This window comes from Procambarus clarkii, chromosome 3 (assembly GCF_040958095.1).
Source record: "Procambarus clarkii isolate CNS0578487 chromosome 3, FALCON_Pclarkii_2.0, whole genome shotgun sequence".
Taxonomy (NCBI): Eukaryota; Metazoa; Arthropoda; class Malacostraca; order Decapoda; family Cambaridae; genus Procambarus; species Procambarus clarkii.
Genome location: NC_091152.1, coordinates 7,422,988 through 7,553,719, shown reverse-complemented (window position 1 = coordinate 7,553,719; position 130,732 = coordinate 7,422,988). Strand labels below are relative to the sequence as shown.

General features: G+C 42.7%; 1 protein-coding gene across 1 annotated transcript; it reads left to right on the top strand.

Moving 5' to 3' along the window:
* Positions 1-11,234: 11,234 nt before the first annotated feature.
* On the top strand, positions 11,235-119,091 carry LOC138367388 (protein Star-like). The gene is made up of 6 exons (XM_069329027.1): positions 11,235-11,319; positions 37,610-37,743; positions 42,945-43,156; positions 59,521-59,726; positions 99,092-99,245; positions 118,606-119,091. The coding sequence occupies exons 2-6, from the start codon at positions 37,611-37,613 to the stop codon at positions 118,798-118,800; spliced, it is 900 nt and encodes a 299-aa protein (XP_069185128.1). The 5' UTR covers positions 11,235-11,319; position 37,610; the 3' UTR covers positions 118,801-119,091.
* Positions 119,092-130,732: the final 11,641 nt, after the last annotated feature.

Here is a 130,732-nt window from a genome sequence, read left to right as displayed (position 1 = left end):
ATATATATATATATATATGTCGTACCTAGTAGCCAGAACGCACCTCTCAGCCTACTATGCAAGACCCGATTTGCCTAATAAGCCAAGTTTTCGGGAATTAATTGTTTTTCGACTACCTAACCTACCAAACCTAACCTAACCTAACTTTTTCGGTTACCTAACCTAATCTAACCTATAAAGATAGGTTAGGTTAGGTTAGGTTAGGTTAGGTAGGGTTGGTTAGGTTCGGTCATATATCTACGTTAATTTTAACAACAATAAAAAAAATGACCTCATACATAATGAAATGGGTAGCTTTATCACTTCATAAGAAAAAAATTAGAGAAAATATATTAATTCAGGAAAACTTGGATTAATAGGCAAATCGGACCTTGCATAGTAGGCTGAGAAGTGCGTTCTGGCTACTAGGTACGACATGTATATATATATATATATATATATATATATATATGTCGTACCTAGTAGCCAGAACGCACTTCTCAGCCTACTATGCAAGGCCCGATTTGCCTAATAAGCCAAGTTTTCATGAATTAATTGTTTTTCGGCAACCTAACCTACCTAACCTAACCTAACCTAACTTTTTTGGCTACCTAACCTAACCTAACCTATAAAGATAGGTTAGGTTAGGTTAGGTAGGGTTGGTTAGGTTCGGTCATATATCTACGTTAATTTTAACTCCAATAAAAAAAATTGACCTCATACATAATGAAATGGGTAGATTTATCATTTCATAAGAAAAAAATTATGAAAGTATATTAATTCAGGAAAACTTGGCTTCTTAGGCAAATCGGGCCTTGCATAGTAGGCTGAGAAGTGCGTTCTGGCTACTAGGTTCGACATATATATATATATATATATATATATATATATATATATATATATATATATATATATATATGTCGTACCTAGTAGCCAGAACGCACTTCTCAGCCTACTATGCAAGGCCAAATTTGCCTAATAAGCCAAGTTTTCATGAATTAATTGTTTTTCGACAACCTAACCTACCTAACCTAACCTAACCTAACTTTTTCGGCTACCTAACCTAACCTAACGTTTAAAGATAGGTTAGGTTAGGTTAGGTAGGGTTGGTTAGGTTCGGTCATATATCTACGTTAATTTTAACTTCAATAAAAAAAAATTGACCTCATGCGTTATGAAATGGGTAGCTTTATCATTTCATAAGAAAAAAATTAAAGAAAATATATTAATTCAGTAAAACTTGGCTTATTAGGCAAATCGGGCCTTGCATAGTAGGCAGAAAAGTGCGTTCTGGCTACTAGGTACGACATATATATATATATATATATATATATTATTAAATATGACCGAAAAAGTAAGATTAATAATTCTAACACGAATTTTCTCAATCTTTCGTACATTTCTTTTCACTGTTGGAGGTAAATCAAAAATCAATTCTCCAAAATTCATTTTTATTTCTAGTCTGACGCGACACGAGCGCGTTTCGTAAAACTTATTACATTTTCAAAGACTTTAGTTCACAAATACACAACTGAATAGAACTTACGCATCTCCGATTTTATATCTACATTTGAGTGAGGTGGAAGGGGTGATGTGGCATTAACACAAGACAGAACAAGATGTGGCATTAATAGGGTATTAATTTCATCAACACAAGACAGAACAAGAAGTGGTATTAATAGGGTATTAATTTCATCAACACAAGACAGAACACGAAACAATGGATATTGAATAGAAGTGTTTGTAGAAAGCCTATTGGTCCATATTTCTTGATGCTTCTATACTGGAGCGGAGTCTTGAGGTGGGTAGAATATAGTTGTGCAATAATTGGCTGTTGATTGCTGGTGTTGACTTCTTGATGTGTAGTGCCTCGCAAACGTCAAGCCGCCTGCTATCGCTGTATCTATCGATGATTTCTGTGTTGTTTATCGTGTTGTGTATCTTTCTGTGTTGTGTATCTATCATCGATAGATACAGCGATAGCAGGCGGCTTGACGTTTGCGAGGCACTATACATCAAGAAGTCAACACCAGCAATCAACAGCCAATTATTGGGACAACTATATTCTACCCACCTCAAGACTCCGCTCCAATATAGAAGCATCAAGAAATATGGACCAATAGGCTTTCTACAAACACTTCTATTCAATATCCATTGTTTCGTGTTCTGTCTTGTGTTGATGAAATTAATACCCTATTAATACCACTTCTTGTTCTGTCTTGTGTTGATGAAATTAATACCCTATTAATGCCACATCTTGTTCTGTCTTGTGTTAATGCCACATCACCCCTTCCACCTCACTCAAATGTAGATATAAAATCGGAGATGCGTAAGTTCTATTCAGTTGTGTATTTGTGAACTAAAGTCTTTGAAAATGTAATAAGTTTTACGAAACGCGCTCGTGTCGCGTCAGACTAGAAATAAAAATTAATTTTGGAGAATTGATTTTTGATTTACCTCCAACATTGAAAAGAAATGTACGAAAGATTGAGAAAATTTGTGTTAGAATTATTAATCTTACTTTTTCGGTCATATTTAATAATATATGTCTACAGGAAAGACTGCTACCAAAATATACTAATATATATATATATATATATATATATATATATATATATATATATATATATATATATATATATATATATATATATATATATATATGTATATATATATATTCCCTGTGGCTGTGGGAGCCACAGGGAACGGACGCTGGGAGGAGGCTCTGCCAGCCATGTGCCATTATCTTGTGACATCCTGACCTCACCGGGCCCAGAGTCAACAGTGTGCAGTGTGAACATCCTGGGAAGGTGTGAGAGTGGCGGGAAGTGTCCAGGGTGAACTATCGCAAGCAAAAACAATCAAACAAGTGGATTGGCAGTGTGGGATCGTTTGAACTGCAGTGAGGGCCAACAAGGGTGCCCTGAGGGGCTCCCTCGGTTATAGTGGCGGGGGTGGGGGTGGGGGGATGGGGTGTTGTTGTGCGGTCAGTCGAGGGGGGGGGGGGAGGTGACCAGTGTGTAAGTGTTCATGAAAATATCCCTGAAAAATAGATACCTCGGCTCTCGGGAAACTGGTATCGTGTTTTAAGTGCATCGAGTCCACAGTGAACCAGTTTATATTGTGCAGTGATATATCACGAGATTATACAAACGTGTTAGTGTCACCCCTCTGCCCCCCCCCTTCCCCATCCCCACTCCCCATACCCGCTAGTGTGTACCGTCACCCAACCCAAGAGTCACCCTCTCCCCCTGCCCCACCCCCAACCGCGACCGCTACCTCCCTGTGTCCACCCCCTCACGCTACTTCCGCCCAGCGCCCACCCTGAGCCCGCCCAGCGCCCGCCCAGCGCCCGCCCAGCGCCCACCCAGCGCCCACCCAGCGCCCGCCCAGCGCCCGCCCAGCGCCCGCCCAGCGCCCGCCGATGTCGCAGGTCACGACTGACAGCCAGGCTTCTCTCAGCCAAGAGGAGCCATCAATCGACGACAGGTATGGCACATGCCAAGTGTGTGACAAGGTGTGGAGACTCAAGCGTAACGGAGATGTGCGCAAGCATGCTCACAACGGAACCGATTGTCCGGGTATGTGGCGCCCTCCCAAAGAGGGTATCAATCAAGGCTCCACTCCACCAGTCAGGGAAAACACCTCCAACAGCTTCATTTCGACTGAGAACCTACTAGAAGCCATCAAAGCAACATCGGGTGGAACCTTGCAGCACATCCCCAAAGCTGCCCGGCCCCAGGCAGCAGCCAAACTATCCAGCCTCTTGAAAAAGGTCAATGACTCCCCCGGAACCATCCAAGCATGGCACAACCTTCTCCTGTTTGGAAACATATGCCTAGCTGTCCCTGCAAGGAGAGACAAATCACTAGCTTCGTCGGTCATTATGGCTATAAATAGTTTTCCTAGAGAGGACAACCAGGCACCCCTCCCTACCCGTGCCAAAAACACCCACGGCAGGAAAGGTATCAACAGCAGAACCGAGGCATCCAAAATCAGAGCAACAGTCAGCAAGAAAATAGAAGAAGGCAACACAATAGGGGCGATCAGAGTCATCACCAGTGAAGACACAGTTGCCACCAGGGATGCCAATACAGCACAAGCCCTGAGGGAAAAACACCCACCCAGAGCTCCTCGTGACGACAGTGTCCCCCTAGTCGGTGTCACCAGAGCAGAACCCCTGTGTGTGCTCGAATCCATGGTGCACAAAGCAGCTTTATCCTTCCCACCAGGATCAGCAGGTGGGTTCACAGGACTACGACCCAACCACATCAAACAAATGCTCAACCCTGCACTGGGAGACATTGCACAGGGCCTTCTGGTGGAACTAACTAGATTCGCCAACACATGTCTAGCTGGCAACATACCAGAGACGATACGGCCTCTCTTTTTTGGCGCTACCCTCTGTGCCCTGAGGAAAAAAGATGGAGGAATCAGACCGATAGCTGTGGGCAATTCACTCTGGCGTCTCGTCGCTAAGGCTGCTGCTAGAGCAGTTAGTCAGGCAGCAGCCGACATGCTGAAGCCAAAACAGCTTGGGTTTGGCATTCCCCAAGGGTGTGAGGCAGCGGCTCATGCAGCTAGAGCCTACATTGCCAACATTACGAATGAAAAAGCCCTGATAAAGCTGGACTTCAAAAATGCTTTCAATCTGGTTAGAAGGGATGCAGTACTCAGTGCAGTTCATCGCCATTTTCCTTCCCTCTACCCGTTTGTAAACTCATGCTACAGCAAGAATCTAACTCTGCTTTTTGGGAAACATGAAATTGAATCACAAGAAGGTGTCCAACAAGGTGACCCCCTTGCTCCTTTTCTGTTCTGCCTAGTTATCAAGGAAGTCACCGATAACCTGTCCAGTGAGCTCAACATTTGGTTTTTGGATGATGGTACTCTAGCCGGCTCCCCAGCCTCACTCTTGGACGACATAAGAATAATCCAGGAGCAAGGAGCAAGCCTAGGCCTCACCCTGAACCCTTCCAAGTGCGAAATAACCTCCACCAACCAGCACATAATAGAGCAAATAAAGGTTGTTTTGCCTGACATTCATACAACCAACCCTGAGGACAGCACACTCCTAGGTCCTCTTGGAAGGAATGCCATCGACGGGGTCCTCGGTAAGAAGATCACTGACCTGAAGAGGATGAACGAGAGGATTGAAGACATCGATGCTCATGATGCACTTTACCTCATCACCAGATGCTTGTCCCTCCCCAGGCTGACCTACTTTCTAAGATGTTCGCCATCTTTCAACAATATTAAATTAGAAGAGTATGACAGCTTGCTGAAATCAACACTAGAAAAAGCCCTCAATCTTTCCCTCAGCGACTCACAGTGGAAACAGGCCTCCCTTCCTGTCAGACTCGGGGGCCTTTGGCGTGCGCACAGCAACACAAATTGCTGTACCAGCGTTCCTGTCCTCTTCAGTGGGGTCTGACAACTTGGTGAAGGAAATCCTACCTGAGCACCTAGTTCAACAGGCAGGGGTGCATGATCCCAGCTTCACAGACTGCACAACCAAATGGGTCTCTCTCGCAGGACCAGCACCCCAACCACCGCCTTCTGAAGCCCATAAGCAATCCAGCTGGGATCGCCCCATTGCCGACCAAGAAGCTGCAACTTTGCTAGAAGCTGCGACAACACCACATGACACTGTCCGACTTAGAGCTGTAGCAGCTCCCCATGCAGGTGATTTCCTATTAGCAACCCCAATGTCAGCAACCGGCACCCGTCTCACACCGCAGGCCCTCCGAATTGCCGTGGCTCTCCGCCTAGCTGCCTCAATACACACCGAATACAGGTGTATTTGCGGCGAGGCAGAGGCCGACAGATATGGACGGCATGGCCTTCTCTGCCAAAGAACGGGAGGATGGCATGCAAGACACGGCGAGGTTAATGACATTATTAAGAGAAGCCTTACCACAGCCGGTTGTCCAGCAGAGAGAGAGCCCCGTTACCTAATGTCCCGCAACTCTGATGAGCCTGTCGGTCGTCCAGACGGAATTACGGTGAACCCCTGGAAGAATGGTAGACAGCTGGTGTGGGACTACACTTGCGCTTCAACTTTAGCCAATACCTATGTTGACTTCAGTGCTACACAAGCAGGAGGAGCTGCCAATCACCGGGAAGTGGCCAAGTCACGTAAATACAGAGACCTTGAGCACCACTACAATTTTGTCCCCATTGCCTCAGAGACACTTGGTGCCTGGGGTAAAAGTGCTGCTAGCTTTTTGAAGGAGTTGGGGTCTAAGCTAATCGAAACAACTAGAGACCCTAGAGCTGCCAGTTTTCTTTTTCAGCGACTTAGTGTGGCAATCCAGAGAGGAAATGCTCACTGCATCCACGGTTCCTGCCCGCCATCTGAGGAGCTGGAGGAGCTGTTCAACTTGTGACAAGCAGCCTTGTACCCTGCATGTAATCAATATTCTAACTTTTTTTGTGTAATGACATTTTCAAATAAAGTTAGATAAATATACACACTTAACAAAAGAATAGGGGTGGTAGGAGAAGAAAAAACCAAAGTGTTCAGTGAGGATCCACAAGGTCTTCTCTGAGTACTCTTTATTTTCTTCTCCGAGGCTATGGGTCCCTACACTTGCACCAGAGGTGGTACCCCTTATATATATATATATATATATATATATATATATATATATATATATATATATATATATATATATATATATATATATATATATATATATATAAATATATATATATATATATATATATATATATATATATATATATATATATATATATATATATATATTATTAAAAATGACCGAAAAAGTAAGATTAATAATTCTAACACGAATTTTCTCAATCTTTCGTACATTACGCTTCACTGTTGGAGGTAAATCAAAAATCAATTCTCCAAAATTCATTTTTATTTCTAGTCTGACGCGACACGGGCGCGTTTCGTAAAACTTATTACATTTTCAAAGACTTTAGTTCACAAATACACAACTGAATAGAACTTACGTATCTCCGATTTTATATCTACATTTGAGTGAGGTGGGAGGGGTGATGTGGCATTAACACAAGACAGAACAAGAGGGGATATTAATAGGGTATTAAAAGTATCAACACAAGACAGAACACAAACAATGGGTATTGAATAGAAGTGTTTGTAGAAAGCCTATTGGTCCATATTTCTTGATGCTTCTATATTGGAGCAGAGTCTTGAGGTGGGTAGAATATAGTTGTGCAATAATTGGCTGTTGATTGCTGGTGTTGACTTCTTGATGTGTAGTGCCTCGCAAACGTCAAGCCGCCTGCTATCGCTGTATCTATCGAGGATTTCTGTGTTGTTTACTAGGATTTCTCTGGCGATGGTTTGGTTGTGGGAAGAGATTATATGTTCCTTAATGGAGCCCTGTTGCTTATGCATCGTTAAACGCCTAGAAAGAGATGTTGTTGTCTTGCCTATATACTGGGTTTTTTGGAGCTTACAGTCCCCAAGTGGGCATTTGAAGGCATAGACGACGTTAGTCTCTTTCAAAGCGTTCTGTTTTGTGTCTGGAGAGTTTCTCATGAGTAGGCTGGCCGTTTTTCTGGTTTTATAGTAAATCGTCAGTTGTATCCTCTGATTTTTGTCTGTAGGGATAACGTTTCTATTAACAATATCTTTCAGGACCCTTTCCTCCGTTTTATGAGCTGTGGAAAAGAAGTTCCTGTAAAATAGTCTAGTAGGGGGTATAGGTGTTGTGTTAGTTGTCTCTTCAGAGGATGCATGGCTTTTCACTTTCCTTCTTATGATGTCTTCGACGAAACCATTGGAGAAGCCATTATTGACTAGGACCTGCCTTACCCTACAGAGTTCTTCGTCGACTTGCTTCCATTCTGAGCTGTGGCTGAGAGCACGGTCGACATATGCGTTAACAACACTCCTCTTGTACCTGTCAGGGCAGTCGCTGTTGGCATTTAGGCACATTCCTATGTTTGTTTCCTTAGTGTAGACTGCAGTGTGGAAACCTCCGCCCTTTTCCATGACTGTTACATCAAGAAAGGGCAGCTTCCCATCCTTTTCCATCTCGTAAGTGAAACGCAGCACGGAACTCTGCTCAAATGCCTCCTTCAGCTCCTGCAGATGTCTGACATCAGGTACCTGTGTAAAAATGTCGTCAACATACCTGCAGTATATGGCCGGTTTCTAGTTCATGTCGACTAAGACTTTTTGCTCGATGGTACCCATGTAGAAGTTTGCAAACAGGACACCTAGGGGAGAACCCATTGCGACCCCATCTACTTGCTTATACATGTGCCCATCCGGGCTCAAGAAGGGTGCCTCTTTAGTACAAGCTTGGAGTAGTTTCCTCAGAATATTTTCTGGTATGTCAAGAGGAGTACAGGCTGGATCACGATTGTACATACCAGTTGCGTTGCTCCTGGGAGTATGGGTTCGAGTCACTTCTGGGGTGTGAGTTTTCAGTTGCATATTGTCCTGGGGACCATTCAGGCTTGTTCGCATTTGTGTTCCTCACGTGTGCCCCAAAGAATGAGGTGATTTGGTAAAATGCTATGCCCAAGATTACTATCTGAGTGCCGGCGGTGGGGTGGTTCAAATAGCCTCGGCTATCACCTCATTATGTCCGGTCGGGATGGTCAAGTGGATTAAGGCGTCTTGTACATACCAGTTGCGTTGCTCCTGGGAGTATGGGTTCGAGTCACTTCTGGGGTGTGAGTTTTCAGTTGCATATTGTCCTGGGACCATTCAGGCTTGTTCGCATTTGTGTTCCTCACGTGTGCCCCAAAGAATGAGGTGATTTGGTAAAATGCTATGCCCAAGATTACTATCCGAGTGCCGGCGGTGGGGTGGTTCAAATAGCCTCGGCTATCACCTCATTATGTCCGGTCGTGATGGTCAAGTGGATTAAGGCGTCTTGTACATACCAGTTGCGTTGCTCCTGGGAGTATGGGTTCGAGTCACTTCTGGGGTGTGAGTTTTCAGTTGCATATTGTCCTGGGGACCATTCAGGCTTGTTCGCATTTGTGTTCCTCACGTGTGCCCCAAAGAATGAGGTGATTTGGTAAAATGCTATGCCCAAGATTACTATCCGAGTGCCGGCGGTGGGGTGGTTCAAATAGCCTCGGCTATCACCTCATTATGTCCGGTCACGATGGTCAAGTGGATTAAGGCGTCTTGTACATACCAGTTGCGTTGCTCCTGGGAGTATGAGTTCGAGTCACTTCCTGGGTGTGAGTTTTCAGTTGCATATTGTCCTGGGGACCATTCAGGCTTGTTCGCATTTGTGTTCCTCACGTGTGCCCCAAAGAATGAGGTGATTTGGTACAATGCTATGCCCAAGATTACTATCCGATTGCCGGCGGTGGGGTGGTTCAAATAGCCTCGGCTATCACCTCATTATGTCCGGTCGTGATGGTCAAGTGGATTAAGGCGTCTTGTACATACCAGTTGCGTTGCTCCTGGGAGTATGGGTTCGAGTCACTTCTGGGGTGTTAGTTTTCAGTTGCATATTGTCCTGGGGACCATTCTGGCTTGTTCGCATTTGTGTTCCTCACGTGTGCCCCAAAGAATGAGGTGATTTGGTAAAATGCTATGCCCAAGATTACAATCCGAGTGCCGGCGGTGGGGTGATTCAAATAGCCTCGGCTATCACCTCATTATGTCCAGTCGTGATGGTCAAGTGGATTAAGGCATCTTGTACATACCAGTTGCGTTGCTCCTGGGAGTATGGGTTCGAGTCACTTCTGGGGTGTGAGTTTTCAGTTATATATATATATATATATATATATATATATATATATATATATATATATATATATATATATATATATATATATATATATATATATATATATACAGTTTTCCTGAATTAATATATTTTCCCTAATTTTTTTCTTATGAAATGATAAAGCTACCCATTTCATTATGTATGAGGTCAATTTTTTATTATTGGAGTTAAAATTAACGTAGATATATGACCGAACCTAACCAACCCTACCTACCCTAACCTAACGTATCTTTATAGGTTAGGTTAGGTTAGGTAGCCGAAAAACTTAGGTTAGGTTAGGTAGGTTAGGTAGTCGAAAAAAAATTTATTCATGAAAACTTGGCTTATTAGGCAAATCGGGCCTTGCATAGTAGGCAGAGAAGTGCGTTCTGGCTACTAGGTACGACATATATATATATATATATATATATATATATATATATATATATATATATATATATATATATATATATATATATATATATATATATATATATATATATTTATATATATATATATATATTTATATATATATGTTGTACCTAGTAGCCAAAACGCACTTCTCAGCCTACTATGCAAGGCCCGATTTGCCTAATAAGCCAAGTTTTCCTGAATTAATTGTTTTTCGATTACCTAACCTACCTAACCTAACCTAACCTAACTTTTTCGGCTACCTAACCTAACCTAACCTATAAAGATAGGTTAGGTTTGTTTAGGTAGGGTTGGTTAGGTTCGGTCATATATCTACGTTAATTTTAACTCCAATAAAAAAAAATTGACCTCATACATAATGAAATGGGTAGCTTTATCATTTCATAAGAAAAAAATTAGAGAAAATATATTAATTCAGGAAAACTTGGCTTATTAGGCAAATCGGGCCTTGCATAGTAGGCTGAGAAGTGCGTTCTGGCTACTAGGTACGACATATATATATATATATATATATATATATATATATATATATATATATATATATATATATATACAAGAGTATTTATATACTTGTATTGTATATCTTGTATTTATATACAAGAAGGTACATTGGGTTTGTGATGATACATAGCATGGTATTTACAATCCAATAATATATATATATATATATATATATATATATATATATATATATATATATATATATATATATATATATATATATATATATATATATATATTCATATATATATATATATATATATATATATATATATATATATATATATATATATATATATATATATATATATATATATATATTATTGGATTGTAAATACCATGCTATGTATCATCACAAACCAAATGTACCTTCTTGTATATAAATAAATAAATAAATATATAAATAAATAAATAAATGAATAAATAAATAAATACATAAAATTACAGTTCTTCTCTTTGTTGTAGTGGCAACTCAGATGCTTTGCTCCTTTATACAATAACATATGTTCATCATGAACATATACATTCGGATTGCGTGTGATCGCATACTGTGAACACCTTTTTCTTGCACAAGTGTGCATACGAGAGTCTCATATAGTCAGAGTAGCCAGTTCTTCCGTTGGGGCAAGTTGGACGAACAGCGCTGCAACTTCGAATATCCAGAACTCACAAGGTATTATACCGACTTTTCCTTTCTTTTAATCACAGGGGATTACAAATTTACAAAATATTAAACAGCAATTAATTAATGAACATATTCAACACTGGTCTCGCCCTCCAGTATCATCAGTACACTGACCAGTTGTAACTCTCCACTCAGCCTAAGAGCTGAGAGGACAGCGCTTCGGATTCGTAGTACTGAGGTTCCGGGTTCGATCCCCAGTGCAGCCGAAAACAAATGGGCAGAGTTTATTTCACCCTGATGCCTCCTGCTACCTAGCTGTAAATAGGTACCAGAGAGTTAGACAGCTGGTACGGGCTGTTTGCTGGGGATGTGTAGCAAAATAGGAGGTCTGGTTGAGGACCGGGCCGATGGGACGCTAAGTCCCGAAATCATTTCAAGATAACCTCAAGATAAGAAGAACCCTCACTCCAGTATTATTAGTATACTGACCTCGCCCTTTTGAAATTATACTACAGAGGTCTCGCACTCATATAGCTTTAGTACACAGATCTCGAACTCTCGTAGCATTAGTACAGTGGTCTCGCACACTCGTAGCATTAGAACACTGGCACTCACTCCTGTAGTATTAGTACAGAAGCCTGACACTCCTGTAGCATTAGTAAACTGGTCTCGCGCTCCTGTAGCAATAGTATATTGGCCTCGCACTTTTATAGCAGTAGTACACTGGCCCCGCACTCTTATAGCCGTAGCACACTGGTCTCGCACTCTTACAGCAGTAGTACACTCGCCTGGCACTCCTATAGCATTAGTACACTGGCCTTGCACTCCAATAACATTAGAACACTGACCTCGCTCTCTTCAAGCATTAGTTTACAGGCCTTTCACTCTCGTAGCATTAGTACACTTTCCTTGTAGTTTCGTGGCATTAGTACACTGGTCTCGCACTCTTGTAACATTAGTAAACTTGCCTCGCACTGTCTAGCATTCGTTCAATTATCTTGCGTTCCTATAGCATTAGTACTCTGAACGCACTTCTCAGCCTTCTATGCAAGGCCCGATTTGCCTAATAAGCCAAGTTTTCATGAATTAATGCTTTTTCGACTACCTAACCTACCTAACCTAAACTAACCTAACTTTTTCGGCTACCTAACCTAACCTAACCTATAAAGATAGGTTAGGTTAGGTTAGGTAGGGTTGGTTAGGTTCGGTCATATATCTACGTTAATTTTAACTCCAATAAAATAAAATTGACCTCATACATAATGAAATGGGTAGCTTTATCATTTCATAAGGAAAAAACTAGAGAAAATATATTAATTCAGGAAAACTTGGCTTATTAGGCAAATCGGGCCTTGCATAGTAGCCTGAGAAGTGCGTTCTGGCTACTAGGTACTACATATATATATATATATATATATATATATATATATATATATATATATATATATATATATATATATATATATATATATGCATATATATATATATATATATATATATATATATATATATATATATATATATATATATATATATATATATATATATATATATATATATATATATATATATGTCGTACCTAATAGCCAGAACGCACTTCTCAGCCTACTATTCAAGGCCCAATTTGCCTAATAAGCCAAGTTTTCATGAATTAATGTTTTTTCGTCTACCTAACCTACCTAACCTAACCTAACCTAGCTTTTTTTGGCTACCTAACCTAACCTTACCTATAATTATAGGTTAGGTTAGGTTAGGTAGGGTTGGTTAGGTTCGGTCATATATCTACGTTAATTTTAACTCCAATAAAAAAAAATTGACCTCATACATAGAGAAAAGGGTTGCTTTTTCATTTCATAAGAAAAAAATTATAGTAAATATATTAATTCAGGAAAACTTGGCTTATTAGGCAAATCGGGCCTTGAATAGTAGGCTGAGAAGTGAGTTCTGGCTACTAGGTACGACATATATATATATATATATATATATATATATATATATATATATATATATATATATATATATATATATATATATGCAAACAAGCCTGAATGGTCCCCAGGACTATATACAACTGAAAACTCACACCCCAGTTTTGGTGTAGTAACCTGGTGTAGTAGTCTGGAGTTGTGACGTGGTATAGTGGCGTGGTGTAGTGGTGGGGTGTAGTTACCTGGTATAGTAGTCTGGTGTAGTGGCATGGTGTAGTAGTGTGGTGTAGTGGCGTGGTGAAGTAGCCTGGTGTGGTGGCAAGGTGTAGAGGTGTAGTGGCATGGAGTAGTGGCGTGGTGTAGTGGTGTGGTGTAGTAGCCTACTATGCAAGGCCCGATTTGCCTAATAAGCCAAGTTTTCATGAATTAATGTTTTTTCGACTACCCAACCTACCTAACCTAACCCAACCTACCTTTTTCGGCTACCTAACCGAACCTAACCTATAAAGATAGGTTAGGTTAGGTTAGGTAGGGTTGGTTAGGTTCGGTCATATATCTACGTTAATTTTAACTCCAATAAAATAAAATTGACCTCATACATAATGAAATGGGTAGCTTTATCATTTCATAAGGAAAAAACTAGAGAAAATATATTAATTCAGGAAAACTTGGCTTATTAGGCAAATCGGGCCTTGCATAGTAGCCTGAGAAGTGCGTTCTGGCTACTAGGTACTACATATATATATATATATATATATATATATATATATATATATATATATATATATATATATATATATATATATATGCATATATATATATATATATATATATATATATATATATATATATATATATATATATATATATATATATATATATATATATATATATATATATATATGTCGTACCTAATAGCCAGAACGCACTTCTCAGCCTACTATTCAAGGCCCAATTTGCCTAATAAGCCAAGTTTTCATGAATTAATGTTTTTTCGTCTACCTAACCTACCTAACCTAACCTAACCTAGCTTTTTTTGGCTACCTAACCTAACCTTACCTATAATTATAGGTTAGGTTAGGTTAGGTAGGGTTGGTTAGGTTCGGTCATATATCTACGTTAATTTTAACTCCAATAAAAAAAATTGACCTCATACATAGAGAAAAGGGTTGCTTTTTCATTTCATAAGAAAAAAATTATAGTAAATATATTAATTCAGGAAAACTTGGCTTATTAGGCAAATCGGGCCTTGAATAGTAGGCTGAGAAGTGAGTTCTGGCTACTAGGTACGACATATATATATATATATATATATATATATATATATATATATATATATATATATATATATATATATATATATATATATATATATATATATATATATATATATATATATATATATGCAAACAAGCCTGAATGGTCCCCAGGACTATATACAACTGAAAACTCACACCCCAGTTTTGGTGTAGTAACCTGGTGTAGTAGTCTGGAGTTGTGACGTGGTATAGTGGCGTGGTGTAGTGGTGGGGTGTAGTTACCTGGTATAGTAGTCTGGTGTAGTGGCATGGTGTAGTAGTGTGGTGTAGTGGCGTGGTGAAGTAGCCTGGTGTGGTGGCAAGGTGTAGAGGTGTAGTGGCATGGAGTAGTGGCGTGGTGTAGTGGTGTGGTGTAGTAGCCTACTATGCAAGGCCCGATTTGCCTAATAAGCCAAGTTTTCATGAATTAATGTTTTTTCGACTACCCAACCTACCTAACCTAACCTAACCTACCTTTTTCGGCTACCTAACCGAACCTAACCTATAAAGATAGGTTAGGTTAGGTTAGGTAGGGTTCGTTAGGTTCGGTCATATATCTACGTTAATTTTAACTCCAATGAAAAAAAATTGACCTCATAGATAATGAAATGGTTAGGTTTATCATTTCATAAGAAAAAAATTAGAGAATATATATTAATTCATGAAAACTTGGCTTATTAGGCAAATCGGGCCTTGCATATTAGGCTGAGAAGTGCGTTCTGGCTACTAGGTACGACATATATATATATATATATATATATATATATATATATATATATATATATATATATATATATATATATATATATATATATATATATATATGTCGTACCTAGTAGCCAGAACTCACTTCTCAGCCTACTATGCAAGGCCCGATTTGCCTAATAAGCCAAGTTTTCATGAATTAATATATTTTCTCTAATTGTTTTCTGGTGAAATGATAAAGCTACCCTTTTCATTATGTATGAGGTCAATTTTTTTTTATTGGAGTTAAAATTAACGTAGTTATATGACCGAACCTAACCAACCCTACCTAACCTAACCTAACCTATCTTTATAGGTTAGGTTAGGTTAGGTAGCCGAAAAAGTTAGGTTAGGTTAGGTTAGGTAGGTTAGGTAGTCGAAAAACAATTAATTCATGAAAACTTGGCTTATTAGGCAAATTGGGCCTTGCATTGTAGGCTGAGAAGTGCGTTCTGGCTACTAGGTACGACATATATATATATATATATATATATATATATATATATATATATATATATATATATATATATATATTGTACCTAGTAGGCCGAATGCAGAACTTGGCCTACTATGCAAAGCCCGATTTGCCTGATAAGTCAAGCTTTCCCGAATTTCAATATTTTCACATTTTTTTTCTTATGAAATTACAAAGCTATTCATTTCATTATATATAAGCAAATTTTTTTTAAATTTGAGTTAAAAGAAACGTAGATATAAGAAGAAACCTAACCAACCCTACCTAACCTAACCTAACTTGTCTTAACCTAACCTAAACTAACATAACTAAATCAATAATTTATGTTCTTAATATAATATAATAATAATACTTAAAATAAACCAATAGGAAACAACTTATTGAAAATATCGAAAATCACTCGGCCTATTGGGCAAATTGGGCCTTGCATAGTGTAGTGCTGTCGTGTACTGTTGTGGAGTAGTGGCATGATGTAGTGGCGTGGTGTAGTGGTGTACTGGCGTGGTGTAGTGCCATGGTGTAGTGGTGTGGTGTCGTAGCCTGGGGTAGTGGCGTGGTGTTGTGGTGTAGTGGCATAGTTTAGTGGTGTGGTGTAGTAACCTGGTGTAGTAGTCTGGAGTTGTGACGTGGTATAGTGGCGTGGTGTAGTGGTGGGGTGTAGTTACCTGGTATAGTAGTCTGGTGTAGTGGCATGGTGTAGTAGTGTGGTGTAGTGGCGTGGTTAAGTAGCCTGGTGTGGTGGCAAGGTGTAGAGGTGTAGTGGCATGGAGTAGTGGCGTGGTGTAGTGGTGTGGTGTAGTAGCCTAGTATAGTAGTCTGGTGTAGTGGTGTGGTATAGCGGAGTGGTATAGTGGCGTGGTGTAGTGGCGTGGTATAGTAGCGTTCTGTAGTGGCGTTGTGTAGTGGCATGGTGTAGGGACGTGGTGTAGTGGTGTGGTGTAGTTGCCTGGTATAGTGATGTGGTGTAGTGGTGTGGTGTTGTGGCGTGGTGTAGTGGTGTGGTGTTGTGGCGTGTAGTGGCGTCGTGTAGTGGTGTGGTGTAGTAGCTTCGTATAGTAGTCTGGTGTAGTGGTGTGGTGTAGTGGTGTGGTGTAGTTGCGTGGTGTAGTTGCGTGGTGTAGTTGCGTGGTGTAGTAGTGTGGTGTAGTGGCGTGGTGTAGAAGTGAGGTGTAGTGGCAGGGTGTAGTGGTGTGGTGTAGTAGCCTTATATAGTGGCATGATGTAGTGCCATGGTGTAGTGGTGTGGTTTAGTGGAGTGGTGTAGTGATGTGGTGTAGTGGTGATGTGTAGTAGCCTGGAATAGTGGTGTGGTGTTGTATAGTGGAGTGGTGTAGTGGTGTGGTGTTGTATAGTGGAGTGTAGTGGTGTGGTGTTGTATAGTGGAGTGGTGTAGTGGTGTGGTGTTGTATAGTGGAGTGGTGTAGTGGTGTGGTGTTGTATAGTGGAGTGGTGTTGTATAGTGGAGTGGTGTGGTGTTGTATAGTGGAGTGGTGTAGTGGTGTGGTGTAGTGGCGTGGTGTTGTAGCCTGGTATAGTAGACTGGTGTAGTGGCATAGTGTAGTGCTGTGGTGTAGTGGTGTGGTGTAGTGGTGAGGTGTAGTAGTGTGGTGTAGTGGTGTGGTGTAGTAGCCTGGTGTAGTGGCGTGGTGTAGTGGCGTGGTGTAGTGGTGTGGTGTAGTAGCCTGGTGTAATGCCATGGTGTAGTGGTGTATTGTAGTGGCATGGTGTAGTGCTGTGGTGTAATGGCGTGGTGTAGTGGGGTGTAGTGGCGTCGTGTAGTGGTGTAGTTGTCTGGTGTAGAGACATGGTGTAGTGGTGAAGTGGCATGGTGTAGTGCCGTGGTGTAGTGATGTGGTGTAGTAACCTAGTATAGTAGTCTGGTGTAGTGGTGTGGTATAGTGGAGTGGTATAATGGCAAGGTGTAGTGGCGTGGTATAGTAGCGTTGTGTAATGGCATTGTGTAGTGGCATGGTGTAGTGACGTGGTGTAGTGGTGTGGTGTAGTAGCCTGTTATAGTGACGTGGTGTATTGCTGTGGTGTTGTTGCGTGAAGTATTGGTGTGGTGTAGTGGCGTCGTGCAGTGGTGTGGTGTAGTAGCCTGGTATAGTAGTCTGGTGTAGTGGCGTGGTGTAGTGGTGTGGTGTAGTGGTGTGGTGTAGGTGCGTAGTGTAGTGGTGTGGTGTAGTAGCATGGTGTACTAGTGTGGTGTAGTGGCATGGAGTAGTGGCATGGTTTAGTGGAGTGGTGTAGTGACATGGTGTAGTGGTGTTGTGTAGTAGCTTGGTATAGTGGTGTGGTGTAGTGGTGTGGTGCTGTGTAGTGGTGTGGTGTAGTGGCGTTGTGTAGTGGCGTGTTGTAGTGGTTTGGTGTAGTAGCCTGGTATAGTAGTCTGGTGTAGTGGCATGGTGTAGTGCCATGGTGTTGTGGTGTGGTGAAGTGGTGTGGTGTAGCGGTGTGGTGAATTGGTGTGGTGTAGTGGCATTGTGTAGTGGCATGGTATAGTGGTGTGTAGTGGTGTGGTGTAGTAGCCTGGTATAGTAGTATGGTGTAGTGGCGAGGTGTATTGGTGTGGTGTAGTGGTGTGGTGTAGTGGTGTGGTGTAGTGGCATAGTGTAGTGGCATGATGTAGTGGTGTGGTGTAGTGGTGTGGTGTAATGGTGTGGTGTTGTTGTGTGGTGTAGTGGTGTGGTGTAGTAGCCTGGTAAAGTGGCATGGTGTAGTGCCGTGGTGTAGTGTAGTTGTGAGGTGTAGCCTGGTGTAGTGGCATAATGTAGTGGTGTGGTTTAGTAGCCTGGTAAAGTAGTCTGGTGTAGTGGCGTGGTGTAGTGGTGTGGTGTAGTGGCATGGTGTAGTGGTGTGGTTTAGTGGTGTGGTGTGGTGTAATTGTGTGGTGTAGTCGTGTGGCGTAGTGGTGTGGTGTAGTGCCGTGATGTAGTGGTGTGGTGTAGTGGCATGGTGTAGTGGCATGGTGTAGTTGTGTGGTGTAGCCTGGTGTAGTGGCATGGTGTAGTGGTGTAGTGGCGTAGTGTAGTGGTGTGGTGTAGTATCCAGGTATATTAGTCTGTAGTGACGTGGTATGGTGGCGTGGTATAGTGGCGTGGTATAGTGGTGTGGTGTAGTGTAGTTGCCTGGTATAGTAGTCTGGTGTAGTGGCATGGTGTAGTGGCGTTGTGTAGTGGTGTGGTGTAGTAGCCTGGTGTAGTAGCCTGGTGTAGTGGCATGGTGTAGTGGTGTAGTGACGTGGTGTTGTGGCGTGGTTTAGTGGCATGGTGTAGTGGTGTGGTGTAGTAGCCTGGTATAGTTGTCTGGTGTAGTGCTGTGGTATAGCAGAGTGGTATAGAGGCGTGGTGTAGTGGCGTGGTATAGTAGCATTGTGTAGTGGCGTGTAGTGACGTGGTATAGTGGTGTGGTGTAGTAGCCATGTATAGTGACGTCGTGTAGTGCTGTGGTGTAGTGGCGTGGTGTAGTGGTGTGGTGTAGTGGCGTGTAGTGGCGTCGTGTAGTGGTGTGGTGTAGTAGCCTGGTATAGTAGTCTGGTGTAATGGTGTGGTGTAGTGGCGTGTAGTGGTGTAGTGTAGTGGTTTGGTGTAGTGACGTGGTGTAGTAGTGTGGTGTAGTGTCATGGTGTAGTGGTGTGGTGTAGTGGCATGATGTTGTGGCCTGATTTAGTGGAGTGGTGTAGTGATGTGGTCTAGTACCCTCTAATAGTGGTGTGGTGTAGTAGTGTGGTGTTGTGTAGTGGTGTGGTGTATTGACGTGGTGTAGTGGTGTGGTGTAGTGCTGTGGTGTAGTGGTGTGGTGTCGTATCCTGGTGTAGTGGCGTGGTGTAGTGGCGTAGTGTAGTGGTGTGGTGTAGTAGCCTGGTATAGTAGTCTGGAGTTGTGACGAGGTATAGTGGCATGGTATAGTGGCGTGGTACAGTGGTGTGGTGTAGTTGTGTGGTGTAGTTGTCTGGTATAGTAGTTTGGTGCAGTGGCATTGTGTAGTGGTGTGGTGTAGTGGCATGGTGTAGTGGGGTGTAGTGGCGTCGTGTAGTGGTGTGTAGTAGCCTAGTATAGTAGTCTGGTGTAGTGACGTGGTGTAGTGGTGTTGTGTATTAACCTGGAATAGTGGTGTGGTGTTGTGTAGTGGTATGGTGTAGTGGCGTGGTGTAGTGGCATGGTGTAGTGGTGTGGTGTAGTGGCCTGGTATAGTAGTCTGGTGTAGTGGCATGGTGTAGAGGTGTGGTTAGTGGTGTGGTGTAGTGGTGTGGTGTAGTGGCGTGGTGTAGTGGCGTGGTGTAGTGACATGGTGTAGTGGGGGTGGTGTAGTGGTGTGGTGCAGTAGCCTGGTATAGTAGTCTGGTGTAGTGGCATGGTCTAGTGGTGTGGTGTAGTTGTGTGGTGTAGTGGTTTGGTGTAATGGCGTGGTATAGTGGCATGGTGTAGTGCTGTGGTGTAGTGGTGTGGTGTAGTGGCATGGTGTAGTGGCGTGGTGTAGTGCTGTGGTGTAATGGTGTGGTGTCGTAGCCTGGTGTAGTGGCATGGTTTGATGTTGTAGCCTGGTATAGTAGTCTGGGTTAGTGGCGTGGTGTAGTGGGGTGGTGTAGTAGCCTGGTATAATGGCGTGGCGTAGTGGCCTGGTATAGTAGTCTGGACTAGTGGCATAGTGTAGTGGCGTGGTGTAGTGGCGTGGTGTAGTAGCCTGGTATAGTGGCATGGTGTAGTGGCATTGTGTAGTGGTGTGGTGTAGTGGCGTGGTGTAGTAGACTGGTGTAGTGGTTTGGTGTAGTATCATGGTGTCGTAGCCTGGTATAATGGCATTGTGTAGTGGCATGGTGTAGTAGCCTGGTATAGTAGCGTGGTGTAGTAGCCTGGTATAGTGGCGTGGTTTAGTGGCCTGGTATAGTGGCGTGGGGTAGTGGCATGGTGTAGTAGCCTGGTATAGTGGAGTGGGGTAGTGGCATGGAGTAGTAGCCTGGTATAGTGGCGTGGTGTAATGGCCTGCTGTAGGCTGGTGTAATGGCATGATGTTGTGGCATGGTGTAGTGGCATTGTGTTGTAGCCTGGTATAGTGGCGTTGTGTAGTGGCGTGGTGAAGTGGTGTGGTGTAGTATCCTGGTGTAGTGGCGTGGTGTAGTTGCCTGGTATAGTGGCGTGGTGTAGTGGCCTGCAGTAATCTGGTGTAGTGGCGTGTTGAAGTGGCATGGTGTAGTAGCCTGGTATAGTTGTGTGTAGAAGCCTGGTGTAGTGGCGTGTAGGGTGGTGTAGTGGCGAGGTGTAGTAACCTGGTATAGTGCTGTGGTGTAGTAGCCTGGTATAGTGGTGTGTAAAAGCCTGGTTTAGTGGCGTGTAGGGTTGTGTAGTGGCGTGTAGGAGCAGCGACTACAGGACAAGGCCTACAGGCAGGGGGAAGGGAGGGGGGGTAGTGGCAGTGTTCGAAATCTCAAATTATACCTCAACATTAAACCATCTGAATTCAGAAATATTTCCATCAATTTTTATTTTTTAAACCCGTAATAATATTAATGCTTTGACATGTCTTATTTCCTTGCTGCATATTAACGACATTTTTTATATTTACAACATTTCGTTTCATAATTTGAAAGCTCTAGCAAGTGTTCAGACACGGTCACCCACCCCGACAACCATTATGGTCCTAACTACACCCCCCCTCCTCCTCATCTCCCCTTCTCTTACCCCTCCCCCTCCTAACCCCCCCCTTTTCTTGCCCCTTCCCCCTTCTCTTACCCATCCTCTTCCCCCTTCCTCTTCATCCTCCCCCTTCTCTTACCCGTCCCCCTCCTTAACCCCCCTTTCTCTTACCTATTCCCCCTCCTCATCGCCCTTCTTTTTCCCCTTCTCTTCCACCTCATCCCCCCTTCTCCTACCCCACCCCACCTTAACCCCCTTCTCTTACCCCTTTCCCCTCCTCAAGGATGAGATGGGGGAGCTTGGAGGCTAATTCCTTGAGAAATCCCAAGGCACTCTTGCCCCAGGGGCTGTGCGTCTCAGATGCTATGGGAACTAAGGTGTATTCCCAACAAACAATTTTAAGTTTCCACAACATTCCTGGAAAGTTTTTGAAGGGATTGGAAACGTTTGTTTTTACGAATTAGATACGTTATTTTGTATGTAATTAAATAGGTTTCCAAAACTTTTAACCAAAACCTATGTACCTAACCCTAATTTGAAACTTTGTAACCCCTTTTGTACCCTAATATGAAACTTTTTGACCCCTTTTGTACCTAATTTGAAACTTTGTGACCCCTTTTGTACCCTAATTTGAAACTTTGTGACCCCTTTTGTACCTAATTTGAAACTTTGTGACAACCTTTATAAAGTGTTTCAAGTTAAAATGCTCATATATAAATAAAATAGGAAATGTAAAAATATAAAAATATATTTGGTAAAATAAATATTTGGTAAAATAAAGCATCATAAAAAAGGTGGGCTCATCATTTTTATTCATTTATCATTTGTAGTAGCATAGTGTATTGGCCTGGTGAAGTAGCGTGGTGTTGTAGCCTGGTGTAGTGGTGTTGTCTAGTAGCTGGGTGTAGTAGTGTGGTGTAGTAGCCTGGTGTATTGGCATAGTGTAGAAGCCTGGTGTAGTGGCATGGTGTAGTCGTGAGGTGTAGTAGTGTGGTGTAGTGGAATGGTGTAGTAGCATGGTGTAGTTGTCTGGTGTAGTGGCCAGGTGTAGTGGCATTTTGTAGTAGCCTGGTGTAATAGTCTGGTGTAGTGGTGTGGTGTAGTAGCCTGGTGTAGTAGCGTGGTTTCGTAGCTTAGTGTAGTGGCATGGTGTAGTGGTGTGGTGTAGAAGCCTAGTGTAGTAGTCGGGTGTAGTAGCCTGGTGTAGTAGTCTGGTTTAGTGGCGTGGTGTAATGGCATGGTGTAGTGGTGTGGTGTAGTGTAGTGGCTTGGTGTAGTAGAGTGGTGTAGTGGTGTGGTGTAGTAGCCTGGTATAGTAGTATGGTGTAGTGGCGTGGTGTAGTGACGTGGTGTAGTGGTGTGGTGTAGAGGCGTGGTGTAGTGGCGTGGTGTAGTGGCATGGTGTAGAAGCCTGGTATAGTAGTCTGATATAGTAGTCTGGTGTTGTGGCATGGTGTAGTGGTGTGGTGTAGTGGTGTGGTGAAATGGCGTGATGTAGTAGCTTGCTGTAGTGGTGTGGTATAGTAGCCTGGTATAATAGTCTGGTGTAGTCGTGTGGTATAGTAGCGTGGTGTAGTTGTGTGGTATAGTACCCTGGTATAGTAGTCTGGTGTAGTGGCGTGGTGTAGTGGTGTGGTGAAGTTTCATTGTGTAGTGGCATGGTGTAGTAGCCTTGTATAGTGGCGTGGTGTAGTGGCATGGTGTAGTGGCATGGTGTAGTGGTGTGGTGTAGTGGCATGGTGTAGTGATGTGGTGTAGTGGTGTGGTGTAGTTGCCTGGTATAGTAGTCTGGTGTAATGGCATGGTGTAGTGGCATGGTGTAGTGGTGTGGTGTGGTGTGGTGGCGTGGTGTAGTTGGGTGGTGTAGTGGCGTGGTGTAGTTGCCTGGTGTAGTTGCGTGGTGTAGTCGCGTGGTATAGTGGCGTGGTGTAGTGACGTGGTGTAGTGTAGTGGCATGGTGTAGTAGCCTCGTGTAGTGGCGTGGTGTAGTGGTGTGATGTAATAGCCTGGTATAATGGCGTTGTGTAGTGGCGTGGTGTCCCAGCAGACAATTTCTATTTTCCACATCGTTCCTGGAAAGTATTTGAAAGGATTGGAAACGTTTGTTTTCACGAACCAGATATGTTATTTTGTGTCGAATTAAATAAGTTTCCAAAACTTTTAACCAAAACCTACATACCTAACACTAATTTAAAACGTTGTGACCCCTTTTGTACCCTAATTTGAAACTTTGTGACCCCTTTTGTACCTAATTTGAAACTTTGTGACCCTCTTTTGTACTCTAATTTGAAACTTTGTGACCCCTTTTGTACCTTATTTGAAACTTTGTGACCCCTTTTATAAAGTGTTTCAACTTAAAATGCTCAAATATAAATACAATAAGAAATGTAAAAATATAAAAATATATTTCTACATTTGGTAAAATAAAGCATCATAATAAAGATGGGTTCATCATTTGTATTCATTTATCATTTGTAGTAGCGTAGTGTAGTGGCCTGGTGTAGTAGCGTGGTGTAGTGGTGTGGTGTGGTATCCTGGTGTAGTGGTGTGGTGTAGTGCCCTGGTGTAGTGGTGTGGTGTAGTAGCCTGGTGCAATGGTGTGGTGTAGTGGCCTGGTGTGAATGAAACCTCCTCATCCCCCCTTCTCTTATCTCTTCCCTCCTTACCCCTTCCCCTCCTCATCCTCCTTCTCTTTCCCCTCCCCTTTTCCCGCTTCCTCCTCATCCCCCCTTCTCTTTCCTCTTCCCCTCCTTCTCTTACCCCTTTCCCCTCCTCATCCCCCTTCTCTTTCCCCTTCCTCCTCATCCCTCCTTCTGTTACCTCTCCCCCTCCTTCTCTTACCCCTTACCCCTCGTCTTCCCGCTTCCTCCTCATTCCCCCTTCTCTTACCTCTTCCCCTCCTTACCCCCCCCTTCTCTTACCCCTTCCCCTTCCTCCTCATCCACCCCTTCTCCTACCTCTTCCGATCCTTACCCCTTCCCCCTCCTCATCCTCCTTCTCTTTCCCCTCCCCTCTTCCCCCTTCTTCATCATTCCCTCTTCTCTTACCTCTTCCCCTCCTTACCCTACCTTCTTTTACCCCTTCCCCCTCCTCATTCCCCTTCCTCCTCATCCCCCCTCTTCCTCCTTATCCCCCCTTCTCCCGCCTCATCCTCCTTCTCTTTCCCCTCTTCTTCCCTTTTCTTCTCTTCCCCCTTCTCTTACCCCCCCCTTCTCTTACCCCTTCCCCCTCCTCTTCCTCCTTGTCCCCCTTCTCTTACCTTTCCCCATCCTTACCACCCCTTCTCTTACCCCTTCCCACCTTCTCATTCCCCCTTCTCTTACCCCCTCCCCCCTCCTTCTCTTACCCCTTCCCCCTGCTCATCCCTCCTTCTCTTACCCCTCCCCCTCCTTACCCCCCTTCTCTTGCCCCTCCTCATCCCCCCTTCTCTTACCTCTTCCCCTCCTTACCCCCCCCCTTCACTTACCCCTTCCCCCTCCTCTTCCCCCCTTCCTCCTCATTCCCCCTTCTCTTACTTCTTCCCCTCCTTACCCTTTCCCCATCCTCATCCTCCTTCTCTTTCCCCTCCCTTCTTCCCTCTTCCTCCTCATCCCCCCCTTCTCTTACTTCTTCCCCTCCTTACCCCTTCCCCTCCTCATTCCCCCTTCTCTTCCCCCTTCCTCCTCATCCCTCCTTCTGTTACCTCTCCCCTCCTTCTCTTACCCCTTCCCACTCCTTATCCCCCTTCCCCCTACTCCTCATTCCCCCTTCTCTTACCTCTTCCCCTCCTTACCCCCCTTCTCTTACCTCTTCCCCCTCTTTATCCCCCTTCTCTTTCCCCCTCCCCTCTCTTCCCCCTCCTCCTCATCCCCCTTCTCTTACCCCTCCTCTTACTGAGTTATAATTGATGTGAGCACTTAATTGGCAGTCAGTGGTGGCGCTTCTTAATAAACAATATATATACTCTCGTGATTTAGTTCAGTATGGGGTTTAAAGAAAAAACAGCATACCAATGTTATATCACAGCAAACGAATTTCTTATAAACTCATGTATTTGTCTTATAATATGGAAATGCATCATAATAGATAACAATATGAATAGCCAAATTTCTGTGAATCCCCTACCATATTGGAATCTGGAAATGAATGAGCAAATGTGCTGGCTGCTGGAGGAAACCACATTGGTTTCATTTTGGATACATATGTCCATGCATGGAAATTCAGAATGGAAACAATTATAGTTGAACATGCAGAGGAGTTTAAGAATCTGTGGTGAGAGTGATGGACACAGCCTTGACAACTATATTTCAGAGAATGTAAACATCTAAGTGTCATTAGAAATATGTGTAAAATAATAAATCCTACATTGTTTGAGTTAGGGAAATCACAATTTGTCATATAGATACTGTTCTTAAAGATTCCCCCATTTTGAACCCGCAAGATAACATATAAGATTTCAAAGGTTGACGAATGTTAATCTTCTTGTTTGATAAACTGTGTACTTGAGACAGTCAATAAGAATACACCAATATTTAAGACAACAAAACGTTTTCAGATTCTTTCACACCACTTTCCAGCAACATTTACAATTTATATAATTTTTTTTAGGGAATAATACATAAATTTTATATTTAAACATGGTATTAGTGTTTAGTGGAATGCATAAGGAGTTCAAATTGTGTTGAAAAGAGCGATTTTTAGAAAATTTGGAAAACTACTTTTTTCTGTTCATAGAATAACTAAATGTATTTTGAAGGTTTCATTCAGCCATTAAATATCATTCACAATTTATTATTGAATTTTACAAAAACACCATAAATTTTTTATTTAAACATGTAAAAACTATTTGTAATAACAAAATAGTTCTAGAAAACCCATTTATTATAAAAACTATGTGTTTGGATTTTTGGATTAAAAGTTTCTCAAATGCTCTCCTGCACCACTCTCAATGCAAGTTATTCCTACACTTATGGGAAGAGTTAGATGAACGTTTTCAACACGTTGTGTATTTGCTGGGTTGACCTTCCAATCGCCTGTATTTGACTGATTTTGCTATTTCCCTGTGTTTGGCCGCCCCACCTGCTTGATCAGCTCTGAGGTGTACATAGGTCTCAGCCAGGGTGGATACACATGTGTAGTCCCACACCAACTGTTTGCCCCTTTTCCAGGAGTGTGTGGTGATGCCATCAGGGCGAAGTGCGGTGAAATCTGGGTTTTGGTCCCCTAAGATGCGAGGTTCTCTCACCGCTGGGCATTGAGCTGAGGCGAGGCTTCTCTTCATGATGTCATTGACCTCGCTGTGTCTTGCATGCCAGCCCTTTGTGCTTCCGCAATGCAACCCATGCAGTCCGTATTGGTCTGCTTCCACCCTGTTGCAAATACACTTGTATTCAGTGTGAATTGGGGCACCAAGGCGGAGGGCCACTGCTACACGAAGGGATTCTGGATCTAGGCGCGTGCCCATTGCTGACATGGGTACTGCCAGGAGGAAGTCTCCTGCATGGGGGTCATACACTACTCAGAGGCGGGCTTTCTCCTTGTCTGATGTTGCAGTGCTGAGCATGGCATCGGCTATTTTTTCTACTAGTGGGTGGTCCCAGCTGGACTGTTAATGTTTTTTTGATGGTTCTATGATGGGTGCTGGCGCTGCAAGAGCATCCCACTGATTTGAACATTCAATGAAAGCAGGATCGTGTATTCCTGCTGAATTACTCAGGAGTTCAGTAGGATATCTCTTAGGAGATGGTGCGATGCATGGAAGGAGTAAAGGAAGGCTGGTAACAATCTGGGAGGCTGTGCAGACACCAAGGCTGCCAAGTCTTACAGGGAGGGTTGCTAGCTCCCACTGATAGTCGTCCAATGACAGGTTCAGGACTTTCACCAGCATGGACCTCAGAAGGGTGTCATACACATTTAATTTAGGGCTGTTGTGGGATGGAGAACACCTCAGAAAGTAAGTCAACTTAGGGAGAGACAGGCATCTTGTGAGGAGAAAGACAGCATCATGGCCATCAATCTTGTGAATCCTGTCCAGCATTCTCCTTAGATCAGTGATTATTGCATCCAGGACCTCCTCGATTGCTTGAGAGCCAATGGAGGCACCCAAGAGGGTGCAGTCAGGTGTCTCTACAACGAGAATGTCAGGAAGAACATTTTTATTTGACCAGTGATGTTTGGGTTGTGGGAGATTATTTCACATTTGGATACATTGAGAATGAGGCCCAAGGCTGCTCCTTGCTCCTGGATTTTCCTTATATCCTCCAAAATGGTTTCCGGGGTTCCAGCGAGAGTGCCATCATCCAGGTACCAGATGTTTAGCTCGCTTGTCAGACTATCAGTGACCTCTTTGATAGCTAAGCAAAAAAGGAAGGATGTTAAGGGGTCACCTTGTTGGACACTTTCACAGGAGTCTATTTCATGCTCCCCAAAAAGAAGCTTAGAGTCCCACTGTAGCACGATCGGATGAATGGGTAAAGGGGACGGAAATGGTCATGTACAGCCCTGAGGACAGCGTCTCGTCTGACTTGATTGAAGGCATTTTTAAAGTCAAGCTTTACTAGTGCCTTCTGGTCCGGGAGATCAGCAATGTAAGCCCGTGCTGCATGTGCTGCAACTTCACAGCCTAGGGGTATCCCAAACCCAAGCTGATTAGGTTTCAGCAAGGTGGCTGCTTCCTGGCTGATAGATCTCACTGAAGCCTTAGCTACGAGGCGTCGGAGGGTATTGCCAACAGCAATGGGCCTGATTCCCCTATCCTTCTTTAGAGCACAAAGTACTGCTCCATAAAAAAACAGCTTGATGTCCTAAGAGATGCCGCCTGCCAAACACATATTGGAGAATCTGGTAGGTTCTACTAGAAGGTCCTTTGCTGCATCTCCAAGCACCGGGTTCAGCATTTGTTTGATGTATATATATATATATATATATATATATATATATTTATATATATATATATATATATATATATATATATATATATATATATATATATATATATATATATATATATATATATATATATATATATATATATATATTAGTATATTTTGGTAGCAGTCTTTCCTGTATTCATATATTATTAAATATGACCGAAAAAGTAAGATTATTAATTCTAACACGAATTTTCTTTATCTTTCTTATATTTCTTTTCACAGTTGATGGTAATTCAAAGATCAATTCTCCAAAATTCATTTTTATTTCTAATCTGACGCGACACTTGAGCGCGTTTCGTAAAACTTATTACATTTTCAAAGACTTTAGTTTACAAACACAACTGAAACTGAATAGAGCTTTACACATCTTCGAGGTTTCTATCTACATTTGGGTGAGGTGGATGAGGTGAAAAACGAACTTTCAACAATGGGTATTCAATGGGTATTAAATTCCAACACAAGACAGAACACGAAACAATGGGTATTGAATGGGTATTAAATTCAAACACAAGACAGAACACGAAACAATGGGTATTGAATGGAAGTAATTGTAGAAAGCCTATTGGTCCATATTTGGCGCCCGGCACGCGCCGTCCGGACCCCCGTGCACTCGTGATGTCATACTTGCCAGGGGCGTTTCTCATTGGCTCCCTGCGCCACATCACCGTTCTTGACCAATCTGGTGCCACTGATGTCACAACGTCTTGGCGGGAAAACGTAGGGCCAGCGCCATCTTGGCGTCCTAAAAGGACTAAGCCACTGGCCTAAACGCTCTTCTTTTGCGAATTTCTCGCTAACGCGAGAACACCTCATGCTCCCACATATGTCAAATTGTTCTCTGGAATGTACAGAACGTTCGGGCAAAGTAGATATGACTCTTACAGCTGGCGTGGGAGAAATATAAAGGAGGGGAATACAGTCACAACACACATATGCACGCACACACACACGGTAAGGGGCGAACAGTAACGAGTGGAGTACCTCAAGGATCAGTGCTGGGACCAAATCTATTTCTAACTAGCAGTACCCAACCACATGTTGCTGTGGCTCAGCAATGCATGTGTGTTGCTAAGCCACGGCAACCTTTCCTGTCCCCCAGTCCTCCCCACCATTTCCCCCTCACCGATCTCCTTGGCCTCCCAACCATTCCCCACTCCACCGTCCCCTCGTCCTCCCCACCATTTTCCATTCCCCCATCCCCTCGTCCCCATCATCCCAAACTCCCCTGTCCCCTCGTCCTTCCCTTCCATTACCCCTCCCTTGTCCCCTCGTCCTCCTCACCATGACTCACTTCCATCCCTTCATCATCCCCACCATTCCCCACTCCCTCGTCCGATGCCTTTCCAAATGGTCTGATGTTCCCATCAGAAAATTGGGAACGTGAAGTGATCTGATGTTCTCATCACTGAAATGTAAGAAAAACTGTTAAAAAATTAAATGAATATGTGAAAAAATAATAAACTATACTCACGAAATGAATGGTATGGTAAACAACACAGCTCAATTCCTACGCAATTCACACAAAATAATTAAATCAAAATGAAAATAAACCAAAATCTATGAAAATTCAATTTATCAATGCAATCAGAAACATTGAAATGGAATTGTAACATATTTAGTATAGCATGAGTGTTGCTCTAACATGCCAATGATGGCGCTGTTTTTCAAGAAAAACACAGTTTTACCTGTCACAGGTGTGGCATCTATACCTATACTTACGAAATGAACGGTATGGTAAACAACACAGCTCAATTCCAACACAATGTCACACAAAATAATTCAATAAAAAAAATAAAATAAATCGAAATCTATGAAAATAAAATTTATCAATGCAATCGGAAACATTGAAATGGAATTCGTGACATATTAAGAATAGTGTGCATGGTGCTATTATGTGCAACAGATGGCGCTGTTTTTCAAAAATGCATGTTTTTACCTGTCACGGGGGTGGCATCAATATAGTTGGTATATAAAAAGACGCGCCTATTCGAATGTAATGTTATGTAAATTTCAAAGCAATCGGTGAAGAACTTTCAAAGATTACATCGTGTGTTGCTCCTACGTCCAACAGATGACGCTGTTTTAAAAAAAAATGTTTTTTCCTGTCACAGGTGAGGCATGTATATAGTAGATCTATAAAATGACGCATCTATTCGAATGTAACATTGCGTCAAAATTTCAAATCAATTGGAAAAGAGGTTTTCAAGATTTCCCTCACATGAAAAACACATGAAATAGACAGTTTTCAGAAAAAGCATGTTTTTTTTATACCGTCACAGACGTGACATCTATATAGTATGTATATAAAAACCTGCTCAGATGCAAATGGAACGTTGTGTGAAAATTTCAAAGATATCGGTGAAGAACTTTTGGAGATTAGCGGTTATGCACAAACGAACATTTCCATTTTTATTTATACAGATATATGTCAATGACATGTTTACAGGAGTAGAGTTCTACATGTCGATGTTTGTAGATGACGCAAAGTTGATGAGAAGAGTTGTGACAGATGTGGATTGTAGGAGCCTTCAAGAGGACTTTTGAACAGGTTGTAGAGATGGGAGCCGGTCGGCCGAGCGGACAGCACACTGGACTTGTGATCCTGTGGACCCGGGTTCGATCCCGGGCGCCGGCGAGAAACAATGGGCAGAGTTTCTTTCACCCTATGCCCCTGTTACCTAGCAGTAAAATAGGTACCTGGGTGTTAGTCAGCTGTCACTGGCTGCTTCCTGGAGGTGGAGGCCTGGTCGAGGACCGGGCCGCGGGGACACTAAAGCCCCGAAATCATCTGAAGATAACCTCAAGATGGTCAGAGAAATGGCTACTGGAGTTCAAACCAAGAAAATGTAACGTTGTGGAAATGGGACTAGGTGATAGAAGACCAAAGGGACGGATTACAATAGAGGGGAACTGCCTACCTGTGACGACGCGAGAAAGAGATCTGGGAGTGGACGTAACACCTAATCTATCTCCTGAGGCACATATAAATAGGATAACAACAGCAGCGTACTCTACATTGGCAAAAGGTAGAACATCATTCAGAAACCTAAGTAAGGAGGCCTTTAGGGCGCTTTACACTACCTACGTGAGGCCAGTCTTCTGGCCTCTGTAATCTTCACACCTCTGTAATCTTCTTTATGGGTTTCTTTGTGTAACCAATTCCTTCACATCCACTCTGTATTCAAGCAATACAGTGGTCGCTAGCTCCTAGAGGCATTTCATATTCTATTTCTTCAACATCTGTTTCACTTTAGGAAAACAGCAAGTCAAGTGTTGCTGGTTGATCATCTCCTCTCACTCTTGTTGGTTCTGTGACGTGTTGGGTTAAGAAATGTTTGTCTGTCACATCTACTAGTTTTGTTCTCCGTGTATTCTTCCTAATTTTGGCTTATGTTTTCAAAAGTATGTTTTCAAAAGATTCCCAAGTATGAAATCTTTATTCATGGGACTCTGGCAGCAGATATGAAGAGGTCTGTGATCTAATCTCATCACCCCCATTGGGAGCCTTATTTATCCCGTCTATTTCCCTGTGGATGAAGTCTCCCAGTATTTGAATTTTAGCTCTTGCTCTCCTTGATTCTGTGGCTGCTTTTCCAATTACCTTTAGACACTTCTGTCCTACTGTTCCCTAGGCCTTCTATTGGTTTGTGGGTTATAAACCCCTACTGTCACTATCTTCCAGCTTCCCACTGTTACTATTCTTTATATTTGCTCGTGCTGGTCAACTCCCTCTGCTATTGTTAGTTCTTCGAAGTTCGAGTGTTTGTGTGTATTCACCTATTTGTACTCCCCTATTTGTGCTTGTAGGATCGGGTTCGAGCTCTTGGACCCCACTTTTCATGCCGCAGATTTTCAAATGCAATGACTCCTGACCTATCTCCCAATCATACCTGCTTTAAAAGTTATGAATGGAGTTTGCCTTTACAACCTGCTACTTTAGGTCATTCCATTTACTCACTACCCTTACACTAAAGGAAATCTTTCTAACATCTGTATTACACATCTAAATCTCAAGCTTCCACCCGTGTTCCCTTGTTCTGTTGATATTCTTTGTAAACATTTCCTCTGTTTCCACCCTGTCAATCCCTTGAAGTATTTTATACGTCTGTATCATGTACGTTCTCTCCCTTCTCCTTTCTAACGTCCTCAGGTTTAGTTCCTTTAGTCATTCTTCGTACCTCATCCCTCGCAGCTCTGGGACGAGTCTCGTTGCAAATTTCTGCAGCTTTTCGTGCTTCCTTAATTTTTTTCAATTTTGTGTGCGTGTGTGTTCATTATATTCATAAGTATGTGTTTGTTTACCTGAATTTACCCGAGGACCACTAACACTAGTGGCCTCGACGAGGACAGGACGGCTTGTCGAAGGTCCCCCCCATTTGCCTTGATGATCTTTTTCAGTTGAACTTTAAAGTTTAGCAGAATTTTTGCATTTACGGATTCGGCGGGTAGGCGTTTCCATTAGTTTTAGCCCTGTGGGGGGAAAAAGCGTCTACTGTTCTCAGTTCTACATTAGCCTTGTTGAACCTGAAACCGTTGCTCCTTGTTTGTGTTACACTTGATCTTTTGAAGAAATTTGTCCGAATCAACATCCTCCAAACTGTTCAGTATTTTTAAAGTTCCAATGAGATTTTTCCTGCCATGCCTGATTTGCAGTGTTGTTTGCCCTGTGGATTTCAACCGTTCCTCATACGTGAGATGACTTAGCTCTAGAATTATTTTTGTTGCCCGGTGTTGCACTCTCTCTCCAGAGCAGCTATGTTCTTCTGCAGACATGGTCTTCGTGCTTGGCTACAATAATCCAAGTGATCCAAGCACCTGAGATCTATCCAGTTGAATCACTATCTTTTTCTCTTTAAATTCAAAGGTACTCTTGATTATTCCAAGGATTTGGTTAGCTTATTTTTAGACTGCTCCTACCTGTTGTGCAACTTTCAGTGAATTGTAGATTTTGACTCCAAGATCCTTTTCTTCATCAATGTGCTGTAATGTAATGTTATTAGTTTGGTTGTGGTGTGGGTTGCTATGCCCCACATGCAGGGTCCTGCATTTATCAATATTAAAAAGCATTTAATATTGTGTGTGAATGTGTGTGTACTCAGCTAGTTGTGCTTGTGGGGGTTGAGCTCCAGCTCCTTGGTCCAGCCTCTCAATTGTCAATCAACTGATGTACACTTTCCTGAGCCTATTGGGCTCTGTCATATCCACACTTGAAACTTTGAATGGAGTCAGCCTCCAAATAAAGAATATTCTTGATAACTTAGCAAACCCAGTACCAGACATCATCTTCCTTGGAGACTTCAATCTACCCAGTTTAAAATGGAGAATAGTAAACAATAACATCATAGCAGGAAGTCAACCTGGAAATAACCAACCACAGGTCAGAGAACTACTGAGATTCTGTGACAAATTCTCGCTCAGTCAGCAGATTACAGAACCAACTAGGAACGAAAACATGCTGGACCTGTTATTCACGAACAATGAGGAGCTAATCAGAGACATTACTGTCTCAGACACTACGTACTCGTACCACAAGCTTACTGAAGTGCATACTAACATTAATAACGGTAGTAGGCCCAAGAGAAACAACAAGCGAGAAGGGCTATTCAATAAATTCAATTTTAATAATAAGAGGATAGACTGGGAGAAAATAAACAGGGAACTTACAAACATTCAATGGGAAAATGGTCTAAGAAATAAAAATCCTACACAAGGAATAGAAAAACTGACTTCTGAAGCATATGAAGTCTGTCTAAAACATGTTCTTTTGAGGAAAGCCAGAAAGAGGTCCAATGTAGAAAGAGAACGCAGACGACATTACAAAAGGAGGAAGAAATTAACGGAAATGCTTAAGCAGACACGACTCTCCATGCAAAGAAGAAATAATTTAAACAGGAAGATTGAAGAAATCGAACAGAGACTGAAGCATTCCTATCAGACTGAAGAAAGGCAACTAGAACAGAAAGCAATTCAAGAAATAAAGAAAAAACAAAATATTTTTTCACATATGCTAAATCAAAAGCGAAAACCACTGCCAGTATTGGACCTATTCGTATTAGTGAAGGTTCATACACTGAGGATGACAAAGAAATTAGTGAAATCCTAAAAAAACAGTATGAGGACATGTTTAGCACTCCGATACACAGCATGAAAGTGGAATATTCGGACAATTTCTTTATGAATGATACTCAAACACCTGTAAATATAACGGATATCAACACGAGCGTGGCAGATTTTGAAAAAGAAATTGACAATATGCCCATGCACTCAGCCCCGGGTCCAGACTCATGGAATTCAATATTTATAAAGAAATGCAAAGTGCCAGTAGCACAGGCACTCAGTATAGTGTGGAGGAAGAGCTTGGACACAGGGGAGATACCAGATGCGCTTAAAGCAGCAGACATTGCCACTCTACACAAGGGTGGTAGCAAAGCATTGGCAAAGAATTATAGACCAGTTGCACTAACGTCCCACATAATAAAAGTATTTGAGAGAGTGATCAAGAGTCAGGTCACTAGATTCATGGAAACCAATGACCTCCACAATCCAGGCCAACATGGATTTAGAGCAGGAAAATTATGCCTCTCACAGCTACTTGACCACTATGACAAAATCACTGAGTCATTAGAGAAAAACATAATGCAGATGTCGTATGCACAGATTTTGCAAAGGCATTCAACAAATGTGACCATGGAGTGATTGCACACAAAATGAGGTTAACGGGTATAACTGGTAAAGTAGGACGATGGATACTCAATTTCCTGTCGAACAGAACATAAAGAGTAACAGTCAATCAAGTAAAATCGAGTCCGAGCGCAGTTAAAAGCTCTGTACCTCAAGGTACAGTCCTTGCACCACTGCTATTCCTTTTTCTCATATCAGATATAGACAAAAACACAAGTAACAGCTTCGTGTCATCCTTTGCAGATGATACAAAAATCAGCATGAAAATTACCTCTGCTGAAGACATTGATAAACTACAAACAGATATTAGCAAAGTTTTCGATTGGGCAGCAGAAAATAACATGATGTTTAACAGTGATAAATTCCAGGTATTCAGATACGGCAAAAATGAGGATCTTAAACACAATACAGGGTACAAAACACAATCGAATCTGCCCATAGTAGGAAAACAGCATGTCAAGGATTTGGGAATATTGATGTCCGACGACCTAACGTTTAGGGAGCATAACCAAGAAAGTATTGCGTCAGTCAGAAAAATGATAGGATGGATTACGAGAACCTTCAAGTCCAGAGATCCCATCACAATTTTTGTACTCTTCAAATCACTTGTGTTGTCCCGTCTTGAGTACTGCTCAGTACTCACTTCCCCCCTTCAGAGCAGGAGAGATTGCTGAAATTGACGGAATACAGGAGGGACAGGTCCCAAATCTGCACAGTAAAATAACAACGTACTGGAGTGAACGACATGGAAGAAAATGCAGAATAGAACCAGTGAAGAGCAGAGGTGCCATGGGCACAATCAGAGAACACTGTATGAACATCAGAGGTCAACGATTGTTCAACGCCCTACCAGCGAGCATCAGAAATATTACAGGAACAACCGTGGACATCTTCAAGAGGAAACTAGATTTATTCCTCCAAGGAGTGCCGGACCAACCGGGCTGCGGTGGGTATGTGGGCCTGCGGGCCGCTCCAAGCAACAGCCTGGTGGACCAAACTCTCACAAGTCAAGCCTGGCCTCGGGCCGGGCTTGGGGAGTAGAAGAACTCAACCAGGTATCAACCAGGTGAGGTGTAATTCCCGTATTCTCTCCTCGTAGCTCATTCCCCTCAGTTCGGGTACAAGTTTTTGTGGCAAAACTTTGAATCTTTGAACCTTTTCCAGTTTAGTCTTATGCTTGACTAGATATGGACGCCATGCTACTCCAGGAGTGGGTACTCACCTAATTGTGTACTCACTTATTTGTACTCACCTATTTGTGTCTGCAGGATCGAGCCATTTGAGCCATCAGTTGTTTACAGCAATGACTCAAGTTCTATTTCCCTATCATACCTAGTTTTAAAATTATGAATAGAATTTGCTTCCATAACCTGCTCCTGAAGTGCATTTCATTTTTCCGCTACTCTCACACTAAAAGAAAACTTCCTAACGTCTCTGGACTCCCACCCATGTCCCCTCGTTGTGTTACTATTCTGTGTGAACATTTCGTCTATGTCCACTCTGTCAATCCCCTTGAGTATTTTATACGTTCCTATCATATTCCGCCCCCACCCCCTCCCTTCTTTTTCTAGTGTCGTAAGCCTCAGTTCCTTCAAGGGCTCTTCATACCCCATCTCTCGTAACTCTGGGACGAATCTCGTTGCAAACTTCTGAACCTTTTCCAGTTTCCTTATGTGTTTCTTCAGATGGGGACTCCATGATGAGGCAGCATAGCTCTGGCTCTTTGGTCCCGCCTCTCAACTGTCAATCGACATGTGTACAGATTCCTGAGCCTATTGGGCTCTATCATATCTACACTTGAAACTGTGTATGGAGTCAGCCTCCACCACATCACTTCCTAATGCATTCCATTTGTCAACCAAAATTAAAGAGATGAAATGGGAATTTGCTCAATAATAAATGGCAAATATGCAGCTTTTATAAGCATATCACTCATTTTAAGCCTTCATATAAGCCTAACGTGTACGAGTACAATCTTTGTCGATAATATAAAAACAAAATGTGGTAATTCTTGAAACAACTTGGAACTTCAAAAAGCAGTGTTGCAATATTTTCCCCATCCCCCCCCCCCTCCCATTCCCTTGAAAGATACTTTTGACCACCACTGTACCTCCAATGGAATTATTAGATTAATCATGATATTGATATGATTGTATTATACATAAGTAATTATTTAATGTTTGTCGAATTGGACTTTAAGTTAGGCAGTACTGAGTAATAACCGACCTCTGTTGGTTAGTTGAAGCTGCTGAGGTTTGTTTGAATGTACTCGACATCCAAAACATAATTGTGTTCTGTGCATATAATTGTGTTCTGTTCTTTTCATTTTATTGTGCCGATTTCTTTCACATAGTAGTAAAATATGCGTCTCTATCAAATGTAGTTGTAAGAGATTGGACTCGCCCGCTCAAACTGTCATGTATCTCCTCATTAGTAGTCGAAGCAAATGGGTCTCGAACATTTGGCCATAGTGTTGCTGTAAGTGTCAGGGTGTAGTAGTATAGTATTATATAATCACAAAGTTTTAAGTCTATGTGCTACGTTTTCCGTTATATACTATAAGGCATGGAAATGAATAACATGTTTGCAATTCAATGAATATTTTTCATAAACTTAGTGTTACTCAAGTGACCAATGGACAATGCTAATTGGAAATATTTGTCCACAGGATGAAGCAATATCTCCAGAGATGGTTCTCCCGGAACTGGGTCCTCTTGCTCTTAGTATTGAGCGTTGTCACCCTTGTATACGAAATTGCTGTGGAAAAACCTCACTTTCAAAGAATAACGAGGTACATCTCAGGTAGGTTGTGATAACGTCCAGAGGTACATCTCAGGTAGGTTGTGATAACGTCCAGGGTAAATCTCAGGAAGGTTTTGATAACGTTGAGAGATACATCTCAGGTAGGTTGTGATAACGTCCAGAGGTAAATCTCAGGAAGGTTTTGATAATGTCCAGAGGTACATCTCAGGTGGGTTGTGATAATGTCCCGAGGTACATCTCAGGTGGGTTGTGATAATGTCCAGACAAGTTCTATTACCTTTGGTAATGTACACGAATACTGTTCTTAAAATACTATTTCATGGTGGCAAACCTTAAGGCATATCAAGATATATGTACATTAAGAGTATACATACAAACCATTTCGCTAAAGTTAGAAAGGAACAGGTGATAATCTGGCGAGAATTATAATATTAATCAGGTACCAAGAAAAAAGTAGCGCTTAGCGCTCCATTTTTGTTTGTTTGCAAGGTCTTTAAGACCCTGCGAACAAAGTAAAATAGACAAGGACTAGACTACCCAAAATGACAGTACTTGTAGCTACTCTGGATGAAATGTACAAAATATATACTGTGTCCCCCCCCCCCCCTAAAAAAAAACCCTTCACAATATGTACTAATGGAATTCGACAGGACATAACAAAACTGGATCACACACTAACTTGTGCATCATTCTCGTTGATGGCTCCAGGAATCAATATCCCCCCATGGTACTGACTTTGACCAGACCATATAGTTGGTGGTCTGGTTGACCAAGCTGTCCACAGTAGCAACTCTCACTTATGAATCACAGCCCGGTTGATCTGCTAACCATTGGAGGTTTTATCAAGCACTCGTTTTAGCCACATAAAAGTTCATTTAGTTCTGCCACTTATGTTTAAAGGGAGCGTTGAAATGACTTAATCTATATAAATAAAAATGGAAATGTTTGTTTGTGTATAACCGCTAATCTCCGAAAGTTCTTCATCGATTGCTTTGAAATTTTTACACAACGTTCCATTTGCATCCGGCCAGGTTTTTATATACATTCTATATAGATGTCACGTCTGTGACGGTAAGAAAACATGCTTTTTCAGAAAAACTATGTTTTTTGTGTTTTTCATGTGAGGGAAATCTTCGAGACCGCTTTATCAATTGCTTTGAAATTTTGACACAACATTGCATTCGAATAGAGGCATCTTTTTATATATCTTTTATATACATGCCTCACCTGTGATAGGAAAAACTATGCTTTCCTTGAAAAACAGCGCCATCTGTTGCATGTAAGAGCAACACACATGCTATACTAAATATGTTACAATTCCATTTCATTGTTTCTGATTGCATTGATAAATTGAATTTTCATCGATTTTTATTTATTTTCACTTTGATTTATTTTCACTTTGATTTAATTATTTTGTGTGAATTGTGTTGGAATTGAGTTGTGTTGTTTACCATACTGTTCATTTCGTGAGTATAGTTTATTTTTTTTATATTTTCATTTAAGTTTTAACTGTTTTTCCTATATTTCAGTGATGGGAACATCAGATCACATGATGTTTTTTCATGTGATCTAATGTTTTCATTTTGAAGTGGGTAGAATACCCACCCATTCTACCCACTTCATGACTTCACACCAATATAAAAGCATCAAGAAATATGGGCCAATAGGCCCTTTGCAGTTACTTCCATTCTTCTCTTTAATTTACCCAATATATACCCATTGTATCGTGCTATGTCTTGTGTTGAAAGTTTTGTTCACTTCATCCAAAACTGTTGTAACATTTAACCTCACCCAAATGCTGGTATATAAGATGAAAGCTGTTTAAAATTATAGCATAGAAGAACTCTGTTTAGTGTTTGCAGGTTATAGTTGTGTGTGTGTAAACTAAAGTCTTTGAAAATGTAATAAGTTATTACGAAGCGCATTCAAGCGTCACGTCAGACTAGAAATAAAAATGAATTTTTGAGAATTGATTTTTCAATTACCATCTACAGTAAAAAGAAACATACAAAATATTGAGAAAATTCGTGTTAGAATTATTAATCTTACTCTTTCGGTCATATTTAATAATATATATATATATATATATATATATATATATATATATATATATATATATATATATATATATATATATATGTATATATATATATATATATATATATATATATATATATATATATGAGGCACAACTCTCCTAAACACGAGAGTGAAGTATACAACTTTAGAACACTTTCCCACCAGGAGACTCGAACCCTAGCCAGCACAGAAGCCTTCCAGCAACTGGCATAACAGGAACGCCTTAACCCGCTCCACCACCCGCTCAGACCCTTAAAAGAGATGGTAATTTCGGAGTATTTATATACCCCAAAGATCACCACCTCCCAAGAGCACTAGAGCAAGTGAGGGGTCATTTATACGTTTATTTCATCAAGTCCCTGTTAATATGGGAAGACACAGTGTCTATGCTTAAGGCACAACTCTCCTAAACATGAGAGTGAAGTATACAACTTTAGAACACTTTCCCACCAGGAGACTCGAACCCTAGCCAGCACAGAAGCCTTCCAGCAACTGGCATAACAGGTACGCCTTAACCCGCTCCACCACCCGCTCAGACCCTTAAAAGAGATGGTAATTTCGGAGTATTTATATACCCCAAAGATCACCACCTCCCAAGAGCACTAGAGCAAGTGAGGGGTCATTTATACGTTTATTTCATCAAGTCCCTGTTAATATGGGAAGACACAGTGTCTATGCTTAAGGCACAACTCTCCTAAACACGAGAGTGAAGTATACAACTTTAGAACACTTTCCCACCAGGAGACTCGAACCCTAGCCAGCACAGAAGCCTTCCAGCAACTGGCATAACAGGTACGCCTTAACCCGCTCCACCACCCGCTCAGACCCTTAAAAGAGATGGTAATTTCGGAGTATTTATATACCCCAAAGATCACCACCTCCCAAGAGCACTAGAGCAAGTGAGGGGGTCATTTATACGTTTATTTCATCAAGTCCCTGTTAATATGGGAAGACACAGTGTCTATGCTTAAGGCACAACTCTCCTAAACACGAGAGTGAAGTATACAACTTTAGAATACTTTCCCACCAGGAGACTCGAACCCTAGCCAGCACAGAAGCCTTCCAGCAACTGGCATAACAGGTACGCCTTAACCCGCTCCACCACCCGCTCAGACCCTTAAAAGAGATGGTAATTTCGGAGTATTTATATACCCCAAAGATCACCACCTCCCAAGAGCACTAGAGCAAGTGAGGGGTCATTTATACGTTTATTTCATCAAGTCCCTGTTAATATGGGAAGACACAGTGTCTATGCTTAAGGCACAACTCTCCTAAACACGAGAGTGAAGTATACAACTTTAGAACACTTTCCCACCAGGAGACTCGAACCCTAGCCAGCACAGAAGCCTTCCAGCAACTGGCATAACAGGTACGCCTTAACCCGCTCCACCACCCGCTCAGACCCTTAAAAGAGATGGTAATTTCGGAGTATTTATATACCCCAAAGATCACCACCTCCCAAGAGCACTAGAGCAAGTGAGGGGGTCATTTATACGTTTATTTCATCAAGTCCCTGTTAATATGGGAAGACACAGTGTCTATGCTTAAGGCACAACTCTCCTAAACACGAGAGTGAAGTATACAACTTTAGAACACTTTCCCACCAGGAGACTCGAACCCTAGCCAGCACAGAAGCCTTCCAGCAACTGGCATAACAGGTACGCCTTAACCCGCTCCACCACCCGCTCAGACCCTTAAAAGAGATGGTAATTTCGGAGTATTTATATACCCCAAAGATCACCACCTCCCAAGAGCACTAGAGCAAGTGAGGGGTCCGAAATACTCCGGTGAATACTCCGAAATTACCATCTCTTTTAAGGGTCTGAGCGGGTGGTGGAGCGGGTTAAGGCGTACCTGTTATGCCAGTTGCTGGAAGGCTTCTGTGCTGGCTAGGGTTCGAGTCTCCTGGTGGGAAAGTGTTCTAAAGTTGTATACTTCACTCTCGTGTTTAGGAGAGTTGTGCCTTAAGCATAGACACTGTGTCTTCCCATATTAACAGGGACTTGATGAAATAAACGTATAAATGACCCCTCACTTGCTCTAGTGCTCTTGGGAGGTGGTGATCTTTGGGGTATATAAATACTCCGAAATTACCATCTCTTTTAAGGGTCTGAGCGGGTGGTGGAGCGGGTTAAGGCGTACCTGTTATGCCAGTTGCTGGAAGGCTTCTGTGCTGGCTAGGGTTCGAGTCTCCTGGTGGGAAAGTGTTCTAAAGTTGTATACTTCACTCTCGTGTTTAGGAGAGTTGTGCCTTAAGCATAGACACTGTGTCTTCCCATATTAACAGGGACTTGATGAAATAAACGTATAAATGACCCCTCACTTGCTCTAGTGCTCTTGGGAGGTGGTGATCTTTGGGGTATATAAATACTCCGAAATTACCATCTCTTTTAAGGGTCTGAGCGGGTGGTGGAGCGGGTTAAGGCGTACCTGTTATGCCAGTTGCTGGAAGGCTTCTGTGCTGGCTAGGGTTCGAGTCTCCTGGTGGGAAAGTGTTCTAAAGTTATATATATATATATATATATATATATATATATATATATATATATATATATTTGAATTGAGGAAGAATTTGTGTATATATTTTGTGTTAGGTTAGGGTCGGCTGAGCGGACAGCACGCTGGACTTGTGATCCTGTGGTCCCGGGTTCGATCCCGGGCGCCGGCGAGAAACAATGGGCAGAGATTCTTTCAACCTATGCCTCTGTTACCTAGCAGTAAAATAGGTACCTGGGTGTTAGTCAGCTGTCACGGGCTGCTTCCTGGGGATTGAGGCCTGGTCGAGGACCGGGCCGCGGGGACACTAAAGCCCCGAAATCATCTCAAGATAGGTTCGAACCCAGTGTAGTCCAGCTCTCCTGCTGTGGTGCTCCCTAACTGGTATATACTTCTGAAATCGACCTAGCGCAATCACTTGCTCCTGCATGTAAAGAAGATTTTTTTTTGTTACTTGAAAGATATTAAATTTTGTACAACATTCTTGTAGTAATTCATCACCCACGTAATATTTTAAATCAATTTTTTTATATTAACTTTCTCGGGGTTGTGAAAAAATTTAAATTTTGAAATGGTCTCTACATTCCATAGTTCCTAAACAGAAGGACACTTACTTTAACCTTTCTTATTATTACATTTTTAAAAGTTGATCAAAATACCTACAGGGATAAGTCCATATGTGGAGGAGGAGCGAGTGTTGACGGCAAAGACATTTGCAGGAGTAGCACAGGACGACCCAGCTCTGGTGAACTACATCCGTCACAACCTCCTCCAGCCGCCCTCACAACTACCCTATAACCTCGCCAACCCAGAGCGCCAGCATTTCTCTGAATTTGATCAGTCCAGCTACGCCGATAGTGAGATATTACATGGCATGGTAAGTATCATATCTAATGGAATAAGCTTTGTGTTAATGATGTGAGAAAAGTTGTCAGGCTCTGTCTATGAGACACTCTGTCATGTTTTTCCTATCTCATTTTGTCTTTTCATCCATTCTTGTTTGTTGTGCCTCATTCTAGCTTATAAAGCAACATGCATTTATATACTCTTAATATATAAAATGTACTCAAAACAGGCTAAAAAAAATTGCTCATATGAATACGAGGTAAAGTTTTCACTACATTACACTATGGCGAGTAGTGAGTACACAATGCTTTAGTATTATTACTGATCAGTGCATAAAGAAGATCCTCATTTATTTTATCTATTGGGAGAGTGGTGAGTAACTGCTGTTGAGATACTATCATTAGGATGAATATTGAGAATATGTTGATATTATTCAACAATATTGGCGATCAGATGATATTTCTGCATTACATCACTAGTGGGTGTCGTGAGTTAACATATTATATACACCATAATTCAGAAATTAGTCGCAGGTATTTCTCCAAAATCATGAACGCTAACCATGGCGGCAAAATGTTCATATTTTAGACATATTTAGAAAATATATACAATAGCAGTTATAGCAATATTTGAAGAAACAATTACAAGAGTGAGGTGTAAGTGAGTCCCAGGTGCCTGAAGCGTAACTCATCAACCAGTCATCCTACCAAACATCGCATTTTGATATATACTTTACCTAAGACCAAAAATCTTAGTTCTAGTAAATGATAACGGCTCATGAAACTAACGGAACATAGTGTTCAATTTTCTGTTTTTTGTCCAAAGGGTAGTTAGGATAAGCGCACTCTAGTACGACAGTTCCATGACGTTGGAAAATCTTTGGAGGACGGGCTGCACTGTGAGGAGGATAGACCAGCTGTTCAAGTAAGAGCGTGTGCATGTCAAAGAAAAAACAAGAGTAAAAGAAAATGTTTAGGTAAAAAAAATGTATTACACATATAACAGAAGATATGGAGGAAAACAGATGAATTAAGTTCTTTAGATATTATTACTTAAACAATATCATAAATGAATTAGGAAAAAAAATTATAAGCCTAATATATATATATATATATATATATATATATATATATATATATATATATATATATATATATATATATATATATATATATATATATATATATATATATATATATATATATATATATGCGAACAAGCCTGAATGGTCCCCAGGACAATATGCAACTGAAAACTCACACCCCAGAAGTGACTCGAACCCATACTCCCAGGAGCAACGCAACTGGTATGTACAAGACGCCTTAATCCACTTGACCATCACGACCGGACAAAATGAGGTGATAGCCGAGGCTATTTGAACCACCCCACCGCCGGCACTCGGATAGTAATCTTGGGCATAGCATTTTACCAAATCACCTCATTCTTTGGGGCACACGTGAGGAACACAAATGCGAACAAGCCTGAATGGTCCCCAGGACAATATGCAACTGAAAACTCACACCCCAAAAGTGACTCGAACCCATACTCCCAGGAGCAACGCAACTGGTATGTACAAGACGCCTTAATCCACTTGACCATCACGACCGGACAAAATGAGGTGATAGCCGAGGCTATTTGAACCACCCCACCGCCGGCACTCGGATAGTAATCTTGGGCATAGCATTTTACCAAATCACCTCATTCTTTGGGGCACACGTGAGTTTTCAGTTGCATATTGTCCTGGGGACCATTCAGGCTTGTTCGCATTTGTGTTCCTCACGTGTGCCCCAAAGAATGAGGTGATTTGGTAAAATGCTATGCCCAAGATTACTATCCCAGTGCCGGCGGTGGGGTGGTTCAAATAGCCTCTGCTATCACCTCATTTTGTCCGGTCGTGATGGTCAAGTGGATTAAGGCGTCTTGTACATACCAGTTGCGTTGCTCCTGGGAGTATGGGTTCGAGTCATTTCTGGGGTGTGAGTTTTCAGTTGCATATTGTCCTGGGGACCATTTAGGCTTGTTCGCATTTGTGTTCCTCACGTGTGCCCCAAAGAATGAGGTGATTTGGTAAAATGCTATGCCCAAGATTACTATCCGAGTGCCGGCGGTGGGGTGGTTCAAATAGCCTCGGCTATCACCTCATTTTGTCCGGTCGTGATGGTCAAGTGGATTAAGGCGTCTTGCACATACCAGTTGCGTTGCTCCTGGGAGTATGGGTTCGAATCACTTCTGGGGTGTGAGTTTTCAGTTGCATATTGTCCTGGGGACCATTCAGGCTTGTTCGCATTTGTGTTCCTCACGTGTGCCCCAAAGAATGAGGTGATTTGGTAAAATGCTATGCCCAAGATTACTATCCGAGTGCCGGCGGTGGGGTGGTTCAAATAGCCTCGGCTATCACCTCATTTTGTCCGGTCGTGATGGTCAAGTGGATTAAGGCGTCTTGTACATACCAGTTGCGTTGCTCCTGGGAGTATGGGTTCGAGTCACTTCTGGGGTGTCAGTTTTCAGTTGCATATTGTCCTGGGGACCATTCAGGCTTGTTCGCATTTGTGTTCCTCACGTGTGCCCCAAAGAATGAGTTGATTTGGTAAAATCCTATGCCCAAGATTACTATCCGAGTGCCGGCGGTGGGGTGGTTCAAATAGCCTCGGCTATCACCTCATTTTATCCGGTCGTGATGGTCAAGTGGATTAAGGCATCTTGTACATACCAGTTGCGTTGCTCCTGGGAGTATGGGTTCGAGTCACTTCTGGGGTGTGAGTTTTCAGTTATATATATATATATATATATATGTCGTACCTAGTAGCCAGAACGCACTTCTCAGCCTACTATGCAAGGCCCAATTTGCCTAATAAGCCAAGTTTTCATGAATTAATTGTTTTTCGACTACCTAACCTACCTAACCTAACCTAACCTAACTTTTTCGGCTACCTAACCTAACCTAACCTAACTTTTTCGGCTACCTAACCTAACCTAACCTATAAAGATTGGTTAGGTTAGGTTAGGTAGGGTTGGTTAGGTTCGGTCATATATCTACGTTAATTTTAACTACAACAAAAAAAATTGACCTCATACATAATGAAATGGGTAGCTTTATCATTTCATAAGAAAAAAAATAGAGAAAATATATTAATTCAGGAAAACTTGGCTTATTAGGCAAATCGGGCCTTGCATAGTAGGCTGAGAAGTGCGTTCTTGCTACTAGGTACGACATATATATATATATATATATATATATATATATATATATATATGTCGTACCTAGTAGCCAGAACGCGCTTCTGAGCCTACTATGCAAGGCCCGATTTGCCTAATAAGCCAAGTTTTCCTGAATTAATATATTTTCTCTAATTTTTTCTTATGAAATGATAAAGCTATCCATTTCATTATGTATGAGGTCAATTTTTTGTTATTGGAATTAAAATTAACGTAGATATATGACCGAACCTAACCAACCCTACCTAACCTAACCTAACCTATCTCTATAGGTTAGGTTCGGTTAAGTAGCCGAAAAAGTTAGGTTAGGTTAGGTTAGGTAGGTTAGGTAGTCAAAAAACAATTATTTCATGAAAACTTGGCTTACTAGGCAAATCGGGGCTTGCATAGTAGGCTGAGAAGTACGTTCTGGCTACTAGGTACGACATATATATATATATATATATATATATATATATATATATATATATATATATATATATATATATATATATATATATATATATATATATATATATATATATATAACATATATATATATATATATATATATATATATATATATATATATATATATATGTTAGTATATTTTGGTAGCAGTCTTTCCTGTAGACATATATTATTAAATATGACCGAAAAAGTAAGATTAATAATTCTAACACGAATTTTCCCTATCTTTCGTACATTTCTTTTCACTGTTGGTGGTAATTCAAAAATCAATTCTCCAAAATTCATTTTTATTTCTAGTCTGACGTGACACTTGAACGCGTTTCGTAAAACTTATTACATTTTCAAAGACTTTAGTTTAAACATACACAACTGAATAGAACTTACACATCGATTTGTTTATATTTACATTTGAGTGAGGTGGATGGGGTGAGGTGGTATTAATAGGGTATTAAATTCATCAACACAAGACAGAACAAGAAACAATGGGTATTGAATGGAAGTGATTGTAGAAAGCCTATTGGTCCATATTTCTTTATGCTTCTATATTGGAGCGGAGTCTTGAGGTGGGTAGAATATAGTTGTGCATTAATTGGCTGTTGATTGCTGGTGTTGACTTCTTGATGTGTAGTGCCTCGCAAACGTCAAGCCGCCTGCTATCGCTGTATCTATCGATGATTTCTATGTTGTTTACTAGGATTTCTCTGGCGATGGTATGGTTGTTGGAAGAGATTATATGTTCCTTAATGGAGCCCTGTTGCTTATGCATCGTTAAACGCCTAGAAAGAGATGTTGTTGTCTTGCCTATATACTGGGTTTTTTGGAGCTTACAGTCCCCAAGAGGGCATTTGAAGGCATAGACGACGTTGGTCTCTTTTAAAGCGTTCTGTTTTGTGTCTGGAGAGTTTCTCATGAGTATGCTGGCCGTTTTTACGGTTTTATAGTAAATCGTCAGTTGTATCCTCTGATTTTTGTCTGTAGGGATAACGTTTCTATTAACAATATCTTTCAGGACCCTTTCCTCCGTTTTATGAGCTGTGGAAAAGAAGTTCCTGTAAAATAGTCTAATAGGGGGTATAGGTGTTGTGTTGGTTGTCTCTTCAGAGGTTGCATGGCGTTTCACTTTCCTTCTTTTGATGTCTTCGACGAAACCATTGGAGAAGCCGTTGTTGACTAGGACCTGCCTTACCCTACAGAGTTCTTTGTCGACTTGCTTCCATTCTGAGCTGTGGCTGAGAGCACGGTCGACATATGCGTTAACAACACTCCTCTTGTACCTATCTGGCCAGTCGCTTTTGGCATTTAGGCACATTCCTATGTTCGTTTCCTTAGTGTAGACTGCAGTGTGGAAACCTCCGCTCTTTTCCATGACTGTTACATCTAGAAAGGGCAGCTTCCCATCCTTTTCCATCTCGTAAGTGAAACGCAGCACGGAACTCCGCTCAAATGCCTCCTTCAGCTCCTGCAGATGTCTGACATCAGGAACCTGTGTAAAAATGTCGTCTACATACCTGCAGTATATGGCCGGTTTCAAGTTCATGTCGACTAAGACTTTTTGCTCGATGGTACCCATGTAGAAGTTTGCAAACAGGACACCTAGTTGAGAACCCATGGCGACCCCATCTACTTGCTTATACATGTGCCCATCCGGGCTCAAGAAGGGTGCCTCTTTAGTACAAGCTTGGAGTAGTTTCCTTAGGATATTTTCTGGTATGTCAAGAGGAGTACAGGCTGGATCACGATACACTCTGTCGGCTATCATCCCGATTGTCTCGTCAACTGGTACGTTGATGAACAGCGATTCTACGTCCAACGAGGCTCTTATTCCTGTGGCCCGTGTGCCCCGCAGTAAGTCAACAAATTCCTTTGGCGACTTCAGGCTGAAGGCGCAAGGGACATAAGGAGTCAGCAGGCCGTTGAGTCGCTTCGCTAGTCTGTACGTGGGTGTGGGTATCTGGCTAATGATTGGCCGAAGTGGGTTTCCAGGCTTGTGTGTCTTGACATTTCCATTCGCATATCCAGGTTTTTATTCCCCAATAATCTTTGGCAGGTGGAGTCCTGATTTCTTGGCGTTCACAGTTTCGATTAGTTTGTTGACCTTTGCTTTCAATTCGGCTGTAGTGTCCTTCGTTACCCTTTGGAATTTAGTTTGGTTTTAAATTCTAAAGTTTTCCTGAATTAATATATTTTCTCTATTTTTTTTCTTATGAAATGATAAAGCTACCCATTTCATTATGCATGATGTCAATTTTTTTTTATTGGAGTTAAAATTAACGTAGATATATGACCGAACCTAACCAACCCTACCTAACCTAACCTACCCTATCTTTATAGGTTAGGTTAGGTTAGGTAGCCGAAAAAGTTAGGTTAGGTTAGGTTAGGTAGGTTAGGTAGTCGAAAAACAATTAATTCATGAATACTTGGCTTATTAGGCAAATCGGGCCTTGCATAGTAGGCTGAGAAGTGCGTTCTGGCTACTAGGTACGACATATATATATATATATATATATATATATATATATATATATATATATATATATATATATATATATATATATATATATATACATATATATATATATATATATATATATATATATATATATATATATATATATGTCGTACCTAGTAGCCAGAACGCACTTCTCAGCCTACTATGCAAGGCCTGATTTGTCTAATAAGCCAAGTTTTCTTGAATTAATATATTTTCTCAATTTTTTTTCTTATGAAATGATAAAGCTACCCATTTCATTATGTATGAGGTCAATTTTTTTTATTGGAGTTAAAATTAACGTAGATATATGACCAAACCTAACCAACCCTACCTAACCTAACCTAACCTATATAGGTTAGGTTAGGTAGCCGAAAAAGTTAGGTTAGTTTAGGTTAGGTAGGTTAGGTAGTCGAAAAACAATTAATTCATGAAAACTTGGCTTATTAGGCAAATTTGGCCTTGCATAGTAGGCTGAGAAATGCGTTCTGGCTACTAGGTACGACATATATATATATATATATATATATATATATATATATATATATATATATATATATATATATATATATATATATATATATATATATATATATATATATATATATATATATATATATTAGGCTTATAATTTTTTCTCCTAATTCAATTATGATATTGTTTAAGTAATAATATCTAAAGAACTTAATTCAACTGTTTTCCTCCATATCTTCTGTTATATGTGTAATACATTTTTTTACCTAAAACATTTTCTTTCACTCTTGTTCTTTCTTTGGCATGCACACGCTCTTACTTGAACAGCTGGTCTATCCTCCTCACAGTGCAGCCCGTCCTCCAAAGATTTTCCAACGTCATGGAACTGTCGTACTAGAGTGCGCTTATCCTAACTTACCTTTGGACAAAAAACAGAAAATTGGACAAAAAACAGAAAATTACTCCTTGGTGAACATGAAATCAGATCATGTGAAGGGGGTTCAGCAAAGGGATCCTCTTGCTCCCCTCTTTTTTGCTTAGTTTTAAAAGAAATCACAGAAAGCTTGTCCAGCGAGATCAACATCTGGTTTTTTGATGTTGGCACTATAGCTGGCACCGTAGACCACCTCTTGGCAGATATCAGGAAAATAAGGGAGCAAGAAGTAAGCCTGGGTCTCGTCCTGAACCCCTCCAAGTGTGAAGTAGTCTTTGTTAAGTTGTTAACCTCTCCCTCAACGAATGCCAGTGGAAACAAGCCACTCTTCCTGTTAGGCTCGGTGGCTTGGGTGTCCGCACCGCCCCCCAAATTGCTGTCCCAGCCTTCCTGTCTTCCTCCTCAGCATCAGATGACATGGTTAAGGAAGTTCTACCTGACACCGTGAGTGATGTAGCGGGAATACAGGACCCCCACTACACGGAATGCGACACGAAATGGGGTGCCATGGCAAACCCAGCACTCAGACCAGCCATGCCGAAAGCCAAGAAACAATCCAGTTGGGACAGCCCCATTGTAGACAAAGAAGCCACAGCTTTGCTGGAGGCAGCAACAACCCCCAGTGATTGTGCACGCCTCACAGCTGTGCAGGCTCCCCATGCAGGGAACTTCCTTTTGGCAGTCCCCATGTCTGCGGCAGGCCCACGTCTTGATCCGCAGGAGCTCCGTATTGCAGTCGCTCTCCGCCTTGCTGCCCCTATCCACACTGTTCACAGGTGTATTTGCGGCGAGGAAGATGCTGACGAATATGGACTGCATGGCCTGCACTGTGGAAAATCGGGTGGTTGGCACACTAGACACGACGAAGTCAATGACATCATTAAAAGAAGCCTTGCCTCTGCTCAGTGTTCAGCGGAGAGAGAGCCCCGCAACCTACTGAACCGTGACTCTGTTAGCTTTGCCGGCCGACCAGACGGAATCACACTGCGTCCTTGGAAGGGTGGCAGACAATTGGCATGGGACTATACTTGCGTATCCACCCTGGCAACCACATACATCACCCTCTCTGCCGGCACAGCAGGAGCCGCGGCAACACACGGAGAAAGACAAGTCAGTCAAGTACAGGCAATTAGATCATCGGTACAACTTCGTTCCAATTGGCTCTGAGACCCTAGGCCCATTGATGGTTAAACAACCATTGTATGAAATTGGTTTGTTTTAAGAATCACTAATTTGTCAAATAACATATATCATCACGTAGTCCATGTTTGGTGTATCATATTTATCAAATGACAACGAATTACAAATGTCTGCCATATATGTAATAAAAGTGGGTCTGTATCTCTCTCTCTCTCTGTCTGTTTGTCTGTCTGTCTGTCTCTCTCTCTCTCTCATGCATATCAATAAAATGTAAATATATATGACATATATTTGCATTCATCAGTTGGGTTATAAACTTATGGAACCGGCTACCAGCCAAAGCTGTAAACGTCAAAACCTTCGAGCCTAACTTCAGGCCGGGCTCGGGGAGCGAAAGAACTCCCGAAACTCTCGCACTATCGAGGTATCCTCCGCAGCAGGGCCTCCTGGCGTTTGTGGGTGTCACAGGACCCTGCAACACACACCCTTGCCTTCGCTTATTGTTCATGCCCGCTATCAGCAAACCTTTTTTATTTAGTTATTTATTTAAAAGGACAAAGTTTGTACAAAAAAAATAAATCTTAAATAGTTGATACATGCTACCTCCCACAATACCCAGAACCTGGAACGATTGACATATACAATTAAACAAACTAATTTCACAAGTAATAATTTACTCAACACAATAATATAACGCAAACTATAAACAAGACGCAATAGGTGCAGAACCGTACACATGCGTACGGTCCCGCAGATAGACAACCACAACCCATTAACCAAAATAAAATGAATAACAATATTTTGAAACAAGCATAGTGGACATGTGCAAACAGGCCCGCGGTGATGCAACACACTAAGATAAGGTGCAAGGTACGCAGGAGACATCCATACACAAGACCTTAACACGAATAAAGACTCTTAAGGTATTGTATGCACCCAGTCGTACATACAGATGCACATACATATGTACATACAAAGACTCATACAACAGAAATACAAACACGTTGTTTATCATTAGTATATACTGTATATATATACACAGTAAGTGCAGCATAAAAAAACTCACATTCATACAGGAAACACACTGATATAACACTACGAACCCGGAGGGAACTGATAAACAAATACATATATTCCGAAGAACCCAAAAAGATAAAAATATGCGCTACCTCCAACTCATAATTTGAAGTAAAATGATCCATTAAACCCTCCCTCAAGCATCCAACGTAATTCCCACAATTGAGTAACGTAACTCATCCTCCAAAACCCCCAGCGTTCTATCCACAGTAAACCCCTCCCATCTCCCAACCAACACACAAAAAAGATAATCAGATAAAATCAACATGACAGTATTGTGGACCTTCTTACAAGGTGCCTCAAAGTCAAACATTAATAAGCATAAAGGATCAATACGAAACGCTGACCCACAGAAACGCACAATCGTGCACGACAACCAATCCACCAATTTTGCCCAAACTGTGCAAAAATAAAACGAATGAAAAACAGTCTCCATCCCACCACAAAGGTCACACCTGTTAGTATTCTTAATTCCTAATATCAGGAGCTGCTCGTTAGTCAGTAACGATTCGCGTAAATACCTGTACAAGAATTCAAGCTTCAGTGGAGCTAAAAACTGCAAATTGGACCTTTCGCTACACCTCCATCCAATCAAAAAGAAGGAATGCCCCCCTCCACTTTAGCGGCGATAAAAGGAAGCAACTTTTCATACCCCTTCCTACATGGAAAAGGCAAGAATCCCTCCACACGACAAAGCCTCTGAAGGACGTCAATAGCACAAGTATAAAATGGCGGCGAAATAAAAGCAATCTCCCTACAAAAAGGCAACCTCAACAAGGAACTAACCTGCATCGCACAATAATATGAACCCAAAGAGAGAACTCTGTCTCCCTCCAAGAGCCCCTTCTGGAACATAACAATAATATTGCCAAAGCTATATTATAAACATCAAACAAACCAATCCCCCTCATGATTTTCGCAAAGTGTTGACCTACTCATAGGACGATACCTCCCATACCACAGGTAATGAGAAAGCCTTTTATTTATTTCCAACGCAAACTTCCGGCTCAACGGACAGGTATGCACAACATACCAACCATTACCTTCAGAAAGACCCTTACAGTTAAGAATCAGCCCCCTCCCTCTGAAACAGAGACAACCTCCTCCCCGACAAAACGAAATCAAACCCAAGACCACTGTAGAAACCGCTTCGCAGTTCTCCTGCAAAGACACTGCATATGATTGACACCACCTTATGCCAAGACTTAATTGAATACACAACCCAAAACCAGGAACACCCCCACAAACGTCTTTGAACACCAGGTACCAAGCCCCATCATACAAGATTTCTCCCGATTAATCACCGCCCCTGTAGCCCGATGAAACAGAGCCAGTACATCCTGTACTTCCAGCACCGATGCCTCCGTGGAGTCAAACACAGACGTATCATCCGCGTCCTCACAACGGAGACCAGCAAGCCATTCAGGAGAGTAGGCAGTACAATAAAATGAATAGAACGAAATGCCAAATACAGAGGTTCTGAAACATAACTAGCAGCCACTGGCCTTTTTTCCTTAAGGTATCCTGCAAACATGTTACTGTCACTGTGCTCCTCTCGGGTGCTTGTGCCAGGTATTGACCTAGTGTTAGGAGCCTAAGATGTTTGTTACTTGTGGTGCCTGACGACTGCCCCACCTCCTTATTCAACTATTATCATTCATCAATAATTAGGCTTGTCCAGGTAGCCATAAATACTGTTAACTTTTATCCTCTAATGTGGACTTTAACTAACAGTTATGTTCATGTGGGATGCAGTTAATTTACTTATCTTATACTTAAGTTTAGTTTTGTGAATCATATTGTTGCTTTACCTGTTGCACTCTTTACTCTAATTAGGCTAGTTCCCAGCAAAGCCTAATTACAGTTTTTCATTAATTACAAATTATACATTATCATTTAGTTCAGTTAATTATAATGCTAATTTATATAGCTACGTCATATAATTTACTGATCATTTTTCTTTTACTTATATTAGGTAGATTATACTTTTACTTATATTAAGTAGATTGTATTTTTACTAATATAACGTAGATTATACTTATATTAAGTAGATTATAATTTTACTTATATTAAGTTGATTATAATTTTACTTATATTAAGTTGATTATAATTTTACTTATATTAATTAAATATTTAATTAATTAATTAAACTATCTAACTCAACACGAGTATTAATCATCCTACCCAAAAATGCCAAAACACTACCGAACTGTAAGATCCTTGTTACAAAAATCATCAGGACAAATGAAGGGGGGGGCATTTGACAAGCCGCCAACCTCCTGTCGTCGCCGAGGCCACTAGTTTTAGTGGCCCTCAGGTAAGTCAGGTATAGCTTTCACCGAAATGCCGAAGCATTCTCTACTACGGTGTTGGTGAGACAACCGGTGACAGATGGAACTATCAGGGAAAAATCCAAAGTAATTACGACTATAAAGTACTTGGAAGGGGTCAGGATAAGGGTTTGGGATTTGGGAAGGAATTAGTACCCAACCACTTGGACAGTCGGGGATTGAACACCAACATGCATGAAGCGAGACCGTCGCTCTACCATCCAGTCCAAGTGGTTGAACTGATGACAGAATATGTATTGTTTGTCCATTAGAGTTGTAAACGTTTTACAAAGCAAATAACTTTTTGTTTAACATTTGTCATACGGCAGTACACATTGAGTATACAATACTCTTCAAAAGGCAACGAATTACATGCATAATATGATCAGACATTTGCCATATTTTTAAGAGTACTCTTTGTCTTTCTGCCTGCCTCTCTCTCTCTCTGAGAAGAGAGAAGAGAGAGAGAGGCAGGTTGCCTGAGAAGAGGCAACCGCAACAGGCAACACAGCCTCTGGAGGAGGGGCGACATCTGCAGGAGACACTTCATGCAACACACAGGGTACGGCAGCAGCCAAAGCGGCGTCCACACCCACCGAATCCTCCTCCACAGGGAGCGGCGGGAAATCCTCCTCACGGAAGAGGTTGACGGGCGCGACGGTAGGTTCAGAGCACCCAGCAGCCTGATGACCCAAGAGGCCACAACGGTAACACGTACGGGGCTGGCGAGCATGAAACACTCGAACAGAACACCCCAGAAGCCTCACTTGAGAAGGAATGTCCGCCCGCAACCTCATTCCTAGGGTGCGAATATTTGACCGCACACCCTGTAGCGGACCCGAGGAGAGCAGGTGCAACCGCACACTGACGACCGCCCCAAACTGGCCGAAATAACGCCTCAGGAGTCCCTCCGGAAATTCTGGGGGCGCCCCATGCACGCTTACATACATGATGGCATCACTGCGATCGGAGACAGTCACAGTGCCCGCACCTTCGGGCAGGGGCAAGGTCCGCCCCTCGTACCGACGTAAGAACGCCCTATATACCTCCTCTGTCGTTAGTTTAACAACCACTCTACGGGCAGACACCAGCTCAACACCATAAACATCCCCCACAGGAACCTGCAGCATGTCACACAACACCAAACCCACCTTGGGATATCCTGCCCGAGCAGAAAACTCGAGGCCTATAGACTGGGTATGCAAAACAGGGGGAAGGGGGCCTCCCATGGCGCCGACACGCTAAACCGCACCCACCCCCTCGCAACTCTAGGTAGCAACTGGCAGGTCAAACAAGCAGGTCTTGACCCCCTGGGGGCCAACGAGCGACCATGCTATGCGTATTAGTGGCTTTAGGTATGGTATGTACTAGCTGTATATATAACTCCAACATTATGTTTGTAAATCAACTATGTATGTACTTTTCCTGAATACAAATTTATTTATTTATTTATTTATTTATTTATTTATATTTTTAACTATTTTTGCAAATATTAATGGTTGCAAACTACTTTTAACTTGAAAAAACGTTTAGTGTGTTGATGTTGACTGGGAGTTGCGTGGTGACCACCAGCCAGGTCGGACATTCCTGACGTCTCTCCGCTCCTGGCTCGTGTTTACGTTGGCTGATTGCTGGTTTGCCCTGCTGGTGGTGGTTTGCCACTGACAGGGTGACTTTGGCTTAGCCATTGGGACTTCTCACCCTCCAATGAAGAGGACATTGTCGGCTGGTCTGGCATTTTACGGTGCCGGTGGACCATCCTTTGGTTGGTGTCGCCCTGGTGGACGTGCTACATGTGCAGCTGTCGGACCTAGTGGGCGTCCCGCTGCTTCAGGACAACCGTGCTGTGGTCAAGTTCCACCTCCAGGCTGCCTTTCAGGCGTTTCTCGAGCGGTGTGAGGGGCGTGTTTAACCTCTCCCTGATACTGCTGGTTCTGTTAAGGTGGTGTATCTTAGTGTCACCTTGACGTCGGTGGCGGTGCATGGTGCCCCCTTCGAATTTCAGGACGAATTTTTAACCTCCTGTTTTGAACGATTTGGGACAGTGTTAAGTATTCGTCGGAACAAGGTCCTTGCCGGGCACTGTACTGGTATGCTTGACGGCTCCCGCACCCTGACGAAGTCGCTGAAGTGTAGGGTACCGTCGTCGATGTCCGTGTTGGGTTACACGCTCCGCTGCCTGTATTGGGGGCAACCGCGTACCTGTTATAAGTATGGTATTATAAGGGGCCTCGTAGCCTGGTGGATAGCGCGCAGGACTCGTAATTCTGTGGCGCGGGTTCGATTCCCGCACGAGGCAGAAACAAATGGGCAAAGTTTCTTTCACCCTGAATGCCCCTGTTACCTAGCAGTAAATAGGTACCTGGGAGTTAGTCAGCTGTCACGGGCTGCTTCCTGGGGGTGGAGGCCTGGTCGAGGACCGGGCCGCGGGGACACTAAAAGCCCCGAAATCATCTCAAGATAACCTCAAGATGGTTACAAGGGTCATCTGGCTGCAGCGTGCGACGTGGGAGCGACTGATAGGGTGCATGTTTTTCGTGCGGAGGTTTTCTGCTCCTGTTGCGTTCAGACGGTTCTGAGGACGGAATGGTTACTGTGCTTGAGGCGCCTGATTGCCTGTCTTCTGCTCCGCCGATTGAGGCGGGTTCTACGGCCTGTAAAACGCGTCTGGTAACTGCTGTGGCTCCTGGTGTTGTTGAGCCGGTGTGTGTGAGTGTCGGGCCGTTGCCTGCATTGCGTGTAGTGCGGGATGTCCCAATGGAGGTCCATGTCCTGCCCCTGCCTGTGGATGTGATACCGGCTCCCGGGGATGTGGGTTCTGCTGTTTTTGGAGGGGTGGGGGGGGGGGCTTCGGCAGCAGGAGGTGCCTGCCGTGCCTGTTTGCTTTGGCGACTGTAGTTCTGCTACTTCCATCCCTTTGCAGAAGCATGCGCGTTGGTGTTCAGAGGCTGTTTCCCTGCATGATGTGGGCAGTGCGGGCGATGTGGCCTCTGTGGACTCCTCGGACAGTGCGGGTGTGGCCTGTATGGATGTGAATATGGTGACCGTGCCTGCGGTGGGGTCTGGTGGGAATACAAGTTCCCGGTAAATATTAGTGGACGTCTTGTGCACAACGGTGTGCCGTGCATGGATCAGCTGCCGCCATGATCTTGACATCCCGCTCTACAGTGCGGCGAGTCTCCCTCTAACGTCCACCTCTGTTTTTGCTGCCACTCCTCTATCTACGGCCCGATGCAACTAACACTTTTGACTTTCTTCTCCTCCCCAACGTCAACACGTCTCCCAACATCTGTCCTGGTCCAGTCATCGGGAGGGGTAAACCATTCATGCATACTGCACCTACTCTGAAGAAGAAGATGTTGACTAAGGAGTGAGGACACTGGTGATAGTGTTGCGCGACGTCACGTCTGTTGACTAGACAGCCAAATGCCATCACGTAAAATTATCATACGTTACAGCGTTAAACATTAAAGGTCAATAAACTCTTAAGCACCAAATTAGAACCATCTCCCCATTGTCACTAATCTACATGTATTAATTATTATTAACTGCTCTTCACAAATTTTCCAGTCGATAGCAGTGTGAATTATATAAACCAGCGTTTTGGTAATGAGATTCGTCGTTATGAAGCGATTGTTCTATCATAACTAACACTATGTTACGACAACAACAAACGCGGCGTTGTCATTATACACGTCCACTAACTTGAGAGGTAAAAAAATACTTTTCCTCGACTGTACCTGTAACTAGTGCTATAATCTTGTCTAGTATCACACTGTACCTGTAACTAGTGCTATAATCTTGTCAAGTATCACACTGTACCTATAACTAGTATTATAATCATGTTATCACACTCTACCTATAACTAGTACTACAATCATCTTTAGTATTACACTGTACCTGTAACTAGTGCTATAATCATGTTTAGTACCTCACTCTACCTGTAACTAGTGCTATAATCATGTTTAGTATAACACTGTACCTATAGTAGTAGGCATCCATCAGTCTCAGGAGACTATGGTTTTGCGCTCTGGTTGTTGGTGTGGAGTGACCTCACCAGGGCGCAAAGCCAGGGTAAGTTGATATGGAGGAGAAGCTGTTACCCAGGCAGCATGTCCCCCCTCTCCACGGCGCCGAAAGTCTCCAATGGAAAGGCAAACGCCAATACGATTGGTTCTAGGGCCGTCGCAAGAACTGTGAGTTCCAGGGATGACCTCGAAGTTGGTGCAAAAAGGCACAGAGACTCCAAACCCGGAGACCGCCGTGGACGTGGCCGGAGAAGAACCACCCCAGCAAGGGCAAGAACAACCCCAGCCTCCTGAAAGTCGTGCGGCCTGGGCCGCACGACCCTAGGGAGGTGGACGTCCCAGCCCCGTACCTACGGGTTCCAGACAGAGATCGTCACAGCCCCCTTTCACCCGAGGCCGGCCTCCTTCACGACCAAGCAGAAGGAAGAGTGAAAATTAACATATACAATAATTATTATTATTATATTATAATAATTAATATAATAATACTGTACCTGTAACTAGTGTTATAGTCAAGTATAACACTGTACCTGTACCTAGTCATATAACAATGTTTAGTATTACACTGTTCCTGTAACTAGTGTTATAATCATGTTTAGTATCACACTGTACCTGTAACTAGTGTTATAATCATGTGTAGTATCACACTGTACCTATAACTAGAGCTTCTAAATCAGAAAACGTACAATTATTTATTTACTGAGCGCAGACTGTGCCAAATATCACAGTGCACAAGTAATTAGTATTCTTGTGTTACAGAGAGGTGGATTCTTCGTGGAGGTTGGCGCCGTGGATGGAGAGTACCTCAGCAACTCCTTGTATTTCGAGAGAAACCTCAACTGGACGGGACTTCTCATTGAGGCTTTCCCGCAAACTTATCACGAACTCCTACAGAAACACAGAAAAGCATATACCATAAACACTGCACTAGCCATGGGCAAAGTCTCTGCAGAAATTCAGTTTTCGTAAGTAGCTTAAATATGTCTTAAAGACCACATCCATGACTCGTCCTATTGCAAGATATTAGGGAGGAAGTCTAACAGCTAATCACCATTCGATTCAAACCAGAATCTTTGTAAAAAGTTTACAGTAGTGCAGCCAAGCTAAGTATGAGACTTGAATCCTTTTAATGAGTTATGTGTGCTTTTCTGTGATGCAATGTGGCCCCATCTTCCAGCCTTCCAGCCGGAGGTGGTACCCTCTTTCCCCTTTTCTATTAAAAACTGTATTTATATAAATATATATATATATATATATATATATATATATATATATATATATATATATATATATATAGACATATATATATATATATATATATATATATATATATATATATATATATATATATATATATATATATATATATATATATATATGCAACTGAAGCACCTATATGCAACCTATATGCAACTATATGCAACTGAAGCACCTATATGCAACCTATATGCAACTATATGCAACTGAAGCACCTTTTTGCATTATTATTTTTGTATCAACCCATGTATATCTTGTAACCATCAAATGCATAATAAAGCACAAAAAATAAAAAAGGAAGGGGGTGGTAGGAGAAAAGCACACAGAAACTGTATTGGAGGGGATCTAAACATTCCCTCTAATGCGTTATGCGTGGTTTCTTCCGAGGCCATGGGTCCCCCTTCTTCCAGCTAGAGGTGGTACTCCCTTCCATATTTTATTGAATATATATATATATATATATATATATATATATATATATATATATATATATATATATATATATATATATATATATGCATATATATATATATATATATATATATATATATATATATATATATATATATATATATATATATATATATATATATATATATATATATATATATATATGCAAACAAGCCTGAATGGTCCCCAGGACTATATGCAACTGAAAACTCACACCCCAGAAGTGACTCGAACTCATACTGCCAGGAGCACAATGCACACAATTTGAACTTTGTTAATCTTTCTTCATATGAAAGATTTCTAATTTGGGGAATTAACTTAGTCATCCTTTGCTGGACACGTTCAAGTGAATTTATATCCATTCTATAGTACGGCAACCAAAACTGAACTGCATAATCTAAATGGGGCCTAACCAGAGCAAGATACAGCTGAAGAACCACACCAGGTGTCTTGTTACTAACGCTTCGATTAATAAATCCCAGTGTCCTATTTGCTTTATTACGAACATTCATGCATTGATCCTTTTGTTTTAAATTCTTGCTAATCATAACTCCCAGATCCCTTTCGCAATCCGACTTCGCAATCTCAACACCATCTAGCTCATATCTTGTAACTCTATCATCATTACCTAGAATCAGAACTTTACATTTATCAGCATTAAACTGCATCTGCCAGTCTTTTGACCATTTCAAAACCCTATTTAGATCCACTTGAAGTGATAGTGAGTCTTCTTCCGTGTTAATTTTCCATGCTACAATAACACACCACTGCATTATGCCACTACACCATGCCATTATACCATGCCACCATACCATGCCACCATACCATGCCATTACACTATGCCACTACACCACGCTACTATACCACGCCACTACACCATGCCACCATACCATGCCATTACACTATGCCACTACACCACGCTACTATACCACGCCACTACACCATGCCACTTCACCACGCTACTTCACCATGCCACTATACCATGCTACTATACCACGCAACTATACCAGGCCACCACATCATGCCACTACACCACGCAACTACACCACACCACTAAACCACGCCACTATACCACGCTACTATACCATGCTACCACGCAACTATACCACGCCATTATACCAGGTACTACATCACGCCACAACACATTGCAACTACACCACGCCACTACACCACACCACTACACCACGCTATTATACCATGCTACTATACCTCACCACTATACCACGCCACTACACCACACCCCTACACCATGCCTCTATACCATGCCACTACACCACACCACTACACCACGCTATTATACCATGCTACTATACCACACCACTACACCACGCCACTACACAACACCACTACACCACGCTATTATACCATGCTACTATACCTCACCACTATACCACGCCACTACACCACACCACTACACCACACCACTACACCACGCCACTACACCACACCACTACACCACACCTCTACACCACGCTATTATACCATGCTACTATACCTCACCACTATACCACGCCACTACACCACACCACTAACCCACGCCATCACGCTATGCCACTACTCCACTCCACTGTACCACACCATTTTACAACGCCACTGTACCATGCCACTACACCATGCCACTACACCATGTCACTACACCACACTACTACACCATGCCACTATACCCCACCAGTACACCATGCCACTGCACCCACGCAACTATTCCAAGCTACTACACCACTCCACTATACCCAGCCAATGACACTATGCTATGTCACTATACCACACCACTACCACGCCACTATACCACACCACTAAACCATGCCACTATACCATGCCACTATACCACGCCACTAAACCATGCTACTACACCACACCACTATACCAGGATACTATACCACGCCAATACACCAAGCAACTACACCATGCCACTACACCACGCTACTACACGATGCCACTATATTATGCCACTACACTTCGCCACTACAACACGCTACTCTATGCCACTACACCACGCCACTACACAACGCCACTACACCACACAACTACACCAAGCCTCTATTCCACGCCACTACACCAAGCCTCTATTCCACGCCACTACACCACGCAACTACTCCACGCCACACCACACCACACCACTGTACCATGCTACTATACCACACCACGCTTCTACACCACACCAATATAACACGCTAATACACCACGTCACTACACCACACCACTACACCATGCCACTACACCACACTACTACATCACGCCAATATACCACGCCACTATACCATGCCACTACACCACGCTACTACACCACGCTACAACACCACACCACTACACGCGTCTACACCACACCACTACACCTCGCCACTAAACGCTACACTACGCCACTATACCATTCCACTACACCACGCCACTACATGCCACTACACCACACAACTACACCAAGCCACTATACCACGGCACTGCACCACGCCACTACACCACGCCACTATAACATATCTTGATGTTACCTTGAGATGATTTCGGGGCTTTAGTGTCCCTGCAACCCAGTCCTCAACCAGGCCTCCACCCCCAGGAAGCAGCCCGTGACAGCTGACTAACACCCTGGTACCTATTTTACTGCTAGGTAACAGGGGCATACGGTGAAAGAAACTATGCCCCATTGTTTCTCGCCAGTGCCCGGGATCGAACATGGGACCACAGGATCACAAGTCCTGCGTGCTGTTCGCTCGGCCGACCGACGACCATGCCACTACACCCTTCCTCTGCACCATGCCACTATACCACACCACTATACCATGCCATTATACCATGCTACTATACAATACCACTACACCACACCACTATACCACACCACTAAACCACGCCACTACACCATGCTAGTACACCATGCTACTATACATCGCCACTACACCATGCCACTTTATAACACAAATAATCCACGCCACAACATGCCACAACACCACGCTACTACACCATGCCACTACACCATGCCACTACACCATGCCACTACACTATACTACTACACCATGCCACTATACCATGCCACTACACCACACCACTACACCACGCCACTGCACCACACCACTACACCACGCCACTGCACCACACCACTACACCACGCCACTTTACCACTCCATTATACCACGCCACTACACATCACTATTCCACGCCACTATACCACACCACTACATGCCACTATACCACGCCACTATACCATGCTACTGCACCACGCCACTACACCACGCCACTAAACCACGCCACAAAACCACTCCACTGCAAATTGCCACTGAACTACACTACTACACCATACCACTGCACCACGCCACTAAACACCACTGCACCACGTCACTATACCACGCCACTACACCACACTACTACATGCCACTACACCATGCCACTATACTATGCCACTACATTATGCCACTACACCACACCACTACACCAGACCACTATACCATACTACTACTCCAATCCACTACACCAAGTCACAATAACACACCACTGCATTATGCCACTACACCACGCCACTACTTCATGCCACTACACCATTCCACTATACCATGCCATTACACTATGCCACTACACCATGCCACTATACCATGCCACTACACCATGCCACTACACAACGCTTCTTCACCATGCCACTATACCATGCTACTTTACCACGCAGCTATACAAGGCCACCACATCATGCAACTACACCACACCACTAAACCATGCAACTACACCACACCACTAAACCATGCCACTATACCATGCTACCACGCAACTATACCACACCACTATACCAGGTACTACATCATGCCACTACACCACACAACTACACCACGCCACTACACCATGGCACTACACCACGCTACTATACCATGCTACTATACCACGCCCACTATACCACGCCACTACACCATGCCCCTACACCATGCCTCTATACCACGTCACTACACCACGCCACTACTCCACTCCACTGTTCCACGCCAATATACCATGCCGCTGTACGATGCCGCTACCCCATGCCACTATACCACACTATTAAACCACGCCACTATACCCCACCAGAACACCACACCACTGCATCACGCAACTATTCTAAGCTACTACACCACGCAACTATTCCAAGCTACTGCACCACGCCACTACACCATGACACTATACCATGTCACTATACCATGCCACTCTACCACACCACTACAATACCACTATACCACACCACTATACCACGCCACTATACGATAGCCACTATACCATGCCACTAAACCACGCTACTACAGCACACAACTATACCATGATACTATACCACACCACTACACCTCGCCACTACAACACGCTACAATATGCCACTACACCATGCCACTATACAACACCACTACATCATGCCACTACACCACGCAACTACACCAAGCCTCTATTTCATTCCACTACACCATGCAACTACACCACACCACTGTACCACACTACTATACCACACCACTACACCACGCTTCTACACCACACCAATATACCACGCTAATACACCACGTCACTACACCATGCCACTACACCACACTACTACACCACGCCAATATGCCACGCCACTATACCATGCCACTTCACCACGCCACTACACCACACCATTGCACCTCGCCACTACACGCTACACTATGCCACTACACGCCACTACACCATGCCACTTCACCACGCTACTATTTAACGCCAGTATACCACTTCACTATACGCCACTATTCCATGCCACTATACCACGCCTCAACATGCCACTATACTTTCGACTATATCACACTACTATACCACGCTACTACATCACGCCACCACACCAAACCACTACACCACACCAAACCACTACACCACACCAATTCATCATGTGACTACACCATGCCACTGCACCACACCACTACACAACGCTACTGCACCACGTCTCTACACCATGCCACTACACCATGCTACTACACAACACCATTATACCCCGCAACTACACCACGCCACTATACCACGCTACTACACCACACCACTATTCCCAGCCACAATACAACACCACTATACCATGGCACTATATCACACCATTACCACGCCACACCACTCGACCACGCCATTATACCACGCCACTACACCACTCTACTACACCACACCACTATACTATGTCACAATACCACGCTAATACACCAGGCCACTACACCACGCTACTCTACCATGCCACTACACAATGCCACAACACCACACCATGCTACACTATGCCACTATATTATGCCACGCCACTACACCACGCTAATATTCCACATCACTATACCTTGCCATTATATGCCACTTTTCCACGCCACTATACTTGCCACTATACCATGCCACTATACCACGTTACTACATCACGCCACAACAGCACACCACTACACCATGCCACTGCACCATGCCATTACACCTCGCCACTACACCAAGCCACTGCACCACGCTACTATACCACACAACTATAACACTTCACAATACCATGCCACTACACCACACTACTACACCATGCCACTACACCACATTCCTACACCCCACCACTATACCATTCGTCTACACTATGCCACTACACCACGTAACTACACCATGCCACTATACGCCTTACACAATGCCACTACACAATGCCTCACACAATGCCACAACACCACGCCTTACATCGCGCCACTACACCACACCTTACATGACGCCATAACACCACACCACTAAACCACACCTTACACCACGCCACTACACCACGTCTTACACCTTACCACTACACCATGCCTTACATCTTACCACTACACTACACCTTACACCACACCACTACACCTTACACCACACCACTACACCATGACATGCACCACGCCACTACACCATGCCTTACACCACGCCACTACACTCCGCCTTACACCACGCCATTACACTCTGCCTTACACCACGCCACTTGTTATGAATGAACTAGTGTTTCCTCGGTGAGGGGGACCAATAGCTAAGGTAAAGGATTTCCTAAAATAATTTAGTTAGGTTAGGTCCGTCCCCCAGGGAAGACAATTCCCAGCAAATAATATTTGACCTAAAACGCTGGAGTTTAGAGAGATTACCCTCCTACACTTAAACCAGGGTAAAAGAATACTCTAATATAACCTTAGTTATTATTTATTAACCCCCAAATAAACCTTCCCACTAATATAACAAATACTTTACTAACTCGATCATACGTTAAGCCTTTGATTCTACATAGACAGGAGACAAGGATTACAAACAGCAACTAGTGGTAAAGTCTTCATTCCTGAAGGGACAGAACTCACACATGTTCACTGTAAACATATGCACACGTGGTCTTTCTTAGCCACCCCAGATTTAACGCTTGGGCTCAAAACACTGGCTTAAGAGGACACAAACTACTGTTTTAAAACTATGGTGGCCAAGTAATCAATGGTAAGTTTCATAACTTGGTAAATAATGAATAAGGAGAGAGAAGACAGGAGGATGAGAAGAGGTAGTGAAACAGCCCACAAGATCTATCTATCTTGACCTATCAGTTCGAACACAGCAGAGAAGACCAAAAAAGCTCTCTAGCTACCCCATGATCGCTGCCTTAAGGATACTCAACTAATCGTGCAGTAACAATCATCACAATTCTTCCAAGACCATTCATTTCCTTGATACTTTAACAGTTCTAAGAATAGCTAACATCTATTAATAGATTAGAATAGCTAACAGAGTCTGCCCACTCTGTGAGCAACAAGGTTATTTATACGTTTGGCAGGGAAGATGGGGGAACATAAACACAAGCAGGATGCAGGTACCTTGAGTATAAGTTAACTGTTAATTAAATATCCCTCTTACATAACCCAACCTATTAATTGTTCTAATATTTACTTAATCAAGAACCCACACAAAATCCCTAAGTCAGGGCATACCAAAATACATGAGTGACTGATCCCTGCAAGAATATATACGAAACTTATCTGTCCCCTGGTTTCATGGCAGAGCCAAGTAAGAACAATACACCACGCCACTACACTCCGCCTTACTCCATGCCACTAAATCACGCCACTACACCATGCTTTACACCACGCCACTATACCAGACCTAATGCCATGCCACTACACCATGCCTTACACCACGCCACTAGACCACACCTTATACAACGCCACTACACTTTGCCTTACACAACGCCACTACACTTTGCCTTACACAATGCCACTACACTTTGCCTTACACAACGCCACTACACTTTGCCTTACACAACGCCACTACACGCCTTACACTAAGCCACTACACCATACCTCACACCACGCTGCTACAGCACACCTTACACCATGCCACTACACCTCACCACTACATCTCACCACACCAGTACAACACGTCTTACACATCGCCACAGGACCATGACACTACATCATGCCACTACACCACGCCTTACACCATGCCACTACACCACGTAACTACACCAAGCCATACATTATGTAACTACAACACACAACGCCTTCAACCCGCTCCCGCACATGACTGCACATATATGACTTAATGCTTAAAGTCAATATGTTGAATATGAATTTGTACATATGTGGTATATTCCCAGTTACATTTTTTCCAAGGCCCAAACTCTTCCTCACATACCAGTTTACATCTCGCAGTACCCGTCCATCGCCGTAGACAGCAGAATAGTCGTGATTGGTTCAATTATAATGAAAATTGTAGTTTTCAGGTCCCACATGGGTTGTGAAATTTACCTGCTATTGTCCATGCTCTTAGAATATTACAGATCAGCGACATCCTATTGAAGGTTCGTAGTTTTGTTTTGAGAAATATTAGTTGTTCTTATTAAATTATAATAAGCACTATAAATTGTTACATAGAATAATAGTGCCTCACCAATCAACATTATATACATTAGTTTGTGCTTTAAAAATCTTTAAAGAATGTATTGTAGGAACGTCAACAGAAAACGATGTTATATTGGAATGTCTATGGGTTAAACTACTGCAAACAGAATTGTATAGTGTCTACTACCTACTGTAGGATGGGTATAGGGTCCACTACCACCTGTTAGGTGGGTAAGGGGTCCATACCACTTGTAGGATGGGTCTGGGCCCAATAACTACCCATAGAATAGGTATGGGGTCCCCTACCGCCTACTGGATTAGTATATGGTCCACTACTACACACAGTATGTGTATGGCGTCCACTTCCGCCTGCAGGATGGGTATGGGGTCGACTATTGCCCACAGGATGAGTATGGATGGGTCCACTACTGCCTACAAGATGGATATGGGGGTCCACTAGCACCCACAAGATGGGTGTGGGGTCCACTACCACACACAGGAAGTGTATCCGGACCAATACCACCCACAGAATGGGTATGGGGTCCCATCTGACTCCATAATGTTGTAATTTAAGAAGAAGGTTTTGGTGGTTAACAGTGTCAAAAGCCTTATGCAGGTCTACAAATAACCCAACAGGGAACTCATTTTTATCAAGAGCTGTATGTATCAAGTTAATCATATTATTAAGTGCATCGTTAGTGCATTTTTGGGGTCTGAAGCCATATTGACAAGAGCTAAGTATATTGAGTTTGGCTAGATAAGAGTAAAGCGGCTTATAGATTAGTTTTTCAAATATTTTTGATAAGTTTGGCAGAATTGATATAGGTCTGAAGTTGTTAACATCAGTGGGATCACCACATACATACATATATACATTCATGCACACATACATTCATTCATGCATTCATTCATGCATGCATACATACATACATACATACATACATACATACATACATACATACATACATACATACATACATACATACATACATACATACATACATACATACATGCAAGCATACATACATACATACATGCTTGCATACATACAGATATACATACATACATATACGTGTAATGTCTAGGTTAATGTGTGACATAAGTGAGGTTAGATGAGGCATCTACAAGCATCAGCTGGAGGCTTGGAGAGTGTTGTTGAGTAAGGTGGTATTATGCCCAGATGGTGGAGGGTGGGTTTGACCCCCCCCCCACCCCCACGTTGATCGCAGAACGTCTAAGGTTACCTGCCACTCTCGCTTACCAAAGGTATCGCCCCCCCCAACACACACACATGCATAAGATTCTTAACTTACAATATTTATGATTTACCAATTTATGTTACTACACTGACTCTCAATTTCACAATATGAATAAACTTGGAACTTAAAAATTGTCAATCTGTTTCAAAATTGATAACTTTGTTAACTATCTTGCGGGCGGTAGTGGACCCCATACCCATCTTGTGGATGGTAATGGACCCTCATACCCATCATGTGGGTGGTAGTGGGACCCCATACCCATCTTGTGGATGGTAGTGGACCCCATACCCATCATGTGGGTGGTAGTGGGACCCCATACCCATCTTGTGGATGGTAGTGGACCCCAAACCCATCTTGTGGATGGTAGTGGACCCCATACCCATCTTTTCGGTGGTAGTGGACCCCATACTCATTATGTGGGTGGTAGTGGACACCATACCCATCATGTGGATGGTAGTGGACCCAATACTCATCCTGTGGGTGGTAGGGGACCCGATACCCATATTGTAGGTAGTAGTGGACCCCATACCCATTTTGTAGGTAGTAGTGGACCCCATACCCATCCTGTGGGGTGGTATTGGATCGGATATACCCCTCCTATGTGTGGAAGTGGACGCCATACCTATCTTGTGGGTGCTAGTTGACCCCATACCCATCTTGTTGGAGGTAGTGGACCCCATACCCATCTTGTGGGTGATAGTGGACCCCATACCCATCTTGTGGGTGGTAGTGGACCCCATACCAATCTTGTGGGTGGTAGTGGACACCTTACCCATCCTATGGGTGTCAGTGGACCCCATACCATCATGTCGGTGGTAGTGGACCCTATACCATCATGTCGGTGGTAGTGGACCCCATACCCATCTTGTGGGAGGTAGTAGACCCCATACCCATCTTGTGGGTGGTAGTGGTCCCCATACCTATCTTGTGGGGTGGTAGTGGACCCCATACCCATTTTGTGGGTGGTAGTGGAACCCATACCCATCTTGTGGGTGGTAGTGGACCCCATACCCATCTTGAAGATGGTAGTGGACCCCATACCCATCTTGTCGGTGGCAGTGGACCCCATACTCATCCTGTGGGTGGTAGTGGACCCCATACCTATCCTATGGGTAGTTATTGGATCCAGACCCATCCTACAAGTGGTATGGACCCCTTACCCACTTAATAGGTGGTAGTGGACCCTACCCATCCTACAGTAGGTAATAGACACTATACAATTCTGTTTGCAGTAGTTTAACCCATAGACATTCCAACATAACATCGTTTTCTATTGACATTCCTACAATACATTCTTTAAAGATTTTTAAAGCACAAACTAATGTATATAATGTTGATTGGTGAGGCACTATTATTCTATGTAATAATTTATAGTGCTTATTATAATTTACTAAGAAGAACTAATATTTCTCAAAACAAAACTACGAACCTTCAATAGGATGTCGCTGATCTGTAATATTCTAAGTGCATGGACAACAGTAGGTAAATTTTACATCCCATGTGGGAACTGAAAACTACAATTTTCATTATAATTGAACCAATCACGACTATTCTGCTGTCTACGGCAATGGACGGGTACTGTGAGACGTAAATCGGTATGTGAGGAAGAGTTTGAGCCTTGGAAAAAATGTAACGGGGAATATACCACATATGTACTAATTCATATATAACATATTGACTTTAAGCATTAAGCCATATATGTGCTGACTTGTGCGAGAGCGGGTTGACACCTTACACCACACCACTATACCATGCCACTACACCACCCCACTATCCCACACCACACCACACCATTGCTCCATGCCACTGCACTATGCTACTACATCACACCACTATGCCACGCAACTACACCATACCACTAAATCACTACACCACGCCTCACAAGAAGCCACTACACCATACCTTACACAATGCCAATGCACCACATCACTCCCACACGCCTTACACCACGCCACTACACAACGCAACTACACCACTCCTTGCACCACACCACTACACCATGCTAGTACTCAACGCCACTACACAACGTCACTACACCATGGCTCATAATGCCACTACACAACGTCACTACACCATGGCTCATATAACACCACTACACAATGTCACTACACCATTGTTCATATAACGCCACTACACTCCACCTTATAGCCACTACTCCATGCCTTACATGATGCCACAACACCACACCACTACACTGCGCCACTACATCTTGAAATACTTCACGCTGCTTCACCATGCCACTACACCACGCTTTACACTATGCCACTACACCACACTTTACACCATGCCAGTGCACCACACCTTACACCATGCCACTACACCATGCAACTATTTCACGCCACTACACCACACTTTACACCATGCAACTATTTCACGCCACTACACCACACTTTACACCATGCCACTACACCACACCTTACACCATGCCACTACTCCATGTCACTACGCCACTCCTTAAACCATGCCACAATTCCACGCTACTACATGCCTTACACTATGCCACTACTCCATGCCTCACACCATGCTGCGCCATACACCATTCCACTACACCACCCCGCTACACCACACCACAACACCTCACCACTACACCATTACAACACGTCTTACACATCGCTACTACATCATGCCACTACACCACGCCTTACTCCCCGCCACTACACTACGCCTTACTCCCCGCCACTACACCACGTAACTTCTCCAAGCCACTACACCACGCCTTTCACCACACCACTACACCACGACACTATGCCACGCCACTACACCATAATAATACACCATGGCACTACTCCACGCTATTATACACCACCACTCTAGCAACGATACCACGCCAATACACCATGCTACTACAATTCACTTCTTCATCAAGCTACTACACCATGCCAATACACCACACAAGTACACCATGCCACTACACCACACAAGTACACCATGCCACTACACCATTACACCATGCCTCTACACCGTTTCATGCCACTACAAAATGCCAGCCACTAAACCATGCCACACACGTGCACACACACACACACACACAATTGTCCAGTCAGGGGAAAAGGCATTAACACCTGGGATAGGACCTTACTATCCCCCCCCCCCCTCTTGACCCCACCATCGGACCTGACTTGACTTAGTCGCCATCTCCACCCCCCCCCCACCCCCAGTCCCCCGCATCGCCCATACACACACTCTTCCCCTTCCCACTCTCCCTCTCTCCCACTCCCTCTCTCCCCCTCCCACTATCTCTCTCCTGCTCTCTCTCTCCTGCTCTCTCTCTCTCTCTCTCTCTCTCTCTCTCTCTCTCTCTCTCTCTCTCTCTCTCTCTCTCTCTCTCTCTCTCTCTCTCTCTCTCTCTCTCTCTCTCTCTCTCTCTCTCTCTCTCTCTCTTTCTCTCTCTCTCTCTCTCTCTCTCTCTCTCTCTCTCTCTCTCTCTCTCTCTCTCTCTCTCTCTCTCTCTCTCTCTCTCTCTCTCTCTCTCTCTCTCTCTCTCTCTCCCCTCCCCTTCTACTTTCTTCTCACTTCAGTGGAAGGGTCGGATCCCCCCCCACCCACCCATTTATCTCTCCCTTTATCACTCCCTTTCTCTCTCTCTCTTTCTCTCTCTCTTCCTCTCTCTCTCTCTCTCCCTCCCCCATCCCAACAGGGTCAAACATGGCAGCCAGAGGTCCCAGGGGAACAGGAAAGAGCCAAGGTGACGAGATGAAGGAAATGTTCGCCCAGTTTCTGGAGGACATCAAGAGTGAGATGCAAGAAATGATGCAGGAAATGAAGAACGAAATAAGCAACCTGAAAAGAGAGCTGACAGCAGCAAAGGAGGAGATTAGAGCCCTCAAAGAGAATGGTATCGAGGCTGAGAATCAGAAAACCACCCAGGGAGAAGGTGGTAATAGTTTTCTGGATGAGAATGCCACAATAAAAGCAAGATTTGCAGAAATACTAAAAAAATAACTCTGAAGTAATGACTGCAGTGATGGAGGTGGCCATGAAAGCAGCCACCTCGCAGGAGGCGGCACGCTCCACTAGCCAACTGCTGGAAAGGAACAGATCAGTGGTTGCTGTGGGTATTAAGGAGCAGGAAGGATCTAATAGGACAGAGTGGAATGACAAGGACAAAGCAGCAGTGAATGAAGTACTAAAGGCACTAGACATGGAAGGGGCTGAGCATAGCATTGAGAAGGTTTTCAGGCTAGGCCGGTACAACAAAGACCGAGACCGAATGATAAAGATAGTGTTTGCAAACGAGAACACAAAGGAGAAGATCCTATCAAGGAAGAGCTCCCTGAAAAACGTGGGAAAATTAAAAAATGTATTCCTCCAGAGAGACATGACAAGGGAGGAGAGAGCCGTGGCGGCAGAAGCAAGGAAGAGGCGCAGGGCGAGAGGGGAAAACCAGGAAGTCACAGCTCCCAACACAACACCCCCAGAGGCGAGGGGGGAACCCACAACCAGCTACCCAGTAACACCAGAAGGGAGGACAACCCCGCCTCCCTCCTCTACATAGAAAACCCCCCTACCCCAAACCCTCCCTGCCCCCACTCAAATGTTCAGCCAAATCTCCCTCCCCCCACACCCAATCCCCACCCTTCTACCCCTCCCCTCCTCCCGAGTCCTCCCTCCCCCCCTTTCCTTCCCGTCCTCCCTCCCCTTTCACCCCATACCCTCCCTGTCCCTCCCCCTTCACTGGATCCCCCGCCCCTTATCCCAGTATCCTCTGAGACCCTGTTATCCACCTCACAGGGCCTCACACCCATGGAACAGCCTCCCCCACCAGCAGAACACTCACCAAGGAGGCGATTTGAGAAGGGACAGAAGAAAGTGAGCCTCAAAGCGATGTACACTAACATAGATGGAATTACAAATAAAGCAAATGAGCTTGGAGAACTGGTACTAGAGGAAAACCCAGACATAATAGCCCTCACAGAAACAAAGATCACGAAAACGATAACAAATGCAGTGTTCCCACAGGACTATTATGTTATGAGGAAAGAGAGGGAAGGAAGAGGTGGGGGTGGTGTAGCTCTGCTGGTAAGAAAAGGCTGGGATTTTGAGGAGATGGATATTCAGGGCTGTGAAGGTTTCAGTGACTACATAGCAGGTACTGTAACAAATGGAGGGAAAATTTTTTTAGTCGCAGTCATATATAATCCACCACCAAATGACAGAAGACCTAGACAGGAATATGATAGAAACAACATGGCCACCATTAACATAATAGAAAGAGCAGCTTCTGTTGCTAGCAGGAATGGATCTGGACTACTAATTATGGGAGACTTCAACCATGGGAAGATAGACTGGAAGAACAGAGACCCGCATGGAGGACCAGAAACATGGAGAGCTAAACTGCTGGACGTGGCAACAAGAAACTTTCTAAGCCAGCACACCAAAGAACCAACAAGAATGAGAGGAGAAGATGAACCAGCATTGCTTGATTTGATATTTACCCTAAATGAATGGGATATAAGGGAAGTTAAGATGGAAGCGCCCTTGGGAATGAGTGACCACAGTGTATTGAACTTTGAGTACCTGGTAGAGCTAGGACTTATCTCCCCCCAAAAAGAACTAGGAATCAAAAGGCTGGCATACCGAAAGGGGAATTATGAACAGATGAGAAGTTTCCTAAGTGAAATACCTTCGGACACAGACCTCAGAGACAAGTCTGTACAGGGTATGATGGACTATGTTACCCAAAAGTGTCAAGAGGCAGTAAACAGGTTCATCCCGGCCCAAAGGGAAAAATCCGAGAAGCAACAGAAGAATCCATGGTATAATATGGCATGTATGGAAGCGAAGAAACTGAACAAAAAGGCGTGGAGGAACTTCCGGAATAACAGAACACCAGAAAGCAGAGAGAGATACCAGAGAACCAGGAATGAGTACGTCAGGGTGAGAAGAGAAGCAGAGAAAAAATTTGAAAATGATATAGCAAACAAAGCCAAGACCGAACCAAAGCTACTCCACAGTCACATCAGAAGGAAAACAACAGTGAAAGAACAGGTATTGAAACTTAGAACAGGCGAGGACAGGTATACAGAGAATGACAGAGAGGTGTGTGAGGAACTCAACAAGAGGTTCCAGGAGGTCTTCACATTAGAACAGGGTGAGGTCACTGTGCTAGGAGAAAGGGAGGTAAACCAGGCGGCCTTGGAGGAGTTCGAAATTACGAGAGAGGAGGTCAAGAGACACCTGCTGGATCTGGATGTTAGAAAGGCTGTTGGTCCAGATGGGATCTCACCATGGGTACTGAAAGAGTGTGCAGAGGCACTTTGCTTGCCACTCTCCATAGTGTATAGTAAGTCACTAGAGACGGGAGACCTACCAGAAATATGGAAGATGGCGAATGTGGTCCCAATATACAAAAAGGGCGACAGACAAGAGGCACTGAACTACAGGCCAGTGTCCTTGACTTGTATACCATGCAAGGTGATGGAGAAGATCGTGAGAAAAAACCTGGTAACACATCTGGAGAGAAGGGACTTCGTGACAAATCGCCAACATGGATTCAGGGAGGGTAAATCTTGCCTTACAGGCTTGATAGAATTCTACGATCAGGTGACACAGATTAAGCAAGAATGAGAGGGCTGGGCGGACTGCATTTTCTTGGATTGTCGGAAAGCCTTTGACACAGTACCGCATAAGAGGCTGGTACATAAGCTGGAGAGACAGGCAGGTGTAGCTGGTAAGGTGCTCCAGTGGATAAGGGAGTATCTAAGCAATAGGAAGCAGAGAGTTACGGTGAGGGGTGAGACCTCCGATTGGCGTGAAGTCACCAGTGGAGTCCCACAGGGCTCTGTACTCGGTCCTATCTTGTTTCTGATATATGTAAATGATCTCCCGGAGGGTATCGATTCATTTCTCTCAATGTTTGCGGACGATGCTAAAATTATGAGAAGGATTAAAACAGAAGAGGACTGTTTGAGGCTTCAAGAAGACCTAGACAAGCTGAAGGAATGGTCGAACAAATGGTTGTTAGAGTTTAACCCAACCAAATGTATTGTAATGAAGATAGGTGTAGGGAGCAGGAGGCCAGATACAAGGTATCATCTGGGAGAGGAAATTCTTCAGGAGTCAGAGAAGGAAAAAGACTTGGGGGTTGGTATCACGCCAGACCTGTCTCCTGCAGCACATATCAAGCGGATAACATCAGCGGCATATGCCAGGCTGGCCAACATACGAACGGCATTCAGAAACTTGTGTAAAGAATCATTCAGAACTTTGTATACCACATATGTCAGGCCAATCCTGGAGTATGCAGCCCCAGCTTGGAGTCCATATCTAGTCAAGGATAAGACTAAACTGGAAAAGGTTCAAAGGTTTGCCACGAGACTAGTACCCGAGCTGAGAGGTATGAGCTACGAGGAGAGACTACGGGAATTAAACCTCACTTCGCTGGAAGACAGAAGAGTTAGGGGGGACATGATCACCACATTCAAGATTCTGAAGGGGATTGATAGGGTAGATAAAGACAGTCTATTTAACACAAGGGGACACAGGTGGAAACTGAGTGCCCAAATGAGCCACAGAGATATTAGAAAGAACTTTTTTAGTGTCAGAGTGGTTGACAAATGGAATGCATTAGGAAGTGATGTGGTGGAGGCTGACTCCATACAGTTTCAAGTGTAGATATGACAGAGCCCGATAGGCTCAGGAATCTGTACACCTGTTGATTGACGGTTGAGAGGCGGGACCAAAGAGCCAGAGCTCAACCCCCGCAAACACAACTAGGTGAGTACTATACACCACCCTACCACGCAACGATATCACACCACTACACCACACAACTACATCATGCCACTTCACCAATACACCATGCTACTACACCATGCCACTACACCACGCTACTACAACTTGCTTCTACACCACGCCACCAGACCACGCTAGTACACCACACAACTACACCACGCCACTACACCATGCCACTACACCACTACACCATGCCACTACACCTCACAGTGAGCTACTACAACAAATCACGCCACTACATCTCACCTAACAGTGAGGTATACACCATGACACTACATCATTACACTATGATACTACTGTAGTGCATAAGTCAATAGTGGCATTTCACTATGCCTTACACTACGCCACTACACCACGCCTTACACAACACCACTACATTTTACCTTACACCACGCCACTACACCATGCCTTACACCACACCACTACACCACGCCTTACACAACACCACTACACTTTACCTTACACCACGCCACTACACCATGCCTTACACCACACCACTACACCACGCCTTACACAACACCACTACACTTTACCTTACACCACGCCACTACACCATGCCTTACACCACACCACTACACCACGCCTTACACAACACCACTACACTTTACCACTATATATACGCCACTATAACCCGCCTTACACCACGCCACTACACCAAGCTATACATCATGCCACAAAACTCCACTTTACTCCATGTAACTAAATCATGCCATTACACCACGCCACGACACCACGCCTTTCACTCGCCACTTCATCACACCTCACTCCACGCCACTACAGCATGCCTTACACTACGCCACTACACCACCCCTTACACCACGCTACTACAACACGCCTTACACAATCCCACTACATCACGCCACTACACTTCGCCTTACACAATGCCACTACACCATGCGTTACCCCACGGCACTACACCAAGCTTTACACCACGTCACTACACTCCGCCTTACTCCATGCCTCTAAATCACGCCACTGCAACACTCCTTACACCACACCACTACACCACAACTTACACCATACCACTACACCTCAACTCTTCATCACTCCTTACACCATGCCACCACACCTCGCTACTACACCCCTTACACTACGCCACTACACTGTGCCCCACACCACGCTGCTACACCAAGCCTTACACCATGCCACTACACCTCGCAACTACACCCCTTACACTACGCCACTACACTGTGCCCCACACCACGCTGCTACACCAAGCCTTACACCATGCCACTACACCACGCCACAACACCTCACCACTACATCATACCTCACACCACGCCATTACAACACATCTTTTACATAGCCACTACATCATGCCACTAAGCTGTGAAAGCTAAGTGAAAAGCTCTGTACCTCAGGGTACAGTCCTTGCACCGCTGCTTTTCCTTATTCTCATATCAGATATAGACAAAAATACAAGTCACAGATTCGTATCATCTTTTGCAGATGACACAAAAATCAGTATGAAAATTACCTCGGCTGAGGACATTGAAAAACTTCAAGCTGATATTAATAAAGTTTTCGACTGGGCATCAGAAAATAACATGATGTTTAACAGTGATAAATTCCAGGTACTCAGGTACGGTAAAAATGAGGACCTTAAACATAATACAGAGTACAAAACACAATCAAATGTACCCATAGTAGGAAAACAGCATGTAAAGGATTTGGGAATAATAATGTCTGACGACTTAACGTTTAAGGAGCATAACCAAGCAAATATTGCGACAGCCAGAAAAATGATAGGATGGATTACGAGAACTTTCAAATCCAGGGATCCCATCACAATGGTTGTACTCTTCAAGTCACTTGTGTTGTCCCGTCTTGAGTACTGCTCAGTACTCACTTCCCCCTTCAGAGCAGGAGAGATTGCTGAAATAGAGGGAATACAGAGAACATATACGGCACGCATAGACGCAATAAAGCACCTAAATTATTGGGATCGTCTCAAAGCCCTCCAAATGTTCTCACTAGAAAGAAGACGAGAGAGATATCAAATAATATACACCTGGAAGATACTGGAGGGCCAAGTACCAAATCTACACAGTAAAATAACAACGTACTGGAGTAAACGATATGGAAGAAAATGTAGAATAGAACCAGTGAAGAGCAGAGGTGCCATAGGCACAATCAGAGAACACTGTATAAACATCAGAGGTCCGCGGTTGTTCAACGTCCTCCCAGCAAGCATAAGAAATATTGCCGGAACAACCGTGGACATTTTCAAGAGGAAACTATATTTATTCCTCCAAGGAGTGCCGGACCAACCAGGCTGTGGTGGGTATGTGGGCCTGCGGGCCGCTCCAACCAACAGCCTGGTGGACCAAACTCTCACAAGTCAAGCCTGGCCTCGGGCCGGGCTTGGGGAGTAGAAGAGCTCCCAGAACCCCATCAACCAGGTAAACTACACCACGCTTTACACTACGCCACTACACCACGTATATACACAAAGCCACTACACTATGTAACTACACCAAGCCACTACACCACGCCTTACACAACACTACACGACACTACTACACCACACCACTACACCATGTCACTACACCACATCACTACACCACACCACACTACACCCCTACTCCATGCAAATACACCATGCCACTACATCATTACACCATGCCACTAAACTATGCTACTACACCATGCCACTACGCCACGCCACTACATCATGATTGTACACCATTGTACTACTCCATGCCACTGTATGCCACCACACCATGCAACGATACCACGTCACTACAGCTCGCCTCTACCCCACGCCACTACACCATTACACCACTCCACTACACCATGCCATGCCACTACACTATGCCACGCTACTACACCATGCCATTATATGCCACCAAACCATGCAATGATACCACGCCACTATACCATTACACCATGGCAATACAACACGCTTCTACACCACGCCATTATACCAAACTACTACACCACACAACTACACCACACCACTACACCATGCCACTACACCACACCACTACACCATACTACTACACTACACCATACAAAATGCCACTTCACCATGCTACTACACCATGCCACTACTCCACGCCCTACACTATACGAATAAACCACGCCCTACACCATGCTACTTCGCCACGCCCTACACTATGCCACTACACCACACTATTGCACCACCCCAGTACACCATGCTACATCGCCATGCACCATGCCACTATTCTATGCCACTACACCACTCTACTGCATCATGCCACTACTCCATGCCATTACTCCACACCATTAGATCATGCCACTATATCACGCCACTACACCATGCTACAATACCAGCTCACTACACCACCCCACTACACTTGGCTACTACTCCACTCTACTACACCTCACCACTACACTACACTACAACTCCATGTGTAGTAAACTATGCCACTACACCACACAACTACTCCACGCCCCTAAACAACACTACTATACCATGCAACAACACAATGCCACTACACCACACCTCTACAACATGCTACTACACTATGCCACACAACCACACAACCCCACACCACACTGCTACACCACACCACTAAACAACACCACTTCACAATGCCACTACAGCATGCCACTACACCACGTTACTACACCTCACTACATCACCACGTTACTACACCACACTACAACACCACATATACCACACCTTCACACCATGTTGGTGATGTTAAACTTATGTTAAATAAAACTCATGTTGAATAAAATTAAATTTAAACTCATCTATAGTATGCACATCCGGTTTTATTTCTACTAAATATAGAAATATATTGTTCATATATTTCTACATTTTTAAATACCATCAATCAGTCATAAAAAGCACTTTTATGTAACATTTAAGGTTGCCAGAAAGTTTCAAATTTTATTTAGCCAGTGTTTAGTGCAGTAAGTTGTGGCAACCTCTTTACGACCACACACAATAACATAACTAATATGTGAAAATAAACGTTGCCACTGCTTTCAAACACTTTCCAGGTACGTTGTGGCTACCTTAAATTGTTTGCTGGGATAATGAAGGATACACTATATTCACACACACCGACAGTTGAAGGAGGCTCCAAATGCCTTAGGCCATGTTCATTTGGGAGCCGACACCATTAATGAACATTCAGATGAGTTTGAGCATACAGCTATTTAACGGTCCTCCATTGATCCAGTGGGAAGATAGAAGACCCAGTGGGAAGCAAATAGTCCCAGTGGAAAAATAGCAGACCTAGTGGGAAGCGAACAGACCCAATGGGAAAATTGCAGAGAGAGAGAGAGAGAGAGGGAAGAGAGCAGACCTAGTGGACAACTAGATGTAGTCACGCATCAATCACCTTTATCCTTCGGTGTTCCCTGCAATTAACCCCTCACTGTCTGGCTCGTTGTCGCCGTGAGGGGGCTTGGTGGGCAGCTGCCGGAGTGCGATGCTCCATGGATCAGTCCTTTGTCCTTTTGCAGCCTTAATGCTCCTGCTGCTTCCTTTACTAATTTTGCCAGACCCCTTTTTCCTTTTCCTCGTGTTTCCTTTTTCTCCCCCCCCCCCCCCTCTTCTCCTATCAAATTGTCATTTCCTGCCGACGTTTTGCCTGTTTTGATTATTCTTTCGACCTTCTTTTGTTTTGACGCCCGGGTGTTTGAGGAGGCATACTCTTGCACCCGTAGAACAGTAGTACCCAACGTCTCGAGGGAGGGGACCCTTTTATTGTCAATCCTCCTTGCGTCACTGAACCCGCTCTCGACGGACTCACGGTTCTTAAGGTGGCGTTTGTGGGGCGTATATTCACGACGCACCCCTTGGGGGCCCCGGCAAGATAGGCGATAGCTTTTTGTTGGGTGTCCTGCCTCTAATTGTGGCTCCATGGTGGGTGTGGGGGGCACATTTGTGAATGAAAGTTTTCCCTCGTTTTCATGGCTGATAATTTTTCCCTTGTACTTTCTCAGGCTCGTGGGGTGGGCGAGGAAGCCCCCGAGTCGGACTGTGTTGGAAGACCAGGCCCTGTATCCCCTGCTGCATTGGGCCCCGACGACCTGACTACTCCTCTCAGCTCTCCTCCCTCCTCTGCGGTAGGGTCGAGTCCCCAGCCCCCAGTGGTGACCACCTCGTCCTCTGGCACGGCTTAGTCTCTCATTGTGACTACTGCACCTTTTACCCCCATGAACTCCGGGGGTTCTCAACGCCGTTCCCGCCACGGCCGCACTCGTACGATCCCTTCCCGTAATACTACTTACAATGCCTTGTTTGGTCCCGCTACGTGGGCTAAATACTTTGATCTCCACCATCTGGATTCTACTCCTCCTGACGATTTCTCCCTCCATAAACACCTTGTTGATTCAGTAGATGCCTCTGTTACTTTTAACTCCACCAGTTACGGTATGTGTGTCGTCGCTGTTCCTTCTCAGGATGCAGCTACTCGCTTAGCCACTTTGTCCTGCGTTGGAGAGACCCCTGTTCGGGTCTCCAAAAACGCTCGGTTAAATGCCAGTGGGCCCAATGCACTGTTCTCATCCCACACCATGTTGCAACTGGTGTTCGGGACCTCAGAAATTGTCATGAGGATATTAAACATACCCTCGAAGCCCAAGGCCATTCTGTCCTCCAGGAGGACACGTTTACTCGACTCCCTCGTGGTAGTCGCCGTCAGCCCCTTCGAGTTGTAAAAATCACCTTTGATAGTAGGGCCCTTCCACCCTCTATTATTCTTGCTGGTGCCAGATGCTCCGTTCATGAGTACATTCCCTCTCCTAGACTTTGCAATAAGCGTTGGAAGTTCGGGCACGGTGCCCTCAAATGCACCAGTACTGTGTATTTATGCCCCATGTGTGGAGACGATAGTCATTCTTAGTCCAAGTGCACTTCTCCCCAGGCTCGCTGCCTCAATTGCGGTGAGGCCCACCCTACCTTCTCACGCTCCTGTGTACACTACAAACTCGAAGAAGCCGTCCTCAACTTGAAGCACCGTGATCGTCTGGCTTTTCCTGAAGCGAGACGCCAAGTTCGTTGTCTCACCCCTTTCGCGGGCGTATCCTACGCTCGCGTGTTGAGTTCTACCTCTCGTCCTTCCTACCTTCCACAGTCTCACAACCGTTTCCAGGCCTTAAACCCGACCACACCCACCACCTCCTCCCCTATTCCTTTGCCTCCTGTCCTAGATGGTCTCCCTCCTGGTTCTCCATCTGGGGTTTCCCCCCTCCTATCAAGTCCACCATATCTCCTTTGTCTTCTTCCCCATCTCCCCCCACTCTTTCTTCCCAACCCTCCCCCCAGTCTCTTGACCCCTCCACGCCACCTGTCTGTCCAGACTGATATCCATCATCCTCCCAGCAATATTCGTGTTATTTGCTCCCGCTCGTCTTCTCTTGCTGAGACCATTGAGTCTGTCGCGCGGTACGTTGTTACTGGAACGCCTGTCTCTTCGAGTCAGAAACGTATGCCTGGCTCCTCTCTTTCTTCCTCTCCATCATGTAAGAAGGCTTCGCTCTCTTCCTCACCCCCTCCCTCTGACTCTGTCACTACATTCCCTCCCATTTCAGTGGTCGAACCCCCTGTCCCAGATATGGAGGTTTCTTTCGCCCCTGATTCCCTCTCGGTTGCTTCCCTTGCTGAGGCGCACTCCCTGCCTTCTGCCCCCCCCTCCTCCAGCTGTCCTTGCCTGCCCCTCTCAGTTGTCTCCTCCCCCTCCGGACCCCGTCAGTCCGCCTCTGATCTGTTCTCTTGCTCCCTTCCCTCTATCCTTACTAAGTTTACCCCATGCCCCCTAACCCTGATTTTGCCGACCCTGCACCTGATCCTGACCCTGATCCAGAGATTCTTTAATAAACAGTGTTCTTCTATACCTTTATTTCTTTTTTGTTCTCTGTTACTGTCCTTTCTCTTTGGTAATGTCTATTCTTCAGTGGAATATTCGTGGATTTTATGCTAATTTCCATGAACTCCAACTTCTAATTACACAGTTTTCACCGCTTTGTGTTTGTCTCCAGGAACCCATGCTTGGTGTTCGTTCTGGTCACTTTCGTAATTATTCCTTTCTTTCTCCCCCCCCCCCCCCAGCTCTTGCTGGGGCCCGTAATTCTACTGCTCTCTTAATTCGATCTGATATTCCCTTCGTTCCCCTACTTCTTCCGTCACCTATCCATTGTTCTGCTGCCCGTGTTTTTGTGGGTAAATGGTATACAGTCTGTTCCATTAATCTCCCCCCAAATGTCCTGCTTTCCCTTCCTGATCTTAAGCACCTCCTGGACTCCTTGCCAGAACCGGTGCTCCTTTTGGGTGATTTCAACTGTCGACATTCCCTCTGGGGTGATGTTCTGACAAACACCCGAGGCCGTCTTCTCGAACCGTTCGTCCTCGCTTCTTCTCTATCTCTTCTGAATTCTGGTGAGCCCACTCATGTGGACTCTCGAACTCGCACCCTATCCTGTCTTGATCTTTCTCTCTGCTCGTTGTCCCTTTACTTAGATTTCACGTGGCAGGTTCTTGATGACCTCCATAACAGTGATCATTTCCCTATCCTCGTTTCCTTTTTCTCTTTCCACTCTCCCCTCTCCTTCCCTAGGTGGCAGTTTGCCAAGGCTGACTGGTGCCTATTCACCCTCCGTGCTACTTTTTCTGACCTCTCCTCTCTGCCTCTTCCTCGCGCCCTCCTTCTTTTTTATGACACTGTCTTCAATGCTGCCCTCCACTCTATTCCTCGCTCTTCCTCCCGGGGCACACAGAAGTGCGTTCCTTGGTGGAATGCGGACTGAGCTCGGGCTGTCCGCTGTAAGCGTGCAGCCTGGAAGAAACACCGCCGCCGGCAGACGGCTGATTCTTTTATTCTGTTTCGGAAGGCAAGTGCGGTGGCCCGTAGGACCATCCGTACAGCTAAACGTGAGAGTTGGAAATCTTATGTTTCCACCATTACGTCCGATACTCCTCTGCCGCAGATCTGGAAGAAGATCCGCAAGAGTGCGGGCAAGTTCGTTCCGGATGTCTCGCCGGTTCTCCACCTCCGTGGTACTCTTGTGGCGGATCCAGTGCAGGTCGCGACCGAACTAGGTTCCCACTTTTCTTCTGTTAGCTCTGGTTCTCATCTTCCTCAATCCTTCCTTCTTCGTAAGCCTGTTCTTGAATCTTGTCCTTTAGATTTCCGCACTCATCTCTGCCTTCCCTATAACGATCCTTTCTCTCTTTCTGAACTTCAGTCTGCCCTGGCTCTCTGTGGATCTACGGCGGCGGGCTCAGATGACGTTCATTATGAGATGCTTCGCGATCTCCCTCCGTGCACGTCTCAGTATTTATTGAGTCTGTATAACCAGTTCTGGGAGTCGTCGTCTGTCTCTGAGGACTGGCTCGATGCCATTGTACTCCCTATTCGGAAACCAGGGTCTCTCGGTACGTTCCCTAAGGACTTCCGCCCTATTGCTCTCACGAGTTGTATTTGCAAGCTCTTTGAGCGTATGGTAAATGTCCGTCTGATGTGGTTCTTGGAACACCATCGCCACCTCTCTATTTCTCAATTTGGTTTTCGCAAGTGCCGCAGCAAGACTGATGTCCTGGTGAACTTGGAGCTTATATTCGTAGTGCTTTTGCTGCGAAGACCTCCGTTGTTTCTGTCCTTTTTGACCTAGAAAAGGCTTATGACACGACTTGGAGATACCATATTCTGTTCCAACTTCGTTCTTTTGGCCTTCGTGGTAATCTCCCTCTCCTCCTTCAAAGCTTTCTCTCTCGTCGTACGTTTCGGGTCAGGCTTGGTTCCCACTCTCTCGGCCTCTTTTCAGCAGTATGAAGGTGTGCCTCAAGGTAGTGTTCTGAGTACTACTCTTTTTCTGGTTGCCCTCAATGGTCTTCTTTCCTCCCTTCCTTCTGGCATCTTCTCTGCTCTTCATGTTGACGATCTTACTCTTTGCTGTCGGGGTGATGATTCGCCTCTTCGTCAACGGCGGCTTCAACTTGCGATTGATGCCGTGTCATCTTGGGCCACCAATCATGGCTTCAAGTTCTCTAGTACTAAGACTTGTGCCATGACTTTTACTCGGAAGCGGGTCGTTCTTCGTCCCTCTTTGTCACTTTATGGTCATCCCCTTGAGTACAAAGATTCCGCGAAGCTTTTGGAGTTATTCTTTGACACTCGTTTGTCTTGGTCGCCCCATGTCTCTTACCTCTGTGTTGAATGCTCTAAGGCCCTTAACCTACTTAAGGTTTTGTCCCATACTTCTTGGGAAGCGGATAGGCGCACACTCCTCTATTTGCATTCCTCTCTCATCCTGTCTAAACTCGATTATGGTTGCCCTGCCTATACTCTCCTGCTTCTCCTTCTACTCTTCGCCGTCTTGATCCTTTGCACCATACTGGGTTGCGCCTCAGCTCTGGTGCTTTTCGTTCAACTCCTACCCTCAGCTTGTACACTGACACTGGCTTTCTGTCTCCAGGATCGCCGTGCTCGTTATAGTCTTCACTATCTTGCGCGATCCTTACAACATCCTCACTCTCGTCTCTATCGTCCTTTGACTTTTACCCCTCCTGTAATTCCTGTTTCTCTTCACCTCCTTCCTCTTTTTGTCCATTTGTTTTGCTTACAGGATTCTCTTTCAGCTCATATTACCAATGTTTCTCCTCGTATTGTTCCATCCTTGCCCCCGTGGAGGGTCCCCCTTCCCAAATTTTGTACTTCTCAGACCCGCATCACTAAAGCTTTTACCCCTCCTACAGTTCTGAAACGCCTCTTTCTTGAGCACTTTTCTTCTCACTCCCACTCCGTTCCCATCTTCACCGATGGGTCTAATTCTGCTGACGGTGTGGGCTACTCTGTTGTTTTTCCTGACCACACTTATATGTGTCGCCTTCCTCCAGAGGCTAGCATCTTCACAGCAGAACTTTACGTTATTCTCTATGCTCTTTGTCTCCTGCTTTCCCGGTGCCAATCCTCCTTTGTGGTGCTAGTTGACTCTCGTAGTGCGCTCATGGCGTTAGGGTCCTTTAATCCGGTCCACCCAGTGGTTGTCGAGATTCAACATTGGCTGTTTCTTATCTCAAGTAAATTTAAGTCAATTGCGTTTTGCTGGGTTCCCAGCCATGTTGATGTCTCTTTAAATGAGCGTGCGGATGCTGCCGCTAAGGAAGCTATCCGCGCTTGTCCCATCTCTCGTAAAAGTATTCCTTATTCCGACTTTTACCCAGTTATTCATGCCTCCATCCTTGCCCGCTGGCAGAGTTGTTCGTCTTCTGTTATCGGTAACAAACTGCGTACTCTTAAGAGTCGGGTGTCCCAGTAGCCTTCCTCCTGCCACCGTAACCGGCGGTGGGAAACGGCTCTGGCTAGGTTATGTATTGGCCATACTTGTTTAACTCACGGTCACTTAATGGAGCGCCACCCTGCTCCTTATTGTCCACATTGCATTATCCCTCTTACGGTCGTGCATATCCTTGTTGAATATCCTGACTTCCAGGATGAGCATGTGTCTTGTTTTCCGACCGTCCCCCGCGGTCGCTTGTCCCTCGATAGAATTCTTGGCGACTCAGATACTTTTGATATCGTTCGCCTTATGCATTTCAGTTCTCGTATTGGCATCCTTGGTGATATTTAGCGCCCTCTGATTATCTCGCACATTTGATGGTGCTACATAGCCTTCCCGGTTTGATGCCTTCTATTGATAATTACTTACCTCCCTACAATTACCAATGTTAGATGAATCGTAGAGTGACATAAACTCAAACTTATAAATGTCTATGTTTCTGCATGAAAGCTAGATTATACAATGGAACAATCAAGGAGTCAAAAACAAAGCTCAAACACTCAGAGCAGTGCTTCTCAGGGACAACATTGATTTTGTTTTACTTCAAGAAACACTTATCAGGACTAAAAGAAGTATCAATCAATATCCCAGCGTATCAAGGTTATCCAGCCCATCCTCCGAATAGACAGTACGTTTTAATACTATATGTAATAAGTATAATCCTGACTATCGGTATAGTACATAAGTACACTTAATCGCCAGCATCGCACCAAAATATTGTGAAAAATAGAGTTTATTTGAAAAGCTGAATAGAAAACCCCGACCTAACCTAACCTTGGGAGTGTAGGAAGACAAGCATGTAAATGGCATATAAATAAATGGCATAAATGGCAATTAGTACTTAACTTATAGCGATATTGATATTACAATTTCATAAAACTAATAAAACGAAACTGAAGTCTTTCAATAAATTATAAAGTAACTCAGGATATTTTCAAATTTTGTATAAAATCTCTATTGTTTAATAAAACTGAAAAAGACATCCCTACATTATATAAAACATTATATTTAAGTTTTATATATAAAGATTGTGCATACAGAATTGAACACGAAAACTTTATTTTAAAAATTTTGAGTGTATTAACAGAAAATGAGGAGAATATATATGGGGAGGTAAATGTAAAAGCACAATTAAGTGTATTTATGTACTATGCAGATAGTCAGGAATGTACTTATGTCTATTCGGAGGAGGTGTTGAGGTTATCACTGCCCAATTGCACAAGGTAGTACCAGAGCCATTTCAATACTAGTTAGAAATCACATCAAGACCACGCCAATCACAGACCTGCCAAACTATGGTGAGGACGTCGAAATTATGGGAGTTAATCTCACTATGAGGGACTCAATGCAGTCAATCTTCAATGTATACAGGAACCATAGAGAACACGATATCTATCTCTCTACAATCTTTGAAATAGCAGTCACCATGCCTACTATCATCTCCGGTGACTTCAACGCTCATAGTGAATTGCTACCTGCTTACCCCCACTCTCCAACTCATAAGTGAAGTTTAAAACTGAGTTTTGCTCGAAAGCTTAATTCAACTTGAACAGTCGTTCAGTATCTGAGACTTTAACAAATATGTCGTCGACATATCTGCAGTAGAATGCAGATTATAGGTCTAACCCAATCAGAACTATCTCCTCAATAGTACCCATGTAAAAGTTTGCGAACATAAAACCCAGCGGGCAGCACAAGGCAACGCCGTCCACTTACTTATACATGTGTCCGTCAGGAAGAATATGTCTTTGAGAATGTGAGTGGAGACCTTACGAAATGCATCACTAGGCGAAATGCCTAGTGGTTAGGTTAGGTAGCCGAAAAAGTTAGGTTAGGTTAGGTTAGGAAGGTTAGGTAGTCGACAAACAATTAATTCAAGAAAACTTGGCTTATTAGGCAAATCGGGCCTTGCATAGTAGGCTGAGAAGTGCGTTCTGGCTACTAGGTAAGACATTATATATATATATATATATATATATATATATATATATATATATATATATATATATATATATATGTCGTACCTAGTAGCCAGAACGCACTTCTCAGCCTACTATTCAAGGCCCGATTTGCCTAATAAGCCAAGTTTTCCTGAATTAATGTTTTTTCGACTACCTAACCTACCTAACCTAACCTAACCTAAGTTTTTCGGCTACCTAACCGAACCTAACCCATAAAGATAGGTTAGGTTAGGTTAGGTAGGGTTGGTTAGGTTCGGTCATATATCTACGTTAATTTTAACTCCAATAAAAAAAAATTGGCCTCATACATAATGAAATGGGTAGCTTTATCATTTCATAAGAAAAAAATTTGAGAAAATATATTAATTCAGGAAAACTTGGCTTATTAGGCAAATCGGGCCTTACATAGTAGGCTGAGAAGTGCGTTCTGGCTACTAGGTACGACATATATATATATATATATATATATATATATATATATATATATATATATATATATATATATATATATATATATATGTATATATATATATATATATATATATATATATATATATATATATATATATATATATGTCGTACCTAGTAGCCAGAACTCACTTCTCAGCCTACTATGCGAGGCCCGATTTGCCTAATAAGCCAAGTTTTACTGAATTAATAAATTTTCTCTAATTTTTTTCTTATGAAATGATAAAGCTACCCATTTCATTATGTATGAGGTCAATTTTTTTTTATTGGAGTTAAAATTAACGTAGATATATGACCAAACCTAACCAACCCTACCTAACCTAACCTAACCTATCTTTATAGGTTAGGTTAGGTTAGGTAGCCGAAAACGTTAGGTTAGGTTAGGTTAGGTAGGTTAGGTTGTCGAAAAAACATTAATTCATGAAAACTATGCTTATTAGGCAAATCGGGCCATGCATAGTAGGCTGAGAAGTGAGTTCTGGCTACTAGGTACGACATATATATATATATATATATATATATATATATATATATATATGTCGTACCTAGTAGACAGAACGCACTTCTCAGCCTACTATGCAAGGCCCGATTTGCCTAATAAGCCAAGTTTTCATAAATTAATTATTTTTCGACTACCTAACCTACCTAACCTAACCTAACTTTCTCGGCTACGTAACCTAACCTAACCTATAAAGATAGGTTAGGTTAGGTTAGGTAGGGTTGGTTAGGTTCGGTCATATATCTACGTTAATTTTAACTCCAATAAAAAAAAATTGACCTCATACATTATGAAATGGGTAGCTTTATCATTTCATAAGAAAAAAAATAAAGTAAATATATTAATTCAGGAAAACTTGGCTTATTAGGCGAATTTGGCCTTGCATATTAGGCTGAGAAGTGCATTCTGGCTACTAGGTACGACATATATATATATATATATATATATATATATATATATATATATATATATATATATATATATATATATATATATATATATAAATATATATATATATATATATATATATATATATATATATATATATATGTATATATATATATATATATATATATATATATATATATATATATATATATATATATATATATATATATATATATATATATATATATATATATATATATATATATATAACTGAAAACTCACACCCCAGAAGTGACTCGAACCCATACTCCCAGAAGCAACGCAACTGGTATGTACAAGACGCCTTAATCCACTTGACCATCACGACCGGACAAAATGAGGTGATAGCCGAGGCTATTTGAACCACCCCACCGCCGGCACTCGGATAGTAATCTTGGGCATAGCATTTTACCAAATCACCTCATCCTTTGGGGCACACGTGAGGAACACAAATGCGAACAAGCCTGAATGGTCCCCAGGACAATATGCAACTGAAAACTCACACCCCAGAAGTGACTCGAACCCATATTCCCAGAAGCAACGCAACTGGTATGTACAAGACGCCTTAATCCACTTGACCATCACGACCGGACAAAATGAGGTGATAGCCGAGGCTATTTGAACCACCCCACCGCCGGCACTCGGATAGTAATCTTGGGCATAGCATTTTACCAAATCACCTCATTCTTTGGGGCACACGTGAGGAACACAAATGCGAACAAGCCTGAATGGTCGCCAGGACAATATGCAACTGAAAACTCACACCCCAGAAGTGACTCGAACCCATACTCCCAGAAGCAACGCAACTGGTATGTACAAGACGCCTTAATCCACTTGACCATCACGACCGGACAAAATGAGGTGATAGCCGAGGCTATTTGAACCACCCCACCGCCGGCACTCGGATAGTAATCTTGGGCATAGCATTTTACCAAATCACCTCATTCTTTGGGGCACACGTGAGGAACACAAATGCGAACAAGCCTGAATGGTCCCCAGGACAATATGCAACTGAAAACTCACACCCCAGAAGTGACTCGAACCCATACTCCCAGAAGCAACGCAACTGGTATGTACAAGACGCCTTAATCCACTTGACCATCACGACCGGACAAAATGAGGTGATAGCCGAGGCTATTTGAACCACCCCACCGCCGGCACTCGGATAGTAATCTTGGGCATAGCATTTTACCAAAACACCTCATTCTTTGGGGCACACATGAGGAACACAAATGCGAACAAGCCTGAATGGTCCCCAGGACAATATGCAACTGAAAACTCACACCCCAGAAGTGACTCGAACCCATACTCCCAGAAGCAACGCAACTGGTATGTACAAGACGCCTTAATCCACTTGACCATCACGACCGGACAAAATGAGGTGATAGCCGAGGCTATTTGAACCACCCCACCGCCGGCACTCGGATAGTAATCTTGGGCATAGCATTTTACCAAATCACCTCATTCTTTGGGGCACACGTGCGTTGCTTCTCGGAGTATGGGTTCGAGTCACTTCTGGGGTGTGAGTTTTCAGTTGCATATTGTCCTGGGGACCATTCAGGCTTGTTCGCATATATATATATATATATATATATATATATATATATATATATATATATATATATATATATATATATATATATATATATATATATATATATATATATATATATATATATATATATATATATATATAAATATACTATGCAAGGCCCGATTTGCCTATTAAGCCAAGTTTTCCTGAAATAATATATTTTCTCTAATTTTTTTCTTATGAAATGATAAAGCTATCCATTTCATTATGTATGAGATATGTTTTTTTTATTGGAGTTAAAATTAACGTAGCTATATGACCAAACCTAACCAACCCTACCTAACCTAACCTAACCTAACCTATCTTTATAGATTAGGTTAGGTTAGGTAGCCGAAAAAGTTAGGTTAGGTAGGTTAGGTAGTCGAAAAAACATTATTTCATGAAAACTTGGCTTATTAGGCAAATCGGGCCTTGCATAGTAGGCTGAGAAGTGCGTTCTGGCTACTAGGTACGACATATATATATATATATATATATATATATATATATATATATATATATATATATATATATATATATATATATATATATATATATATATATATATGTCGTACCTAGTAGCCAGAACGCACTTCTCAGCCTACTATGCAAGGCCCGATTTGCCTAATAAGCCAAGTTTTCCTGAATTAATATATTTTTTCAAATTTTTTTCTTATGAAATGATAAAGCTACTCATTTCATTACGTATGAGGTCAATTTTATTTTATTGGAGTTAAAATTAACGTAGATATATGACCAAACCTAACCAACCCTACCTAACCTAACCTTTCTTTATAGGTTAGGTTAGGTTAGGTTAGGTAGCCGAAAAAGTTAGGTTAGATTAGGTTAGGTAGGTTAGGTAGTCGAAAAGCAATTAATTCATGAAAACTTGGCTTATTAGGCAAATTGGGCCTTGCATAGTAGGCTGAGAAGTGCCTTCTGGCTACTAGGTACGACATATATATATATATATATATATATATATATATATATATATATATATATATATATATATATATATATATATATATATATATATATATATATATATATATATATATATATATATATATATATATATATATATATATATATATATATATATATATATTAGTATATTTTGGTTGCAGTCTTTCCTGTTGACATATATTGTTGAATATGACCGAAAAAGTAAGATTAATAATTCTAACACGAATTTTCTCTATCTCTCTTACATTTCGTTTCACTGTTGATGGTAATTCAAAGATCAATTCTCCAAAATTCATTTTTATTTCTAGTCTGACGCGACACTTGAGCGCGTTTCATAAAACTTATTACATTTTCAAAGACTTTAGTTTACAAACACACAACTGAAACTGAATAGAGCTTACACATTTTCGAGTTTATATCTACATTTGGGTGAGGTGGATGAGGTGAAAACAAACTTTCAACAATGGGTATTGAATGCGTATTAAATTCACCCACAAGACAGAACACGAAACAATGGGTATGGAATGGAAGTAATTGTAGAAAGCCTATTGGTCCATATTTCTTGATGCTTCTATATTGGAGCGGAGCCTTGAAGTGGGTAGAATATAGTTGTGCATTAATTGGCTGTTGATTGATGGTGTTGACTTCTTGATATGTAGTGCCTCGCAGACGTCAAGCCGTCTGCTATCGCTGTATCTATCGATGATTTCTGTGTTGTTTGCTAAGATTTCTCTGGTGATGGTTTGTTTGTGGGAGGAGATTATATGTTCCTTAATGGAGCCCTGTTGCTTATGCATCGTTAAACGCCTGGAAAGAGATGTTGTTGTCTTGCCTATATACTGGGTTTTTTGAGGTTTTTTGATCATATTTAATAATATATGTCTACAGGAAAGACTGCTACCAAAATATACTAATATATATATATATATATATATATATATATATATATATATATATATATATATATATATATATATATATATATATATATGTATATATATATATATATATATATATATATATATATGTATATATATATATATATATATATATATATATATATATATATATATATATATATATATATATATATATATATATACTATGCAAGGCCCGATTTGCCTAATAAGCCAAGTTTTCCTGAAATAATATATTTTCTCTAATTTTTTTCTTATGAAATGATAAAGCTATCCATTTCATTATGTATGAGATATGTTTTTTTTATTGGAGTTAAAATTAACGTAGCTATATGACCAAACCTAACCAACCCTACCTAACCTAACCTAACCTAACCTATCTTTATAGATTAGGTTAGGTTAGGTAGCCGAAAAAGTTAGGTTAGGTAGGTTAGGTAGTCGAAAAAACATTATTTCATGAAAACTTGGCTTATTAGGCAAATCGGGCCTTGCATAGTAGGCTGAGAAGTGCGTTCTGGCTACTAGGTACGACATATATATATATATATATATATATATATATATATATATATATATATATATATATATATATATATATATATATATATGTCGTACCTAGTAGCCAGAACGCACTTCTCAGCCTACTATGCAAGGCCCAATTTGCCTAATAAGCCAAGTTTTCATGAATTAATTGTTTTTCGACTATCTAACCTACCTAACCTAACCTAACTTTTTCGGCTACCTAACCTAACCTAACCTATAAAGATAGGTTAGGTTAGGTTAGGTAGGGTTGGTTAGGTTCGGTCATATATCTACGTTAATTTTAACTCCAATAAAAAAAAATTGACCTCATACATAATGAAATAGGTAGCTTTATCAATTCATAAGAAAAAAATTAGAGAAAATATATTAATTAAGGAAAACTTGGCTTATTAGGCAAATCAGGCCTTGCATAGTAGGCCGAGTACGACGTTCTGGCTACTAGGTACGACATATATATATATATATATATATATATATATATATATATATATATATATATATATATATGTCGTACCTAATAGCCAGAACGCACTTCTCAGCCTACTATTCAAGGCCCAATTTGCCTAATAAGCCAAGTTTTCATGAATTAATGTTTTTTCGTCTACCTAACCTACCTAACCTAACCTAACCTAGCTTTTTTTGGCTACCTAACCTAACCTTACCTATAAATATAGGTTAGGTTAGGTTAGGTAGGGTTGGTTAGGTTCGGTCATATATCTACGTTAACTTTAACTCCAATAAAAAAAAATTGACCTCATACATAATGAAATGGGTTGCTTTATCATTTCATAAGAAAAAAATTATAGTAAATATATTAATTCAGGTAAACTTGGCTTATTAGGCAAATCGGGCCTTGAATAGTAGGCTGAGAAGTGAGTTCTGGCTACTAGGTACGACATATATATATATATATATATATATATATATATATATATATATATATATATATATATATATATATATATATATATATATGTCGTACCTAGTAGCCAGAACTCACTTCTCAGCCTACTATGCAAGGCCCGATTTGCCTAATAAGCCAAGTTTTCCTGAATTAATATATTTTCTCTAATTTTTTTCTTATGAAATGAAAAAACTACCCATTTCATTATGTATGAGGTCAATTTTTTTTTATTTGAGTTAAAATTAACGTAGATATATGACCGAACCTAACCAACCCTACCTAACCTAACCTAACCTATCTTTAATGGTTAGGTTAGGTTAGGTAGCCGAAAAAGGTAGGTTAGGTTAGGTTAGGTAGGTTAGGTAGTCGAAAAAACATTAATTCATGAAAACTTGGCTTATTAGGCAAATCGGGCCTCGCATAGTAGGCTGAGAAGTGCGTTCTGGCTACTAGGTACGACATATATATATATATATATATATATATATATATATATATATATATATATATATATATATATATATATATATATGTCGTACCTAGTAGCCAGAACGCACTTCTCAGCCTACTATGCAAGGCCCGATTTGCCTAATAAGCCAAGTTTTCCTGAATTAATATATTTTTTCAAATTTTTTTCTTATGAAATGATAAAGCTACTCATTTCATTACGTATGAGGTCAATTTTATTTTATTGGAGTTAAAATTAACGTAGATATATGACCAAACCTAACCAACCCTACCTAACCTAACCTTTCTTTATAGGTTAGGTTAGGTTAGGTTAGGTAGCCGAAAAAGTTAGGTTAGATTAGGTTAGGTAGGTTAGGTAGTCGAAAAGCAATTAATTCATGAAAACTTGGCTTATTAGGCAAATTGGGCCTTGCATAGTAGGCTGAGAAGTGCCTTCTGGCTACTAGGTACGACATATATATATATATATATATATATATATATATATATATATATATATATATATATATATATATATATATATATATATATATATATTAGTATATTTTGGTTGCAGTCTTTCCTGTTGACATATATTATTGAATATGACCGAAAAAGTAAGATTAATAATTCTAACACGAATTTTCTCTATCTCTCTTACATTTCTTTTCACTGTTGATGGTAATTCAAAGATCAATTCTCCAAAATTCATTTTTATTTCTAGTCTGACGCGACACTTGAGCGCGTTTCATAAAACTTATTACATTTTCAAAGACTTTAGTTTACAAACACACAACTGAAACTGAATAGAGCTTACACATTTTCGAGTTTATATCTACATTTGGGTGAGGTGGATGAGGTGAAAACAAACTTTCAACAATGGGTATTGAATGCGTATTAAATTCACCCACAAGACAGAACACGAAACAATGGGTATGGAATGGAAGTAATTGTAGAAAGCCTATTGGTCCATATTTCTTGATGCTTCTATATTGGAGCGGAGCCTTGAAGTGGGTAGAATATAGCTGTGCATTAATTGGCTGTTGATTGATGGTGTTGACTTCTTGATATGTAGTGCCTCGCAGACGTCAAGCCGTCTGCTATCGCTGTATCTATCGATGATTTCTGTGTTGTTTGCTAAGATTTCTCTGGTGATGGTTTGTTTGTGGGAGGAGATTATATGTTCCTTAATGGAGCCCTGTTGCTTATGCATCGTTAAACGCCTGGAAAGAGATGTTGTTGTCTTGCCTATATACTGGGTTTTTTGAGGTTTTTTGATCATATTTAATAATATATGTCTACAGGAAAGACTGCTACCAAAATATACTAATATATATATATATATATATATATATATATATATATATATATATATATATATATATATATATATATATATATATATATATATATATATATATCACATATATTTATAAGTGAACTCAGGATTTGAACTCAGGATTAGGCCGTCGCGGGTCTCCCTATCAAGAGCGCTGTTACTCTCATCACTGCTCCATCGATCGTATCTCTCGTGCAGTGGTCAAAATACCCAACCCGTCCTCATTAACAAAGGTCAAATTACCTTACATTCTTCTGCCAAACCCCCATTTATGAAAGAAAAACTGTTTACACACGACTCCCAACTGATGACTTCCGAACACTTCCAGAACAAGGAAGGGGAATTATGAGGGGAAAGCGCTAAGCAATTACGACTATATAGCACTTGGAAGGGGTCAGGATAAGGATTTGGGACGGGATGGAGGGCAAGAAATGGTGTCCAACCACTTGGATTGAACGTCGTCTGCACGAAGCAAGCCTTCACTCTACCGTCCAGCCTAAGTAGTTGGGGGACTTAATAAGAGCTTCGCTGACAACATTTGTTTGAACCACATCGCAATAAATGCTTCACTCATGTCCTTCAAATACAAATAATCGTCAACTGAGCTTAAACACCTAACCTAACCAATTCCTTAATATACACGGTATGCTAATATACCGTGTCAATTTATATTTGGGAAAATTCCTATTTTGAATGAACAGCATGTTAAAATAGATGAATTTTAAATGTTTTGCATAGAAAATGATTACCAACAGACTTTATAAACCTAATATGAACAAACATTGAAATTGATAAATGCTTCTATGAGAATGACCTTGACAGATCGGCGAGCATTGTTTGAGAACTGTTTGAAGTCATGTGTAAAGAAGTTTTCATATATAAACACGGAGTTTGGCTGCAGGGTTAATGAATATTTGGTCATTGTTTATGAGGCCTGTCTGTTATTTAGAAAAGAGGTGCAGTGTGATACTCATGTGTGTGTATTGACTTGTACTGCTGATCTTGGGATATATTTACTGGACAACAACGTATGCTAGCTGCCCTAGTTGACCTAAATATGTTAAACATGTAGTATTGTGTATTGTGAACTTTGATTACCGTTGATTGTAGCTTTCATAAATGGATTATTCCTCCTGATTTAAAAACGATATCCAAATGGCAAAACATAGAATATTCAGTTGCCCGTTTCTATAGATGAAATAAAATTTCCCTTTCACAACTCTAAGTTATTAATTGATTGGAAAATTTTAGGAGATTATGTACCTTACTGTGTATTATCACTAGCAATAATGTCTATTTAAGATGTATATGCAATGGTACACTGTTACTGCCTTTGGCCCAAGTAATGAGGTGAGTAGTTCTGTATGTGAGAATATATTACAACAGCCTGTTGCCTGTATAATGACGTGTGCATGCGAGTGTGTTACTGGAGCTTTTGCATGTACCATGAAGAGCATTCTTGTGTGTATAAGATTTTACCGATTCCTTAACTTGGCATGGACAATGTTATTTCAGATGGTGATCATTCCATATTTTCAATTTTTCACAGTTCGACTGGAAGAAAAGGAGTTCTAGGACAAATCAGCAATAACACTAAAAGCACATATACATCCAAGGCTCTCCCAATCTACTCCTTGTTGCTGGCACTCAACGTGACACAAATTGATTTCTTCTCCCTCGACGTTGAAGGATTTGAGTTGAAGGTGAGGTTAACATAGGCATAATGAAACTGTAACATACACAAATATTGCATTAGTTGGTCACAAAACTTTTGTATTTAGAAGTATATTGCGATAAACAATAAATTATGATTATCATAATAAAACTATTATATTAAAATTATTAAAGTAAAGTATGAGAGTAATTGAAAATGATGAGTCACAATAACGGGTAAAATTATGATGACCAAACCGCACATCAGAAGATGAAGAAACGACGACGTTTCAGTCCGTCCTGGATCATTATCAAGTCGTGTATTAGGGAGTGGGGATTGATTGACTGATGAAAATTAAATCTTCCAAGAGGTGGAACAGGCATTAAGCCCGTAAGTGATAGATTTTTTGGAGTAAGTGTGATCTTTAGTCGTGTAAGGATATACCGTGTGCTGAGCTCGCCATTAAATCGCCAATCCTTTTTAAGTGGCTGCTATCGTGGGGAAGAATACTGCTTTACAGTATTTATGAGGGTGTCCAGCTGATGGACACCTTTTATGACCAGAAGATTGGCAGTGTTAATGGCTTCAGGGTGGTTACTGCAAGATTCAGAGACTTTTAAAGCTCTTCTAAGATCGTTGGATGCTTCACATAACAGGATATAGTGAAGTAGTGGCTTTTCTGTGATTGTTTGGCAAAAGATGCATTCCCACTCTCTGAGTTCACTAATTTCTCAGCAGCATCTGTAACCTAGACGTAGTCTAACTTGGTGGCTTGAAGATACCTTCTGCTATTCTCATTTGTCGATGCTCTTTTTTCAGATGTGCAAGTTTGTTGGTGATGGTGTTTTTTATGTCCTCTTGGCTGGGGTAGATTATTTTGTGGATCACTAGATGACGGTTATCAATTTAGCAGTTTCATCAGCTTTCTCGTCTAATAGGATTCCAGTATGGGATGGGATTCAGTTTAGGGTTATGTGTAGTCGTTTGCCTTTAGCTACTTCTCCAAGATACAAAATTGTGGTAATTATTTCCACGTTGCTTTCCACTGATTCTTCCGTTCTATTACACAAACTCTAATTCTAGCCATTCAACTCTTCCTCGTTCCCTCAAGGTTTCCTCAAGTACGATACCAGACTCAGTCGTACTTGTTGCCCTACCTCTCCTGGAGTGCTAATAAGCATCTCTTCGCACATACTATCTCTTCTCACTTTTCGACCATCACTCCTCTTCACTGTTTCTCCTTCACGTTTTTCGTGAAATATGACCACTTCTGATATCTCACAACTCAACTTCCTCTTTCCTAAACTTCTGTTCATGTGGATAATTCTTCACTCTACTCTTGTACTCAATCTGTCCACATTATTTTTCACACCTGTTCAACATGGTTACTTCCACTTCCTGGTTCTCCTCAAACCGGTTTATCGGAGGTTTCACTTCCTCCAGTACCTTTTATGCACCTTAAATACTTCCCAAGGGGGTTCCACCTCTATTTTCTCCTCTAACTTACTCCTATTCTTCACGTTAACATAAGTTCCTCGAGTTCTCTAACCCTTATTCAACCAGATACTCAAACGTCAGTACACTGTCGTCGCTCAGTAGTACCGGGGCCTCGAAACCGATATCCCTTATGTCGGAGTCGTTCAAAGTGAAGACAAGGTCAAGTTTCGCTGGTTCATCGTTTCCTCTCATTCTTCTGGGTTCCCTGACATACTGGCTTCAGAAGTTTGTGTGTGTGTACTCACCTATTTGTACTCACCTATTTGTGTCTGCAGGATCGAGCATTGACTCTTGGATCCCACCTTTCGTGCATCGGTTTTTACAGCATTAACTATAGTCCTATTTCCCTATCATACCTGGTTTTAAAATTATGAATAGTATTTGCTTCCACAACCTGTTCCTTAAGTGCATTCCATTTTCCCTCTAATCTCACACTAAAAGAAAACTTCCTAACATCCCTGTGACTCATCTGAGTTTCCAGCTTCCACCTATGTCCACTCATTCTGTTACTATTCCGTGTGAACATTTCGTCTATGTCCACTCTGTCAATCACCCTGAGTATTTTATAAGTTCCTATCATGTCCCCCTCTCTCCCTTCTTCTTTCTAGTGTCGTAAGGCACAGTTCCCTCAGGCACTCCTCATACCCCATCTCTCGTACCTCTGGGACGAGTCTCATTGCAAACCTCTGAACCTTTTCCTGTTTCCTTATATGCTTCTTCAGATGAGGACTTCTTGATGAGGCGGCATATTCTAAGACTGGCCTCACACAGGCAGTGTAAAGCGCCCTAAATGACTCCTTACTTAGGTTTCTGAATGAAGTTTTAACTTTTGCCAGTGTAGAGTACTCTGCTGTCGTTATCCTATTTATATGTGCTTCAGGAGATAGATCAGCTGTTACGTCCACGCCCTGGTGTCTTTCTCGCGTCGTCACAGTTAGGCAGTTCCCATTCATTGTGTACTGTCTCTTTGGTCTCCTATGACCTAGTCCCATTTCTATAACTTTACATTCGCTCGTGTTGAACTCCAGTAACCACTTCTCTGACCATCTCTGCAACCTGTTCAGGTCCTCGTGGAGGATCCTGCAATCCTCATCTGTCACAACTCTTCTCATCAACTTTGTGTCATCCACGAACATCGACATGTAGGACTCTACTCCTGTAAACATGTCGTTAACATATACTATCTTGAGATGACTTCGGGGCTTTTTAGTGTCCCCGCGGCCCGGTCCTCAACTAGGCCTCCACCTCCAGGAAGCAGCCCGTGACAGCTGACTAACACCCAGGTACCTATTTTACTGCTAGGTAACAGGGACATAGGGTGAAAGAAACTCTGCCCATTGTTGCTCGCCGGCGCCTGGGATCGAACCCAGGACCACAGGATCACAAGTCCTGTGTGACGGCGTGCTGTCCGCTCGACCGACCGGCTCCCTAGACTATACTAGAAATAGAATTGGTCCCAGCACCGATCCTTGTGGTACTCCACTCGTTATATTCGCCAGTCCGACTTCTCGCCCTTTACCGTAACTCTTTGGCTCATTCCTGTTAGGTAGTTCCTTATCCATGCTAGGACCTTTCCTCCCACCCCCGCCTGCCTCTCGAATTTAAACAGCAGTCTCATGTGCGGTACTGTATCAAAGCCTATTTTGCAGTCCAGAAATATGCAGTCTGCCCAACCTTCTCTGTCCCTTCTTATCCTCGTTATTTTATCACAGAATTCCAAAAGGTTTGTTAGGCACAATTTCCTTTTCCAGAACCCATGTTGATGTTTGTTCACAAACCTAACGTTCTCCAGGTGTGCAACCAGTCGTAGCCTAATTATTCTTTCCAGTATTTTACAGGGGATGCTTATCAGTGATACAGGTTTACAGTTAAGTGCCTCTTCCCTATCTCCTTTCTTGAAAATTGGTACGACATTTACCTTCTTCCAGTAACTGGACAATTCTCCCGACATAAGTGACTCATTAAAAATCATTGCCAGAGGCATGCTGAGAGCCTGTGCTGCCTCTTTTAGTATCCTCGGTGATACTTTGTCTCGTTCAACTGCTTTAGTTGCAGCCAGTGTTGTCAACTGTTTCATTAGCTCCCCTGCTGTCACTTCTATATCTGATAGTCTTTCATCTAGGGTAATCCCTTCTAACAATGGGAGCTGCTCAGGCTCGGTAGTGAACACTCCATGGTAACTGGCATTCAGTGCCTCATAGATTTCCTTGTCACTTCCAGTATATGCCTCCTCTGTTTTCCTTAGTCGTGTCACTTGGTCGTTCACCGACATTTTTCTTCTTATATAGTTGTGAAGTACATAAGAACATAAGAACATAAGAACAAAGGTAACTGCAGAAGGCCTATTGGCCCATACGAGGCAGCTCCTATCTATAACCACCCAATCCCACTCATATACTTGTCCAACCCGCGCTTGAAACAATCGAGGGACCTCACCTCCACCACGTTACGCGGCAATTGGTTCCACAAATCAACAACCCTGTTACTGAACCAGTATTTACCCAAGTCTTTCCTAAATCTAAACTTATCCAATTTATACCCATTGTTTCGTGTTCTGTCTTGTGTTGATATTTTTAATACCCTATTAATATCCCCTTTGTTATGTCCATTCACCCACTTGTAAACCTTTATCATGTCACCCCTAACTCTTCGCCTTTCCAGTGAATGCAACTTAAGCTTTGTTAATCTTTCTTCATATGAAAGATTTCTAATTTGGGGAATTAACTTAGTCATCCTACGTTGGACACGTTCAAGTGAATTTATATCCATTCTATAATACGGCGACCAAAACTGAACTGCATAATCTAAATGGGGCCTAACCAGAGCAAGATATAGCTTAAGAACCACACCAGGTGTCTTGTTACTAACGCTTCGATTAATAAATCCCAGTGTCCTATTTGCTTTATTACGAACATTCATGCATTGATCCTTTTGTTTTAAATTCTTACTAATCATAACTCCCAGATCCCTTTCGCAATCCGACTTCGCAATCTCAACACCATCTAGCTCGTATCTTGTAACTCTATCATCATTACCTAGCCTCAGAACTTTACATTTATCAGCATTAAACTGCATTTGCCAATCCTTTGACCATTTCAAAACCCTATCTAGATCAACTTGAAGTGATAGTGAGTCCTCCTTCGAATTAATTTCCCTACCGATTTTCGTATCATCAGCAAATTTGCAAATGTTGCTACTCAAACCTGAATCTAAATCATATATATATATATTATAAACAACAGAGTAAGTAGAAGTAAATTAGGTTGCTTTTTCGCTTTGATCGCAATATCGTTCTCATAGTTCTTATGTTACTGTAAACGTTCCTACCTTTGTTGCATCTGATCCTATTGTCCTCTGTCCTTTGTCTTCTAAACTTCCTCCACTCCCGCCTGCTGGCAATTTTTGCTTCCTGACATTGTCTATTAAACCATGGGTTATTATATTCCCTTTTATTTTTTCCCTTTACTATTGGTATAAATCTCTTCGGCCTCCTGGCATTTCTGTATGACTAGGTCCATCATATCTTGGACTGTTTTTCCTCTAATTTCTTCCTCTCACTGCACCTCTCCCAGATAGTTCCTTATCCTCTTATAATCCCCTTTCTTGTAGTCAACTCTCCTTTCCCAGACCTCTTGTCCCATGGTCACAAGTTTGAATTCCATCATGTAGTCAAAGACTAGGACACAATGGTCGCTGGTCCCTAGAGGTATTTCATGCTCCAAATTCTCGATGTCTTCTACGTTCTTTGGGTTTTGAAATGGTCAAAGGATTGGCAGATGCAGTTTAATGCTGATAAATGTAAAGTTCTGAGGTTAGGTAATGATGATAGAGTTACAAGATACGAGCTAGATGGTGTTGTGATTGCGAAGTCGGATTGCGAAAGGGATCTGGGAGTTATGATTAGTAAGAATTTAAAACAAAAGGATCAATGCATAAATGTTCGTAATAAGGCAAATCGGACACTTGGATTTATTAATCGCAGCGTTAGTAACAAGACACCTGGTGTGGTTCTCAAGCTATATCTTGCTCTAGTTAGGCCCCATTTAGATTATGCAGTTCAGTTTTGGTCGCCATATTATAGAATGGATATAAATTCACTTGAACGTGTCCAGCGTAGGATGACTAAGTTAATTCCCCAAATTAGAAATCTTTCATATGAAGAAAGATTAACAAAGCTTAAGTTGCATTCACTGGAAAGGCGAAGAGTTAGGGGTGACATGATAGAGGTTTACAAGTGGATGAATGGACATAACCGGGGGGATATTAATAGGGTATTAAAAGTATCAACACAGGACAGAACACGAAACAATGGATATAAATTGGATAAGTTTAGATTTGGGAAAGACTTGGGTAAATACTGGTTCAGTAACAGGGTTGTTGATTTGTGGAACCAATTGCCGCGTAACATTGTGGAGGTGGGGTCCCTCGATTGTTTCAAGCACGGGTTGGACAAGTATATGAGTGGGATTGGGTGGTTATAGAATAGGAGCTGCCTCGTATGGGCCAATAGGCCTTCTGCAGTTACCTTTGTTCTTATGTTCTTATGTTCTGGGTGAAAATCAGGTCTAATAGGCTCGGTACATCTCCTCCTCTTTCCCCTTGTGTCTTCCTTCACATGCTGTCTTAGGAAATTCCTGTCTATAACATCCACTAACTTTGCTCCCCACGTTTCGTCCCCTCCTTGGGGATCCTTGATTTCCAATTCATCTCTCCATGATTTAGGTCTTCCATGACCAGCAGTTTCTCTCTCATTCTGTGGGCGAGTGTTGCTGCCTTCTGCAGTTAATTTATGCATGCCTTGTTGTTGTCTTCATACTCCTGCCTGGGTCTTCTACTGTTTGGAGGGGGGATTGTAGATTACCAAGCTCACAATCTTCCTCCCATCTGCTGTCAGAGTTCCATGTATGAAGCTTGTGCTCTCATTGGAAACCCGATTTCCCAGGTCTTCAAACTTCCATTTCCGCTTTATTAGGAGTGCTACTCCCCCTCCCTGTCTATGTGTCCTTTCTTTTCTTATCACCTGGTAGCCCTCTGGAAAGATTGCATCTTAAATCATGTCATTTATTTTAGTTTCCACTATTGCAACTATGTCAGAATCTCCCTCACTCACTCTTTCTTTTATCACTTCTGCTTTATTAGATACCTCATCAGCATTGGTGTACAAAACCTTGAGATTCTTCATGGAAACTCTTGTACCAGAGTTCGCCCTTTCTCTGGGGGTCTGGGGGGATCTGGGGAATTGTCTGGGGGTGAATAGGGACTGGGGGGTGAATGGGGGCTGGGGGATCTGGGAGGTGTCTGGGGGGATCTGGGGGGTGAAAGGGGTCGGGAGGGCTGCTTGGGGGGCGAATGGGGGCTTGGCATCTAGGAAGGTAAGTAGGAAGGTCTGGGTAGGTAGGTCTGGAGTAGGAAAGGCATACTGGGTCTAAAGATTAGGGAGGGTCTGATAGGCATAGAAGGGTCGAGAGGTAGCGTAAGGTTGGGAGTCAGATAGAGTTTGAGAGGTTGGGGGGGAGAAGGACAGAGAGGGGTGGGGGGGAAGAGGGGTAGATGGATCATGGATAGTGAGAATGGGAGGGAGGTTGTATTAGTCAGGGGGAATTCAGAGGTAGGTGTGACATTGGGGCAGAAGGGGGAAAAGGGAAATGGAGGAAGAGGAAGGGGGTCCCCCCGTCCCCCACGGGCAGTCCATGTGCCACCCTCGTAAGGGTGGGGGGTCACATGGAAGGAGAGAGGATGAGGAGGGGTGAGGGCAGGGCGGGTTTTAGGGGTTGAGGGGATGAGGGCTGGGTGGGTTTTGGGGGTTGAGGGGATGAGGGCCAGGCGGGTTTTGGGGGTTGAGGGGATGAGGGAGTCCTTGGAGTGTTGGATGAAGCAGATGGGTTTGAATGCAGTGGGGTCAGAGGGGTCAGGGAAGGTGTTGGGGGAGATAAGCAGGGGTAGGGAGGGCTGATTTGGTGAGGAAGTGACCTGTGAAGCAGGTGTGTGTGTGTGTGTGTGTGTGTGTGTGTGTGTGTGTGTGTGTGTGTGTGTGTGTGTGTGTGTGTGTGTGTGTGTGTGTGTGTGTGTGTGTGTGTGTACTCACCTATTTGTACTCACCTATTTGTGCTTGCGGGGGTTGAGCTTTGGCTCTTTGGTCCCGCCTCTCAACTGTCAGTCAACTGGTGTATAGATTCCTGAGCCTACTGGGCTCTATCATATCTACATTTAAAACTGTCTATGGAGTCAGCCTCCACCACATCACTGCCTAATGCATTCCATCCGTTAACTACTCTGACACTGAAAAAGTTTCTTCTAACGTCTCTGTGGCTCATGTGGGTACTCAGTTTCCACCTGTGTCCCCTTGTTCGCGTCCCACCAGTGTTGAATAGTTTATCCTTGTTTACCCGGTCGATTCCTCTGAGGATTTTGTATGTTGTGATCATGTCTCCCCTTACTCTTCTGTCTTCCAGTGTCGTAAGGTGCATTTTCCGCAGCCTTTCCTCGTAACTCATGCCTCTTAGTTCTGGGACTAGTCTAGTGGCATACCTTTGGACTTTTTCCAGTTTCGTCTTGTGCTTGACAAAGTACGGGCTCCATGCTGGGGCCGCATACTCCAGGATTGGTCTTACATATGTGGTCTACAAGATTCTGAATGATTCCTTACACAGGTTCCTGAACGCTGTTCTGATGTTAGCCAGCCTCGCATATGCCACAGACGTTATTCTTTTTATGTGGGCTTCAGGAGACAGGTTTGATGTGATATCAACTCCTAGATCTTTCTCTCTGTTCGTTTCATTAAGTACTTCACCTCCTATTCTGTATCCTGTGTCTGGCCTCCTATTTCCACTGCCTAGTTTCATTACTTTGCATTTGCTCGGGTTGAACTTCAACAGCCATTTGTTGGACCATTCACTCGGTCTTTCTAGGTCATTTTGTAGCCTCCTACTATCGTCCTCAGTTTCAATCCTCCTCATAATTTTTGCATCATCGGCAAACATTGAGAGAAACGATTCTATACCCTCTGGGAGATCATTTACATATTCAGAAACAGTATAGGTCCAAGGACTGACCATTGCGGTACTCCTCTCGTAACGTCTCGCCAATCTGAGACCTCACCCCTCACACTGACTTGTTGTCTCCTGTTGCTTAGGTACTCCTGTATCCAACGGAGTACCTTCCCTTTCACTCCAGCCTGCATCTCCATCTTTTTCACTAGCCTCTTGTGTGGCACTGTATCAAAGGCTTTCTGACAATCCAAAAATATGCAGTCTGCCCACCCTTCTCTTTCTTGCCTTATTTTTGTTGCCTGGTCGTAGAATTCAAGTAACCCTGTGAGGCAGGACCTGCCATCCCTGAATCCATGTTGATGCTGTGTTACAAAGTTCTTTCGCTCCAGGTGCTCCACTAGCTTTCTTCGCACAATCTTCTCCATCACCTTGCATGGTATGCAAGTTAGGGACACTGGCCTGTAATTCAGTGCCTCCTGTCTGTCCCCTTTCTTGTATATCGGGACTACGTTAGCTGCTTTCCAAATTTCTGGCAGTTCCCCTGTTGCCAGTGATTTGTTATACACTATGGAGAGTGGGAGGCACAGTTCTTCTGCTCCTTCCTTTAGTATCCGAGGCGAGATTACATCTGGGCCTGTAGCCTTTGTCACATCCAACTCTAGTAAACACTTCCTTACTTCCCCGCTGGTAATCTCAAACTCTTCCAGTGGTTCCTGGTTAGCTATTCCCTCTCTTATCTCTGGGATTTCTCCTTGCTCTAAGGTGAAGACCTCTTGGAATTTCTTATTCAGTTCCTCACACACTTCCTTGTCGTTTGTAGTGAATCCTTCTGCCCTTATCCTTAATTTCATAACCTGTTCCTTTACTGTTGTTTTTCTCCTGATGTGGCTATGCAGCAATTAAGGCTGAGTCTTTGCCTTGCTTGCGATGTCATTTTCGTATTGTCTTTCTGCCTCTCTTCCCATCCTGACAAATTCATTCCTGGCATTCTGGTATCTTTCTCTGCTCCCCAGTGTCCTGTTATTCCTATAGTTTCTCCATGCCCTTTTACTTTGCTGCTTAGCTAGCCTACATCTCTGATTAAACCATGGGTTTCTCATCTTCATTTCACTGTTTTCCTTTTGGGCTGGGACAAACTTGTTTGCTGCGTCCTTGCATTTTAGCGTGTAGTCCATCGTATCTTGGGCCGTCTTTTCCCTGAGCTCTGTTTCTGTGTGTGTGTGTGTGTGTGTGTGTGTGTGTGTGTGTGTGTGTGTGTGCGTGTGTGTGTGTGTGTGTGTGTGTGTGTGTGTGTGTGTGTGTGTGTGTGTGTGTGTGCGTGTGCGTGTGCGTGTGCGTGTGTGTGTGTGTGTGTGTGTGTGTGTGTGTGTGTGTGTGTGTGTGTGTGTGTGTGTGTGTGTGTGTGTGTGTGTGTGTGTGTGTGTGTGTGTGTGTGTGTACTCACCTAGTTGTGTCTGCAAGATCGAGCATTGACTCTTGGATCCAGCCTTTCGAGCATCGGTTGTTTACAGCAATGACTCCTGTCCCATTTCCCTATTATACCTGGTTTTAAAATTATGAATAGTATTTGCTTCCACAACCTGTTCCGGAAGTGCATTCCATTTTCCCACTACTCTCACGTTAGAGGAAAACTTCCTAACATCTCTTTGACTCATCTGAGTTTCAAGCTTCCATGCATGTCCCCTCGTTCTGTTACTATTCCGTGTGAACATTTCGTCTATGTCCACTCTGTCAATCCCTCTGAGTATTTTATACGTTCCTATCATGTCCCCCCCCTCTCCCTTCTTCTTTCTAGTGTCGTAAGGCACAGTTCCCTCAGGCTCTCCTCATACCCCATCCCTCGTAGCTCTGGGACGAGTCTCGTTGCAAAACTCTGATCCTTTTCCAGTTTCATTATATGCTTCTTCAGATGGGGACTCCATGATGAGGCGGCATACTCTAAGACTGGCCTCACGTAGGCAGTGTAAAGCTCCCTAAATGCCTCCTTACTTAGGTTTCTGAATGATGTTCTAACTTTTGCCAGTGTAGAGTACACTGCTGTCGTTATCCTATTTATATGTACCTCAGGAGATAGATTACGTGTTACGTCCACACCCAGGTCTCTTTCTCGCGTCGTCACAAGTAGGCTGTTCCCCTTCATTGTGTACTGTCCCTTTGGTCTCCTATGTCCTAGTCCCATTTCCATAACTTTACATTTGCTCGTGTTGAATTCCAGTAGCCATTTCTCTGACCATCTCTGCAAACTGTTCAGGTCCTCTTGGAGGATCCTGCAATCCTCATCTGTCACAACTCTTCTCATCAACTTTGCGTCATCCGCAAACATCGACATGTAGGACTCTACGCCTGTAAACATGTCGTTAACATATACAAGAAATAGAATTGGTCCCAGCACCGATCCTTGTGGTACTCCACTTGTTACTGTGTGTGTGTGTGTGTGTGTGTGTGTGTGTGTGTGTGTGTGTGTGTGTGTGTGTGTGTACTCACCTAGTTGTACTCACCTAGCTGTGCTTGTGGGGGTTGAGCTCTGGCTCTTTGGTCCCGCCTCTCAACTGTCAATCAACAGGTGTGCAGGTTCCTGAGCCAATTGGGCTCTATCATATCTACACTTGAAACTGTGTACGGAGTCAGCCTCCACCACATCACTTCCTAATGCATTCCATTTGTCAACCACTCTGACACTAAAAAAGTTCTTTCTAATATCTCTGTGGCTCATTTGGGCACTCAGTTTCCACCTGTGTCCCCTAGTGCGTGTGCCCCTTGTGTTAAATAGCCTGTCTTTATCAACCCTGTCGATTCCCTTGAGAATCTTGAATGTGGTGATCATGTCCCCCGTAACTCTTCTGTCTTCTAACGAAGTGAGGTTTAATTCCCGTAGTCTCTCCTCGTAGCTCATACCTCTCAGTTCGGGTACTAGTCTGGTGGCAAACCTTTGAACCTTTTCCATTTTAGTCTTATGCTTCACTAGATATGGACTCCATGCTGGTGCCGCATACTCCAGGATTGGTCTGACATATGTGGTATATAATGCTCTGAAAGATTCCTTACACAAGTTTCTATTGGCTGTTCTTATGTTAGCCAACCTGGCATATGCTGCTGCTGTTTTCCTCTTCAGGGGACAGGTCTGGCGTGATATCAACCCCCAGGTCTTTCTCTCTCTCGGACTCTTGAAGTATTTCATCTCCCAAGTGATACCTTGTATCTGGTCTCCTGCTTCCTACCCCTATCTTCATTACATTACATTTGCTTGGGTTTAACTCTAACAACCATTTGTTCGACTTTCCTGCAGCTTGTCCAGGTCTTCTTGAAGCCTCAAGCTGTCCTCCTCTGTCTTAATCCTTCTCATAATTTTGGCGTCGTCAGCAAACATTGAGAGGAATGAGTCTATACCCTCTGGGAGATCATTTACCTATAACAGAAACAGGATAGGTCCAAGTACAGAGCCCTGTGGGACACCACTGGTGACTTCACGCCAGTCTGAGGTCTCACCCCTCACTGTAACTCTCTGCTTCCTATTGTTTAGGTACTCCCTTATCCACTGGAGCGCCCTACCAGTTACTCCTGCCTGTTTCTCCAGCTTATGCATCAACCTTTTATGGGGTACTGTGTCAAAGGCTTTCCTACAGTCCAAAAAAATGCAGTCCGCCCACCCTTCTCTTTCTTGTTTAATTTTTGTCACCTGATCGTAGAATTCTATCAATCCTGTAAGGCAAGATTTACCCTCCCTGAACCCATGTTGATGGGTTGTCACGAAGTCTCTTCTCTCCAGATGTACTCACCTAGTTGTACTCACCTAGTTGTGTTTGCGGGGGTTGAGCTCTGGCTCTTTGGTCCCGCCTCTCAACCGTCAATCAACAGGTGTACAGATTCCTGAGCCTATAGGGCTCTATCATATCTACACTTGAAACTGTGTATGAGTCAGCCTCCACCACATCACCCTTTAATGCATTCCATTTGTCAACCACTCTGACACTAATAAAGTTCTTTCTAATATCTCTGTGCCTCATTTGGGTACTCAGTTTCCACCTGTGTACCCTTGTGCGTGTTCCCCTTGTGTTAAATAGACTGTCTTTATCTACCCTATCAATTCCCTTCAGAATCTTGAATGTGGTGAGCATGTCCCCCCTAACTCTTCTGTCTTCCAGCGAAGTGAGGTTTAATTCCCGTAGTCTCTCCTCGTAGCTCATACCTCTCAGCTCGGGTACTAGTCTGGTGGCAAACCTTTGAACCTTTTCCAGTTTAGTCTTATCCTTGACTAGATATGGACTCCATGCTGGGGTTGCATACTCCAGGATTGGCCTGACATATGTGGTATACAAAGTTCTGAATGGTTCTTTACACAAGTTTCTGAATGCCGTTCGTATGTTGGCCAGCCTGGCATATGCCGCTGATGTTATCCGCTTGATATGTGCTGCAGGAGACAGGTCTGGCATGATATCAACCCCCAAGTCTTTTTCCTTCTCTGACTCCTGAAGAATTTTCTCTCCCAGATGATACCTTGTATCTGGCCTCATGCTCCCTACACCTATCTTCATTACATTACATTTGGTTTGGTTAAACTCTAACAACCATTTGTTCGACCATTCCTTCAGCTTTTCTAGGTCTTCTTGAAGCCTCAAACAGTCCTCTTCTGTTTTAATCCTTCTCATAATTTTAGCATCGTCCGCAAACATTGAGAGAAATGAATCGATACCCTCCGGGAGATCATTTACATATATCAGAAACAAGATAGGACCGAGTACAGAGTCCTGTGGGACTTCACTGGTGACTTCACGCAAATCGGAGGTCTCACCTCTCACCGTAACTCTCTGCTTCCTATTGCTTAGATACTCCCTTATCCACTGGAGCACCTTACCAGCTACACCTGCCTGGCTCTCCAGCTTATGTACCAGCCTCTTATGCGGTACTGAGTCAAAGGCTTTCCGACAATCCATGAAAATGCAGTCCGCCCAGCCCTCTCTTTCTTGCTTAATCTTTGTCACCTGATCGTAGAATTCTATCAAGCCTGTAAGGCAAGATTTACCCTCCCTGATCCCATGTTGGCGATTTGTCACGAAGTCCCTTCTCTCTAGATGTGTTACCAGGTTTTTTCTCACGATCTTCTCCATCACCCTGCATGGTATACAAGTCAAGGACACTGGCCTGTAGTTCAGTGCCTCTTGCCTGTCGCCCTTTTTGTATATTGGGACCACATTCGCCGTCTTCCATATTTCTGGTAAGTCTCCCATCTCCAGTGACTTACTATACACTATGGAGAGCGGCAAGCAAAGTGCCTCTGCACACTCTTTCAGTACCCATGGTGAGATCCCATCTGGACCAAAAGCCTTTCTAACATCCAGATCCAGCAGGTGTCTCTTGACCTCCTCTCTCGTAATTTCGAATTCTTCCAAGGCTGCCTGGTTTACCTCCCTTTCTCCTAGCACAGTGACCTCACCTTGTTCTATTGTGAAGATTTCCTGGAACCTCTTGTTGAGTTCTTCACACACCTCTCTGTCATTCTCTGTATACCTGTCCTCGCCTGTTCGAAGTTTCAATACCTGTTTTTTCACTGCTGTTTTCCTTCTGATGTGACTGTGGAGTAGCTTTGGTTCGGTCTTGGCTTTGTTTGCTATATCATTTTCAAAACTTTTCTCTGCTTCTCTTCTCACCCTGACGTACTCATTCCTGGTTCTCTGGTATCTCTCTCTGCTTTCTGGTGTTCTGTTATTCCGGAAGTTCCTCCACGCCCTTTTGTTCAGTTTCTTCGCTTCCATACATGCCCTATTATACCATAGATTCTTCTGTTGCTTCTCGGATTTTTCCCTTTGGGCCGGGATGAACCTGTTTACTGCCTCCTGACACTTTTGGGTAACATAGTCCATCATACCCTGTACAGACATATCTCTGAGGTCTGAGTCCCAAGGTATTTCACTTAGGAAACTTCTCATCTGTTCATAATTCCCCTTTCGGTATGCCAGCCTTTTGATTCCTAGTTCTTTTTTGGGGGAGATAAGTCCTAGCTCTACCATGTACTCAAAGTTCAATACACTGTGGTCACTCATTCCCAAGGGCGCTTCCATCTTAACTTCCCTTATATCCCACTCATTTAGGGTAAATATCAAATCAAGCATTGCTGGTTCATCTTCTCCTCTCATTCTTGTTGGTTCTTTGATGTGCTGGCTTAGAAAGTTTCTTGTTGCCACGTCCAGCAGCTTAGCTCTCCATGTTTCTGGTCCTCTATGCCTGGTCTCTGGTCTCTGTTCTTCCAATCTATCTTCCCATGGTTGAAGTCTCCCATAATTAGTAGTCCAGATCCATTCCTGCTAGCAACAAAAGCTGCTCTTTCTATTATGTTAATGGTGGCCATGTTGTTTCTATCATATTCCTGTCTAGGTCTTCTGTCATTTGGTGGTGGATTATATATGACTACGACTATAATTTTTTTCCCTCCATTTGTTACAGTACCTGCTATGTAGTCACTGAAACTTTCACAGCCCTGAATATCCATCTCCTCAAAATCCCAGCTTTTTCTTACAGAGCTACACCACCCCCACCTCTTCCTTCCCTCTCTTTCCTCATAACATAATAGTCCTGTGGGAACACTGCGTTTGTTATCGTTTTCGTGATCTTTGTTTCTGTGAGGGCTATTATGTCTGGGTTTTCCTCTAGTACCAGTTCTCCAAGCTCATTTGCTTTATTTGTAATTCCATCTATGTTAGTGTACATCGCTTCGAGGCTCACTTTCTTCTGTCCCTTCTCAAATCGCCTCCTTGGTGAGTGTTCTGCTGGTGGGGGAGGCTGTTCCATGGGTGTGAGGACCTGTGAGGTGGATATCAGGGTCTCAGAGGATACTGGGATGAGGGACGGGGGATCCAGTGATGGGGGAGGGACAGGGAGGGTATGGAGTGAAAGAGGAGGGAGGACGGGAAGGAAAGAGGGTGAGGGAGGACTCGGGAGGAGGGGAGGGGTAGAAGGGTTGGGATTGGGTGTGGGGGGAGGGAGATTTGGCTGAACATTTGAGTGGGGGCAGGGAGGGTTTGGGGTAGGGGGGTTTTCTATGCAGAGGAGGGAGGCGGGGTTGTCCTCCCTTCTGGTGTTACTGGGTAGCTGGTTGTGGGTTCCCCCCTCGCCTCTGGGGGTGTTGTGTTTGGAGCTGTGACTTTCTGGTTTTCCCCTCTCGCCCTGCGCCTCTTCCTTGCTTCTGCCGCCCCGGCTCTCTCCTCCCTTATCATGTCTCTCTGGAGGAATACATTTTTTAATTTTCCCACGTTTTTCAGGGAGCTCTTCCTTGATAGGATCTTCTCCTTTGTGCTCTCGTTTGCAAACACTATCTTTATCATTCGTTCTCGGTCTTTGTTGTACCAGCCTAGCCTGAAAACCTTCTCAATGCTATGCTCAGCCCCTTCCATGTCTAGTGCCTTTAGTACTTCATTCACTGCTGCTTTGCCTTTGTCATTCCACTCTGTCCTATTAGAGCCTTCCTGCTCTTTAATACTCACAGCAACCACTGATCTGTTCCTTTCCAGCAGTTGGCTAGTGGAGCGTGCCGCCTCCTGTGAGGTGGCTGCTTTCATGGCCACCTCCATCACTGCAGTCATTACTTCAGAGTTATTTTTTTTTTTTAGGATTTCCGCAAATGTTGCTTTTATTGTGGCATTCTCATCCAAAAAACTATTACGACCTTCTCCCTGGATGGTTTCTGATTCTCAGCCTCGATACCATTCTCTTTGAGGGCTCTAATCTCCTCCTTTGCTGCTGTCAGCTCTCTTTTCAGGTTGCTTATTTCGTTCTTCATTTCCTGTGTTACTAGGTTTTTTCTCACAATCTTCTCCATCACCTTGCATGGTATACAAGTTAAGGACACTGGCCTGTAGTTCAGTGCCTCTTGTCTGTCACCCTTTTTGTATATTGGTACTACATTAGCAGTCTTCCATATTTCTGGTAGGTCCCCCGTTTCCAGTGACCTACTATACACTATGGAGAGTGGTAGGCAAAGTGCTCCTGCACACTCTTTCAATACCCATGGTGAGATTCCATCCGGCCCAACAGCTTTTCTCACATCCAGCTCCAATAGGTGCTTCTTGACCTCATCTCTTGTAATTTCGAACCTAACCAAGGTCACCTGGTTTGCTGATGCCTCTTCTAGCTCCGCGACATCTCCCTGTTCTATTGTAAAGACCACCTGGAACCTTTTGTTGAGTTCTTCACACACCTCTTTGTCATTCTCTGTGTACCTGTCCTCGCCCACCCTAAGTTTCATCACCTGTTCCTTCACTGTTGTCTTCCTCCTGATGTGACTGTGTAGTAGCTTTGGTTCGGTCTTGGCTTTATTAGCTATATAATTTTCATACCTTTTCTCAGCTGCTCTTCTCACACTGACATACTCGTTCCTGGTTCTCTGGTATCTCTCTCTACTTTCTGGTGTTCTGTTATTACGGAAGTTCCTCCATGCCCTTTTGTTCAGCTCCTTTGCTTTCATATGTTCCTTATTAAACCACGGATTCTTCCTTTGCTTCTCTGTTTTTTCCTGTCGGGCTGGGACAAACCTGCTTACAGCCTCCTGACATTTTTGGGTGACATAGTCCATCATGTCTTGTACGGACTTGGTTCCGAGTTCTGTGTCCCAATGTATATCCCATAGGAATTTATTCATTTCCTCATAGTTTCCCTTTCGGTACGCCAGCCCTTTGGTTCCCAGTTCTTTTTTGGGGGTGATAATTCCCAGCTCAACCAGGTACTCAAAGCTCAATACACTATGATCACTCATTCCCAAGGGGGCATGCAACTTAACTTCCCTTATATCCGACTCATTTAGGGTAAATATCAGATCAAGCAAGGCTGGTTCATCCCCTCCTCTCATTCTTGTCGGTCCCTTGACGTGTTGACTTGGAAAGTTTCTTGTTGCCACATCCAGCAGCTTAGCTCTCCATGTGTCTGGGCCTCCATGTGGGTCTCTGTTCCCCCAATCTATCTTCCCATGGTTGAAGTCTCCCATGATTAGAAGTCTGGATCCGTTCCTGCTAGCCACAGAAGCTGCTCTCTCTATTATATTGATGGTGGCCAAGTTGTTTCTATCATATTCCTGTCTGGGTCTTCTGTCATTCGGTGGGGGGTTATATATGACTACTATTATAATTTTCTGTCCTCCAGTTGCTATGGTTCCTGATATGTAGTCACTGAAACCTTCACAGTTCTGAATTACCATCTCTTCGAAACTCCAACCTTCTCTTAGTAGCAGAGCTACACCACCTCCTCCTCTCCCTTCTCTCTCTTTCCTCACTACATAGTAGCCCTGTGGAAACACTGCGTTTGTTATGATTTTCGTTAACTTTGTTTTTGTGTGTGTGTGTGTGTGTGTGTGTGTGTGTGTGTGTATTCACCTAGTTGTGCTTGCGGAGATTGAGCTCTTCTCTTTGTGGCCACATCTCAACTGTGAATCAATCAATTTTTTCCCACAAACTCCCCCAGGAAGCAGCCTGTAACAGCTGTCTAACTCCCACGTACATATTTACTGCTAGGTAACAGGGGCATCGGGGCGAAAGAAACTTTGGCCGTTTGTTTTTTCGAAGAGTGAGTAAGTGTGTGTATGTGTGTGAGTGAGTGTCTGTGTGTGTTAGTGAGAGAGTGTGAGTGTGTGTGAGACAGTGATTGAGTGTGTGTGTGTGTGAGTGAGTGAGTGAGTGAGTGAGTGAGTGAGTGAGTGTGTACTCACCTAGTTGTGCTTGGGGGGGGGGGGTCGAGCTTTGACTCTTTGGTAACGCCTCTCAACTGTCAATCAACAGGTGTACAGATTCCTGAGCCTACTGGGCACAATTATATCTACATTTGAAACTGTGTATGGAGTCAGCCTCGACCACATCACTTCCTAGTGCATTCCATTTACTAACTACTCTGACACTGAAAAAGTTCTTTCTAATGTCTCTGTGGCTTATTTGGGTAATCAGCTTCTACCTGTGTCCCCTTGTGTGTGTACCACCCGTGTTAAATAATCCATCCTTGTCTACCCTTTCAATTTCCCTGAGAATCTTGTATGTGGTGATAATGTCTTCCCGAGCGCTTCTGTCTTTCTGCGACGTGAGGTGCAGTTCATTCAGCCTTTCCTCGTAACTCATGCTTCTCAGTTCTGGGACTAGCATAGTGGCATACATCTGAACTTTTTCCAGTTTCGTCTTATGCCTGACAAGGTACGGGCTCCAAGCTGGGCCCGCATACTCCAGGATTGGCCTTACATACGTGGTATATAAGATTCTAAAAGATTCCATACACTTGTGTGTTTGTGTGTATTCACCTAGTTGTGTTTGCAGGGGTTGAGCTTTGCTGTTTCGGCCCTCCTCTCAACTGTCAATCAACAGTTTACTAACTACTTTTTTTCCCCACACCTCATACACACACCCCAGGAAGCAGCCCGTGACAGCTGAACAACTCCCAGGTTCCTATTTACTGCTAGGTAACAGGAACATTCAGGGTGAAAGAAACTTTGCCCATTTGTTACTGCCTGGTGATGGAATCGAACCCACGCCACAGAATTTTGAGTCCTTCGTGCTATCCACCAGGCTACCAGGCCCCCTGCCTGGTGGTGTGGGTGGGTGTGGGTGGGTGTGGGTGTGGGTGTGTGTATGTGTGAGAGAGTGTGTGTGTGTGTGTGTGAGTGAGTGAATGAGCGTGTGCGTGAGTGAGTGTGTATGTGTGCGTGAGTGAGTGTGAGTGAGTGTGTATGTGTGCGTGAGTGAGTGAGTGAGTGAGTGAGTGAGCAAGTAAGTACGGTCATAAATTTTAAGATACTTTCCTCTTCATTAACATACTTTTGTTATACATTTATTAACATATGAAGAATATAAATATTACATCTCACATTTATATATGTTAATCAACAGATGCTGGTAGCGGAGCTGAGTCAGTTGCTTTTACTTTTATGATCATTGCAATAAGACATATTTCTGGTGGCAGGTTTTGCAGACGATTCCCTGGGACAAGATCAAGATTCGTCTCCTGTGTGTGGAGTACATACACGTGCCTGAGGGAAGGGCAGGTGTTATTGAGTATATGAATAAACAAGGATACGCTACACTTCGTGACCACGATAATGATATCTGGTTCGGCTGGCCTGATCTCTTGAAAGGTACTATGAAAAAAGTCAGCTAGAATTTCTTTGCTTTTTCCGAGACATGGGGCGACTGCTTTATTCTTGTCAGGTAATACAGTGAATTCGAGTTACTTTAGAGTTCAATAAAATATAATTTGCACTAATTTCTACACTGAAAATATAAATAGTTTAACGATCGATTTCCACGATCTTGGTGTAACTATGTAATTCACTTATGCACAAGCATTACCTGCTTAATGTATTCTACTCACTTTATTATTTATTTGTTACTATTTACTCTTTATAGTACAGAGGCATGAATTAAAATATATTTGTAATACTAATTTTCATTTTGTTTTCACTTGTCATCTACAATTGTATATATATATATATATATATATATATATATATATATATATATATATATATATATATATATATATATATATATATATATATATATATATATATATATATATATATATATATATATATATATATATATATATATATATATATATATGCGAACAAGCCTGAACAATTCCTAATGCTTGTTAGGAATGAACAAGCATTTGTGTTCCTCACGTGTGCCCCAAAGAATGAGGTGATTTGGTAAAATGCTATGCCCAAGATTACTATCCGAGTGCCGGCGGTGGGGTGGTTCAAATAGCCTCGGCTATCACCTCATTATGTCCGGTCGTGATGGTCAAGTGGATTAAGGCGTCTTGTACATACCAGTTGCGTTGCTCCTGGGAGTATGGGTTCGAGTCACTTCTGGGGTGTGAGTTTTCAGTTATATATATATATATATATATATATATATATATATATATATATATATATATATATATATATATATATGTCATACCTAGTAGCCAGAATGCACTTCTCGGCCTACACTGCATAGACCGATTTGCCTAATAAGCCAAGTTTTCCTGAATTAATATATTTTCCCAATTTTTTTTCTTATGAAATGATAAAGCTTCCCATTTCATTATGTATGAGGTATTTTTTTTTATTGGAGTTAAAATTAATGTAGATATATGACCGAACCTAACCAACCCTACCTAACCTAACCTAACCTATCTTTATAGGTTATTTTTGGTTAGGTAGCCGAAAAAGTTAGATTAGGTTAGGTTGGCCAAAAACAATTAATTCATGAAAACTTGGCTTACTAGGCAGATTGGGCCTTGCATAGTAGGCTGAGAAGTGCGTTCTGGCTACTAGGTTCGACATTATATATATATATATATATTATATATATATATATATATATATATATATATATATATATATATATATTGTGACGGTAACGCGTTGGTGTTCGGCTGTTTCAAAAGCTAGGGGTATGGCCTCGTCACATATAGAAACAAAAAAGAGAAAATCTGGAACTTCGTTTGTGGTAAGGTAATGGGAAGACACACAAAACACAAGTAAATTTAACAATGAGATTTTAATTACGTTAGAAAAGCAAAAACATGAATAAAATGGACATATAAATTGTAACATAAAATCAATCAATCAAAATAATAAGAATAATCAAATGGCAAAATGAAAAGTTACGTTAAGACAAGTGAGTAATAACAAGTGAACAATAAACAATGCAAAATATGGGTGCAGGAATATTGGCTTTAAGCTGCCACCTCTCTTAGTACACGTAAGCCAGAGCTTAGTCTACCAACGAGATGTGTTAACTTGTTGAAAGCACTGGATATTCTGAGGCTGTAGGTCGTGGTGGCCCCAGACATCAGGTAGTGTGGCGGTGGAGGAGCAGGTGCGACTGACCACCAGCCAATCAGCGATGAGCAGGCGGCGGACAGGTAGTTTGGTGGTTGAGTGGCGGAGGCGGAGCAGGTGTTCCTGATGCTGAATACGTTTGCTCTCTGGCAAACCTTGGAGTTGTACTTGTTGGATATTTCTTCCATATTAGTTGTATAGGGATGTATAGCGACGAATTTAGGAGGGAAGAGCAGGCTCAATCTCTTGAAGGAGATTATCGTCACAACTCTCCCCCGAAGCCTGCGGTTCTGGAAGAAGTACGTCGTTATGTGGTGGAGTAATAGATGGAGTCGCTTCTACTTCATAAACTCTGGAGAGGGCATCGGCTATGATGTTGTCAGAACCCTTGATATAGCGGATCTCCAGGTTGAAATCTTGTAAATACAAAGCCCATCGTAGAAGACGCTGGTTAGTGAATTGGGCTTGATGTAGGAAGTGGAGAGGGTTGTGGTCTGAGAAGATGGTTGTAGACCTGGCGCCTTGTAGATACGGAGCGAAGTGTTGGAGGTTCAGGACGATGGATAGTAGCTCCTTTTCAATAGTGCTGTAGTTCCTCTGGTGTGGTTTCAATTTGTAGCTGTAGTAGCTGACAGGTAGAACCTCCTCGCCTCGTTGTTGCGTCAGGACACCACCAACGCCGATACCACTGGCGTCGACATGCAGGACGAAAGGCTTGGTGATATCTGGCGAGGCGAGAATGGGATTAGAACAGAGGAGGAATTTGAGTTGTTCGAAAGCAACGGTTTGCTGCATGGTCCACTTATATCGTTGCTTGGGACTGGTTAATAGGATTAGAGGTGTGGCGACTGTACTGAAATTTCTCACAAACCTACGGTAGTAGGAGGCAAGACCAAGGAAGCGCAGGAGCTGCTTCCTGGTTGTAGGCTGTGGATACTGTTGGATGGCTTGAGTGTGTGAATCTAACGGAGCTAGGCTGCCACTCCCAATTACATGACCCAGATAACGCACTTTACCTTTCGCGAAGGTGGACTTGCCCAGGTTGATGGTGAGGCCGGCTGTCAGGAGCTTGGAGAACAGACGTCGCAGCTGGAGCAGATGTTCACTCCAGGTGTTGGATGCTACGACGATATCATCCAGGTAGGCGTATGTGTTATCCAAGCCCTGGATGACACGGTTGACAGCTCTCTGAAAGGTGGCCGGGGCATTACATAGTCCGAAAGGAAGGCGTTCATATCTGAAAAGTCCAAAAGGAGTGATAAAGGCAGATATCTCTTTAGCTCGCTCCGTTAGACACACTTGATAGTACCCCTTCAGCAAGTCCACTTGGGACAAGTACTGGGCATTACCAATGGCGTCAAGGATGTCATCTATCCTTGGCAAGGGGTAAGCATCCTTGACTGTTACGTTATTTAGTTTACGATAGTCAGTACATAACCTTACCTTACCTTGGGGTTTGGGCACCAAGATACAGGGTGAGGCCCAGGGGGACTCACAAGGTGTAGCCAGTCCATGATCCAAGAGGTACTGCACCTCAGCACGCATGCCTTCCTTCTTGCTCGGGCTGATTCGGTAGAAGGGTTGACGAATCGGCCGGGTGTCGGGGAGCAGTTGGATGTCGTGCTGGGTAACATTACACTCTTGGGGGCCATCTCGGAACAACTCCTGATGTTCTCTGAAGATCTTGACAAGAGGTGCACTATGATTATCCTGAAAGTATTTGGGAAGATCATTAAGGATTTCGGAATTAGAAAAAGCCGACTCCTTGTCAGTGCTTTTGGGAGGAGAAGCTGGGAAGGTCTCACTGTGGATGTAGGGTTCTGTGAAGGTAGAATAGTTTATCATGACAGTGGGAGGAGTACCATTATATTGCTTCAGGAGGTTGACGTGGCATAGCTGGGTCTTCCGCCGCCTATCTGGAGTCTCGAGAACGTAGTTATGGTTGTTTCTGCACTCCTTGATGCGGTAGGGTCCTGAAAACCTGTTTTGTAAAGGAGAACCTGGGATAGGGAAGTATGCTAGCACGAAGTCTCCCGGCTTAAATTTTCTTACTTTGCTGGTCTGGTCGTAATGAGTCTTCATCCTCTCCTGGGCTTTCAATAGATTATCATGGGCAAAACGGTGGACTCTCTCTAGAATGTGTTGAAGGTTTTGAAGAAACTGGGGTAGAACATTCTGATGCTCACTGAAGGTGGCATCTCGGAGAGAGTCTTTGAAAGCCTTAAGGGGAGTACGGCACTTACGGCCGTAGAGCATCTCATAAGGAGATACTCCTAGGGACTCATTGGGAAGACTTCTGTAAATACACATTATCAAATGAATTTGCTTATCCCAATCCTTAGAGGTTTCACTACAAAACTTTTTCAAGAGTGCTTTGATAGTCTGATGACTACGCTCAAGAGAACCCTGTGAAGCAGGATGATAGGGGCTGGACAATACCTGTTTGATGTTGAACTCCTCCAGTGTCCTTTTGAAGAGATCACTGGTGAAGTTGGTACCACAGTCGCTCTGAATCTCCCTGGGAAATCCGTATTGAGTGAAGATCTTCAATAGATGCTTTACAACCGTAGCAGCCGTGATGTTCTTCACTGGAACTGCTATGGGAAATCTGGTGGTAGGACACAGGATGGTTAAGATATAGGCGTTACCTGAACTGGTCCGAGGTAAAGGACCAACACAGTCTATTATAAGTCTGTGGAAAGTTCCGCAGGCACCTGTATGGGAATCAGTGGCGCTCTGGGAATGGAGATGTTCGGTTTGCCTGCCATCTGACATGTATGACACTGTTTTACGTACTGTTTGACGCTATTTACCATACCTGGCCAGTAGTAGTCTTGACGAATTCCATGGTAAGTCTTGTTAAATCCGTAGTGGGAGAGTGCTCCATGGGCCAGGTGTAGAATAGTGGGCCGCAGGCTAGTAGGAATCACAAGTTGTTCGATGTTGGCCCAATCGTCCTCCTCCTTCAGTTTACTGGGTCTATATCTGCGGTAGAGCAAGTCGTTCTCTAGGAAGAACCCAGGAATACTGTCGGGTTGAGTCTCAGCCTGGAAAAACAATGGTGTTAAGGTAAGATCTTCCCTCTGCAACTTACGGAACTCCAACTTGGCCAGATGCGGGGGTAGTTTCTGAGGGTCTTGAGGGACAGCGGTAGCAGTAGAGTCAGCTGGCTGTGGTCGTGCGGCTTGTGCACGAGTGGTCACTAGAACCGGAGGAGAAACTTCATCACTCTCTTGAACCTCTGCTGGAACATACTCTAATATAGGGTTAATTGGCACAGAGGTACACACCTGGGGTTTGTCCATGACGATCAGGTTGGTCGGTTGCAGGTCTTCTGCCAAGTCGTTGCCTAGGAGAAGTTGCACTCCAGGCATAGGAAAAGGCTTTTCCCTGACGGCGACTTGGACTTCTCCGTTCACGTAGGGACAATCCAGGTGGACTCTGGCGAGAGGATAAGGAGTGGTAGCAGTGAGGTCAGTGATGAAGACAGTTTCTCCGGTGTAGGCGATGTTGGGCGCAGCCGACTTCAAGATGATCGATTGAAGAGCCGCTGTGTCCCTCAAGATCTTCAATTTGAAACGTCCCTCCGGATTTGAACCGTTGGCAGAGACAGTTCCAGTATACAGGTGGTTACTGAAAAGAGAAAGATCATTAACATTAACACCAACATTCATCACAGGCTTACCGGACTTAGGAGGAGTTGGTTTGGGTTTCTGTGTGTCAGTGGTTCCTTTGTATTGAGACTTAACACACTTGTCTATGGTATGTCCATAGAGTCTACAATACTTGCAGTACAATTGCGAGCCAGCTTGATCGGTGTTCACTTTCTCGTAACTGTACCACGACTTCTTACTGGAGGATGGTTCGGGTGTCAGCCGGTGGATGAGGCTGTAAGTGTCAGCCGACTTAGCACACTTCAGGTAGTCGGTTTCTTCTTTATCTGCTAAGTATAGACGGACAGAAGGCGGCACACGCCTCAAGAATTCTTCAACTAGCATCAGGTTGACGAGTTCTGTAAAAGTAGAGACATGTGCTGCTTCCAGCCATTTCATGAAATATCTCCGTTTTGTGTTAGCAAACTCGAGGAAGGTAGTGGTACTTGCCTTCAGGTGGTCACGGAATTTCCTTCGATAACTTTCTATGGAGAGGAGGTAGGCGTCCAACACTGCTTGTTTCAGAGTCTGGTAGTCATTCTCAGACGCCAAAGTACTGAGTGTGACTGCAGCTCTACCTGTAAGATGGACTCTGAGAAGTGTGGCCCATTGGTCGACAGGCCAACTGAGTTGATTAGCAAGGGTTTCAAAGGTGGTACAAAACACATCAACTTCTGCTTCTACAAAGGATGGCATTAACTTACTTGCATGTGATATATTAAAACTGATGGGAAGATTGGCAGTAGCTTGCTGGCGTTGAGCGAGGTGTGAGGTTTCCAACGTGAATTCTCGTTGACGACACTCTAGAGCCAGAGTCGCTTGTTGCTTGTCATGTTCGCGTTGCATCTCCAACTCGCGTTGTTTTGTTTCAAGCTGTACTCGTTCCCGCTCACGGAGTAGTGCAACCTCATGTTCCTGGAGGGCGATGTCACGTTCGTGTTCTTCTTTCTTCAAGACAGCTTCACGTTCTTTGAGGGCGATTTCACGTTCTTGTTCTTCCCTTCGTATGGCAGCTGCTCGTTCTTGTTGTTCGAGGGCTTCCCTTTGCTGCTCACGTTCAATCTTGGCCAGCTCTAGTTTGAGTTTCATCGTTGCCAAATCAGTTTTATCTGCAATATAGTAAGTTTCATGAGTTTCAGAGTCTATCTTACCTTGCTCTAAATAGTGATCCAGCAACAGGTTGTGTATGTCATTTTTGTTGGCTTGGTAGGGAACTTCTAGTTGATACTCATGTGCAAGAGTTTGTAATTCAGTCCTCTTGGCACGACTTAAAGTCCCTATTTCACCTGCTGGATTTGCACGGAAAGCTTGGAGATGAAACATGGTGAAATTAGCAAATAAATGTACAACGAATATACCGTTATATAGTGAATGTCAGAAACAGGACAACATGGCAACTGGTACCTATCCTGTGGAATCTTTAACAATTAAAGTTAAGTACAAGATGTTAAATGATTAATTTAAATCAAAGGCGCAGGAAATCTTGTACCCGGTACTCATGTAAGAGGATAAGGGCAAGAAAATCCTACTAAACAAATGAAACAGAGTTTCGAAAACAAATGAAATAGTTAATTGCCTCAAAAGTAAAATTGGTACTCCAAGGATGTAGGCATACCTTGCCGAGTCTCTATAGGACATAAGCAAGTCTTTCCTACTGAAATTAATATGATACTTACAGAATTAGCGAACTTTTGTGCTCTGAAAAAGTAAGCTAATTCCCTACCGTTGTATGTATCATCATCTCTGACTGACGTGTAGGGGTGCGAGGTGTCAACTGGTGACGAGAACTGTTGCTGAGGTCCCAATTCAGCAACTAAAGTTCGAGCTAGAGGAACTATGGCCCTCTTTGTCCTCCTACAGTCAGATTGCAGAAGATTAGGTGCACTTGACCCGGGGCAGACCACAGTACCAGGGTACCAATATGATGATCTGTCAAAAATGAGAAATATCCAAGGGACAAAAGATGGTAAACACAAGTAATAACACGGAGGGAGAGATGACCAATTAAGAGTATGACTGCGGCCTACAGTCACCACGTAATCCAAAGTTGTCTCACCTTCACCATATGCTACTCTCGTAATGCACAATACACTCCGCACCATATAAAAAATAAAATTGAATATGAAAAATAGTAAAACTACGTTACCAAAGTTAAATACGCTTACCATAAATTACTACTTGGCACCAGTACCTGAATGAAGCTCCTAGGACAGGCCCCCACTTAATATGTGACGGTAACGCGTTGGCGTTCGGCTGTTTCAAAAGCTAGGGGTATGGCCTCGTCGCATATAGAAACAAAAAAGAGAAAATCTGGAACTTCGTCTGTGGTAAGGTAATGGGAAGACACACAAAACACAAGTAAATTTAACAATGAGATTTTAATTACGTTAGAAAAGCAAAAACATGAATAAAATGGACATATAAATTGTAACATAAAATCAATCAATCAAAATAATAAGAATAATCAAATGGCAAAATGAAAAGTTACGTTAAGACAAGTGAGTAATAACAAGTGAACAATAAACAATGCAAACTATGGGTGCAGGAATATTGGCTTTAAGCTGCCACCTCTCTTAGTACACGTAAGCCAGAGCTTAGTCTGCCAACGAGACGTGTTAACTTGTTGAAAGCACTGGATATTCTGAGGCTGTAGGTCGTGGTGGCCCCAGACATCAGGTAGTGTGTCGGTGGAGGAGCAGGTGCGAGTGACCACCAGCCAATCAGCGATGAGCAGGCGACGGACAGGTAGTTTGGTGGTTCGAGTGGCGGAGGCGGAGCAGGTGTTCCTGGTGCTGAATACGTTTGCTCTCTGGCAAACCTTGGAGTTGTACTTGTTGGATATTTCTTCCATATTAGTTGTATAGGGATGTATAGCGACGAACTTAGGAGGGAAGAGCAGGCTCAATCTCTTGAAGGAGATTATCGTCACAATATATATATATATATATATATATATATATATATATATATATATATATATATATATATATACATATATATATATATATGTATATATATACATATATATATATATATGTATATATATACATATATACATATATATATATATATATATAGATATATATATATCTATATATATATATATATATATATATATATATATATATATATATATATATATGTATATATATACATATATATATATATATATATATATATATATATATATATATATATATATATATATATATATATATATATATATATATATATATATATATATATATATATATATACGTATATATATACATATATACATATATATATATATATATATATATATATATATATATATATATATATATATATATATATATATATATATATATATATATATATATATATATATATATATATATATATGTCGTACCTAGTAGCCAGAACGCACCACCTCTGGTGCAAATGTGGGAACCCATAGCCACGGAGAAGAAAATAAAGAGTATTCATAGAAAACCTTGTGAATTCTCACGGAACACGTTAATATTTTCTTCTTCCACCACTATTATTTTGTATATATACATATATATATATATATTTTTTTTTTTTTTAAACTTTGTTAAAAAAAAAGAGTTATATATATGTGACAACGATGATTATCATAAGTTGTCGAGTTCCTCCAGCTCCTCAGATGGCGCCCAGGAACCCTGAATGCAGTGTCTGCAGTGTTTCCTGTCTGTATTGCCACGCTGAGGCGCTGGAAAAGGAAGCTGGTAGCTCTACAGTCTTTTGTTGTTTCAATTAGCCTTGAACCCAGTTCCTACAAAAAAACTGGTAGCACTCTTACCTCAGGCGCCGAGTGTCTTAGAAGCAATGGGGACAAAATTGTACTGGAGATCCAGTTCTCTGTACCTACGGGATTTGGCTGGATTCCCTGTGAATGGCAACGCCACCTGGTTGTGCAACACTGAAGTCAATGTAGGTGTTAGCCAGGGTTGTTACACACATATATCAACTGCTTGCCATTCTTCCAGGGGTTCACTGTGATACCATCTGGGTGACCAGTAAGAGCATCAGAGTTACTGGGCGTTAGGTAACGGGGCTCTTGTAATAACCCTGAACTCTCGTAAGGTTCTGAACGCTATCCCTATTGTAATTCTCCTTCTCTCTCCACTCAATACCCCAGCTTAACACTGTTACAATCCAGTATGACCCCTCACTGGACTGCCACGAATATAAGAGGAATATTAAATGAGGAAGGTACATCAAGGACAAGGGTTATTAATTCATAAAAAAAATAATAATAAATCATTAAATACTGCCACCACTTTCCAAACATAAATGAATGTGTCTAAAATTACTGGTTCCCTAGGAAGGGACTCAATAATCAGAGAACTTAAAGGGTACGTAAATGAATCTTAATGGATTATTACTGTAATCTTACTGAACTGAACGGGAGATTCTAGAGCGACTTTACTATTCACAAGATGGAGAACACAGGGGAATTTCTAGCACAGCAAATGAAAATCACAAGAATGAATAACACCGTCATTAATCAAAGGGAACAGAGAACTAAACACAAATACATTAAAATTACTTTATTATTGGAACCCGTATATTTAAATCAAAATTGAAACAGAGCCTACTCTAAAAAAAAAACCTACGAGGCAATGGAATGTAATACTAATATTACATAACTCAAGGGCACAATTATCTTCAATACTGCAACTTGCCAAAGGATGTTGATTGGCTGCCCGCAGGTCACCTGACCTGTACCTCAGTTGAGGCCCCAAGACACACTAACACTGTTAAAAACGCTACCAGTGGGACAGGCTCCACCCCCTAGTTCCTAGGCCCAAATTAACTCCGCCTATCCCAAGCCTATGGCCAATGGATTTAAACATAACTAGGTGATCTAGAATCCGGGCCAATGGGCTGGACAGGCACTACCCTGTGAGGCCCCGCCTCCACAGGCCTATATGTCTTCAACCAATCCGGATCAGGCTTGACCATAAGGGTCAATTCCTCTTGGCAGAAACTCCAAAAACTGGGAAGGCACCAACGACTTTCCTGTGGGAATGCCGGCTGGGCACCCACGTGTAACTTGAGATCACAAGTTTATTGGCCCTGGGGTACTATTTTCAATTCGTCACTGGACAGATGGACAGGAGAGCGATGGGAGCAAGTGGCTTCAAACTGTTATTGACCACGAGGGTCAGACCGTGACAAAAGGCAGTGATAACCCAAAGGGAGGGAAGGCAAGCGAGGGAAGGGAAGGGGAAGAGGAAAGAGAAGAGAAAGGGGGAAGGGGAACGGAGGAAAGGGAAAGGGGAAAGGGACTATGGTGTGCATATACCATTGCAACTCCCCCTCTTCGGAAATTAAGAAATTTGTGTGTAAAGAAGTTTAAAGCACGAAATTCTAATCCAGAAATCCTGCCCTATCCTAATCATTAACACCAAAAACAAAATTTAACTCAACAATAAATGACCCAATGCCTCACAACAAAAGAAAAATAATTATCTAATCCTAGCTAATTCCATACAATCCTCCAAAACAATTAATGGCACCCCCAAAAGGTGTGCCCCAGCATGTATACATACATAACAAACACAGTAATAATACATAAAACATAAGGACAGAGACCGTCCCTATAATCCTGGCTGTCCACGTGGATGCAGCCCTGTACCCTTCCAACTACCTAGAAGACAAAACATCCTATACCTGTTTTGATATATTAACAAATAACTGGAAAAATCCAAACCTAACAATTACCAACTAGCTAAAATCAGCCGATAACCTTCAGCTATCCTAGTATTCCACCTGGAATAAAGATCAAACACATCACAGCACATCACATAGAAACATTAAAACAAAATCAATGTCATTAAAAAATTTAAAAAATATATATCAAAATAGAGGAACACTACCTCTCAGGGACCTAGTGTTCCACTCCACACCTGTGGCAACTGCCCACCACAGCGTATCTAGATCCTTAAAATCTAAAGAAAATACACAAAAAAATAAAAATAAATAAAAAAAATCAATGTCCACAGACATGTCTCTTAACCAACAACAACACACTGGATGCGAGTCCCTTAACTCTTAATATCCTAGAGTTCATACCCAAGTCCACAACAACAGCGGGTGAACACATTTTCCAGACTGTGTACCACACCCTTATTGTTCAATAAACCACAAAAAAAATAAAAAAAATATATATATATATAACTATCAGTATCTAGGATCTAGAAAAATCTAGATAAAGTTCCCCACAGATCAACGTTTCTAGAGACCCTACTAGATGGTTCTCAAACCAGTTCACTCATACAACTTATCTAGAGACAGGGTCATTTTCTAGTAACAATTTTCTAGATGTTCACTTTCTAGATTTATTTCTCTATTTCACTAGTTCTAGTTTTCAACATTTAATACTGTTCCAGAGAAGTTTCCGAAGGTGTGTAGGTGCTTTACTATCAGATGGGAAATTAAAAGTTGAACTAATTGTTCAGAGTTTACACCGTTTTCCTTTTTATATTAAGTTTTCTATAAAGAAGTTCTATAGTTCTTTCCTAGTGACATCTCGTTACTGTAGATTCCGGAGACTACCTCATGTTGCTTGAAGATCCTGGTCATCTGGAAG

Excerpts from the sequence above, each read along its gene's own strand:
- LOC138367388 (XM_069329027.1), top strand. The coding sequence starts at position 37,611 with ATGAAGCAATATCTCCAGAGATGGTTCTCCCGGAACTGGGTCCTCTTG. Across the intron at positions 37,744-42,944 it reads AATAACGAGGTACATCTCAG|GGATAAGTCCATATGTGGAG; the intron begins GTAGGTTGTGAT and ends AAATACCTACAG. Across the intron at positions 99,246-118,605 it reads TTGAAGGATTTGAGTTGAAG|GTTTTGCAGACGATTCCCTG; the intron begins GTGAGGTTAACA and ends TTCTGGTGGCAG.